The sequence below is a fragment of the Salvia splendens genome, chromosome 16 (assembly GCF_004379255.2).
Source record: "Salvia splendens isolate huo1 chromosome 16, SspV2, whole genome shotgun sequence".
Lineage (NCBI taxonomy): Eukaryota > Viridiplantae > Streptophyta > Magnoliopsida > Lamiales > Lamiaceae > Salvia > Salvia splendens.
Window position 1 is genome coordinate 19,198,653 of NC_056047.1, and position 123,752 is coordinate 19,322,404.

At 36.6% G+C, this 123,752-nt stretch overlaps 13 protein-coding genes and 1 pseudogene across 21 annotated transcripts; 10 read left to right on the forward strand and 4 right to left on the reverse strand.

Annotated features, from left to right (window-relative positions):
- Positions 1–1,810: 1,810 nt before the first annotated feature.
- Positions 1,811–5,703, forward strand: LOC121772464. Its single transcript, XM_042169579.1, has 5 exons — positions 1,811–2,549; positions 2,743–2,821; positions 3,301–4,113; positions 4,362–4,604; positions 5,368–5,703. Exons 1-5 carry the CDS (start codon positions 2,126–2,128, stop codon positions 5,525–5,527), a joined length of 1,719 nt encoding a protein of 572 aa, XP_042025513.1. The 5' UTR covers positions 1,811–2,125; the 3' UTR covers positions 5,528–5,703.
- A 4,630-nt stretch (positions 5,704–10,333) lies between these two features.
- On the forward strand, positions 10,334–11,546 carry LOC121772614 (dehydrin Rab18-like). The gene is made up of 2 exons (XM_042169786.1): positions 10,334–10,783; positions 11,154–11,546. Exons 1-2 carry the CDS (start codon positions 10,421–10,423, stop codon positions 11,325–11,327), a joined length of 537 nt encoding a protein of 178 aa, XP_042025720.1. The 5' UTR covers positions 10,334–10,420; the 3' UTR covers positions 11,328–11,546.
- Positions 11,547–26,717: 15,171 nt separating this feature from the next.
- Positions 26,718–28,525, forward strand: LOC121771079. Its single transcript, XM_042167875.1, has 3 exons — positions 26,718–27,021; positions 27,274–27,475; positions 28,022–28,525. The coding sequence occupies exons 1-3, from the start codon at positions 26,747–26,749 to the stop codon at positions 28,229–28,231; spliced, it is 687 nt and encodes a 228-aa protein (XP_042023809.1). The 5' UTR covers positions 26,718–26,746; the 3' UTR covers positions 28,232–28,525.
- Positions 28,526–30,284: 1,759 nt separating this feature from the next.
- On the forward strand, positions 30,285–35,136 carry LOC121772755. Of its 5 annotated transcripts, none has more exons than XM_042169969.1 (19): positions 30,297–30,386; positions 30,500–30,562; positions 30,680–30,727; positions 30,824–30,915; positions 31,243–31,284; positions 31,397–31,450; positions 31,836–31,910; positions 32,322–32,387; positions 32,553–32,595; positions 32,822–32,867; positions 33,124–33,217; positions 33,295–33,347; positions 33,429–33,513; positions 33,622–33,724; positions 33,809–33,901; positions 34,085–34,151; positions 34,238–34,304; positions 34,500–34,553; positions 34,749–35,136. In XM_042169969.1, the coding sequence occupies exons 3-19, from the start codon at positions 30,697–30,699 to the stop codon at positions 34,890–34,892; spliced, it is 1,209 nt and encodes a 402-aa protein (XP_042025903.1). In that variant the 5' UTR covers positions 30,297–30,386; positions 30,500–30,562; positions 30,680–30,696; the 3' UTR covers positions 34,893–35,136. The 5 variants fall into 5 exon arrangements, with proteins under 5 accessions (XP_042025901.1, XP_042025903.1, XP_042025904.1 ...); XM_042169970.1 differs by having other exon boundaries at positions 30,298–30,386; positions 30,675–30,727; XM_042169967.1 differs by having other exon boundaries at positions 30,285–30,386; positions 30,500–30,727.
- An 11,163-nt stretch (positions 35,137–46,299) lies between these two features.
- LOC121771100 lies at positions 46,300–48,103 on the forward strand (annotated as a pseudogene).
- A 2,375-nt stretch (positions 48,104–50,478) lies between these two features.
- On the forward strand, positions 50,479–52,455 carry LOC121772561 (50S ribosomal protein L7/L12-like). 4 transcript variants are annotated; one of them, XM_042169707.1, is made up of 2 exons: positions 50,479–51,186; positions 52,007–52,455. In XM_042169707.1, exon 1 carries the CDS (start codon positions 50,607–50,609, stop codon positions 51,183–51,185), a length of 579 nt encoding a protein of 192 aa, XP_042025641.1. In that variant the 5' UTR covers positions 50,479–50,606; the 3' UTR covers position 51,186; positions 52,007–52,455. The 4 variants fall into 4 exon arrangements, with proteins under 4 accessions (XP_042025641.1, XP_042025640.1, XP_042025638.1 ...); XM_042169706.1 differs by having other exon boundaries at positions 52,063–52,455; XM_042169704.1 differs by having other exon boundaries at positions 52,149–52,455.
- Positions 52,456–53,445: 990 nt separating this feature from the next.
- Positions 53,446–56,400, forward strand: LOC121769734 (CDK5RAP1-like protein). The gene is made up of 3 exons (XM_042166478.1): positions 53,446–53,851; positions 54,372–55,426; positions 55,610–56,400. The coding sequence occupies exons 1-3, from the start codon at positions 53,520–53,522 to the stop codon at positions 56,116–56,118; spliced, it is 1,896 nt and encodes a 631-aa protein (XP_042022412.1). The 5' UTR covers positions 53,446–53,519; the 3' UTR covers positions 56,119–56,400.
- Positions 56,401–66,669: 10,269 nt separating this feature from the next.
- Positions 66,670–69,792, reverse strand: LOC121770312 (protein FAR1-RELATED SEQUENCE 5-like). The gene is made up of 3 exons (XM_042167062.1): positions 69,768–69,792; positions 67,990–68,332; positions 66,670–67,471 (listed from the first exon to the last, which is right to left on the reverse strand). Exons 1-3 carry the CDS (start codon positions 69,790–69,792, stop codon positions 66,670–66,672), a joined length of 1,170 nt encoding a protein of 389 aa, XP_042022996.1.
- Positions 69,793–78,543: 8,751 nt separating this feature from the next.
- On the forward strand, positions 78,544–83,018 carry LOC121771701 (3-epi-6-deoxocathasterone 23-monooxygenase CYP90C1-like). 2 transcript variants are annotated; one of them, XM_042168554.1, is made up of 10 exons: positions 78,544–78,946; positions 80,099–80,426; positions 80,520–80,669; positions 80,736–80,999; positions 81,711–81,800; positions 81,909–81,987; positions 82,056–82,162; positions 82,247–82,374; positions 82,466–82,578; positions 82,791–83,018. In XM_042168554.1, exons 1-9 carry the CDS (start codon positions 78,702–78,704, stop codon positions 82,554–82,556), a joined length of 1,482 nt encoding a protein of 493 aa, XP_042024488.1. In that variant the 5' UTR covers positions 78,544–78,701; the 3' UTR covers positions 82,557–82,578; positions 82,791–83,018. The 2 variants fall into 2 exon arrangements, with proteins under 2 accessions (XP_042024488.1, XP_042024487.1); XM_042168553.1 differs by having other exon boundaries at positions 78,546–78,946; positions 82,466–82,582.
- A 59-nt stretch (positions 83,019–83,077) lies between these two features.
- LOC121771703 lies at positions 83,078–85,195 on the reverse strand. Its single transcript, XM_042168556.1, has 3 exons — positions 84,939–85,195; positions 84,717–84,838; positions 83,078–83,366 (listed from the first exon to the last, which is right to left on the reverse strand). Exons 1-3 carry the CDS (start codon positions 85,180–85,182, stop codon positions 83,196–83,198), a joined length of 537 nt encoding a protein of 178 aa, XP_042024490.1. The 5' UTR covers positions 85,183–85,195; the 3' UTR covers positions 83,078–83,195.
- Positions 85,196–85,418: 223 nt separating this feature from the next.
- Positions 85,419–87,448, reverse strand: LOC121771702 (ribosomal RNA small subunit methyltransferase, mitochondrial-like). The gene is made up of 2 exons (XM_042168555.1): positions 86,547–87,448; positions 85,419–86,198 (listed from the first exon to the last, which is right to left on the reverse strand). Exons 1-2 carry the CDS (start codon positions 86,931–86,933, stop codon positions 85,467–85,469), a joined length of 1,119 nt encoding a protein of 372 aa, XP_042024489.1. The 5' UTR covers positions 86,934–87,448; the 3' UTR covers positions 85,419–85,466.
- Positions 87,449–100,952: 13,504 nt separating this feature from the next.
- LOC121770313 lies at positions 100,953–102,422 on the forward strand. The gene is made up of 3 exons (XM_042167063.1): positions 100,953–101,215; positions 101,316–101,556; positions 101,643–102,422. Exons 1-3 carry the CDS (start codon positions 100,953–100,955, stop codon positions 102,420–102,422), a joined length of 1,284 nt encoding a protein of 427 aa, XP_042022997.1.
- A 7,162-nt stretch (positions 102,423–109,584) lies between these two features.
- On the forward strand, positions 109,585–114,455 carry LOC121771833 (beta-galactosidase 3-like). Its single transcript, XM_042168722.1, has 19 exons — positions 109,585–110,093; positions 110,211–110,306; positions 110,398–110,510; positions 110,630–110,696; positions 110,782–110,874; positions 110,976–111,119; positions 111,247–111,335; positions 111,433–111,538; positions 111,628–111,715; positions 111,883–112,001; positions 112,082–112,246; positions 112,331–112,509; positions 112,600–112,709; positions 112,794–112,903; positions 113,087–113,197; positions 113,277–113,393; positions 113,465–113,667; positions 113,741–114,077; positions 114,161–114,455. The coding sequence occupies exons 1-19, from the start codon at positions 109,929–109,931 to the stop codon at positions 114,278–114,280; spliced, it is 2,532 nt and encodes an 843-aa protein (XP_042024656.1). The 5' UTR covers positions 109,585–109,928; the 3' UTR covers positions 114,281–114,455.
- A 40-nt stretch (positions 114,456–114,495) lies between these two features.
- LOC121771834 (thioredoxin H1-like) lies at positions 114,496–115,965 on the reverse strand. Its single transcript, XM_042168723.1, has 3 exons — positions 115,809–115,965; positions 114,861–114,989; positions 114,496–114,764 (listed from the first exon to the last, which is right to left on the reverse strand). The coding sequence occupies exons 1-3, from the start codon at positions 115,902–115,904 to the stop codon at positions 114,621–114,623; spliced, it is 369 nt and encodes a 122-aa protein (XP_042024657.1). The 5' UTR covers positions 115,905–115,965; the 3' UTR covers positions 114,496–114,620.
- Positions 115,966–123,752: the final 7,787 nt, after the last annotated feature.

A 123,752-nucleotide genomic window follows, 5' to 3' on the forward strand; every position in this document is an offset into this window, starting at 1 on the left:
GCAATAATGCAATACATTATACATATACTCATTGATTATGGCTTTTGGCCGAATCTTTTCGTCTTTTTCAATAAATAATAAGTACATTATATACCAGAGAATTTGTCTAAATATAGACATGATAATTTTGTAACTATACAAGATAAGACCTTAACTGAATGTTGCATTGCTAAACAATACTATACATCAAAATTATTTGGACTACTATACTTGCAAGAAATATATTTGCATTATGATTCATTTAAAATTATGGAATATGGATTGTCATTCTTAAATAAATGCCCCAGCCCTAAAGGAAATGAATCTGTGGCAGGTTAATGTCGAGTACAAAAAATATTTTAATAGAAAACCATGTGCATGACACCAATAGGAATCATGGGAACATACAACATTAGTTTATTTGACTAATTTCCTATTGATTTTCTCTAAATTTTGAAAATAATGGAATTGATCTTTAAAAATCATCCTTTTGAATTTTACCAATTTTAATAACGAACTTTCCATTTATTTTAATTTTATCCTTGTACCTTTTTTTTTGCAAAAGTTTAATCAAGTGTGAAATGAAACCTAAACCTTCTTTGGCATTTGATCACATACTAAAAAAAAACATAAACGTAGTTGAACACATGAACTGCATATTCTGGTTATATTCTTGCACTAAATTAACAGCTAATAAATAATTAATTTTATTTTTAAGTGTGTTAATTGCAAGCAATGTGTCTGGACGGTAGACCCATAACCATAATCTTTATAATGCATTTCATACTAGCTTGTGCACCGAAAATATGTAAATAAATAAGAAAAAGTGGGCATACCACATGCCTCCCCCAATCAATATATAACTACAAATTAAATTAGCAAAAAATAATACTTTTTGTTGGGATTCTTTTCATCGACGGAGTGGGTGATTCATGCACTTGCAAGTTGTGAGACAAAAATATTAATTATTAATATCTATTATATGAAACCCATTCTGTCTATTTACGTCAACAATACTTTATAATATTTTTTCACCTTCCCAAGAGATACAGGGTGTCCCATTTAAGTCGCACTTATGCTTTGTTTGCTAAGAATTAGGTCTGGAATTGTGGGATTTTTTTCCATTGCTAAGTGCCAATCTTATCATTTTCTATTTTTTATTAGTACATGTTACGGTATCTGCCTTTTTAATCCAAGTTTGCTTTGATTTTGGTATTTTTTTTCTTGATTAATGCAGTACGTGATTCTTGATATGGTTTATTATTAGACTCGAATCATACAACTGGGCTATATAGACCCTCGTCTCTTATTTAATCTGCTTTGGGAATATTTCTTAGATTTAAATTATAACACTTCACAAAAATTGCTATTTAGTGGCAGAAATATTCACCACTAAATTTTATATTTCTGACAGTAAACAAGTTAGTGGCAGCAAAATATTTACCAACAAAATACTGGCGGAAAAATTTCCGCCCCTTCAATTTACTGGCGATCACCCACAGAAAATAGTTCACCAGTGAAATTCTATCAGTATAAATTTTAAATAGTGGCGGATTTGGGGCGTCATTAATACCCGCGGGATAGTATCCACCACTATAAAGGTGCTAATTAATACCTACATACTTATAATTAAAATGATTAAAATTGAATGAGTTTTCTTTACTTCCCCAGAAAATTCGGAGTCATCTTGTACTTTTACAAAAGGAACTTATAAGCTTATAACATTGAATATTTTTCAATAGCTTCCAAAACGTGTTAAAAGTCTAGTAAAAATCTTATATGCTATTTTAGAGGGAGAAAAATAAGCTCCACATTCAGAATGTATACAAAAATATTTACTTTGATTAGTGATAACTGATCAGAAATTAAGAAGTAACATCTCACTCTTAAAATTGTTAACTCATTAATTTTCAGTTAGTACTTCCATTGTTGTTGCAAAACCGACAATTAATGAACTTTGACATTCAAAAAAACATTTAAATTATCTATGTTTCTTTTTGTATAGGCTAGTGATTGTTGGCCCATATAAGAATGTTTTGGGCCATTTGAATAAAGTATTAATGGCCCAATTTTATATGGGCCGTATCTGCCAATATATCATAAAATTGTATTACCCGCCAATTTCCCAAACCAGCCCTATCTGAAAATGTCGCCACCGTCTTCCGCCGCTACACCGTCGGTTGCCCCCGATGCCGCCGACTCTAGCTGCTGGCAGTTTGCATGGGAAGCTCAGTCTCACGCGTCTATACTCCGGCTACTCCTATTCAAAGCAAACACAAAGCCCTCAGCTCAGTGCAGAGACCTAAAACTCAGCTTTCACCCCCAAAAATCACTGCTTACGGTGTCGTTTCGGGGATGCGAAGGCCAAACAGAGACCTCGGTTAGGGTTCCGGTGCCGCGTGTCTTAATCGACCCGGAATCTCCGCTCAATTTCAGGGTTTTCGATGATCACATTGAGGTTAAGCTCGTTTTGTTACTTCCGGTCAATCACCCCCTTGTTTCTAACTTCGATTCAATCCTCAACGTCGAGGAAAACAATGATGAGCTTCTTACACTTTCTGTGGATTCTGGTAATTAAGAGATTTCCAATTTGTTATGTGATTTTTGTTTGGGGCTAAATACTACATTTTGTATAGCGTTTTCGCTTCGCATTTTATTAAAAAATTTCCTTTCTTTTTTTAATCGAAGTATGCTTCCAATTTATGATAGCCTAGGACTTGCTACATTTTGTTTCCAAATAATCGTGTCTGCTTTAAATTTCAGACTTAAGGAAGCTGTTTTGTATGGAGGAAGTGCATTTCTACTGCAGATATTGCTCTTCTAAGTTAACGAAGGGTCTCAGGTAGAGATTCGTTTAATTTCTTATGCTTATCCAGTTCTTCAATCGCTTTTTTTGTTGATTATGTCCTTGTAATTGGGTTTTGAAGTAATTTTGCATGACTTTGTGAGCTCTTTGCCCACGCGCCAAAAAAAGATTTATGTTTTATAAGCCAAAAGCTTAGTTTTGATGGATTAGGTTTATCGAATCTTTTTATCCACAATTTTGGAATGTGCTACTGCAGTTTCAATAATACATCTGTAGCTCCTTACCTCATGTGTGAATGGTAAATTATGTCTTGATGATGATGAAAGGTAATTTTGGCCCTGATTTGATGTGGTGGTCCACATGCTCTCTTGAGCCAAATGGCCAAGCCTAAAATGTATACACCTTAATATACCAAGGGTCGTGGAGACCCAGACCTTTGATATCATCTACCTAAAGGTGATACCGATATATAGTGACAATGAACTTGCATCTATGTTTATTCGAATATGTTGCAGATGTTTCAGGGAAATGCCTTCAGTTAACTGGAGAGAAGTTGCTGATAATTGGTTTGGAAACTGTTGCTGCACATTTGGAGGTGTAAGTGAGAAGCTGGTTGCAGAATATGCAAAATCATATACGTCTGTCCCAGGTCTGTGCCTTTTGAATTCAACATCTGTTGCTTTGAGCACAGATGATATTTTAGGGTGGAAGTTCCCTGATATGCAAAGCAGGCAAACTTTTGAGCCTGATGTGAATCCTCAAAGCCATGACTGTTTAGACACAGCTTCACTAAATGAGGTTTGCAAGAAAGTACCAGGAAATTGTTGCGGAAATAACAGTGCTGGGTTTCTGGGTATACAAAGCATCACAGAAGTCCAGTTCCCTGAAGATAAACTCTCAACAGATGAGGAAAATGAGACTCTGAAGAATGCAGTTGATAGTGATAGTTTAATATCCACCTTTTCTGCTTTACAGATTGAAGAAAACAAAAGATTAATGAATGAAGAAACTCAAAATTGTCATATTAGTTGTTGTACTTCACATATTTCAGAAACCTCTTCTAAGGTGCAAATGAATGGAGAAAGTGTTGAACTTCTTGAAAACCAGAAATTGTTTCTGGATGGTTATCTGGGGAATGGTTTCATGATTCGAACTTCTGAGCTTTCAAAAAATTTCCGCTGGAACAAATATTTATGCCCACAATGCTCCTGTTTGCTTGGAGCATATCCTTGTTTTGATGATAATCTACCGGTAGATGGTGGAATTCGCCTATTCAAATGCTATATTTCAACTTGCATGTCTTCCACTGGATCAGGCAATGCATTTGCGTGAGTTACTCAAACTGTAGTATTGAAACTAGTTGGTAATTACTTTAGCATCATGATGTTGAAATGTATGGTCTATGTGCAATAGGTAATTTTCTTCATGAAACCATATGCTTAAGACCTTAATGACAGGACAGATATGTAGTCGGATTTATCTCTTTGTTTTCTGTAACTGTTTCCTTTCTTTATTAAATAAAGGGCTTGAGACTATCCATGATCCTCTAATGTGTGTAATTTTCATCTTCTTATAGGAATTACTCCCTGGAGAGAATGTTTTCCAGTCAGTTGCTCGAAAATGCAGAAGATGAACTATCGTTCAGGACAATAGTTAGAGACATTGAAACAAAATTGCCTTTGTTGCAAATTGTTGTCCTGAATCCTAATTCATGGGGCTGTGCTGGAAGTTTGCACTCTGCAGAACTAACTGATAAGTTGGTTTTGCAGCCTGTAAGTAGAGTGCTGTTTACTGCCTCTGGTCATGGCATTGATTCAATGTAAGTTATTTCTCTTATGAATGTTTCTTTCTTTTGGGGTTGGAATAGGGTTTATGTTTGCACCTTCCATTTAAGTGGAATATTCTTACAACTGTACTCCTGGCTGATTTGAGTGAGATATGTGGATAGAATCTTTAAATGGTCAATTGTCAATCCTTGTAGAAAATACTCCCTCCGTCCTGCATGAAGCTAAATGTGGCATGAGTTTTTATGCATTGCTATTCTGTGAGTAAAGTAGAGAATAAAGTAGAGATGATGATGTACATACCAAAAAGAAAAATGAGTCACTTTAAATGAGGAGGAGGGAGTATTGTATTTTTTTGACTCTTTAGTTTACTTTTTGGTTGTAGGTTGAGTGGCTGATACTATAATGATATAACACTTACTCAACCTATTAATCCCTCTACAATTATGATAAGCCGAATGCCTAGCAAACAACGTGAAAACAGTCTGCAATGTGTTATTTTACTTGAATCTGAGTAAAGCGAAAATAGTCTGTACTTTTCCTGTCTGCTTTTTTCACTTAGGAATCTTTCTTCCATTGTTTTAGTGATTCTTATGACTTGTGTTACATTATGATAGCGAATTTCTATACCCTTCAGAGTATTTGTATATGTGTCTGAGAACAACTTATGAATTCTTTCTTGAAATTAGCAGAATCATCTGGAGATTATGCACTGTCTCGATGTGTTGACATAATCTACTGAATCTTGTCATACTTCATGAGCTGAATATGCATTTTAATTTCTTGAATATAACTCAGGACTTTGGACGAGTGGATGAGAAAGAATCAAGCGGATGAAATTTACATGTTCTCGTCTCAAATATGCGAACTAACACAAGTGTTGGAGCTTGCCAATGGCCTATCCCCACCATCATGTAGATCACTGCAGGGCTTGCTTCTATCATCCCTAGCGAGATAACAGGTCCCAACATATGGAATATAAGCTGGCAAATTTCAAGTTCAACTTTCCGGCCTATTTTATCGCTCACTTGTAGCATATATTTTGTGTTCACAATTGGTGAAACATATTCCTTTGAATTTGAACGTATGTTGCATTTGTGAAAATGGTAATACCTCTGTTCCGACTTGCGGACTTGCTAAGGGTCAATAACTCAATATGGAATCCAATGTTGCTCTGTGAGTGGGTTTAAAAATAGAAACCAAGAAAGCCATTGCTTCCATTTGTCCTGTGTGACAAGGTTGGTGTCCATCTTTGATTGCCGAGGATGACTTGCCTGACCCTCCATTATTAGGGGTTGATACAGACTAAACAGTAGAACTCAGCCCAAAAGACTAGCTTGTGAGAGTCATTTAGTTTATATATCTCACACCAGTTGCTCTCATAATCGATGTGCGACTTGAGTCCGTAACAATCGACCCTTCTTTAAGGGCCAACGTCCTTGTTCGTCACGACCACGTTGGTCATGGCGAGTTCGTTGCCCGATCACTACTTAGATCCGTTTGGGCTCTCAATGAAAGCACCAATTGATACAGATTAAACAAGAGAACTTAATTCAAAAGACTAAATTAGAAGAGAGAGAGAGTTTGTATACTCCACTCCAATTATTCTCATAAGAATTATGTGGTTTAGTCTTTTTGAACACCTGGCAGTCTCATTTGCTAATCTCTCTCTCTCAACTCAACCTTTGTAAGGATATTATGATATTTGCCGACGCCAAAAGTTGAAGGGTAGAAGTGGTGACACTTGGGGGAGGACCAGAGGTGTGCATTTAGTGGTTGATTCGTATGGCAATAATTGAAGGTCGGCGACAAATGTAAGTCTGTAAATCCATGTTTACCTCAAGATTGAATTGGATGATGCCAACTCACCCTTTTGTTTTATCCATCACTTTAAATTCACTCCATGCCGACACCAAAATCTGCTACCAGAAATACCTAATCGCTACTATCATTTTCACTAATGAATCACTAACGTTTTGCCGTTTATGTGAGGATATTTTAGTGATTATGCTGATTTTTAGTTGGAATTCACGCCCATGCATATTAAATAACTTCAACTGATTTTTAGTTAGAATTCACGGACAAATGTCCATATGCATAATTAATCACTTGATTGAAGCCGCAATTTCAATGGACTTAAGAGTGTCCACGATGGGGGAGCCGCGGCCCCCCATTGCAGAGAGCCGAGAGGTGGGGCGCAGGGCCGAGAGCCGAGGGCGAGCCGCCGCCGCGGCCTTCACGCGGCTGAGCCGTGTGAGCCGCGGCCCTCCACTGCAGCGGGCCACCATTCACGGCTGGGCCGCGGAATTTAATTTTATTTTTTTTTAAATTTCAAAAATTATTTATAAAATACTACATTTCTATTCCATTTTTCCAACTCCATTTTAATATAATACAACGAAGTTCTTGTTACATTTTGGTTTTAGGTTGTGAATTTTTTTATTTACAATCCAAATTATTTTATTTTAATTAAATTTATAAATATCATAAATTTAAAGTCTAATAAAATTTAATATAGTTAAATTAAAAATAACATTAAAAAAAGAAAACAAATTAATTTTTTTTTATAGAGGGCCACATTTGGTGGCCCTTGTTAATTTTGTTACTTTACCATTGCGGAGGGCCACATGAGAGCCACGAATGGTGGCCGGGCCACATTTGGTGGCCTTCAAGGGCCACCATTGTGGACACTCTAAATTACCGTTAATAGTTGTGAGATATTTTCATTGTATATGTTATCGGATACAAATGTGACATGGTGATACGTAGAATATCTCTACGAATATTCCCAAATCTCTCTTATTTAGTTTAGTATTGATTTAGCATATCTTTCCATATATTCTTAGTATCTTTATTTCTTATTCCCTAAGTCAGAGTAGTCTTATAAATAGGAGATATTGTATTCTTCTATTCCAATCAAGAAATAACATATTTTCCTAATTTTATCGTCTCATTAATTTTCCGCAAACACTAGTTTTGGAGCTGATCCCGGGGAAAGCCCGTGACGTCCGCTTTTATCCCTCCGTCGTCGACCGCTCGTCGTCGTCGGAATCTTGTTAAGGGAGTGCTCCCTTAACAATTGGTGCTTTCATTGATGAACTCATGTCAGATTGTCGCGGTCGAGTCGTCCTCCCTCGATCCGATTAAGGTGATGATCGAGCATATTCTGGCGCGTATGGCTCGGCTACAGACTCGCATGGACGAGTATGATCGCCGCCAATCCTCACGCCATACGCTGCGACCGGATCCGGAGCCACCGCACAACCGCGCACACTCACGCCCGCTGGAGGGTCCCTTGCCGTTCACACAGCCGTTTGCGGCTGTATCAGTCACTACGCCGCCGCCACCGGCGAACGCAGCCTTTTTGGGCCGGCCCGAGGGGTTTCGCCCTAACCCTAGTTGTGCGTCGGGCCTGTTTCGGGCTGGTTTCACACCGCAGCAGTTGTCGACGTGGGAGCTGCCGCCCACATCGCGCGAGAGGAACTCGACCTGGGAGTTGCCGCCGTCGACGCGGTCGCAGTAACTCCAGTCGTGGGGCAACCGGTTCCCCGATCACCAATCTCACAATGGGCATGAGGCGTGGGACCAGCTGGGTCAGCGTCAACCCGCGCCACCACCACCCACATACGAGCCTGATCCCTACCGCCAGCCGCATTTGGTGCCGCTAGAACAACTGGCCTATTTAGGCCTGAGTTCTTACGTGCAACAACAAGATTCGGCCACGGAATACCACTCATGGATCCACCAGCAGCTACCACAGCAGCCCGTGCTCGATCAACCGTCGCCACAGCAGCAATTAGAAAGTGGAAGCCAGAGCATACTTTCTGCGAATGAGACTTGTGTTTTGTTGAACGAGGACACAGATGAGTGTATTGCGGATGCAAAGGATGATCACTCAGATGTGAAAAATTTCTTCAAATACACTAAGGGTGAAGGAAAACAATTGTTCCGCGAGCTGGACAGAGAGAGCGAGTGGCAAGTTACACGGGATTTGCATGGTGGTGATGTTGCAGGAATGAATCATCGACCAACATTGCTCCCCGGTGATGCACGGGATGAGGAAGGGAGACGCTTCCCTATTCGGTGTGCGTTTGATCCAGGAGGGAATAGCTCGCCAAAGCTTTTGTTCGTGAAGCTCTTCATTGTGTCGTGGTTCCCACCTTGAGGACAAGGTGGATTTTAACCGAGGGGAGTTGATATGTAGAATATCTCTACGAATATTCCCAAATCTCTCTTATTTAGTTTAGTATTGATTTAGCATATCTTTCCATATATTCTTAGTATCTGTATTTCTTATTCCCTAAGTCAGAGTAGTCTTATAAATAGGAGATATTGTATTCTTCTATTCCAATCAAGAAATAACATATTTTCCTAATTTTATCGTCTCATTAATTTTCCGCAAACACTAGTTTTGGAGCTGATCCCGGGGAAAGCCTGTGACGTCCGCTTTTATCCCTCCGTCGTCGACCGCTCGTCGTCGTCGGAATCTTGTTAAGGGAGTGCTCCCTTAACACATGGGTACTAGAAGGATGAGAGAGAAAGACAAAGTAATTTGAGCACAAGTGTAGAACCTAAAAATATATAGGGATATTAGTCCCTAATATTTTGAAACTTTTAAAAAGTTAAGTTTTTCTCACAAATTTTTAATATGACAAAATAATATTACGAATAGAGGTGTCCACGGTTCCGAAACCGGCGATTACGGTTCGGAACCGCCAGTTCTGGCTTTGGAAATTACCGAACCGGAACAGAACAACCGGTTATGGTTACGGTTCCAAAACTGCCGGTTTTGGATTCGGTTCTGAACGGGCGGTTTTTTTAGGTTTTTCACGGTTCCAAACCGCCAGTTTTTGCGGTTCCGGCATGGTTTTGGTTCGAAATTTTTTGAACCTGAACCTAACCACGGTTCAAAAATCGACAGTTTCGGTTCGGATAAATTCTCAAGGTTTCGGATCGGTATCGTAACCGGCGGTTACGGTTTCGGTTTTAATCGTCGGTTGGATAAACCTTGTCAGGTCAAATTATGAACTTTACCTGAGTTTGTTATTTCCCACCAGCGAAAAAAATCCGGCTATATTAATGGATTGAAGAACAATTTTAGAGGGTGTGCTTCAGGAAAAATATCCTCAAAGACTGAAGAACTTGTAGCTCTCAAAGTTGTTATCGAGAAATTACGAAAAAAAAAGTCTGTATCATAATATTAAATTATTAATTGCCAAAAAAATTTCGCCGGTAAAAAATAATTAACTCAAATAAAATTTGTGATATCATTTGTCAACTTAATAAAATTTGTGATATCATTTGTCAAGTTGAAAGTTGATGGGAAAATTCTAACTTTTTTAAAATTCTGTGATATTAGGGCCACACCCACAAATATATACTGTATGATGGTTGTCGTTAAAAACTGCATTAATGTCCAAAAAATGTGTAGCTATTTTTTTTTTTAAAAAAAGGAGTATCATTTGTGCGTGCTTATCCATAGCTGCAGTTACATAAAAACACTATTATGTGTCATGATAAGCTTTTGTATAAAGTTGATGAATAAATAATTGTGTAGTAAATTTTTGTTAAAGTTGAATCTCTGATGTAGTGTAGCTAGTAGGAGTATTAAATAGTAGAAAATGAAGGTGTTAGGATGTTTTTAAGAAGTCTATCTCTATCCAACTGTAGCCACGTACACGTGTCTCTCAATTACAAGCAACACGTCACTCTCTTGGGCTTCTTGGAATACCAGCGTCCTCTATATATAGTGAGTAGAAACCTCATTCTATCATCACCTCACACTTGACACATACATAAAGTTACAAACAATACACTTAAAAGTCTTCCAATAAATTAAGTTTGAATATAAATGGCGCAATACGGCAGGCAGGGCGACGAGTACGGCCGCCAGACCGACGAGTATGGCAACCATGTCCAACGCCCTGGCGGCGGAGGAACTGACTCCTACGGCTCTACCGGCGGCATGGACCAGGCCGGTCAGTACGGCTCCGGTGGCATGAATCATGGGACTCTCGGTGGAGAATATGGTACTCAGGGTGGAGGGATGGGCACCGGCACTGGAGGAGGGTATGGTACTCACGGTGGAGGGATCGGCACCGGAACTGGCACTGGCGGAGGAGAGTATGGTACTCATGGCGGCGGCGCAGGGCTTGATACTGGAATGGGGACGGGCGGTGGCCAGCACCGGCGCTCGGGAAGCTCCAGCAGCTCGGTATGATTCTTTTAATATCCTGAAATTGTAGGGGCGAGCGATAGAAATTCATGGCTTTCATCCTAAAATTAAATTAGTGGTACTGCGGGGAGAGGTACAGCCGTCTCTCACTCCCTATTAATATTTTATTAAAAAATTTAATATTTACTATACTTTATAATAAAAATAATAGCATGTGTGAGAGCATCTTCTGCTGTCCTTCTCTCCACATCAAGAGATCAAAATTTTAGGAGGGGAGGCTCCTAAAATTTTTATATAGTGACTTTAATTCTCTATCATTAATGATATGGGATAGCTATGTTATATAGTTGAATTGGCAAGAGTGATAGTGATTGTGATGGTGGGTGTATAACATTAACGTTAAGTGCAGGAGGATGATGGGGAAGGAGGCAGGAGGAAGAAGGGGGGGCTGAAGGAGAAGCTTTTCGGGGGGAAGACGGAGGAGGGGCAGGAGCAGGAGCAGGAGCAGAGCTATGGCGGTGGGGTGAATGAAGAGAAGGGAATGATGGATAAGATCAAGGAAAAGCTGCCTGGCCACCATTGAATATATATACAGATGCATATACATATCCTACAGCAGCTTCACTTGTATAAATAATAACGACAATAAGCCGCCTGCTAGCTCCTCAAACTTGTTTGAGGGAGCTAGCTTGGCCTTGTGTTGTGTCTCTACTTCTGTACCTGTATTTGTATTTGTATTTGGACATCTCTTCTTTTAAGTCTACATAAATACTACTCCTCACTTTTCGTGCTGTTTATATCATCCCAATTCCATTTTTTACCTTTATGCATATTCTTTTGACACAACTTCCTACCTTAATACTCGAGCATGATTCACTAACCGGGCAAATCTATTATTGACACAATATAATTATGATAATGACACAAATTTGATTTACAATTAAAATCTTAGTTTTAAATTAACACGATTTACATATGTTGAAATATCGATTTTTATTCAACTTGATTATCCTTCCTATGATATACAATCCTTTATATAGGAGGTGAATTATACAAATTTGGTAAAGATTTACCCTAATGCTAATTGCCAATTACACGGTAAATATCAATCAATCACAAATCTCATATGATTTCCTTCCTTGTGATTTGATCCTCTTTTATTTCTTTCCAACACCCCCCCTCAAGTTAAGTAGGGGATCGTCCATACTTAACTTGCCCAATACTTCATGGAAGCTTCTTGAGTCCACAGCCTTGGTGAGGATATCTGCTAGTTGATCTTCGAATCTGAAAAATGATAGTTCCACAATTCTTGCCTCTATGTTATCCTTGATGAAATGTCGATCTACTTAAACATGTTTTGTCCGATCATGTTGCACTGGGTTCTCTGATATGCTGATGGCTGCCTTATTGTCACAGAACAATCTGCAAGGACTAGAGGGCATTAATTCTAACTCAGTCATTAGTCTTTTTAGCCATAAGATCTCGGTCAACCCACTTTTGATTCCTCGAAACTCAGCCTCCGCGCTTGACAAAGCTACCACCTTTTGTTTCTTACTTCGCCAGGTGACTAAATTGCCTCCCACAAAGGTGAAGTATCCTGCAGTTGACTTTCGATCATTCGGATTTCCTGCCCAATCAGCATCTGTGTATTCGTATATATCCATATGTCCATGCTTTTTGAACATCACTCCATGTCCTGGTGTTCCCATCAGATATCGGACAATCCGTAGAGCTGCTTCCCAATGGGCAGCCTGTGGTTGGTGCATAAACTGGCTAACTACTCCAACGGCATAGGCTATGTCAGGCCTAGTATGAGATAAGTAGATCAACTTTCCAACCAAACGTTGATACCTCGTACGATGGGTAGGTTCAGCTCCTTCTACTATCCGCAAACCGTGGTTCTGGACCATAGGCGTATCTGCTGGCTTGCAGTCCAGCATTCCAGTTTCTGCTAACAAATCGAGAACATACTTCCTTTGGTTGATGAAGATTCCTTGTCGAGATCTTAGCACTTCTATTCCCAGAAAGTACTTCAGTAGTCCAAGGTCCTTCATTTCAAATTCTGAAAATAGATTCTGTCTCAGCTTCTCGATTTCCTCCTTGTCATCGCCAGTAAGAATCATATCATCTACATAGATGATAAGGCAGGTGATCTTTCCTTCCCTTTTCTTCAGAAACAAGGTGTGGTCGGAATTGCTTTGATTGTACCCATACTTCTTCATTACTTCTGTAAATCTTCCAAACCAAGCTTGAGGCGACTGCTTTAATCCGTACAAAGTTTTCTTTAGCCTGCATATTTTCCCTCCTTCAAAGTCTTCTGAGAATCCTGGTGGGGCCTCCATATAAATCGGCTTTGGGAGTTCACCATGTAGAAAGGCATTGGTGACATCAAACTGGTGTAGCGGCCATTCTTTATTGGCTGCAATGGAGAAGAGAACCCTGATCGTATTTATCTTGGCAACTGGAGAAAAAGTCTCGGCATAATCAACTCCATACGTCTGAGTGTACCCTTTCGCTACCAGCCTTGCCTTATATCGCTCGACCGACCCGTCTGGCCTCCTCTTTATGGTGAATACCCATCTGCATCCCACAGCTCGTACCCCCTCTGGTTTGTCACACACTTCCCATGTCTCGCTCTTCATTAGTGCTTTCATTTCCACCACCATTGCCTTCCTCCAATGGTCTATTTTCATGGCCTCCTCTGCATTTTGAGGAATTTCTTCTTCTTCATATAGTGTTGTAGTGAATGCCTTAGCCATTTCTGTGAGATTGGCTTTCGCAAGATTCGCCACTGAGTATCTGCTTTTCGCCCCTATCTTCTCTGGACTGTACCTCTTCGGAGGGATTCCCCGGGTGCTGCGCGGAGGAAGAATGTATCGTCCAGTATCCCCATCAATAGCGGTGACCTCATCTGTCTCAAGGTTGTCAGGTATAATTGTACTTTCAGAGTCGGGTTCGGGATTTACCTCGGATATCACTAAAGGAGAATTGGACTGAGGCGTGGTTGGCTGAGGAGGATCTACCATGGATGTGACCTGCTCGGCGGTGACGCTAGCTTGTTCTGTTAGTTCCGCCTATGAGTTACTTGATTGAGGCACCAACCAACTTGGGGGTCCACTTACATCCCTTAGGCTATTATTACTCTCCCCCTGACCCCGAAGTTGGGTGTGATAGAAATATTCACATTCAAGAAAATTACAATTCATAGTGGTGATTATTTTTCTAGATGACGGATCATAACATCTATAACTCTTTTGATTAATCTCGTATCCAAGAAAAACACATTTCACGGCACATGCCGAAAACTTTGTTCGCTCATGTTTTGGTATATGAACATAGACAGAGCATCCAAAAATTTTGAGCGGAAGGGTAAGCGGTTCGGGGATTTTTGTCAATCTGGAAAGAATTTGAATAGGTGTTTTCATGTCAAGTATTTTTGTAGGAAGACGATTTACAAGATATACTGAGGTAGCTACCGCTTCGGGCCAAAGGAATTTTGGAACATTTGAGTCAAAAAACAGGGCTCGAGTTATTTCAAGAAGAATTCTGTTTTTTCTTTCTGCCACCCCATTTTGTTCCGGTGTATAAGGACAAGTGGTTTGGTGAACTAACCCATTTTTCTTAAAAAAGTCTTCCATGTCTTTATTGACAAATTCCCTACCATTGTCTGACCTAAGAACCGAGATAGTTTTGTGAAATTGTGTCTGAATCATTTTTAAAAAGATGGAAAATTTTTCAAAAACTTCAGATTTATTTCGCAAAAAATATACCCAGGTCATTCTAGTGCAGTCATCGACAAAGAGAAGGAAATATCTAAAACCATGATCACCAGTAACAGGCGGAGGGCCCCACACATCAGCATGAACAATAGAAAAAATATCTTTAACACGCGTATTACTGGATTTAAAAGATTGTCTATGATTTTTAGCCAAAACACATGACTCACAAGAAATGTCTTTAAGATGCGAAAATTTTGGAAAAAGCAATTTAAAATAACCCGGTGAGGGATGACCCATTCTCCGGTGCCACAACCAAGCTTCTCTTTCAGCAGATCCGTGAGCAAGCATTGCGGCGCCACCTTGGTGAGCTATCTCATCCACATAGTAGAGGTCTTGACGCTCAGTGCCACGCCCAATTATCCTCCTCGTCCTGATATCCTGTAAAACACAGAAATTCGGGTGCATCAATAGAGTACAATTTAACTCCTTGGTCACATGGCTAATAGACATTAATTTGTGAGACAGTTTAGGCACATAAAGGCAATTATTGAGTTTCAGGCTTGGAGATATCTCAATAGTTCCACTCCCACTTACAGACGTCAATTCCTCATCCGCAGTCTGAATTTGACTTTTGGTTGCCCCATTAAATACAGAAAAATCATTTTTATCATAGGTCATAGTGTCCGTAGCCCCACAGTCAAATATCCAGTCACTCGTAGTTCTACCCTGTAATTTTCTCGCCATGCACACAATATGGGTATTTTTAAGAGGTGCAAAATAATTTGGGGTAATAAACGAGATTTCTGAAGTTGTGGGGTTATTTTTAGTATTTCGAGTATTTATGGGGTTCAATTGCACATTATTCTCAGCATGGGGTATGGAATGGGGTTTACTGAAATTGGGGGACTTATGTGCAAAAACTAAATCATGATGGGGTATGGAATGGGGATTTCTAAAGTTGGAGAACTTATGTGCAAATATTAAATCAGGGTTAGGGTTAAACACCCCTAACCCTTTACCTCCAACAGATCCGCCGCTCTGTCTGTAATCGGCGACTGCCGCTTCTCCAATCGCGCCGCCTCTATTCTCCTGTCTTCCGTGAGTGTTGGCGGCCTCTTGGTTGCCCGCTCCGGTCGCCGGAAACAGACCCTCTCCATTTTCGGTTACCCCGATTGCTAGCTTCGCCTTGGCCCTTTGATTTTCGTCCCACCATTCTGGGAAGCCGACGAGCAAGAAGCATGATTCCTTGGTATGCTTGTTTTTCCCACAGTGTGAGCACCACAATTTTGATTTGTCCGGTTTGAACGGTCGGCGATTTTGAGTTGTTGGTGCTCCGATTCGATGCGGTGGCTGCTGTCCACCCCGCTGCTGGTTGCGGGCCGCGAATCTGAGCCCAATCCCGCTCGATGATGATGCGTCGTTGGTTGCGGCCTCGGCTGAGGGCCACGTTTTATCCTTGATTACTTCACGCTTCAACTGATCATATCTTGGGTTTAGGCCGGTTAAGATTTTGAATAACCGACGTGTTTCAACGTACTTCCGGAACTGCCCGATCCCTTTGTCACAGCACGTTACGGGCTGTTCTTGGCACCTATCTACGTCAATCCAAGTTCCATGTAAGTGACGCCAATAAGTTTCAAGATTTTGCTCACCTTGCTTGATACGTTCTGCTTTTTCTTCTAGGTCGAAGAGCAAAAAAGGGTCGGTTGTGCTCTCAAAAGTCACGGCCAAGCTCTTCCATAGTGCTTCGGCCGTTTGATGGTGTGCAAAATCGATGACGATGTCTGTCTCGATGTTGTCCAAAATCCACGAGAAGACAATCAAATATGTCTCCTCCCACTCCATGTAATCGGCCGCCCCTGGTTTGGGTGGTGGCGGGTTGCCGTTGATGTGTCGGAGTACCCTCCTACTCCCAATCTGGATTTTCATTAGCCGTGCCCACAACGAATAGTTCGTTCCATTGAGCTTAACGGCGACGGTAACATTCTTGCTCATTTTTGGTTTGTGGTCGTCTGATAGTTTGGTTTTGGCTTCGTTGGCCATGGCTTGATTTTGCCTTAGGTCGAGAAATGGTATGGGGCTATGATGAGTATTTTCTGAGCCTAATTGGCTCTGATGCCATGTTGAAATATCGATTTTTATTCAACTTGATTATCCTTCCTATGATATACAATTATATAGGAGGTGAATTATACAAATTTGGTAAAGATTTACCCTAATGCTAATTGCCAATTACACGGTAAATATCAATCAATCACAAATATCCTATGATTTCCTTCCTTGTGATTTGATCCTCTTTTATTTCTTTCCAACAACATATTACAATTATTTACATGAACCTTAATAATAAAACTAATGTATATATTTTAAATAATTAAAACAAATTTTTAGTTTATACCTTATCTGACTCGATCTAACCCAACTCGAACTCAATCTAAATTATTGGAACTTTTCATGTCGATCCAATAAAGATATGGACGTAATGAAACTTAACCTTAAACTTATTAATTTTATGCAGTGTTCGTATTGTATCAAAAATTATCAGTTCTATATCTAAGTTGAAATTTATTCGTTTTGTTGGAAATTAGGAAGTGGCCATCCATTTATTTTTAATTCAAAATCGGTATATTTTCTCTATGTTGATTATCTTGTCAAAAACATGTCACATTCAAATTCAATGAATTAATTATGTATCGGTTACGAATTAATTATAATGATTGTTTCATTGACTATTATAATCCTGCACAATGTGGTGGAACCGCATGCCATCCTTATATATTACTCCATTTGTTCCATAATAGAGTCATTTTATCATTTTGAGCATTACAATAGTGGTAGAGTCATTCCATTTGTTTTAGTAAAAAAGTAACATATTTTCTCACTCTTACTTTTTTCTCTCTCTTAGTTTATTCTCTCTACTTTTTCTTCTCTTCTAGTTTATTACTACCTCCATCCCGCATTAACTATTACATTTACTTTTCAGCGCTTGTTTCGTAAAAATGATAATAAATAACTAAAACGGAAAAATAGTAAAGTAAGAAAGAGAATATTGTAAAGAATACTCTTCAGTCTTTTCTATTTATTCTCTTTTTATTTTACTATTTCTCAACTTTAAATATTTATTATCATTTTTATAAAATGTGTGCAGAAAAACAAATATGACAGTTAATGCAAGACATGGGTAATATTTTTTTTATTTAATACATTACAAAACCTTTTATTTTAGCCAAATTGGAATAAAACAAAAAAAATTGATAACAAAAGATCGATAAGAAAATAGAGAACACAAAAAATTCTATAATAATAAAAAGAAATAAAGTCTCAAAAAACCTACAAATACCATTCGCAATTTGCAAAGGAAAAGAATAACCAAAAAAACAACAAATAAAACTAACCCTCGTGTCCCTCCTTTCCAAATGGTTCATATATGGAATGAAGACTAGCTAGAACTCTATCTCAATCATATTATTTTATGATTTTTATCTTAAAGAATGAATATTAAATTATTTTTCTGTTCCTTAAATTTTGTCACATTTTTCATTTCCGTTAGTACCATAAAATTTGTCACATTTCACATTTTACTATTTTTGGTAGTGAACTGCATATTCCACTAACTTATTTCAACTCACATTTTATTACTCCCTTGGTCCCTGAAAGTTTGTCCCATTTTTCCATTTCCGTCCGTCCCAAAAAATTTGTCACATTTCTCTTTTTACCATTTTTTGTAGTGGACCTCATATTCCAATAACCCATTCCTACTCACATTTTATTATAAAACTAATATATAAAAATAGGATCCACATACCACTAACTTTTTCAACTCATTTTTCATTACATTTTTTAAAACACGTGCCGGGTCAAAGTGGGACAATATTTGGAGGACGCTGGGAGTATGAAACTAATACTCTTCACTAATTTTTTGACTTTTTCAACTCACTTTTCATTGCATTTATTAAAATCATGTCCACTCAAAGTGTGACAAAATTTAAGGGATATTAATAATGATCATCGTGAGTGGTGATAATCAACAGATAAATTAAACTAAATTAAATCAAAGGCATCGGATTAAACAAATTATTAATGAAAGCACAAACGAGTTATTTTGATCTGGACTTTACTTTACGAAATAAATATACATATATAGAGAGTATAAGAGTTTTCTTTCGGCGTGCGTAATGGAAGGTGACAACTTTTATAATTAAATTAGTTTTCCCCTTTTTTCCTACAAATAAAAAAAGAGAAATAATGTTTTGACATTATGGCATTGGCATAATGGGGTTTAAATGGTAATTTTAATTTACATTTAATTTAATGTTAAGTTTAGATTTTGTAAATATACTTTCCTACCCTTACATTACCGTTACATTCATTTCAATTAACGCTAGTTGGATTTGCTTAAATGAATGTCTAACATCTAATTCTATTTCATCATTTTTTATTTTTTATCCACTGTTTTCTTCTTATTCAATTATTCCATCAACAAATTTTGTTTTCTCTTAATTTTTCTATAACAATGAAAAACTCACTATATTATTTTATTATACAATGCAAATTTCAATTGCAAAAATGTTTAATTTTTTCTTATTTATTTCGTATACTAAGACAATGATTTCATTGTTACAATATTGATAAAATGTTTAGAGAATTTAACCAAAAAATAGGCTGAATAGCACAAAAGATAAGGAAAACCTAAAAGTTAGTGTAATATGATTAAATAAAAATTTATTTGAAAATATATCGTGCTATATCAATCTATCAAATTAATTTACAATTAAGTATAATAACTTTTTTATATAGTGTGTTATTAATAGTGAGAATTAATTTATTAATTAAGATAATATTAATAGCTTTTATTCACAAGATTTATAAATTTTATTAAGAACAATCCTTTTTAATTTCATATTTTTTAAATATCATATGAGTTTTTTCTCATAAATTAAATACTAGCATGTACAAAAATACTTTAGAGTGAACTGCACCAAATGATCATAACTTTTACACTTGTTGCACCAGTGACTCATAACAAAAAAATAGCACCAAAGGGGCCTAATAAAATATATAATCACAAACGGTGTTTTTTCGGACGATAACACCCTCAGGCCCTTAAAGGGCATTATCGTCAAATTAACACTCCATGCTGACACCGCCCTGCCATGAAGCCTGCTTGATTCTCTATATCTCTGACATGTTTCTTTCTCTCTCTAAAATTTATTCATATAAATAATATAATACCCCTTTACTTTTTCAATTCAAGGCTTAAACATAAACCCGCGTCCCTCCCTTTAAAACTCTCGATATTCCACGTAGGCAGCTCACATCAACGTCCATAAATCTGCCACATGGCTTACGGGGATCGACATCCTCAACGTGAGCTCTACCTTTTTCACCCAATCCATTTACTTTATTTTTAATATTATTATTTTTTTAGATGTATCATTCAATATTGTAATCGAAATTTAGAAAAAAATATCTATATTTAGTTATTAGTATAAATTATAATAACGATTTTGTTGAACAATTATGAAAATGTCCAAGATATATTGTTGGACGTGCTAAATCTTATTACTGACAATCTATTATTTATTTGATATTAGAAAGATATTGCATTTGCGTATTGTTATTATTGCATTCAATATTTATTTTGTATTCTTTGATATTATGTATGGATTTACTTGCCTTTTTTCCATGTTCCTATATCGTGAAATACATTTTTCAAAATCAAAATCATAGTATATATTTTCAAATATTGCAATATTCAACTAATGATATGTTCTTATATTCTTTCTTTATATTGAGTGTGATATGTATGATTAAATAATGCTACTCTTGTAGAATGTAATTTTTTTTTACAAAAATGAATTCAATATAAACAAAACAATGAGGAATTAACCAACGCAATTCGACCATTACAAAAGGCATCCTTTTAAATACATGAGGCAATTCAGAAAAAAATGAATTTTAGTACTAGTATAATTTAATATTCCATTTTCAAATACTAGTATAGAATTAATTAAAATTAACCAAACTTCGTGCTTCAAATACTCCATATTCAACTGTTGTGTTTGGCATCTGAGAAAATACGAAACTGGATAAATGGTTATTATTTTTGTCTGATTTCATTTAATAACATTGTTCATAATTTCTTGGTTTGATCAATATGGATGAACCTTTGTTTGATTTGAGTGAAATGAAATGAATAGAAAGAGATAAATATTCACAAAAACTCATCATGGAAATCTGCACCAAATATAATGATTTGACACAACTCTGCAAGTGTGCAGAGTAGGTTTGCAGGTTTCATGATGATCAGACGAAAATGCCCTTCAACCCATTTGGGCAATTTTGACCAAAAAATGGCTAAAAGTACCTCGTTTGTGATTGTATATTTTGTTAGGCCATTCTGGTGCTATTTTTTTCTATTTGGGTCACTGGTGCAACAAGTGCAAAAGTTATGGTCATTTGGTGCAGTTCACTCGATACTTTAACCAAAACTACAAATATTTTAATTAAAACTTTAAGTACTTTGATTAAAACTATGAATACATTAAATATGAGCCTAATAAGCATGTTTTAATTTAATTATCATAGTCTAAGATATATCTTTCCAAAATAATATAAGGGGTTATATTAGTCCATATTTAAATTAAATTATGACAAAATGACATAGCGGCATTATGGCACAGAGGCATTATGTCTCTTAATCACTTTATGATTAAAAAAATTATGATTAAAAATTGGGTAGTGATGTAGAGACATAATGTCTCCATGCCACAATACTCCTATGGCATTTTGACATAGATATATTTTTTAATATGACTAGTTTACCCAATATCATATTAAATGATACAAATCTAATTAAGGAATATTAAATCAAATTAATTATCTTTATCTAAATGCATATTTATTGATTTGTTAGAGATAAACTACAATCATGCTCGAAACTTTTTATAAATTTACATATCAAATTTTTTATGTTAATTTTATACTCCTATATTATTTACTTAAAAATCATTAATTTAGATTACAAATTAGTTACTATATATAGATATAGTACTTTAATTAACAAAATACATACTAAATTATTATTTAATAATAAAATAATTTGATAGCTGCATATATTATTATTTTTTCAAATAAATTTTTATCTAATCAGTTGATAATTTAATTATGAGTTATTTTCTTTTTTTATGTTATACTTTCATAGCCGGTTTTATTATTATTTTTGTTAAATTTCTTACTCAAATTTGAATTGTATGATTAGATATTATGATGAATCATTTGTTTGCGTTATCTTTTGTATTTTTGTATTAATTTTCTTAGCTTTTTATCACATGTAATATTTTTTTTATATTTTGATTGACAACTAGACTTCGACTCTATAAAATTATGCTTAGAAAATTAACTTTATAACGTTTCAAAAATAAAATATTATTGTATTTTTAATACGAAAATAATTGGATGAATCAACTTTTCTTATTTTTAGATTATTCGTACACCAACTAATTATATTAAGAATTAAGAAAATGAAGAATCGTAAGCTCCATTAATAATATATTTTTTTAGTTAGTAATTTTAATATAAGAAAATGAGAAGATTTTAAATATATAGCTTTAAAATGTTAAATATAGGAGTAGTAGTTAAGAACATGTGATTAATTTTTTTTATTGAGTTGTAATTCTAGAAATAATAGTAAAAATGGAATGTAAAGAATTAATATTAAAATTATAAAAATTTTAAAATCAAAATTACATTCAATTAATGTTAAAATCAAAACTGCATCTCAAATAATTTTTAAAATCAAAATTGCATACTCCAAATTTGTTACTACATGATATAGTAAAAGTTCAATATTTAATAAAGAAAAGTAAATATTAATTATGGTCAATACTAGCATTAACAACGATGTAAAAAAATAATAATTTAAATATATTTATATTTTGAAACATAATTTAATTTTTATTGAAACAGTAAATTTAGTTAATAACTCTATATTTTACAAAATAAAATCAAAACTATTAAAAATATATCTTTAAAATATAACTAATAGATAAGTTAGGAACATATAATTTTTTTATATATCTAAGTTAGACAATAACGTTCCAAATTTAAGAATTTAAAGAATTAAAAATTTGAAAGTAAAGAATTAAAATAAAAATGTGAAATTCTTAAATCAAAATCGTAAACTTAATTAGTATTAATACATCAAATTTTAATTTGTTTTGTGATACGGTGAATTGAGCTACGCCGTCTAATATTTTAATAAGTAAAAGAGATTTTTTTAATGTATAGCTTTATAATAGTACATAGTATTAAATAGATAAGTTAGAAACATATATGTGATTGTTCTTTTATGGATGCAACTATAATGTTTGAAAAAATAAAATTTTAAAAAAGAAAGAATTATAAACTCAAATCATGAAATTCTTAAAATCAATGCCTTAAACTCAATTATCATTTGTATATCGTATATCATGTTAAATTTTTCATGGTACAGTGAATAACGCTAAGGATTCTAATATTTTATAAAGCAAATATTAAATATATAGCTTTAAAATATTAAATAGATAAGTTAGGAACATGTTTTTTTTCTTGGTTAGACTGTAACTACCCACAAATTACGAATTGAACGAATTAAATTTTGTAAATGAAGATTTTTTTTTAAAAAAGATAAATTTCTTTAAATTAAAATCATAAACTCAATTAGTATTAATACTACATATATCAAATTTTAATTTTTTGCATGCCATAGTAAAGTGAGCTAAGAACTCTAATATTTAAGAAAGAAACAGAAAAAATATTAACTTTATAGCCTTATAATATTAAACAAATTAGTTAATTCCGTGTGATTATATTTTTAGTAGACGGACCAAAATAAATGTTACAAAAATGAAAGTATTAAATTTTATATTTTTATAAAATTATTAAAGCATTGGAATTTTTAATATTTTAGAATTGTTTGTCTGTTTTATTATTATATTTTTCATTTTTTTTATAAAAATGGTAAAATTGATAAACATTTTCTTATCCTTTTCATTCTTTAGTTTCAACAAGTTATAAAATTTTTAAAGGAATCTGAGAAAAAAATAGAACTTAAACCGACGCATGGTCAATGCCAAAAGTTGTGGATCCCAATTACTTTCATAATCAAAGTAACCTTATCAAGATCTTAATTAATACTACTTCCATATATAAATGCAGGGGCAACAGGGTACATGTATAAAATCTAAATTTAATTTAAAATTAAATGTAAAATAAAATTACTATTTTAACTCCATTATGGCAATGCCATTTTGTCTCTAAAACATTTTCCTAAAAAATTTATAATATTTGCAAATTGGATAATTGAATTAATAAGTATTCCATATTTTGCATGTGGCTCATAATAGCAATTATCATGGTCAATTGACGCCAATGATTTAATTTTATTTATTTAAATTTGTGATGTTTATAAGAATGATCTTTAAAAATTTGTGAACTTTAATATGTTATGCAATTACAACATTCTGATTTTTATGATAAACTCTGTTTAGCATTTCTATAAAACAACTTAGTTTTACAAAACTGTAGATGAGCTAAACTGCCGACTGAAACAAAAAGAATAATTATGTTATAGGTGTAACATTTTATGAGTTATATTAAAATTATTAAGTTGACGAATACACTAACTTTATAAATCTGATTTTAAATTTGTCTTTAACGGGCCTAATTTGAACTAAAACAGCATATATCGATAATTAGCCAATTCGGCATGCTTTAACGGAACCAAAACCTAAATCATATTAATTGAACTAAAACAACAAACATCGAAATTTCATCCAATTTGAATGAAATTAAACGGAAAAAAAATAAGAATCCTTTAAAAAATAAATAAAAAAATTCAACTAATCCTCGAAAACTTGCCGGAGCCATCTAGAAAAAAATCTGTCACCACCTTCACAAGCGTCTCCGGGCGGCAATTATCTTAGTGTGTAAATCCGGTGGTCATCTCAACCTTCAAATCCACCCTTGACCCTTGGGCATGCTTTCGTCGCGCGTCGTCCCACGAGGTACCACCACAGCCTCCCGATGCGCCGTCCCCCAACTGTAGTTGAATCTCGGGACGACGCAGATTCCGATGGCGGATAAGCTTTGGCAAGAGGGACAACAATAGAAAGTAATGTTGACATCGTTGGAGTTGAGATGATATTTGAATTTGATGTCGACGACAATGGAGGCATTATGATTTGGGGAGTTATTGGAATTTTCTCGAATGTATTGTTGTTGTAGGTAGATTTGCTCCGGCTTGAACCATAAAAATAAGAACAATGCAATTATTCCACATATGCTAGCAATAATAAATAGTATCTTTATTAAGCGCCACGTCAACTTGTCACAACGTTCCTCGTCACCCATCGATTTGTCAAAAAGAAAGCCCATGAAACTCTACACAAAGTTATGAAAAAAATGGCTATTATTTATATGCAGAATAAGACTTAATCCTATTTGTAAAAGATAACATTAATATGGAAATCGAATTATACTTGGATTCTTAACAAATTAACAAGCAAATCAAAGAATAATTACAAACTAAAAGTAATTAAATCAAAGGTACCGGATTTAATAGAATATATAATGAAAGCACAAACTTGACTCTGTTATGACTTTGAAATTTAGAAGAAACATAGACCAAGAAAAACTTTTTTAAAACAAGAAAAAAAAAGATTTTATGAACATGTAAAGAGAGAGTGCATGAATTACCAAATTAAAATATAAAAAATAATTTGAATGTTATATAAGTTTATAAAAATGGCTTAAAGTTTGGGAAAAAAAGCACAAAAGTATGGTATAACCGTCCAAGCGCTTTATAAAATTGTAAAAAAATTGCAAAAAACCTATATAAAGTAATAAAATATACTGTGAATATATCCGATAGCTGTGAACTCTCAAAACATGTCTGATATATAAATAGAAAATAAAATTGGGTTACGTTAAACTCAATTAGTTTCCGCATAAAGCATATATTTCTTCTTTCGTATTATAATGTAATGGCAAAATTGTGATCGAAATCAAATTTGAGAGGGATGTAATTTAGGCCATGTTTGGTTGATGGGAAAGTAAAGTTGACGAGAAAAATGATTTTTGGGAAAATGAATCCTGGGAATATGATTCTTAATAACTTTACTTTCCTATGTTTGGAAAATGTCAAGATTTTAAATTTTATACTGTTGTTTTAAACACCACAGTAAAAATATACTCCTACTTATTACTATTTTTATTTATAAAAATGAATAATAATATAAATTTTTTAATAAATTATTAATTACAAATTATAATAATTATATTTATTATTAGTTTAAATATGGATTATCCATCATAATATATAATAATATAGTTGTATTTATAGTTACATGGAGTATTATAATCATAAATGATTATAATAATAAATATGATTATTATAATTATAATTATAATATTTACTGATAATATAATTAAATAAATTTTATAATTTGAAATTTCACTACGACTTCATTGATTAATTATTAATTTATAAAATAATAATTATTAATTATTATTACATAATTTATATTATATAGTTATATTTTAATTATTTAATAAATTATTAATTATTATGATAATTACAAATATATATAAATATTATAATAATATAGTTATAATTGGGATAATTTTAAATATAGTTATTTATTATACCGAAATTAAGTATGCTTATAATTTTATATCATTTTAATACATTGTAATTATTAATAATAATAATAATAATAATAATAATAATAATAATAATAATAATAATAATAATAAAACTATACTTATATTGCACTAAATATGTAAGAATCCTAAAACCGGGAAAAAAAATACCTAAGAAAAGTTAGAATTCAGAATCCTGGAAAGTTGTATTAACTTTCCTTGTTCTTGGAATTCTGATTACTTTCCCAGTTTAATTAAAAACCGAAACAAACACAGGAATTTAAAATTTAAGGAATGAGATTACTTTCCCAGACAAAATCCTGACAACCAAACATGGCCTTATTGGATTATCATTGCTCACATATGGGGTTTTGAAACTTTTTAAATTTTGTTTCATTAAATAACTTTCGTGAAATATGAGTCTAACATTATTTTTTTTGTTTTTTTTTTAAATGAATGTCACCCTTGCAAATAATTCGAAAGTTCGAGTCAGAATATTTTTTATCGGCTACCGATTTACTTTTAAAGTAATGAATTCCAATATATTTTGCAATTAGAAGAGACACAAAAATTTGATACTCCATAATTAGAAGAATACCAAATGCACAGGGAAAAGAGAAAAAGAGTAAACAACATAGTAGAGGTAGTGAATATCGTAAAAATTGAAAAACAGAAAAAAGAAAAAAAAAAGAAAAAAGAAAAAAGAAAAAAAAAAGAAAAAAGAAAAAAGTCGCCCCAAAAAGAGTTGCCGCGCAATTCGCTGCCGGCACCGGCTCTCGTCTCCCTCCTTTCAAACCTCACCATCTTCCTCAAATTTCTCAATCCTGAAAAAACAAGCGTAGCGCGCAGATTAGTTCCGAGCGGCATCCGCCTCAGGTCAGCTGTGTTTTTGTGTGTGTGTTAATAAGTGTATGCAATGTGTTCGATGAAATGCTTCTGTCATTCCTAAACTTGAAACTGTGGAATGTTGAATTGATATCGTAATTTAAAACTATCACCTTGGTGAAATTTTCCGCAAATGTTTACTTTCAAACTTGGGAATTGGGTGGGTTTCAATACTAATTTCTTTGGGATAATGGTGTTAATGTGTGAATTCCTGTAGCTGATCAGAGTGTTTTCCCTCGACAGATTGAGAAGGATTTTGGCTGGGGAAAGGTTCATCATGTTTGCAACTGCAGTCAGGTATATTGCTAAGAAACCAAAGCCTAAAATGAAGCCAATAGAACTCAAGACTCCTCCGGAGCAAACGCAGACGATCACAAGGGTTATATTCGACGTCTTGAAGGAACACGGCCCTCTAACCATTGCAGACACATGGGAGCATGTTAAGGTACTCGTATCTGAGCTAATTAGAATTTTATGTTGATTTAATGCCTGCTTCTGTCATTGAAAGATATACGCACGAAAAATTATCCTCTGTTTCAATATTAGGCTATGTAAAGATTTTATTTTTATTACATTCTTGATTCAGAATATTGAAATCTGCACAGTGAGAAGATCAGAGTTGTTATTAACTTAATTCTTGTAAAAGAAATTCATCATAGTTATGCTTCCTGCTGGTGTGAAGAAGTACATTATCTCTTCTTGGATATCTGCTCATATCTATGCAGATTCCTCACCTCCATATTGTGTAAATGGGATTTAGTATTTATACTCATTGTCATTCAATTAGCTAACAATATAACCTTCTTTAACATAACATTAAAAATACTAGTACTATTTTTGTTTTGCGCATGATCCTGACAGTTTATCTGAGCAATCATGTGGTGTCTGGATTTGGTTTGATTTTGTTTATGTTCATAACATGAATACACCTATTTCTGATGATCATATCCGTGTGAAAGAGTGGTTGATGATGGTTTTGTCACCTGATTAGGATGTTGGGCTGAGAGGACTCTCAAGCAAAAGGCACATGAAAATAGTGATGAGATGGATGAGAGAGCGGCAGAAGCTGAGGTTGATATGCAACCATGTTGGTCCTCACAAGCAATTTTTATACACTACATGGTTCACAAAACCTGACGTCAGCCCAACACGCCCTGGCACGAGGCCAGGAACAAACGACGCTTCAAGACCCAAGTCATAAGCATCTTACATGTTTTTGTGTAGCGGCTCATGTTTTTATGACTGCTTTTCATATAGGAAAACATCAGACAATAACTTCCATCGATCATAGCTCTATGATAAGACCATTTACAATTTCTTGAACCTCGATCGTTCGGCTACTTCTCATGAACTCTTACATTGTTGGGGCATGGCTGGGGCAAAAAATAGGAGAGGCCGCGAACCCTTAGGTATGTTGAAGAAGGGGTAATTATACTATTGATACAAAACGTTTCTATCATTGTTTTATATTCATATAAAAGGTTTGAAGTTTGCATATATAATAGTACCAAAAATTTCATTCACGTTTCTATTGAATATATTTCATCATGTATGTCTAAACACCGTTGATTTTTCCTTACGTGGTATATAAAACATAAATAATGATGAAATTTTTTGTACCAACATAAAATAATAATGAAATTTTGTAGCAGTGAAACAATGTTGAAATATTTTGTACTTCATATAGGTTAAAAATAGTTGACTTTATCTACATACAATAGATGGAATGTATTAAAATGAAACGAGAATGAAATTTTGTACTTATACCAGTGATGTTAGGGTCGCAGGGCGCACCAGGTCGATGAGGTGAAAATTCGGGTCGCGAGTCGATGAGTCGACGCGGTCGAGAGACCCACGAATCTAGGCTAATTTTTTTGCCTTTTAATGTTAAATCAAATAATATATTGCTCTAATGTTTATAGTATATCAAATAATATAAATGTAGATGTAATTCATGTGAATAGAGATAAAGTGGAAAATAGAAATTATCAAAAATATCAAAACAATTAATAAGTCATAACACAAAATAAATAATTGAAACCATTGTCTGAAAATATCAAAAGAAAGGAATATATGAAGAGTGACAGCAAAAGATCTTTGAATTGTTTATTTGTTTAGGAATGGGGCCGAATTCTAAAGTGTAGAAAGTAGGTTTGAAAAGTTTGATGTGGTGCATGCATATATATAGAGAATTGAGATTGAGAAAGTCAGAAAACGTGTGATATATTTGAGAAAATAAGAGAGAGAAGATTTTTAGGTAAGTTTTACTTTTATATTATGTTTACTTTAGTAAAAATAAATCAGCATCGAAGGGAAAGATTTACATAAAAAAGATTTAGGGATTTATCTTAAAACATGACTGCGCAGCAAGTGTTTGGGCGACCCAGCCGACACACTCGACCCGGGCGACCCAGGCGACCCAGCGGCGACCCTGTATCTCGATCAACCCACCCATGTTGGGGCAGTGATGGTCTCGACCCAGGCGACCCGAACGACATTTTGACAACACTGACTTATACAAACTTCAAATTTTTAATACTAATATAAAAAAATTATGAAATATTTTATATGAATATTGTACTCCCTCCGTCCCCGAATAAGAGTCGCTAATTTCCTTTTTGGGCCGTCCCCCATTAAGAGTCACTCTTCATTTTTACCATAAATAGTAGTAGGTCCCACATTCCACTAACTCACTCCACTCACATTTTATTATAAAATCAATATAAAAAAGTGGGTCTCACATTCCACTAACTTTTTCAATCAACTTTTCTTTACATTTCTTAAAACTCGTGCCCGGTCAAACAACGATTCCTATTAGGGGACGGAGGGAGTAATTGGCAATGTCGACTGTGAGGGTAGTTGACGTTATCTAGATGGAATGTATTAAAATGAAACACGAATGAAATTTTGTACTTATACAAACTGCAAATTTTTAATACTAATATTAAAAAATGATGAAATGTTTTATATTAATATTGTAATTGGCAATGTTGACTGAGAGGGGCTAGAATTGTGAGACAATTTCTTTTTCTAAAATAAAATACAAATAAATTTTACGCCAACGAAATTATCTATATATCTATCTCAGCATCGATTTTTAAGATAGTGTGACAGATCTGTGAGACTGTCACACCAAACCACATATTTAATATTCTTAGAATTCTAAATTGCAATAACATTAATAATAATAATAATAATTATTATTATTATTATTATTATTAAATATAGGTCAATTGGGTTGAAGTTAATTAGCCCAATAAACTAAATTGCTGAAAGCCCATTAACTAGTTTCCTCTAGTAGCCTAAACTATATCGCCGATCAGATTCCGATGTCGTTACTCGCCTAAGATTTTCAGGTGATCTTCATTCGCATCTCTGCTCTCTCTCTCTCTCTCTCGATCGAATTTCTCGAACTTTTACGAGTGCCCATACCTGAACAAGAAAATTAATCATTTTGGATGAATTACAGTTTGTAACAAATCTGAAGCTCAAAATTGCACCAAGCTGCGATTTTATCCCGCCGAAATTGGAGGTGGAGGATCATTTATGGCTCTAGTTAAATCTGTTATGAATTTTTGAGCTGGAAAATTGGTTATCTGTATCGTTTTTGGCTGTGTATTTCATCTCATGTTGATTTCGGATAGGATAGATTTTTCTGTGGATGCGATGCATGGATTATTGGCTACGGTAATTACTGGTAAGCGATTTACTGCTGCATTGAAAGAAAAATTTGGAAGCATTTTTTTTCTGTTATATCGATATCTATACATTTGATTTTGTGCATATTTTTCAGCTGCCATTTTTGGCGTTATTGGAGCCGGTTGTATTGCTGTACCAAGCACTAATTGCTACGTCTTCGACAATACCAGCCATATCTATGATTTTGTATCCTTTATTGTGCTATACATATGTTTCGGTAGCTGAATACCAACAAAATGTGATGTTTTTAACTTCTTGGAACAAAGTTATTTGGTCGTGCATGTAGCTTTAGTTGATTCTGATGAAGGCATAAAGCTTAATCTTGCAACTGTGTGTTGTAAATTTGTAATGAAGGATGAGATATGTATGTAGGATAAACAAAGTCGAATATGTAAAAGTGATCTTTTGTGTGTGATATTGAAGGGGCTCTTTCAATCAAGGGAGGCCTTACTGTTTAATGGAAATGTCCTGTTTATCTAAATTCAAATTGTTTTCCCTTGAGTCTTTGTTTAGAGCAGTTTGTTTGGACAACTTTTCGAGTATGATGATGAGAAGGTAATGCCATTAAGGGATTGGAAGATCATAAAACGTCTTTCTCACAATGTGTTTTTTCAGCTGTAGTTGGACTAATGAATGACTGTGCTCTGATATCATTATATTCATGCAGGATCCTAGTTTGGTAGTACGATTTTGTAAAGATATCGAGACTAGACCCCAAACGGTAGTACACATATACTACATAGCCTTCTCATTCTTTTCAAATTCCATTAAAAGTTGGGCAGTAACATATAAAGTTACTAGTTTGATCGTACCAAAATGTGAAACAAAATGGAGAACACGAAGAAAAATGTTGTAAAACACTTAAAGTGTCATATCTTGGAGCTGAAAAAGAATCAAATGAATCATGAATGCACATATATGTTTGATTTATGCTATACTTTCTGTTGCAAAACTTAATAGCTTGAGGCATGTCCAACTGTCCATTTTCACAGTTTTGTGTGTGTGTGTGTGTGTGTTTGGGAGTAGAGTGTCGTATTTTCTATATTGAGTGTGATGGCCCTGAACTATGATTCTTATTTGGTTTATATGTGTTTGTGAATTAATAGGGATATGTAGATTATGGAAGATATGACAGTCTCAATTATTTCATTGCCAGTGCTGGTACTGGTAACTTTCTTCAGGTTAGTTTGACTGCTTATCATGAGTTTCTGTTTGTTTACTCAAGTCACAGGAGTTATATTTGAGGTACTTATGGAGTTTAGTTTTACTCACTTCATAATCAGTTCGATATGTGCATAGCCTTGTAGTTATTGTAACTGTATGAGCTATCAAATGGTGATCTTCTAATTGTCTTACTAGCTATGATTAGTTGAATGGTGCAATGATTGAGATGCTGTAATTTACAAAATACTATGCTATATTTATCTTTTTGAAAGTCATTTGTTTTAAATTTCAAAATGAACACCTTCCCAGAAAATATTGAGCTCAACAAAAATCTCTTGCAATTGCATGATAACAAAACCACTTTTGAACACTTCAATTGGATACTTTGTATATGAATATTCAAGAGTCTTGTCGTTCTACATTTCCAGGAATACTTTAATGGTGACATAAAGAACTGTGAGACAACTTATGATAAACTGGGACGCACGGGTCAGGTAGAGATCACTGCTTCACAAAATTTGGCATGTCTCATGTTGGTTCATTCTTTTCTTTTTGTTAGTAATATTGCTGAAAAGTGGGGTCATGGAGCTATCTTTTCGGTTCTGCTTCTAGCTAACCATATTATTTTTGACGAAAATGACTTTTTCCTCAATTTTTAGGTAAATATAATATGTGGAAGTTGTCCTAATGGACGGTGTGTAGGTATGTGAAGCTTCACTGTCATTCTACATTTAGAAATGAAATCACAGGAAGATCTCTGTAATTCCTTATGCAAAAGCTTTTGTGTTCATGCCAATGGCTACCATCTCCATTGTAGATGCTGTTTTTAGTATCTTGCACATAGAATGGGTATCCTGATTTGAAATTCTTCTTTCAAGACAATACTTTTATGAAAAAGTATTTGATAGGCTTTGCATTTATGATGTAGGTGGACTTGGGTGCATTTGCAGTGTAACATATGAATCTACTTGCAGGTATGACATAAAATTCTAGACTCCTGAAGTGAATATATGAGCTAAAATCTGAAGATGAACTTGTAAAACTGGCACAAGGGGTGGTCAATTTTGTGAAGAGAAACTAGATAAATCTTGGAATAGAAACATTGGCTAGCATTCAAATAATTATAGGTGCACTAATCTTGTTGAGAAATTCTTCCCTATTTATCCCTGTTACCTTGACAGTATGTTCTAGTGTTTCCAATTTCTCTGATCATGTGGCTGGTTTGGGCAGAGTACTCATTGATCTCGCCCTACCTTGTGTGAAGCCAGGCTTACGAGTGTTTGAAGGCTTCACAGTTGGTTTTCATCCACGGTCATGGGAAGTGGTAAGGGTCTCTATAATTCTGTGAACTTTGCCTTGACACCAATTTTGGGGTAGATCAATTTACTAACTACATAATAGGTCTATAATGGCATGACACAAGTGGGTTATGAAAAGGCTTATGATGAATTTAGGTACTACTTCTAGTCATTTCTTCGCTTTCGTATTTCTTTCTTTTTTTGATATGACCAATGGTTTGTGAATTACTGCTACAGCTTCAGCACTGAGCAAAGAGATGTAACCCTATACCTAACAGCAGTTGCTTCATTATCGAGTTTAGTGCAGAAACCCGCAATCAAGGTTCATCATTTGTGTATTTGCATCCATCTACCTACCTTTATGTTCTTTTCTTTCCCCTGCCTTTTTTTCTCCTCTTCTTGTTCTTTATTGGATGCTATCTTTCTCCAGGTTTCTCCACAGGAAGGATTGGTTGTTAAGTTGTCTGGTTCAGGAGAAAATGGCAGCCCACCAACAACCTTGTCTCCCACAATGATAGCTGTGGATTGGAGATGTAAATATCTTCATGAACCATGTGACAAATTGGGATCAGTTTTGTGTTGCTCCTACTGATATTTTTTCGCTACTTCTGTTTTAGGTGAAAAAGCCCGAGACAAACCTTATGAAGTTAATATCACAATTCCAGTATTGAATTACTCTCCAGTTCAGTTTACTTTTGCAAAGTTATGCGGTGAGCATGAAAATGTCAATATTCGACAACTCACTAGTGTGTGCCATAGCACTGGCATCATATTTACATATGCTCACACATGGTTGCTAACCGAAAAAATGTTTTTGAGCCTGTTTTCAGCATTTGCTTATCTCTGACTCCACTCTCTTTCTCCATCAATGGCTCCTTTCTGAAACTGTATAGATCACATTCAGAATGAACGTGGCGAATCTCTGAGAGGATGGGGTATATTTGGAATAATTTCATGCATGTATGTCAATTTACTTCCTCGAATTCTGCATTATAACTCTTACTGATAGTGGAACTTTTAACTGCAATGTTGCTTTTTGCAAACAGATTAATTGTTGGTTTAACACTCTCATGCGTTGGAGGTTTCATCTATAAGATGCGAGTGCAGAACCTGGTACGTTAACTGACATTTGATTATGCTTGTTTCATATCGTTGGTGAATATAGTTCCTTCAGAGCTCAAGATAATTGAATCCAGCCTTTCACATGTCCCTCTAATCACTACATGACTCGTTGTTTGAATTGTTGATTAATTTGACAGTCTGACACCTATCATTCTGCATATTTCAAGTTTTAACCTTCATTTGCAGCGTGGGCTCGATGCCGTCCCCGGAATGGCGATATTATCTGCTTGTTTGGAAACTGTAAGTATACACTATCGTGTGATAGTGATACTGTCATACTGTGTCACTCTCAACAAATTCCTTTAAGTTTGATGTATCTTAAGCTACCACTGTCTTTTAAGTCGAGCTATTTAACGTGCATCTACGAGCAAAGACTACAAATGGCCAGTAATCAATATGCTTATATGGCTCCATGATTTGATGTAAAATACACAGGCAAGTGGAGGCTTGGGAGGACCTAGGTATACGCGCCCAGACGAGGACAATGATCCTTCCGTAAACCAAGCTACATGGGAGGAGCAGGCAGCTTCGACTCGTCGAACTACGCCAACAAGTGAGAAAACTTACGGGTCGATCTGATTATGCATCAAGATTTTCTTCCATGATTCCCACTCCAGCTTAATATGGAAGTAATTATTTATTTCAACAACACTCCATTTTGTTTGAGTATGAGGTTTTTATTTCAAGTAAAGTTAAAAGGAACTAATCTAGTTGAAAAGAGAATAGCAAAGGTAGAATTGTTCAGTTTCGTTTGTACATTTTGTTCAAGATTTGATTGCGTTGCTCTGGTCTTTAATCCTTGTAAATATTTGTCTTAGTCCAAGATCATTGCAATGTTTGGTCAATTTCTGAATTAGAAAAAGCATACATGCCTCGATAACACAATCACTAGATTCACTCAATGGAATATAGTAGCATTAAATTTGATTCAATTGCATTAACCTTTACCTAACCAATAACTATATTGAAGCGTTATATAATTTCGACAGAAAGGTTTCAATTTGGAGCATATTTTTGTATAATTTGAACGTAAGTTTTCTGAAAAGGTCATGTTAGTAAGGAAATAGTCAAAATGGATGCGTCACGTTATGGTGTAATAAGAATAATCTTATAAAGTAAGAAGTAAATTATAGTAGTATATCTTTTGACAAAATCAGAGGAGCAGTTGCCCTACTATTATGTCTGCATATGCCCTTTACAAACCAGTCAATTGATTTTTTTAAGTCAAATGCAGCTACCAAATTAGTCAATATTAATTACTACCTCCGTCCCTAAAAATTTGTCTCAGTTTATCATTTCGGTCCATTCTAAAAATTTGTCCACTTCAAATTTACTAAATATGGACATTAAAAATGCCCCTCCTTATTCATCGTATTTACACCTAATTGTCATTTCTCCTCCCATTCAGTCAAATTGATTTCTACTCCATCTTCTCGCCTCCCTCAACCTTCCACTACCTCCCTCCATTAATTCCACCAACCCATCTGCCTCCTTCAATTCAATTCACCCACCCACCACAGCCTCACTCCATTAAACTCTCCCACCCACCACCTTCCTCCATTTCACTGATTTAATCGGATGAAATCCATTCCCCCACCAACCCACTGCCTCATTCATTCCACTGAAACCCTAGTTCGTGTAAAACGCCTCCCTCCATGAATTGATTTCAGCCACCATCCACCTCCTTTATCACCTACCTAAAACCCTAATTTTGTCACTCCATCGCCTCCCTCCATTATTTTCACTGAAACCCTAACTTTGTGGGTTTGCCATGCCTGGAGATCCCGACTCCTGTCCTTGTTTTTCGTCCGACGATCTGGACGACCTCGTCGTCCCAGACACGCCAGAGCATCTATGGCCCTCATACCCCCCATCGTCGCCCCCTATCATGTCGGAACCTTTACCGACACCATTGTCCCCGAAACGGAACCTGAATTCCTCGCCCCATCTGAGATGTTTGAGTACTTTGGCTCTGAAAGCCCATACTATGGTCCACCACCACCAGCCACTGCCTTTTATGGTCCACCACCACCAGCCACCTCTGTCAACATACCTCAAACTTCCCTCATTGTGTATTCGGATGTTGAGATGGAAATGTTGGCGATCTTGCAGCCTGAGTTTTTGGATCTAATCTAAGTATGTTGTCCCTTAAATTCCTATCTTTCGGGTTTGGATGATGTGGGTTTGGAGGCTGTGGTTGTTCGATGGATTGGAGGCTGTGGTTGTTTGAAGGGTTTGGAATTTGTGGTTGTTTGAAGGGTTTGGAGGTTGTGGGTGTGGATGGGTTTGGAGGCTGGGGGTTTGGATTGATTTAGGGTTTCTGGTTGTTGTTTAATCTGGAGGCTGTGGGTGAGGATGGGTTTGGAGGCTGTGGGTTTGGATGCTATGGTTGTTGTTTGATCTGGAGGTTGTGGGTCTGGATAGGTTTGGCTGGTGTGGGTTTGGAGGCTTTGGTTGTTGTTTTATCCGGATGTCGTGGTTGTGATAATTGCTGATGTTGAGTTGTTCCTATTGATGATTGTGTTGCTCATATTGATTTGTTCCTTGTGATGATTTTGTTTGTTTGTTGATATTGTTGTGTTCCCTGTGATGATTTTGTATGGTTTGCTGATACTACTGTGTTCCCTGTGATGATTTTGTTTGTGTTGCTTGTTGTTGAGTTGTTCTGATTAATAAGCCCACCCATGTTCTTAGGTTAGGAGGCTTATTTGTCCATGATTTAACCATGCTATTTGAGGGATTAGGCTTAAAAAACCATACAAATTCATGATAGAAATAGTTTCACATTACAAGTCACCCTTATGGTTAGGAGGCTGTTATGTGAGATAGGCACCCTTAGAGGCCACCCCTTACATAGGTTTGGAGGCTGCCCTATGATGAAATCTTTCTGAGGGATTAGGAATTTAGAAGGCACCCCTATACAAGTTTGGAGGCTTTACAAAATGACAAAAAATAGTTGAATAGCATAAGCCACACCTAATTCTGAGGCTTACACACCCAACTGACAAAAAGTATGATTCCTACATGCTGAACTAGAAGCCTACAGCTTCAGTGACACCTGAGATGTCATAATTTGTACTCACATCATTTTCTAGCAGTTGGAGGTATGCCACAACAACCTTCATAATTCCTTCTTCAACCTCTAATGCATCTGGTAGTGTCCCCGTCCTTGTTAACCTCTCTTTATTCATGTGTGGAGTTTTGTAGCCATTTCCCCCTTGCACCTTAAGTTTCTCAGTTAGACAACCTTGTAGAGTAAGGAAAACATTGTTGAGTGTGTATGGACTAAGTTCATCAAAAGAGCTATGCACATTCCTCAACAAGTCATCCACTCCCGTAGCCACTTTATCATCATGTAGAGATTGGATTGCTCTAAAATATCTCAAATCCAACACATTACAATCTGGGGATTGTGGTGGTTGGCACCTGATATGGAACTTGAACCCATCTGTGGAAGCATCTGACAGAAAATCTGCATCATTGTGGTTTATATGAGGCTTGACATTGTCTTGTTGAATGAATATCTCTTTACTTATATTCTCTGACCATTTTGCCTTGATTGTTGGTATGATCTACACATATATGATCTGTTACTATGTGATTGAATAAATAAGGGGGAAAAAGTGTACCTTTTGAATTAGGCATTCTCTCATCACTTCCTTGTTCACTGATTGAATGGGCTTTGTCTCCATAGTCCCTCTTGGTCTGTTCTTGGATTTTCTCTTTGCTGGCTCCATAGTTGTAAATGGAAAAATGCATATTTTTCTATCAAAAATTACTTCTCCATCTTCTGCAAAATGTGGTCTACACACAGCACATATAAACATCACCTTTGTGATGAACCGCTTTGACTTACATGATCTATATGGCTCAATCTCATCTAGCAGCAGGTAGTATCTATCCGAAGTCTTAGCCATGTAAACCATTTTTCGTCTATGTGCACTACATTGTGCGTTGTGTGATATTTTAGCATACCGTTGACTATGAGTGGTTGAATATGGCTGAGACCACATCTCATTCTTGCTAATTTGTTTGAGGCAGTAAGTAGGGGCTTTATAGCATTTGTGTGTGGCCTGAGATGTTGTTCTTTCACAAACCTACCAACTGTGCTCTTGCTTACATCAAGTTTTGAAGCAATCTTACGGATGTTAGATCTCTCAAGAACTGAAAGATCTCTTACCTTGCCAGTATCAAGATGGAATTTGTCTTTGTGCTCGTAGCCTTTAACTCTGTCTCTTATGTTGACATGTACTCCACTCTGAATTTGAAGTTTTGCTTCTGCCCATATTCTCTGGACTATCTTCCGGCATACTCCAAACTCTTTTGCTGCCTTTTCAATAGCTCCATATGGTACTTCTCCTGCCTGGCTCAATTGCAGCAGACTTTGAGCTAGCAGATTTTTGGTGGTGCTTGGTATTAGCGTGAGTCTCTTCCAGCAGGCTCTTCCATAGCCCAGTGATGAAATTTTTATGAGGGCACTAGTTCTAAAAATCTCATTTTGTAGTTGTAACTATTCCTTTTATAGATAGGTGTAGCTTGAATTTCCCTCCATTATTGTGTGTATGAAATGATGTTCCCTCCATTAGTTTGAATTAATTTCCCTCCTAAGTGTAGTAGGTTGTTGGGGAATTCCCTCTCAAAATGTATGGATTAGGGTGGCAGCACCTATATTTGGAAATGCAGAGGCCGATTTTTATTTATGTACTCATACATTGAGCAATTTTTTTCCAGAATTGTGAGCCAATGTATTTAATCAATTATCAGTCATTTTCGTATAAAAATTTTAATTACAGAAAATTGGTTAAGTATAGATGTTAATCACACAAATAAAATGGATGTAAAAACTTTAAGTATACCCTTTATACCTCATTTAAAAGACATGAATAAAAGAATAAAATCAATGTGGGACCCAAACTCCACTACACACCTTCATTTAATACAAAGTCAAACCACTTCTTAAAACCCGTGCCCGGTCAAACCGGGACAAATTTTGGGGTACGGAGGTAGTATTTTGAGTTTATCTCCTTTTGTCAACAGAGCAGGTGATGGAGGTATTGTTCCTCTAATCAAATATCGTATTTCAACTTTATATTTTTTTCATGTGAAAAATCTCTTAAAATCTTGTTCTATGTCGCATTGATAATGATCCTATCTCATCTAGTGTATAAGTTTGAATAACTCTCCTCTTTGAAAGGTCTTTTAAGGGAGTGGGTGGTTCATTTCTAATATGGTATCAAAGCAAGCCCAAGTCGATGAAAAATATATCTTTATCTCTGATCTCTTTTGTTTGATCCTCATCGATGATGAATCTCTTTATCTCTTATCTCTTGTCTCGTCTATCTCACATGTAGAAGTCCGATGCTCATTCATTCCGGCCCACATTGATGATGGATCTCTTTATCTCGTGTCTTGTCTACCTCATGTGTGGAAGTCTGATATTCATTCTAGCCCATACATGCAGGGCGTGTTAAAAATCATTTAAAATCTTATTTTATGTCGACTTGATAATAATCTTGTCTTATTTATATAAGTATGTGTGAGGTGTTGATGGATCATCTGTGGTAAAGAACATGGATAGCTTAGCTGTGGCCCGAGAGCTTAATCAAGCTCATAAGCATAGGAACGTTCAGGAGCCGTAGGATTAGAGCTAGTTGAAGAAGATCAGATCTGAGCCATTGATCTTAACTAGCCGTTGTATTCAAAGTTAGTATAATAAGTCAGTTAGTTGCTAAGTTTGTAATGTAGCTCAAAGTGTATTCTTCAAATTCAATAAGAGTTTTCTTGGTTTCTCAATTGTTCTTCAATATTCACAAATATCCTAACAATTGGCGCCGTCCGGTGGGAAGAAAGGAAGCTGAAATTTTCTCCGATACTATTCCGGTTGGAATCGAATCCACAACGCAAAGATGGCATCAAGATTTGAAGCCGAAAAGTTCACAGGCAAGAACGATTTTGCCTTGTGGAGGATGAAAGTGCGTGCTATGCTTACGCAGCAGGGTCTATCTTCGGCTCTGACGAAAAAGGCGAAGGAGACGGCGAATGGAAAGGAGGCAGAGGCCTCGGATGATAAGTCTACTCAGAAAGATGAGGAGATTGAAGCGAAAGCATTCAGCACGATTGTATTATGCCCCGGAGACAAAGTTCTGAGAGAGATATCAAGAGAAATTACAGCCGCAGGTATCATGGATAGACTTGAAAGCATATATCTTACCAAATCTCTAGCCAAATCTCTAGCCAATAGACTGCTTATGAAGCAGCGCCTATATTAATACAAGTTTGTGGATGGAAAATCGATTTTAGAGCAGTTAGAGGATTTCAATAAGACTGTAGACGATCTTGAAAATATTGATGTTTCTATTGGTGATGAAGACAAGGCCATATTGTTATTGAATACACTTCCTCAGAGTTATGATCAGCTACGCGATGCAATTCTTTATGGCCGAGAGAAGACCATCACACTTCTTGAAGTGCAATCGGCCTTGAGGTCTAAAGAATTACAGAAAGGAGAAGGAAGATCTATTGATTCTATCTCGGTGAGCCTAAATGTCAAAAGGTTCAAGGGGAAGAAGCTATTCAAGAAGTTCAATGAGACCTACAAGCAAGCACCACCAACTGATCAAAAGGAGACTCGTGCTTGCCATTGGTGCAAGAAACCGGGTCATTTGAAGAAAGATTGCTACGGTTGGAAAAAGAAACATGCAGAATTGGGTGGAAAAGCTGTGAATACCACTCAGGCAGTGGAAGATGATGAAGCTCCAGTGGCTCTGAATGTTATGGAGAATGTAGAGAATGGTTCTTGGATCATGATTGAAGGGGTTGGCAGCGGAAGCGTGCATGAATAAAACCGATCACATGAATTTGATCTACTTAGCAGATTATTTAGACAAATTCTATTAGCGTAATTATACCACGTATCATGCTCATAACTTGAATCATAATCATGCCTTAAAACAAATACATCCTAAAACATGTATACTATAGAGTTAGCCAGTTTACCTCGTTGATTCGCTGAAGAATCGAAGATGGCTTGCGTCTTCTCCACGTGAAGATCTTCAGAACTCGACCTCGGATCTTCTGACTGGTGTCCCGGACTGTAGACTGATATTTGTGTGGGAAAATCTCACCAGTGTACTAGGACTTGAATAACGAAGACAAAACTCTGCTCACGGAAGAAAGCAATTTTCGATCTCTCTCTCTCTCAAAAGGAGTGGACGAAAATTTTGAAGAGAAAAAGTGTTATTTTCTGTCTCCTTTATTCTCTTATTTATATTAAGTCACATATTGGGCCCAGTCAGGGATTTAAGGAAGAATTTGGACATGGCCTCACCCAATTAGCTTTTTACTAATTAAATTGAACCAACAATTTAATACAAGCTTATATTGGAATATTACAAGCAGCCACTACAGAAGTAATATTGCACTGCCTTTCCAAATCCGAAATTACAAGTATTCCGAGTTTCCTTTAATTTGTTTAATTTTATTTCACGCGCTTAAGATAGAAACATCCATTAATTAATCAATGTCTGCTATGGACTTAATTAATTAACATATTTTAATTTCCAAGAGTGGACTTAGCAAAAACTCTTATTTATTATTCATAGAGTAATAAAACTCCAACTAGTTAGGTTCCGAATAATAAAACCTTGTTTCGAGCTCCTCTTGTGGATGTTATCAAACGAGACTCTCCTCGTGCACGATTCAACATAATAATAATCCTAGCACCGCCAGATAATGATCACCACTACCCAATATACCTGGATCGTTGGGTGACGAAAAACCCGCACCTTTGGTAAGTCAAAGTAGTAGATACTCGATATCGTATGCTCAATGCTAACGTACATTGATTAAGAAATTAATTATCAAGACCTCGTTTTTCAGTAGATAGCATAAAGACTCGTCTTGTTGTTAGATCCATTCAGTGCTATATACCACACCAACGTCATCATATTTCAATAAGGCTTAGAAATAATCGGACTGACATTGTAACCTTTCACGATAGGTAGTCTAGGCCTATCTAGGTTGTGAAATTCTTATTTTTCATTGTTCAGGACTGACCGCGTACCTTAAATTGAGCGCAGCCCACAATCGGTCTACTAAAACAAAGACTTAGACTTTGTTATGTTCACTTATACATTTAAATATGCAATAAACATCCATTAAATGTGAAACATAACAACATTACGATAAAAATAATCTGTTGCATTAATTGGAAAATAATAATTAGAGTTTTACAGTATTCAATCACTCGAAAGGTGATTTCTAATATACAAACCCTAACATGATTCCGGGTGCAGCTTCCACATGAGCCCCAATCTGCATTGGTTTGATGATCTGAAGGAAATTTCTGGATCTGTGGTTCTAGGAAACAATCAGATCTGTGAAGTAAAGGGGATATGAATAATAAAGCTAAAGGCTGACAGTGGCCGCTTGATCATTCTAAATTCTGTCAGATATATTCCTGAGGTTAAGAGGAATTTGGTGTCTCTGGGATCTCTTGAGAGTAGAGGATGCAAAGTAGTGTCTGAGAATGGAGAGATGATTGTGAACAAGGATGGGAAGATGCTCATGAAGGCAAAAAGAAAGGGAAGTCTATACTACACATCAACTACAGTTTTGATGAATAGCCTGGATGAATATCATGTGGCAGTATCAAATAATTTGAATCTCTGGCATACAAGGCTTGGTCATCTTGCCATGTGTACAGTGAAGGAGTTGATCAGAAGGGTGTGGTGAAATGCAAGGGTTCTGATATTGATCCAGCAGACTGTGAGGAATGTGTATTATGAAAGGCTAAGAAATTGCCTTATCCAAAGGCAGTGCATACTTCATCAAGGATCTTGGATTATGCCCACAGTGACTTGTGGGGGCCGGCTCAAGAAAAATCCATTGGTGGAGGCAGGTACTATATGAGTATCATTGATGATTTCTCCAAGAAAATCTGGATCTACATATTAAAAGAGAAATCAGAGGCATTCTCTAGATTCAAAGAGTGGTGTATTGGAGTAGAGGCTGAGAAGGGGCTGAAACTTGGTTGTCTAAGGATTGATAATGGCTTGGAATACTTGTCAAGGAAGTTTGATGAATTCTGTAAAGCTAAGGGAATTAAAAGGCATAGGACCGTCCCCATGAATCCCCAACAAAATGGTGTGGCTGAGAGAGTCAACCGAACTATTCTTGAAAGGGTTAGATGTATGTTGCTTGCAGCCGGATTGGAGAAGAGGTTCTGGGCTGAGGCAGCTTCTACTGCAGTAAAACTCATCAATATGTGTCCCTCATCAAGCATAGGTGGAGATATTCCCGATAATAGATGGTTTGGGAGACTTGGGAATTATGAAAATTTGAGAACTTTTGGTTGCTTGGCTTTTGCACATATTAAGCAAGGCAAGCTAGAGGCTCGGGCTCTCAAGTGCATCATGGTGTGATATCATCCAGGAGTAAAGGGGTACCGGCTATGGTGTGTGGAACCTGGAAATGGCAGAATTGTTATTAGTAGAGACGTCATTTTCTTGGAGCATGAGCTGTCTTTCAAGAAAAGGACTGTTGTTTCTAAGATTGAACATGAAAGAGTTTCTGAGATTGAAGTGGAGCATGGGGGATTTCAGCAGAGTAAGGAATCTGAAGTTACTGATGCCGAGCAATCTTCACAACAGACACAAACTTCCAGTCCAATCGCACCAGGCAGTTGGAGACTAGCCAGAGATAGAGTCAAGAAGAATTACAAGCCTTCAACTAGATACTCTGATGCTGAGTTCTTGTTCTTTTGTCTGATAGTGGCAGAGGACATAGAGTATTCTGAGCCTAGCACATATGAGGAGGCTGTACAGAGCAAGGACTGGGAGAGTTGGATGCAAGCAATGGTGGATGCGATTGATTCACTACTTAAAAATGGTACTTGGGTGCTGGTGGAGAGACCAAATCGAAGGAAAGTAATAAGTTGTAAATGGGTCTTCAAGAAGAAGATAGAGGCTGCTAATGGTGAAAGGATCAGATACAAGGCCAGGCTCGTTGCTAGAGGCTTCACACAAGAGCATGATATTGACTATGATGAAGTGTTTTCTCCGGTGGTGAAGCATACATCTATAAGGATATTGTTGGTCATTGTAGCTAAGAAGGATTGGGAGCTTGAACAACTTGATGTCAAGACAGCCTTTCTACATGGTGATTTAAAGGAAATCATATACATGGCTCAACCTAAGGGATTTGTGAAATCTGGAGATGAGAAAAAGGTTTGCCCATTGAGAAGAAACATTTATGGTTTGAAGCAAGCTAGCCGTCAGTGGCATATGAAATTCAATAATCACATGGTCAAGAGTGGTTTCTTAAGATCAGCTTATGATGATTGTGTCTACATAAAGGAAGCAGGTGGAGCTATGGTTGCTTATCTACTCTTATATGTAGATGATATGTTGTTGGCTGGGGCTGACTTACAAGAAATTCAGAAGGTGAAAGTTGATCTTCAATCTGCATTTGAAATGAAGGATCTAGGACCAGTAAGAAGAATTCTTGGCATGTCCATAATAAGAAAGAGGGAGAGCAAGAAGATCTGGCTGACACAAGCTGACTATGTATCAAAATTGATCAGCAAGTTTAAGATGAATAATGTGAAGGAAGTTTCAGTGCCAATGGGACAACATTATAAGTTGACAGTGGAACAAGTGCCAAGGTCTGAAGAAGAGAAGAGAGAAATGCAGAATATCCCATATGCAAATATTATTGGAAGTGCAATGTATGCAATGATCAGTACTCGGCCAGATATAGCACAAGCAATTTCTTTAACCAGCAGATACATGTCCAATTATGGGAAGGAGCATTGGTCTGCTCTGAAATGGCTGATCAGATATCTTAAAGGGGCTACTGATGTTGGAATTCTGTTTGATGGAGAAAGGGTGACTGAGAATGATGCACTAGTAGGCTAGATTGACTCTGATTTTGCAGGAAACCTGGATACTAGGAGGTCCCAATCAGGATATTTGTTCACTCTGTTCGGTTCTGTGATAAGCTGGAAAAGCAGCCTTCAAGGAGTAGTTGTCTTGTCAACCATAGAAGCCGAGTTCATGTCTTTGACAGCTGCTGTGAAATAAGGATGTTGGCTCAAGGGAATTCTCAAGGACTTCGGCATAAATCAGAAGACTATAAGCACTGGTTGTGACAACAACAATGCATTATGTTTGGCAAAGCACCAAGTATACCATGAAAGGAGTAAGCACATTGATGTGCGGCTACACTTCATAAGGGAGAAGATTGAGGAAGAGGAGGTGAAAGTTTTTAAGGTTGCTACTGCCGAGAATCCAGCAAATATGTTAACAAAACCTTTGCCAAGATCGAAGTTAGACATTTGCATGAAGTTGGTGAATCTACAAAGAGGACTCAATTCTGCATAACAGTTGAACCATCAAGGTGGAGTTTGTGAGGTGTTGATGGATCATATGTGGTAAAGAACATGGATAGCTTAGCTGTGGCCCGAGAGCTTAATCAAGCTCATAAGCATAGGAACGTTCAGGAGCCGTAGGATCAGAGTTAGTTGAAGAAGATCAAATCTGAGCCATTGATCTTAACTAGCCGTTGTGTTCAAAGTTAGTATAAGAAGTCCGTTAGTTGCTGAGTTTGTAATGTAGCTCAAAGTGTATTCTTCAAATTCAATAAGAGTTTTCTTGGTTTCTCAATTGTTCTTCAATATTCACAAAGATCCTAACAGTATGGATAAATCTCCCCTTTATAAAATCTTTTAAGGGAGTGTGCGAACTCATTTCTAATAGCTCAAATCAAAATTAAATACTAAGAAGAATGAAAACTCAGACCATACAAAAATTGCTAATCTCTATCTTTGAGACAGTAGTAACCAATCCAACTCAAAATCCTACCAACTCCAATTACTCTCTCTGTGTGTGTAAATGTAACTCTATAAATACTACTGACATTCCATATCCCATATCATCAAACAAGTTTTTCCTTCCTCAATAGCAATTGTGCAACAAACAACACAAAAATGGCTAAGTTCATCATATTCAACTTGTTCTTCATCATAACTAGTCTTGTATCACTTGCTCCTCCCTGCTTCTGCCACAACACAAATGGAGGCTATCTCTACCCACAATTCTACGATAGATCATGCGCACAAACTCTCCAAATCGTCGAGTCCATTGTTGCCAAAGCCGTCGCCAAAGAGCCTCGCATGGCCGCCTCAGTTCTCAGGCTCCATTTCCACGACTGCTTTCGTATCACTTTATTTCTCGTAAAACTATATATGCACAAAAACATAAAATCAGTTTTTTCAGAATGAAGTAATCTTGATTGTTTTTTTAAGGGATGTGATGCATCACTTCTTTTGGACAATGGCGGAGGCATAACCAGTGAGAAAAACTCTGTTCCAAACAGAAAATCGGTTCGTGCATTCGATGTGATTGATGAGATCAAATCAGCACTCGAGAAAGCCTGCCCTCGAACTGTCTCTTGTGCAGATATCCTGGCCATTGCTGCTAGAGATTCCACCGTGCTTGTGAGTCCGTCATCTTGGACTAATTAATTCGTTGAATTGGTCGGGCCGAGTCACTTTTACTGTATAAAAAGTGGCCTAGCCCGGCCAACATATGTATCAAGAAATGTTTAATAAACTCAGGTATAACATGAAAATGTAATACAATTTCAGGCCGGTGGGCCGAGCCGGTGGGCCGAGCTGGGTGGTCCCGTTGGGGCGAAGGGACTCCAGAGGCGCAAGCTTGAGTGGGTCGAACCACAACATCCCTGCTCCAAACAACACCTTCCAAACAATCCTCACCAAAGTAAAGCTACAAGGATTAAACATTGTTGATCTTGTAGCATTATCTGGTAAAATAATTTATATGTTTAGTCGTAGGGGTGGGTATAGTACGTTATACCATACCGAGAACGTCATACTGCATATCATACCGAAAACTGTGATATAAATACATATACCATACCGAATTTTTGGTATATTGCGGTATACCAAATTACGGTATGATATACCATAATACCGTTATACAAAAAAAATCTATTTTATACACAAAATATTTTAAAGTAAGATTTTCGGAGATTTTTTTACCAAAAATTGCGGTATACCGAAAAAATGATTTTTTTCGATACGATAAGTGCGGTATTTCGGTATTTTTCCCTAGTTTAGCGTACTACCATCAATTCTCACTTTTCCCTTTGTGAGGGTTCAACGATACACATCTGAACTCCACATTAGTACGATACTGCCAGGCGTTAGCACTTATATATTGTTTGCACAATTTCTGATTTTCTGACGTGGGATGTTGCAGGAAGCCACACCATAGGAAAGGCAAGATGCACAAGCTTCAGACAAAGGCTGTACAACCAGACGGGAAACGGGAAGGCGGATATGAGCTTGGAGCAGTCCTACTCGGCCCAGCTTCGGACGAGGTCCCGCAGTCCGGGGGGACCAGAACCTCTTCCCCCTCGACTTCGTGTCTCCCACGAGCTTCGACAACAGCTACTTCAGGAACCTGCTGAGGTTCAGGGGGCTGTTGAGCTCGGACCAAGTGCCGGTGACGAAGAATTAGGAAACTCTGGAGCTGGTGAAGAGATATGCGGAGAGCAAGGAGGCCTTCTTCGACCAGTTTGCGAAGTCAATGGTGAAAATGGGGAACATTTCGCCGTTGACTGGCCGCAGAGGAGAGATCAGGACCAACTGCAGGAAGATTTCTTCTTGATTTTTACATTTTTAACATGCGTCAATCATCATCTTGTCTTTTTATTACTCCATAATTTATTGTTCCACATGTGTATTTCTTTGCTTTGATTATGTGAAATCTTATTGTTGCTTTAATTATTAATGGGAATTACTATGTCGTGTAGTTTCGTTGTATTTCTATGTTGATTATGGATCGTGCAAGGCACATAAAAAATTGTTGAATGCTAAGCAATAAATAAAAATGAAAGACTTGTACATGGAAAATTATTCTTATTTTCATCCAATATAAAATATTGTAGTATGTACTCCATCCATATCCGTTCTTTATAATTTGTCTCCATTTGATCAGGCATGAATTTTAAGAAATTTAATAGAAAGTGAGTTGAAAATGTTGTGGCATGTGTGTCCTACTTTTATATAATTTTATAATAAAATGTGAGTGAGAATGAGTTAGTTGAATATGGAGTAAACTACCAAAAATGGTAAAAGTGAAAGGTGATAAATTTTTAAGGATAAACAAAAATAGAAATATGTGATAAATTTTCAGGGATTGACAGAATATTAAATTATTAATTAACTCAGCATTACATTAGGAATGTGATCAATTGCTAACTATGTCAACAACCTATGTTATACTCCCTCCGTCCGTGAGGAGAAGTCTAATTTCATTTAGGCACGAGTTTTAAGAAATGTTAAGAAAAGTAGGTGAAAGAAATTTACTGGATTATGGGTCTCGCTTGTATTTTAAATGATATGGGAGTGGAATGAGTTAGTTGAATGTGCGGCCTCTTTACCAGTTGTAGTAACTATGAACCGAGACTCCTATTCGCGAACGTACCAAAATTAAAAAACAGGACCCATATTCGCGGCGGCAGAGTAAATGTTCATACGAAAGCATTTGTAAGTCAACTAAATTAGATGTATTTGTGTAGCATTTATTTTACATGTCAACACAAAGACATTCGTATGTCAATAAAATTTAGTTGACATACAAATGTCTTCGTGTTGACATATATAACATAGGTGGTTGATATAATTAGTACTAATAATTAATAATTACCAATTTAAGATAATTAGCATCCTAACACAAACCATAACCAATAAGTATAAAAATACATACTTTTACATAAATAACAAAATGGAGATAAGTATTATCCTTGTCCCATTAAAATTACTCACTTTTCCTTTGATTTATTCCAACCAAGATAACCTATTACTCCCTTCGTCCTTCAAGAATATGCACTCTTTCCTTTTTAGTCCATTCCACAAGAATTTGTACTTTTTAATTTTGGAAAGTCTTTTGTCTCTAATGAGGTGGGGGGACCTATTCTCCACTAACAATACTTTATTTACTTTTTCTCTCTACCGCTCAATTACTTCACCAAGTTTACATTAAAATTCGTACGGACCCCAAAGTACATATTTTTTAGGGATAGAGGGAGTACTAAAAATGAGAATCTCTTTATCTCTACTTCATCCATTCTCTCTTACTTACCTCCCTCCGTTTAACATACAAATTAAAATTATATAAAATCTTGTGTTATCTAAGGAAGGGATCATCTTTCTTGGAAATGATGGAGGATCATATTCCATTATTGATTTAAATTGAGTGTATTTATGTAAGTCGAAAATTCTAATAGTATATTCCATTTTTTTCGTTTAGCCACATAGTATTTGTTTTGATTCCCATTAGTTCAAAATATTTGGCCTTTGAATAGGACTGGCAATTTTTGATACGACACAATAACACGACACGGGCCGGCACGAAATTCACACGACACGAACACGCACGTTCAGAATTTGGGTCCTTATAGGGTCGACCCAATAAGAACACGAAGATAACTGGTTGGGTCGGGTCGGGTCGTGTTTGGGTCGGGTTTGGGTTATACGTTTAAGGAAAAAATTTATTTTTTATTAATTAAAAAATTATTAAACTTTAATTTTTAATTATTTTTGTTGATTAAAAATATTATACGTTAATTTTAATTAATTAAAAAATATTATACTTTAATTTTAATTAATTAAAAAATACTATACTTTAATTTTATTAATTAAAAAATATTAATTAATTTTTTTTAATTATTTAGTTTTATTATATAGATTTAATATTACAATGCTTTAATTTTATTATTTTGATTAAGAAAATAATTATTTTAATTTGGTAATTTTTTATTTTATCGTGTAATATCATGTTTAAATCGTATAATAACATCATGTTTTAGTCATTATCGTGTCGTGTCAAGCTAACTTACTATCATTAATAGAGAGTTGACTTTTTTTCTGGGTACACAATAATACGCACGAACCCGACACGAACCCGTTGGGTTGGGACACGATAAATGATTTCGGGTTGGGTTGGGATACGATTAGGTTGGGTCGATAATGGGTTGACACGATAACGACTCAACCCGCACGATTTGATAGCTCTACCTTTGAATCCATCCGGGTTGAAATTAGGATCCAGATTCAAGATAACCCACCCGAATCCTTAAACCCTGTTTGTTCATCACTTCGATTCCGCATTTCTTCAGCCAAACCCCTAATTTCCGATTCTTCAAATCCATCTCTACCTCTGCAAATTACTGCTTTTTTTTCCGATAAAATTTAGGATTTCTCCGGCAATGAGACACTATTTCACCCGCTTCCTCTCTCAATCCCTCACCCGCCTCCCCAAATCCATCACACCCAGTCCCCGAATTGCAACCCCGCTGAAAAGCCCTAATCTAATTCGCCGATTCTCGGACACAGCTCAGGAATCGAAGCCTTCCCCATCCCAACCAGTAGACGAAATCGTCGACGAGCTTTCTAATCTCACACTGCTCGAGATAGCTGACCTTGCCGAGGTTCTGAGGCAGAAATTGGGGATTGAGGAAATGCCGATGATGGCGGTTATGATGCCCGGGATGGGATTCGGACCGGGAATGGCGGGAGGGAAGGGGAAAGGCGGTGGAGGCGCGGCCAAGGAGGAGGAGAAGAAGGAGAAGACGTCGTTTGATTTGAAGCTAGAGGGTGGTTTCGATGCGGGTGCGAAGATTAAGATTATTAAGGAAGTAAGGGCGTGCACGGATCTGGGGCTGAAGGAGGCCAAGGATTTGGTGGAGAAAGCGCCTACGTTGCTGAAGAAAGGCGTGACGAAGGACGAGGCGGAGAAGATTATCGGGAAGATGAAGGAGATTGGGGCTAAAGTGACCATGGAGTGAGGTAAAGCTGTTGATCATACTCATTGTTTCCTGATGTTCTAATTGAAAATTTGTAGCTGATTTTTTTTTATTTTTGGTTTGGATTTGATGGATTTCACTATGTGATGGATCCTATTGAAATTGTTACTGAAGCAAGGATGGATATTTATGGAAAATCCATGTATTGAACTTGAAATAGATAGGTAAAAATTTGGGGGTAAACACAAATTTGCAGTATTTTCACTGCCATTTTGAATATTTTGCTAATTTTTGTTTTGACATTTGCTTAGTTATCTATGATTATTCATAGCTCAATATTGCAATCCACTATTTCGATGCTGGTTTATATCTTAGTTAATCTTGTATTTCTTAATTGAGCTTTGGAGAATTTTTCTTGAAGTGCTTCGTAGAGTTTTTGTGTTAATGGTGGATGTTGGTGATGGAATTTACCTTATTTACAAAAAGGATAGCATCTGTTGTGGTTTAAGCTTCATAATTAGATTCTCAAATGAGATTCTGTTTCGGGTGTGTTGTTATATCTGTTTCTGAACTCTTTTTAGTGAAGGTCCTGTAGAGATACTCAAGTAAAACATGGCTGAGACCTTGATATATGATTGAATTTCCTTTGTCTTCCAGAATTTATGATTGCTGTTTCATTCCAATCTTTGGTTGTGTTTGGTGTTTATTTTATTGGATCTTTTGATGGCTTGTTCATGTGCCACAATCACCACTCCGAGCATTGTGCTAGGAATCATATGATGCGTTGAATTTGAGTTAGGCGTGTACTTACTATTCCACACGAATGGTGTGTCTGAGTTGCATATTGAATCATTGTATTTTAGGATTGGATTGAAGAATGGCTTTGAACTTGGCACACATTTTGTCCATTGCTTTGCAGTCGAACTTAGGTTTCATGGTCATGCTAGCTTCTATGAAGTGAATCATTTTGACTACTCATATGGATCTCTCAATGATTCTTTTCAGCCGTTTTTGCTGCAACAGCAATGGCGGCTTTTATCCACATACACAAGTGACTTGATGAGCAAAGGGAGGAACCGGGCTGATTTTCTGGTGATGCAGTGACTTGGGCAGAATCTGGTTTTTCATTTTATTATAAGCAGCTTAGAACGATCATGTGAAAACCTGGTTGCAGCTTCATACTTGAACTAATCTAGCAGGTCCCAGAAATTTGTGTGGTTATTATTAGTGTAGAATTGCTTTGGATTTACATTTTAAAATGTTAACATATTTTTCAGTATTTCTCTAATTGAGAGGAAATTGATTGAAGGCATTTACTTCTTCAAGGAAAGTGGAAATGTCTGTATATTCAACACGGCCACACAATTTCAATAAAATGGTTAGAAGTTGAGTCAAGTAAGCAAAACTTGTACTTGTAGCTGTACTATTGATGTATCAAGAAATTAGAGGGATAAAGTTTAGTGTATATTTTTGTTAATTGAGTAACTATTAGCTGGGTTCGAGTTATCTAGATAATGGAGTTATAGTGTGCTTGCTATATCTGCAGCAGCTCTTCCAGAGCAGGGTCTGTTCACTATGACAACCTCATAATTAACAAGTGATGTACTCCCTCCGTCCTGTTACAAGTGAGGCGCTCCAAATCGGACGTTGTTTTGCAAAAATGATAATAAATAGTTAGAGTAGAGATAAAGTAATGTAAGTAAGATAATAATGTATGAGCGACTCTCTTCTATATTATTGTCTCTCTTACTTTAATTTTTCTCTACTTTAACTATTTATTACTCCCTCCGTCCCCGAATAAGAGTCGCTAATTTCCTTTTTGGGTCGTCCCTCATTAAGAGTCACTCTTTATTTTTACCATAAATGGTAGTAGGTCCCACATTCCACTAGCTCACTCCACTCACATTTTATTATAAAACCAATATAAAAAAAGTGGGTCCCACATTCCACTAACTTTTTCAACCAACTTTTCTTTACATTTCTTAAAACTCGTGTCCGGTCAAACAACGACTCCTATTAGGGGACGGAGGGAGTATTACCTTTGCAAAATCACGGCCGGAAAGAAACGCTACAAGTAGGAGATAGGAAGTACTTTGTTTTGGACACAAAATTTAAGGAAAAAAATTATTTAGTGGAGTCTATATTTTGCTATTTTTTTAATATGACTATTATTGTTGGACGGCGGTGTTTATAAATCACCTGTGGTGAAAAGAGAGTTCATTTATTTCGGTGAAAATCCAAAAAAGAAAAGGAAAAGAAATCGACAGTGGTGAGTAAATTAATATAGCAAAGGAATTGGGCCGTTTAAATCTACGTTTAGACATCTTATCTCCAAACAAACCCCTATCTATCCTATTCTGCATTTGCATTCTCTCAATGGCGTCTTCTTCCTCTCTATACTCTCTCTCTTCCGTTCTGAATCAACACCACTGCATCAACCTTCCTAAACAATGCTCAATTCTTACCCTCCGACTCTTCTCTCTCAACACATCTCGTTCTCTCTCTATCTCCAACACTCCATTCTTCGCCCGCCGCCGTGCCTCTGCCCGGAGCTCCGCCTCCGCTCTATCTCACACCATTTCCAGAAGCTTCTCGCTGTCTCCGGTTTCCGGTGGCAGTAGGTTTTCTGAGATTCCAAGTCTTCATCAATTCATGCCCAAAGCCACTGCTACGGTCACCGATTCTGCTGTTTCCCATCCCCAGCTCCAGTAAGTTAAATGCGATTGAAATTCTGACATGGTAAATGCTAATGATGTTCTGAATTAAGGGGAAAATATATTCTAGGTAAAAACCGCTGCTATTTTACCAGTGAAGTTCAGCTTATGGAATTAGGTCAATTTGAAACGATTAATCAGTGAAGTCCAGTAAGTTAAATGCGGTTGAAAATTTTATATGGTAAATGCTAATGATGTTCCGAATTGAGGAGAAAATACTATTTTATCAGTGAAGTTCGGCTTATGAAATTAGGTCAATCTGAAACGATGGACATAAATAACATGTGTAAAATGACGAAAATTATGAGAGAGGAAGAGACAAGGTAGAGCATGGCAAAGTTAGGAACAAAAATGGAACTGAGTGTATTATCTATATGGAGAGATAACTCATTAATTTTTTTCTATTTGCCTTTTGATTTACTCTGTAAGATATTTTTAAGAGCTGTTCTGTTTTTTGTTGCATCATACGATTCAGGAACTTATGTTCTTAGTTTTATTGTGTTAATTTATTCAGCTCAAACACTGAGTCTGATGTTCTTCCGAAAGGACGTATATACCATGAAACTTATGGATGCCAGATGAATGTCAATGATATGGAGATTGTCCTGTCTATCATGAAGAATGCTGGATATAGTGAAGTTGCTGAAGTTCCTGAGAGTGCAGAGATTATATTCATAAATACGTGTGCGATAAGAGACAATGCAGAACAGAAGGTGTGGCAGAGACTTAATTACTTTTGGTTTCTTAAGAGGCAGTGGAAAAGTAATGTTGCTACAGGAAGATCACAGTCCCTGCATCCTCCAAAAGTTGTTGTCTTGGGATGTATGGCCGAGAGGCTCAAGGATAAAATATTGGATTCAGATAAGATGGTTGATGTTGTATGCGGGCCGGATGCTTATCGGGACTTGCCACGGCTGTTAGAAGAAGTGGATTCAGGCCAGAAAGGGATCAACACACTTCTCTCGCTTGAAGAAACTTATGCCGATATCAATCCAGTGCGTATCTCGAAGAATTCAATAAGTGCATTTGTCTCTGTTATGAGGGGTTGCAATAATATGTGTTCATTTTGCATAGTTCCTTTCACTAGGGGCCGGGAGAGATCACGTCCTGTGGAATCCATCGTTAGGGAGGTGGCAGAACTTTGGAAGGAAGGAGTCAAAGAAGTAACTCTTCTTGGGCAAAATGTGAACAGTTACAATGATACGTCTGGTGTTGAAGAGGTTGAATTCGGTGGGAACTGGAAGTATAGTGATGGTTTTTCTAGCAGGTGCAAAGTGAAGAATATGGGTTTACGCTTTGCTGATCTGCTCAACACACTTGCAACTGAATTTCCAGATATGAGATTCAGATACACTTCCCCTCACCCTAAAGATTTTCCTGATGAACTATTGTATGTCATGCGAGACAGATACAATGTCTGCAAAAGCATCCATTTGCCTGCACAATCTGGAAGCAGTACAGTACTGGAAAGCATGCGCAGGGGGTATACCCGGGAAGCATACTTGGATCTTGTTAAACACATACGCACTATAATTCCTGATATTGGGATAAGCAGTGACTTCATATGTGGTAAGTCTCTTTGCCATTTAGTTCGTTTTCCTCAATTCATAGGCTGTATTGGTGAAATTGAAAGAGATTACTTTACTAGTCTCTGCTATGTGGATTTGTTCTTGTGTAGGAATGCAATATTTTGTCGACTTGTATTAGACATTTAAACCACTCTTTATTAACTCATCTCGATCACATTCCTAGGATTTTGTGGGGAAACAGAGGAGGATCACGAGGATACTTTAAGCCTCGTTACGGCTGTTGGCTACGACATGGCATACATGTTTGCTTACAGCATGAGGGAGAAAACACACGCCCACAGAAACTATGCTGACGATGTTCCTGATGATGTAAAGCAGAGGAGATTAACAGAGCTTATCGCAGCTTTCCGGGAGAGCACAGGTCAGTGTTTTGACGCCCAAATTGGCTCAGTCCAGCTCGTGTTAGTTGAAGGGCCCAACAAGAGAGCCCCTGACACAGAGCTCATCGGGAAGAGTGATAGAGGCCACAGGGTATCATTTGCCATTCTTCCAGTTCCAGATAGAAGTGATAATGATGCTAAAAGGAACCCGAAAGTTGGTGACTTCGTGGAAGTTCACATACTAAAATCTACAAGGGCGTCACTTCACGGGCAAGCACAAGCCATCACAACGTTGAGCTCGTTTCATGCTGATACGCGTGGAGAACCTCTTTCCTGCCTCAATGGAGCCTAGGATCGCTGTCAATGAGCCTTCCTCGCACCAGTATTCCTTAATTTGACGCATTTTGCCTATCATTTACTTGTACGTTTCTCAATGCTGAGGTTGCATCTTAAGCCAGTCATGTTATAATTATGTAGATAAATAGTGAGATAGATACTAAATTAGGCATTTTATATGAGTACTTGTAGTAATACTACAAAAGTTTGAAACTTAGGATCTGTGATGCTCTGTGATCAATGGTGGCAGCTAAACTTGTTTTCATTCTGAAATTTAATCAATATTTGTTTGGAGAAATCTGTATTATATAGTGGATTAACTATTTGGTTTTGCACGAATTAGAACCCTCTGGTAAAATGCCCGGCCATCACCCAGCGGATAAAGTATGTTACATAGTCCAGGGATTGGCGACTTACCCATTCAGTGACTTTGGCACTGGACATTCCCAAAACGGGTAGGTAATGAACTATTGGTTCTAAGCCATCTCTGACGATTAATCAACAATTCGAAGTGCTTTTCTTGTGTATTCTTGATAAACCAGCGTTTATATATAGATGTAGGAGTAGCCGTTTGGGAAGTAAATGCATTTTCTAGAATTTGACTCCGTACCACGGAAGGTTTATAATTGGTGTGAGGCCATAATTCCATAAAATTGAAAATATCATATTGAAATGTGAGTTTGTATTTGGATCTTAATTCAAATTATCGGTCCATTTGATAATGCTTTGCACTATGGGATATCAGTTAAATTTGGGTTTTTTCTTTTAATAACAAGGTGATCCAAAATTCTAACCCAATTTGGGATTTGGGTTCCATGATTATGACACACGCATATTCTGAATTCTCAAGTGACACGTGACAACCTTAATTCTCAATTTCTCATAGTATTATTTTGAGTTTCTTAAAAAATGGTAAATTCAATTTCTTTTTGTGCGAAGTGAATCATACTGAGGTATGTAGGGTATATAATAGGTTTAATATTGTTATTTCGTCTCTGTTTATTTATTCTCAAATCTGAGACATTACCGATAACAGCATCGACTTTACTTTACCGTTAATACAATAGTATCTATAGTATATTAATATTACCGTAGACTTAGGCTAAGCATCCACTAACTATAATTAGGTGTAGGTCGGTACGGTATACCGTACCGACCGTGCCATACCGCATACCGTACCGGAAATTACGGTATGTCAAAATTCCATACCGATACCGTACCGGAAATTCGGTATGATAATTTTGATACCGTTATCATACCGTAATAACGGTATGCGGTATGGTAACGGTATACCGAAAAAAACCTATTGTATCCAAAATATTTATAAATGTAATATATATATATATATATATATATATATATATAGGGGTGCATTATAATGATAACCCCAATTTCCGTAATAACCATATAACTAAATCTGGACCACACATTTGTAAAATCACGTGGTCTAGATTCAAACTTAGATTTACTTCATAAAAAAAGCGCGGGGGTAAATATGTCATTTCGCTCATAATAAAATTTACGTATCCAAATTTCGCTCATTTAATTTCTGAATTTCGCTCATTTTATCAGTCAGTCAAAAGTATCATTTTATCAACTCAGAGTAGCATTCTATCCGGTAAAACTATCATTCTATGCAATAAACCTAACATATCTCATTTTATCATTTTATCAGTCAGTCAAAAGTATCATTTTATCAACTAAGAGTATCATTCTATCCGGCAAAACTATCATTCTATGAAATAAACCTATCATTTTATCACAAAGCAGCAAACATATCATTTTATCAACTCAGAGTATCATTTTTATAAGGTTACTGTCATTTTATCCGCTTAGATTATCATTTTATCAGGTAAAAGTATCATTTTATTAAACAAAAATGTCATTTTATACACCAAAAATACCTATCATTCTATCGGCTGAAAGTATCATTCTACCCGGCAAAACTATCATTCTATAGGCTGAAAGTATCATTCTATCCGGCAAAACTATCATTTTATGCACTAAACCTAACATTTATAAGCTAAAAGTATCATTTTATCAACTCAGAGTATCATTCTATCCGGAAAAACTATCATTCTATGCAATAAACCTAACATATATCATTTTATCATTTTATTAGTCAGTCAAAAGTATCATTTTATCAACTCAGAGTATCATTCTATCCGGCAAAACTATCATTCAATAAACCTATCATTTTATCATTTTATAAGTCAGTCAAAAGTATCATTTTATCAACTCAAAGTATCATTCTATCCGGCAAAACTATCATTCTATGCAATAAACCTATCATTTTATCATTTACGTGATATTTGGCGAAATTCAGAAATTAAATGAGAGAAATGACAGTTTTACTCCCGCGCTTTTTTTATGAAGTTAATCTAAGTTTGAATCTCACCACAAGATTAGAAAATATGTGTGGTTCAGATTTGGTTATAGGGTTATTACGATATTTAGGGGTATCATTTTATCCGCTCAGAGTATCATTCTATCCGGTAAAAGTATCATTTTATCAACTCAGAGTATCATTTTATCGCCAAAAGTATCATTTTATCTACTCAGAGTATCATTCTATCAAGCAAAACTATCATTTTATCAACTCAGACTATCATTTTATCGGCAAAAGTATCATTCTATCAACTCAGAGTATCATTCTATGCGGCAAAACTATCAGTTTATGCATTAAACCTAACATTTATAAGGCAAAAGTATCATTTTAGCTACTCAGAGTATCATTCTATCGGCAAAAGTATCATTTTATCAATTCAGAATATCATTCTATGAAGCAAAACTATCATTTTAAGCAGTAAACCTAAAATTTATTAGCCAAAATTATCATTTTATCAAGTGCAACTATAATTTTATCAAGTCTAACTATCATTTTACCTTGTGAAACTATCATTTTATCCCCTGAAAATAATATTTTATCCCCTAAAACCATCATTTTATCAAGTGCAACTATTATTTTAGCCCCTGAAACTATATAAGCTGACACTTTAACCTGATAAAATGATATTCTAAGCGGATAAAATGACAGTAACCTTATAAAATGATATATAAGCTGAAGAAATGGCATATAAGCTGATAAAATGATACTTTAACGTGACAAAATGTCTTACAAGTTACTATTACAACTACAACCTATCTTTACGGGGTTCAAATTCTCTAATCATCTTTTCAACATTGATTTCCCCTTTTTTCCTATCATTCTGAAACTTCTGTTGTATCATTGAAAATGTCTCAAAAGCCTTCTTGTTAGTTTCTCCAACAACAATGCTTCAGTATATTTGGCATGAAGTTTTATGAAAGCCTCTGTCCCGTTCTTCGCTAAACCTGAATTCCAGTTACGAACTGGACCACCCATGTAAGTCTCCATGTGGCGCATCACATAAACTCCACAGTCAACTTTATTTGTATCGTTTTGCCATGGTAGAGTCATGTGTCTGATTTTTGACGTTTTGACAATACTCTCCATTGTTGGATTAACACCATTTCCAAGATAAATTCGGAAGAAATTTTTCTATTCAAATAACACAAATCATACATGAGGTTGATTAAAAATGATATTATGTTTTGGTACTAAATGATATTGAATGCATTTAACTAAACATACCAGAATAGTTGGTGCACCTCCATATTTCTGCTTTATTACCTCTTCAGTAACCAGAGCATTGTCAATCACATCCAACATTTGAATTTTGAGATTGAAGCACATGATATAAAAATGACCGTGCGCCCATATCGGAAAGAATATCTAATTTTCAAAACATTATATATAAATGTCATTTTCAAAAATATAGGTACGTTGTTCTGTAATGTATATCTCATTATGACTTACCATGTCATAATTTTCCTATTTGAAATCTTCAATCTTTGACACAAATTCATTTAACGCTGTGCAGAATTTTTCCTGAGCCTCGGCTTGAGTCCAATCAGGTTTCCTCGCAGCAATATTGTATACCTGTCATGTTTACATTTTTGTAAATAAATTTAACTTTTAATGTAATGCTATTACTTATTTACCCGTTTACTGTACCATAGGTGTGGTGTTGATGAAAAGACGGCTCGGAGATGCATTTGATTTGAATTTTTCATTGTAGTTGAGGTACACAGCCCATGCATCTATGATGTTGATACTGACGTACATACGTGGAGCAAAGGTGTGGAAATCAATCTTGAACATGCTGATCATGTCGTTCTCATAAACCATCTCATAACTGATCTCAAAATCATATTTAATGTTAGTTAAAAGAATTTAATAAGAATATAATTAAGTAATTCAAAACTTACAGTTCGCTTTCTTCATGTGTCATCAACCAGTACATAATTTCCTTCTCTTCTTTATTCAGTTTTCCTTTTATATTTACTGCCCTGACATTGTAGGGAGAGCACAGTGCTTCAACAATTTTCTTTGTTGTTCTGGGCACTTTCTCCTTTTCAACTGCAGGTTCTTGGGAAACCTTCTTCTTCCCTTTGGCCTTTTTCAAAACATCTTCTCTGTCTTTTAAAACTTCATCATCTCCGGTTTCACCATGTATATCCTCCATGACAGTGGATATTATGGCACATGCTCTTTCGTCCTTTCAATCAAAAATATAAATTGTTATTGACATAAGGGATATTATTTTACCCAATGGAACTCATATTATCATTTTATCAGCCAAAAATCTAAAGCTATCATTATGAAACAAAAATTTCATTTTATCACTGAACCTATCATTTTACCCACAGAAACTATCATTTTATTCCAAAGAAACTATCATTTTATCATTTCATGCAAAAGTATCATTTTATCATTTGAAACTATCATTTTATGATGCAAAAGTATCATTTTATCAATGAACCCTATCATTTTACCCACTGAAACTATCATTTTAAGCAAAAGTATCATTTTATCATTTCAAACTATCATTTTATCCTCTTATACTATCATTTTATGATGCAAAAGTATTATTTTTCAAATAAAACAGAGCAACCAAAAAACATCATCAAACCTATATCATCTTAACCATATAAACAATCATTTTATGTACTTGAACTATCATTTTTAAAAGTTACCTCTAATTCATCATTGAGAGACAATTCAACTTCTTTCTCTCGAACTTTTTCCTTCTCTTCTTGAGCTGCTTTATTAACCATTTCCTTCTCTGGAAGTTTTTCCTTCTCTATATCCTTTTCCCGATTAAAATTTGGATTCTCATCAGGAGTCTGGTCATATTCGGGCATCAGAGTGAATGTAGGGAACTCATCCCTATTTTTCAGTATATAAGTCCTCTCAGCAGCTTTAGTAAGTTCAATCATGATATCGATAAATTCAGGATCATCAATATCATCATAGCTCATAGCATTTGACATTGATTTCTGACTTTCTGTGACACTCTGCATACCTTCCTCTCTCATTCCCATTGCATTTCTTGTTGTGTCACAGATAATCTTAAAGCTATTAAAATTCCTAATTTCAACCGGCGCTGCTTCAAGGACATCAAGAATTTTCGACATTGAGGCTTTACACTCCCTGACAGCCTCCTTCCATTGATCTATGAAAGTCTTTTGTTGACTTCCACTGGTTGTCCCCTCTTTGTCCTAATCTTTCATCTCCATTGATTGTACATCTTCAGGTACATCATCTTCAGATTCAGATTCATCATCTTCATCGTTCTCTTCATGTTGTTGTTTTTTATATCGGTCATACTTATGACCGAGACCAAACTCTGAAGCACTCATTTCTGCTCTTTGCCTTTCTTTCAGCAGTTCGGCAGTCCAACCCTTAACTGTTGGATAGCATCTTGGCACCATTTTTTTTGAAACACAATTCTGTTGACGTAACAGGCCTACATTAACAAAAACTAAATATTAGTTTTTCTGTAAATAGATTCATAGACAATGGAAAAAAATATATTCTTACCACTACAAAGATGACTGGTCCGGTAAATATCTTTCTTGTGTTATTTTTCCATCGCTTTTGTGTTTCAAGCAATTTGGATATGACATAGCCACACTAATTGTATTCTTTGATCTTCTCCACATCAGCTATGTAATCAAAAACTTGTGGGCTCAGATTTCCATCAGCAGGGGTGTTGATCAAGGCATACTCAACCAGAATCATAAAATTCAATTTGAACCAGTCACCACCTTCTTCGTCTTTCATCATCTGTCCTACAACATAATCTGGAACCATATTTTTTTCTCCACCTTTACAGAATCTAGCAATTTCACTTTTAATGTTGATATTTTTCTGAATTTTGTTCATACTCATAAGTAAAGGTCCAATAGGGAACCCAAGAGTAATATGAACATCTTCATCATCTAAAAATAGTGATTCCCCGCTGTTCAATTTAATTGAACAACTATTATGGTTAAAGTTGTAAATCAGATAATAAGCCAATGATCTTGGGAAACTTCTTATTTTGAAGTGTAGGAGTGCGCCAAACCCAATCTCTCTAACAGCTCTTCTTTGATTCTTGTTTAGAGAATCGAGCATGTTAACGAAGAAGCCAGTATTCCTTCTTCCTGCCATGGTCGGTGAGTCAATAGCTGTATCATCTTCAAGAACTATTTTCTTCCCCTTCTTTGCAGCTGCATTCTTCTTACCTGCATCATCATTCTTTCTTTTCTTGTTATTTTTTATACTTTCTATTTCATCAGCCAATATTCTATCATCATCAGCAGCAGCATCACCTAATACACAAAAGATTTCAGTGTGTTAAACGGTTTATGTCATTATATTAAGTCAAAGTATCATTTTATCCCCAGAAACTATAATTTTACCCCCTGAAACTATCATTTTATCAAGTGCAACTAGTAAGTTTATCATTTTACCTACTGAAACTATCATTTTATTCCAAGAAACTATCATTTTATCATTTTATGAAAAAGTATCATTTTATCACTGAACCTATAATTTTACACACTGAAACTGTCATTTTTTCCCCGGAAACAATAATTTTATCCCCTGAAACTATCATTTTATCAAGTGCAACTATCATTTTACCTTCTGAAACTATCATTTTCAATGTAGAGATTTATCATTAATAAACAAAAGATTTATCATTTTACCTTCTGAAACCATCACTACTTGTCTATCATCATGATCAGCACCAGCATCAGGAATGTTTGTTCCTAATACACAAAAGATTTCTGTGTGTTAAACGATTTATGTCATTATATAAAGTAAAAGTATCATTTTATCCACTGAAACTATCATTTTATCCCCTGAAGCCATCATTTTATGAAGTGCAACTATAATTTTATCAAGTGCAACTAGTAAGTTTATTATTTTACCAACAGAAACTATCATTTTATTCCCAGAAACTATCATTTTATCATTTGAAAAGTATCATTTTATCATTGAACCTATCATTTTATCACCTGAAACTATCATTTTATCCCCTGAAACCATCATTTTATCAAGTGCAACTATAATTTTATCCCCTGAAACTATCATTTTCAATTTAGAGATTTATCATTAATACACAAAAGATTTATCATTTTACCTTCTGAAATCATCATTAAGAGTGTAACATCATCATCAGCAATAGCATCAGGAATGTTGTTTCCTAATACACAAAAGATTTCAGCGTGTTAAACGATTTATGTCATTATATAAAGTCAAAGTATCATTTTAGCACCTGAAACTATGATTTTATCACATTAAACTATCATTTTATCACCTGAAAATATCATTTTATCACCTGAAAATATCATTTTATCACCTGAAAATATAATTTTATCTTCTGAAACTATCATTTTATCACCTAAATTTCAATGACTTCAAAACAGGAGAGAGAGCAAAACTTGTCACTTAAGGCCAAGAGGTTAGAACAAAACACTACTCACAAAATCAGTACTCATATAAACTTCTTCGAATCTGCATTACTGCTACATACATTTTTTTAAACCAAAGCGTTTTAATAAGGTCACGAGGTTAGGATATGGCTTCAGATACTGATAAACTAAAGGATCTCAACTATTCGCTTTATCAATATGAGTTTTGCCGCTATAGTCACACATTTGCTATAGACACTGATAAACTTCTTCGAATAAACCGCTGATTTAGAATGTAAAAACCGCTAAGTTAGGATATAGAACAAGGTATGAAGTAAATTCGAAGTAATTTCATCATGCTGTCATATGTAACTCTAAATCTACACTAAAAAACTATAGAATCTAAAAAAAAGGAGAATCGCATGCAAAATGATAAAATCGAGCAAAAACAAAAGTAAAATAAGCAAAAAACTTCATCCAACCTTTCTTCGTTGATGCTTGAGCGTTTTCCGACGTCATATTACAGAATTTGGATGGATTTACCTTCGAAACTGAAGAAACTACGGTTTGAATGCGATCGGAGAGTTTGGAAGCGATTCGGAGGGTTTGTAAGCGATTCGAAGGGTTTGAGTGTCAGAGAAATCAAATTTAGCGTCTAGTTCACGTTTTCTATCGACGCGCCAATTTGAAAACAAAATGACAATTTTGCCCTCATATATTTCTATCGGCTGCAAGTATCATTTTATCATTTTATAGGTTAGAAATATGATTTTATCTTCTGCAAGTAACATTTATCATTTTATAAACTCAGAGTATCATTCTATCCGTCAAAACTATCATTTTATGCAGTAAACCTAAAATACCATTTCTTCAGCTTATATATCATTTTATAAGGTTGCTGTCATTTTATCCGCTTATATTATCATTTTATTAGGTTAAAGTATCATTTTATCGTCTGTAAGTATCATTTTGTCATTTTATAGGATAGAAATATCATTTTATCTGCTGCGAGTAACATTTATCATTTTATAAACTCAGAGTATCATTCTATCCGGCAAAACTATCATTTTGTCAACTCAGAGTATCATTCTATCGGCAAAAGTATCATTTTATCAACTCAGAGTATCATTCTATCAAGCAAAACTATCATTTTATCTAGTAAACCTAACATTTATAAGCCAAAAGTATCATTTGGTTTCGTCCTTCTTAACGGGCTATTCAATGAGAAGCATATCCGGCCCATGTATTTAATTTGGAGTGCTTTTGTATTATTTCATGCAGTATGGTGTGTGTGAAGTATCATTTTATCAACTCATAGTATCGTTCTATCCGGCAACACTATCATTCTATGCAATAAACCTAATATAATCTGCACAATACATAATATACAAACCTACAAAGCAATAAACGTATCATTTTATCAACTCAGAGTATCATTTTTATAAGGTTACTGTCATTTTATCCGCTTAGATTATCATTTTATCAGGTAAAAGTATCATTTTATTAAACAAAAATGTCATTTTATACACCAAAAATACCTATCATTCTATCGGCTGAAAGTATCATTCAACCGGGCAAAACTATCATTCTATCGGCTGAAAGTATCATTCTATCCGGCAAAACTATCATTTTATGCAGTAAACCTAACATTTATAAGCTAAAAGTATCATTTTATCAACTCAGAGTTTCATTCTATCCGGAAAAACTATCATTTTTATGTCATTTTATCAGCTTATATGTCATTTTTTCAGCTTATATATCTTTTTATAAGGTTGCTGTCATTTTATCAGCTTATATTATCATTTTATCAGGTTAAAGTGTCATTTTATGACCAATGTATCATTTTATCAACTCAAAGTATCATTCTATTAGTAAGAAATATCATTTTATCGGCTGCAAGTATAATTTTGTCATTTTATAGGTTAGAATTATCATTTTATCTGCTGCGCGTAACATTTATCATTTTATCAACTCAGAGTATCATTCTATCCGGCAAAACTATCATTTTATACAATAAACCTATCATTTATACACCAAAAATATCTATCATTTTATTGGCTGAAAGTATCATTTTATCGGCTGAAAGTATCATTTTATATCAAATGGCTTCAATCTGTCTTCTCATTGACTCTACCACAATTTCTTGAATCATGACGACCCATCTCATGACATTTACCACACCGTCGTAGAGGCTTATTTGCTTTCCTTATTGCACTCTCCCTCTTTGATACTTTGTCACTAGCTGATCCTTTGGTTCTAACAACGTCTGGAGGATGTACATCAATTACATCAGGTACTGCCATTCCATAAAATTCCTCAACCATCTTTTTCTTTTCAATGACTGAAGGTATTGCACAATGTCCAAATATATGCTCTTCCAAATCATCAAGACCAGCACATAACAAAGACAGATGATCCATACTTCCCTCAGACTTTTGGACTAATCGATAAAAGTTGAGAACAACTTTTTCTTAACTTCCTGCTTTTCATCCAAATCTGCAAGGTAAAATATAACATTATTACAATAAATACTATCATTTCTCTGACTGAAAAAATAGAGTTTTTACAAATAAGGTTAAAAATGGAGCACACGTTCAAATGGTTGTATCTCCTCAGATGGTAGACCATGTGCTGCCTTTAGTAAAGAGCTCTTCAACCACCTTCGACCAAAATATTTCTCAGGAATGAGATTAGCAGACTTATTCTTCAACAAACAAAATATATGACAGCATAACAAACCAATTCTGGAAAACTTCTTACAACTACAGTCGAATGTGTCTTGCTTACAATCATACTTAACATCTCATGTTCTACCATATTGGTCCTTGACCTTATGCATCTTGATGTTATCCTCAACAGTTATCGAAACAATCTCACATACCATACTTATTTCCTGTTGTACATGTTTGAAAATATTATCAGTGTAGATTGTAGATGCATGCTTCTCAATAGGCAATTGGGTTGACAAATCAGGAATAGTTGAGTAATCTAAGTAGTTCAATCGTGAATTGGCATTCCTTTGATCTCCAACAGCACAGTTAAAGAAATTCATGAACTGTACAAGATTTGCACGAGGCTTTGTGTAGTTTTTAAAAAAACTATTCTCTGATTCAGACATCGATGTAGTCCTAGGAAGCGACCCCATGGGAAAATCTCGAAAATAAGCAGGAACCCAGAATTCTCTATCTTCAAACATCGATCCAAACCAGTGGACGTCTTCTAATCCATACCGTTCCATAATATCATTCCATATTATATCAAACTCATCAGGCTCTAACAAATCAGACCAAACACATGCATTAAACTCTTTTTTGAAATCTTCACTACCAAGCAGGGATTTGGGCAACTTATCTGACACCTTAACCATAATATGCCACATGCACCATCGGTGCCTTATTTGTAAAAGTACTTGTTGAACAGCAAGTTTCATCCCCCAATCTTGATCAGTGATAATCATTTTGGGTGCAACCCCCATACATCGAACAAAACAGCCAAACAACCAAGAATATGAGTCTCTGCCTTCACTTGATAACAATCCAGCTCCAAATGTAACTGCTCTGGAGTGGTTATCTTTTCCAGTGAATGGAGCAAAAATCATGCAATACCTTCAAAACATAACATAAAACTGAGTTATATTTTCATGCATACAGAAAAGTATCAGTTTATCAGCTATGACTATCATTTTATCAGCAAAAAGTATCATTGTATCCACTGAAATGTAATTGTATCAGCAAAAAGTATCATTGTATCAGCAAGAAGTATCATTGTATCAGCAAAAAGTATCATTTTATGTCTTTTAGCAACAAAAGTAATATACATGTTAGTGTTGTATGTTGAATCAAATGAAATTACATCTCCAAACATATGATAATTTCGTCTTGAAATAGCATCAGCCCGGATTAGTTTAGTTAACTTTCCATGAGATCCTACCTCAATTTCATAATAGAAGGCATCGGATAATTCCTTTTGAGAACGCATATAATCAAAAATCATTTGAGCATCTGAACCATCAATATTGGACATAATATCACGATAACCATTTCTAATATCACATCCAACATTTTCAGGTCCACCCATTATCTCCTTCAAAAGTTTGAATGTTTGAGTGGGACCAATATTACACCTGCCACAATCCTCCATAAAACTTCGATGGATAGGATCCAGACTGCGATCGGCCGTCATAAAATGCCTATGCTCATGCGCAACCATTAAGTGATTATGATACTCAACAAACTGATAAACCTCATACCCGCTGCTAATACCATCTGAAAAATATCTCCAGTTGAGCTTAGCAAGACAGTCACACCTAAACGACCGACACCTACGCCTCTTAACAGACACTTCAGTTGATTTGGATGCATAACCAGGTATAAAACTCTTAGAGCCTTGTTTGCTGCAAGCCAAATACTGCCACTTAATAATACCATGAACTGATTTGTTGCCCAGTTTACGAATGCCAAAACCAACTGAACGGGCATAGTGTTCATAGAAACCAGATGCTTCTACTAATGTATTGAATATCATACCAATCATTGGCTTCAAAGCATCATCACAAACAGGAATGTACAAACCTACAAATCAGTAAAAGTATCATTTTATCAACTCAGAGTATTATTTTATTAGGAAAATCTATCATCAGAAACTATCATTTTATCAGTTTTATGTCATTTTGTCACGTTAAAGTATCATTTTATCAGCTTATATGCAATTTCTTCAGCTAAACTATCATTTTTATAAGCTTATTGTCATTTTATCCGCTTAGATTATCATTTTATCAGGTAAAAGTATCATTTTATTAAACAAAAATGTCATTTTATACACCAAAAAAACCTATCATTCTATCGGCTGAAAGTATCATTCTACCCGGCAAAACTATCATTCTATCGGCTGAAAGTATCATTCTATCCGGCAACACTATCATTTTATCAGTTTTATGTCATTTTGTCACGTTAAAGTATCATTTTATCAGCTTATATGCAATTTCTTCAGCTAAACTATCATTTTTATAAGGTTACTGTCATTTTATCCGCTTAGATTATCATTTTATCAGGTAAAAGTACCATTTTATTAAACAAAAATGTCATTTTATACACCAAAAATATCTATCATTCTATCGGCTGAAAGTATCATTCTACCCGACAAAACTATCATTCTATCGGCTGAAAGTATCATTCTATCCAGCAAAACTATCATTTTATCAGTTTTATGTCATTTTGTCACGTTAAAGTATCATTTTATCAGCTTATATGCAATTTCTTCAGCTAAACTATCATTTTTATATGGTTACTGTCATTTTATCCACTTAGATTATCATTTTATCAGATAAAAGTATCATTTTATTAAACAAAAATGTCATTTTATACACCAAAAATACCTATAATTCTATCGGCTGAAAGTATCATTCTACCCAGCAAAACTATCATTCTATCGGCTGAAAGTATCATTCTATCCGGCAAAACTATCATTTTATCAGTTTGATGTCATTTTGTCACGTTAAAGTATCATTTTATCAGCTTATATGCAATTTCTTCAGCTAAACTATCATTTTTATAAGCTTACTGTCATTTTATCCGCTTAGATTATCATTTTATCAGGTAAAAGTATCATTTTATTAAAAAAATGTCATTTTATACACTAAAAACTATCAACTCAGAATATCATTATATCCGGCAAAACTATCATTTTATGATGCAAACCTAAAATTTATAAGCCAAAACTATCATCTTAACACAAAAACGACAATACATAATTTAATTAAATAAGAATTTCAGTACATCAGAAACATAAACCAATCGACGGCTAATATTCATCAAAAATCAAATTCAATACATGAATCAAAACAATCAATAAAATAAAATATGAACACAATCAATAAGCTAAATAATAGATAATGATTGTTACCTTCGTTATTTGCTACGTTCTCCATCGAAGCAAATTCTGACAGCTATTGAACAGATAATCAATGAAAATCTGGAGATTATGGAATAATGAACCAAATCGGAAGGAAATCTGGAGTCTATTGAAATAATTGGAAGGAAATCTCTATGGAAATAATCGGAAGGAAATATGGAGATTATGGAAATCTAAAACCAAATTGCGGAGAATAGGAAAGAATCGAACTGAGAAAGAGAGAAAGAATGGAGCGAAATTCAGAAATTTAAACGAGCGAAATGACATATTTACCCCCGCGCCTTTTTTTTATGAAGTAAATCTAAATTTGAATCTCAACCACAAGATTAGAAAATGTGTGGTTCAGATTTGGTTATAGGATTATTACGATATTTAGGGGTTATCATATGATCACAACTCTCTATATATATATATATATATCAAGATAGAACCATTCTTAAACGTAGAACCATTCTTAAACGTAGAACAAATGCCAAACGGAGGTCGTTAGATCTTTTAATCCAATGGTGTTGATTTGCACAACAACTTCCCATTACAACCAAAACTATTATTAATGGGTGAATGCAGATAAATGAAAAAATAAAGCATGCATGGACTCTTCTTCGTTTCATTCATTCTTCCATCAACATGTGAGTTTTTTCACATGTTGAGTCCGGAATGTCGTGAAAACATAGTCTAATATGTATGATTTTTAATCTTGACCGTCATTTTTTCCTCATCCAATGAATAAAATATGTAGAGTTCTAGGTTCTACACTTATATCAAGATAGATATATATATATATATATTACATTTACATTTTTTAAAATTTTATTTAATATAATATATATATAAATGTAATATACATTTTTTTAAATTTTAGAGAATTTTTTTAATATATATATATATATAAGTGTAATATATATATTATAACATATTTAATATATATATATATATATATAAAAATAATAATCTATCGGTATACCGGTATACCCCGGTATACCGAATTTTCGATATATTATTTATAAAAATATAAATTATTAAAAATATATATTATTTATAAAAATATATATTATTTATAAAAATATAAAATTATTAAGATACTACTACTATACAAGAACATTTTGGGTTAGGATTGAGAATATTTAACTCAATGAAGTTATAGCCTGATTAACCCACACTCGATTAGCCCGTAATCCAAGTAGGGTTGGCTGGAAACCCACTTAGCTAGCATGATTTATATCCCTAACAATATACCCTGTAAAAAAAGGTAAGTGTATTATGGCATTGAGTTATTATGTCAAAACATTGCTCCATCTGTTCAACAAGAGTATGCATTTTTAGTTGAGCACAAGTTTAAACGTATAATTGGTAAAATAAGAGAGATAGAAAAAAAAAGTAATTAAATTATTGTTACTAGATAATGGGTCTCACCTCATTAAAGAAAAAAAAGTTTCAAAAATTAGAAAGTGCATACTCTAATGGGACGGATGAAGTATTTTTTTAGTTTAGTATGATGGTTTCATGAAAATAAAATATATACTTCATTCGTCCAATTAAAAATGAAACGTTTATTATTTTTTGGATTGTTCTATTAGAAATGAAATGTTTCCCAAAATGAAAATATCATTATCTCTACTTTTTCATTCCTCTTACTTTATTCTTTATTCATTTACTCACAAACACAACGGTACTAAAATCCCGCATAAGGCCATCCGCAATGGGGCGGACAATGGCAAGCCCGATGGCGCGCATTGTCCGCGCCCGTCATCGTCTGCCCCATTGCGGGTGCTGACATAGGCCGCGGACGATCGTCTCGCCCTATACTAAGGGCGCGGAGTATAGCGCGGACGATGCCCATCGTCCGCGCCATCTTCCGCCCCATTGCGGCCTACGCGGACGATGGCCGCGGACGCTAGGCCATCGTCCGCGCCATCGTCCGGCCCACTGTGGGCTACGCGGACGATCGACGCGGACTATGGCACGCAGTTTCGTTTTTTTATAAATAGAGTTCATTTGTAATTTCATTTCACGATTTCACTTTCGAAACTTATTACATTTTTACATAATTACTACGAAATGGATTCAAGTCCCAATAGTCCTATGTTTAGCGGAGAGGCACGTTGGCCGGGTACAAAACCCGACGAATATCGTTCGTTCGACGCCGATACCCAGTACGATCCTGATTTCAGTTAGGAATCGTACGGGTTGTCTGATATGGAGCCGTCTCCAAACCGACCAAGCGCTCCCTCCCGCCGTGACGCCGCAGCGGCCGATCCCGAACTCTCCGCGACCGCTTCCACCCCAGCCAAAAAGAAGCGGAACCGGCAGCGGGCGCAGAAGTTGGCGCCTCCCGGAAATTGCGATGAGTACGCCCCCGGCCGTACGAACTACAGCGACGACGAAACCCTCATTTTGGCCCGGTGTTGGGTAGATATATCGGAAGACCCGATTTTCACGAACAACCAGAGGCATGGCGCGTACTGGGAGCGCATCGCCGGCCTCTACAATGAGGCCAAGCCGCCGACCGCGTACAAGCGCAAACGTGAGCAACTCCGCAAGTACTGGGATCAAGTGAAGAAGCAAGTGAACTTGTACGCGGCGGAGTTCGAGAAGTTCACGCGGGCACAGGGGAGCGGCGAGAGCTTGAGCGACGTGCGCGCTAAAGCGTTGTTGTCGTACCGGTCGATGTACGGCGACTTCAAGCACGAGGCCATCTGGGCGCTCTTGAGAGACAAGCAGAAGTTCCAAGGTGGAATTCTGCACACTGGTGCGCCGAAGAAGACGAAGACCACCGAAGCTGGTGATTACACGAGCAGCGGCAGCGGCAATCACCCGGTTGTCCTCAACCGGACGTACGTGGATGAAGGGAGTTCCGGCACACCGATGTCCTCCCGGCGTCCGCCCGGCGTCAAGGCTGCGAAGGCCAAGGGGAAGGCGGCCGCGACCTCATCCTCGACCGCTGCAAACCCATCTCCGTTCCCGGAAACGCTCCCGACCAGACGGCCACCGCGTTTGAGTCGTTGGCAACAACGTCGATGGCGAGGACGTTATTGCAGACGCACAAGGCCCTCAAGAAGTGTACCGACCCCGACGAAGCCGAATATCTCCGGGCGTTAATCGATGAGCTGCGTCGGAAGTTGGGAATTGCACCGACTTAGTTGTTTTTTTTTGTAAGTTGAATGGTGTAACTTTTTTTTATTAATGCGTCGCCATTTGTTATTTAGACGTTTTTTATTTACTCGTTACTTGTTATTTGAAAACATTTAAATTAATTAAACAAAACAATAAAATAATAATGTGGCGCGCCTTAGGGCGCCCCACTGCAGGTGGGGAGGAAGGAGGATAAAACTGATGACGTGACGCGCCTAGGGCGCCCCACTGCTGATGCCCTAAAGCAAACGTTTCATATTTCCAACGGACATCGAGAGGCCACGTGCTACCCCGCATAAAGCAAACGTTTCATATTTGCAACGGACATCGAGAGGCCACGTGCTACCTGCTGTGGCTCAACAAGCACTGATAATAGGCATCGCGGGGGAGGCCAAAGGTAGAGGCGGCGCAGCGCCAATAAGGGGTTGGGGGTGGTTTCAGGGGTGCGTGGAGAGTAGATTTTTAATATTTTTTTGTTATAAGTTTAAAACTCTATAAAACATAACCACATAATGAAGCAGTTTTCTATTTTAGGATCTTCAATTTTATATGATTTCTAATTTTGAATGTGTTTTAATGAAGTTGCTATATATTGTTCTTTGTATTTTAATTTTACAATTATTTGAAGTAAATTAATAAATACTGCAAACGAATATGAAATGTATGACTAAAGGGATAGAGGAATGTATATGGACTAAGTTGTTTTGAATGAAGAAGAATAATGATATAAGTTGTTTTGAATGATGAAGAATAATGATATACTCCTTCCGTCCGTGAATAGGAGTCCCGTTTCAGCCCGTCCACAAATAGGAGTTCCGTTTCATTTTTACCATAAATGGTAATAAGGTCTCACCTTCCACTAACTCATTACACTCACATTTTATTTAAAACTAATATATCCAAGTGGACCTCTATTCCACTAACCTTTTTTCTACCCACTTTTCTTAATACTCCCACAGTCTCATGCTACTTGCACATTTCATTTTCGGATTGTCCCAAACTATTTGCACTATCTCTATTTTAAATAAAAAAAATTATGGTATTTAATTAAGATATTATAGTTAGTTAGTGTGTCCCTTATTAAGTGTTGTCTTATTGCACTTAAAATTCTAATTTAATTACACTAATTACTCATGTTCAAATTTATGCTGTCAAAGTGAAAAGTGTGAGTAGTATGAGACTGGAGAAGAAGATGGAGAAATAACAAGAGATCTATATTATAAATGACTTTAATTCTCACCATTTCTATAAAAAATAATTTCCGTTTTTTTAGGTTAGTCGGTTAGATTCAATAGAGATTGTTTAGAGCATCCACAATAGCGGACGAGCCGACGGACGAGCGACCAGCGAGACGCTCGCGGACGAGCTAGGCGGACGACTCCTCATCCGTCAGCTCGTCCGCTGTCTCGTCCGCTATTGCGGGCACCCGACGGACGAAGGTTTTTTGATTTTTTTTTTAAAAAACCTTTATATATACTGTTCGTTTCGGTTCTTTTTCATTCGCATCACTTGTATTAACGAGTTTCTCTTCTTCAACTACATTTCTCGACATCCTGAAATGACTAGTGGTAGTGGTAGTGATGATGCGGATGGTAGTGGTGAAGGTGGCACTGGTAGTGGCGCGGGCGGTGGTGGCTGGGATAGTGAAGCATCGCGGCAAATCCACGAACAGATACGGGCGTATACGTCCGCTGAGATAAACCACATGATGAGGGCGGTCTCGCAGCAGCAGTAGCCAGCGATACCTCGCCTCATCCAGCATCGAGCTGTAGTACCCCGGGACCACGCCGCTGCACACCAACAGTTGTTTGAGGACTACTTCAGCGAGCAGCCGCGGTTTGAGGACAACTTCTTCCGGCAGCGTTTTAGGATGCACCGAGAGGGAACAACGACGTCAACGTCCTCCAGTCGTCGCCTATTTTCAACGAGCAGTGCCAGGGCATTGGTCCGGCCATCAGTTTTGTCGCCAACGGCAACCAGCATCATATGGGCTACGATCAGATGTCAGCTCGAAGATAAGAAGGTCTACTTTGCGAGCCGACAGGAGATAGCGCGCAAGGATGTGGAACGGGCATTTGGTGTGCTCCAGGCTCGATGGGCGGCGGTGAAGGGTCCAACCCGTTTGTGGTATGACGACTGCATTGCTGATATCATGTACGCGTGCATTATCGTGCACAACATGATTGTCGAATAAGAAGGTCCAGAACTAACTAATTGGACCAATGAAGATGCAGCCGGGCCAAGCCACGACATGGCCACCGCCAATGTACGCATGGGGATACCTCATGATGACGCCGGGCGGCTCCAAGCCCGTGCCGACAAGCACCAACAAGAAGCCCATATTCGACTCCAGCAGGATATAATTGAGGAGTTGTGGGCGCGGAAGAATGCACAATGATATTTATGATGTAATTGTTTTTTTTAATTGTACTTTTTTTAATGTTTTTAATTTATAATGAAAATATGATTGCATTTTTCTCGTATTCGTGTCGAATTTTGAATTTCGTATTGAAATTCGTATAAAAATGTGAAATTTTGTTGTTGGGATGTCCTCGTGTTAGTCCACTATTGTGCAGTGGAAAGTCCTAGTGATGTGGCAGTGGGGTGACAGAAGGTGGTTTTGAGAAATCGTAGTACTAGTCCGTGGGGAAGTCCTTGCTAGTGTGGATACTCTTATAACATTAAAAAAAATATATCAATACGTGAAGTTGTGTAGAATTGAATGTACTAGTATTAACACCCGAGCTATGCACGGGACATAAGAGTTTCAAATAATGAATATAAAATATAATAAATATATAGAAAATAAGAATTGAAAGCAATATGGAGATTAAAAAAAAACAGAAATGTACTTATCTTGTCTCACTCAAAATGAAGAATTTACTACTCCCCAGTGAATGAAACATTTATGCAATTATAATTTATAATCTAAGTGAAGTCAAAATAATAAAATTAATGACAAAAATAAGATGTGTGACTAATGATCTAAGATTATGAATTAATTAGAATAAGATATACAAATAAAGAAAATATGTGTGAGTAAAGATGTTTATTGAAAGTGCTATGCAAGTCACTAATCCAAATAAAAGGCAAATTAATATATAAATTTAATAGCTTAATTTATAAAAAATTAATTTAAAAAAATATATGGAATATTAAACATATCCACATTAAATATATGAATAATTTAAATCATATAAATTTAAAACTTCTTTGAGAAGTCAAGTTAGAAAATTTGTATTATCCAATAATCACATTTTAGTTGACTGTTTATTTCTTTCTTTTAATTTCAGACCATAGCATAACTTGATATACATTGCCAAAGACTAAATGAATTTTTTATATTGGAAAGAATAAATTTCTTACTTCCCGCCACATATACGTATAAAAAGAAAATTACTACTATCACTTAAAATAACGATAATATTTTATGCATCTTGTTTGTTTTGAATAATGTGAGAATTTACACTACTCTTTATATTAAGAAGTTATACAAACTTTATAAGTTAGATTTAATTTTAAATATATATAATGTCATCTTATTCCTTAGTTTAATCTATAAACTTAGTAGTATTGTTTAATTAGAGGCGAATTAAAATATAAGAACTAAAAACTTTAATTGAGTTAATATAGGATGGAAATTGTAAGCATTACATATGTGTTGTCGTTTAGCTTGTGAATTAATTCGGAGAAAAAGTATTGCAATAAATGATTAAATCTCAATTTTAACCTAAATAAATGGAAGGCAAACTAAACTCTCTAACACAATTCTAATTTAACTCAAATATAAGTCTAATTAATATATAAATTTAATAACTTAATTATAAAAAAATTTAATGGTAGTGTAATATTTAAATGTGTTTTAAAACTTCTTCAAGAAGTTAGCATTTTATTGGGCTATTATATGTCCAATTGTTTTTGTCTTAAAAAATTATTTTTGAATAGAAAACACCTCATCTTTTCATTTTTCCTCCAAAAAGGGCATTAAGGACTTTTCGTCAAACTTGAACTTTAGATTAGGATAGATTAGAGAGAGACAAAATTGATGAAAGGCCGAAGAAATTGTTGCACCTAAAATGGGAGTCTATTTATTGATGAACAATAAAAAAATGAAAATATTGAAGGAGATTAAATGGAATGAATTTATAGAATTGATATGAATAAAAAAAAAGAGTAGGCTGAAAATGTAGAACTGCACGTGTGCAGAGTGTAGGTCTCAGACCCCATCATGGCTATAACCATACCCGCACGGAACTATAGGCTCTGGGCCCCACTCCCCCTTCTACACACTGTTGCTCTACTCCTATTTATTGTTTACTCCAATATTATACCCCTATTTACACTTTCCAAATCGTCGTTGATGATTCTTTCCTACTCACCTTCCTATTATACTTTGATTTTAATTAAATTTATGTCTATTAAATTATTTTTGCCACATAATTTTCCTTATTTAATCTTTCTTCTCTGGCCAGTAGCAATATTGTCAATTTAATCATAGCTTAATATTTATAAAATAGTAGTACAATATAATCAATTATACCTGCAATTTGAAGGCATATTCCTTTTTATGCTGTCCATTATCTTTTATGGTAAAAAAATAATACTATATTTCTCTTACTTTATGATAGCTCTTATTTTTTCTCTCTACATTTTTTCATTCTTAAAAACTTTATCCAAAAGAAATGTCTCACGCGGAAGGGATAAATATATTCCTACCAATTAAGTACTACTAATATTAATGGGATATGATTAGCCTGTGGGATCTAGTTTCACATTTGTAATAATATGATATGATTAGGTTTAAATGTATTTAAAATATTCTCACCGTTCCTTACTAATTGACACTAATTTTTGCATTAGTCTCTAATTAGTTAACATTTTTTTTATAGACTTCTAATTCCATTAGTTTATTTCAAACACATTTTATTATAAAATTCATATATAAAAATATAACCTATATTTCACCAATTATTTTTTTATCATGTTCACTATTATTTCTTAAAATTTGTATTAAATTAAATTGTACTACCCCCGTCCCACATTAAGTGTCACATTTTTGACATTTCGGTCTGTCTCACAATAATTGTCACATTTCACTTTTACCATAAATAGTAAGTAGACCCCACGTTCCACCAATCAATTATACTCATATTTTATTACTCCCTCCGTCCCTGGAAATTTGTCACTTATTTCCTTTTTCACTCATTCCTAAAAATTTATCACCTTTCACTTTTACCATATTTGGTAGTATATTCATTCCACTAACTCATTCACATTCACATTTTATTTTAAAACTAATATATAAAAGTAGGACTCACATGTAACTTTTTCAACCTAATTTCTATTATTTTTTTAAAACTTGTATCGGGTTAAATAGTGTCAAGAACGGAGAGAATATAAAACTAATATATATATAAAGGGATTGGGCGTCTACTAACTTATTTAATTCATTTATCTTTACCTTTCTTAAAATCCAGACCTACAATAAATATGACATTTAATATGAGACAGAAGCAGTGAATTAATAGGAAATGCAGGAAAAAATTACTAAGGACGGAGTAAAAATTTATACTCCCACTACTCTCCACTAGTGTTTATTTAGTTGATTGGAGTATTTATTTTATTAAGTAAATCTTGGTTCAACTTTCCCCATCAAGCTCCTCGGTAACCACTACCAGTGTGTGTGTATATATATACATATAAGCTTCTCATCATATAAAGATACAATCTTTCGCATAATTAGCACAGCCCCACAAAAATATTTTCAACTTTCTTCAAATCGCTGGAGTAAAAATGGAGTCTTGGGAAACCTTCGCTGCAGCCGCGATTTCACTGTGTGTAGTGTATTTTTGCAGTGCGTGGATGATGAAGATGAAGATGAAGATTAAGAAGAGAGATGCAGAAGAAGAAGAAGAAGAAGAGAGGTTCGTGATTCCCAGAGGCAGCTGTGGTTGGCCTTTCATCGGCGAAACTCTCGAGTTTATCGCTTCTGCTTACACCTCCACTCCTGTCAGCTTCATGGAAAATCGCAAATCTCTGTAACCATCTCTCTCTCTCACATCTTTCTGCGTGTTTATGTGTATATATATATATAGAATTGTGATAAATACTGAACCCCTCTTAAACCTTAAACGCCGAACAACATCATTATATGATAACATGGAGTTCATTATAATGAACTAATAACAAACATATAATGAACTTCAGATTTCTAAATTATGCATGATGATGTCATTATTTTTAAATCTTAGAATTCCCTATAATGAACTACAAATAAAGTTGTAATGAATTCCGTATTATTATATAATGATGTGTTTGGCGTTTAGGGTTTAAAACTAGTTTGGTATATAATACAACCCTATATATATATATATATGCACACACACATACACTCATGTGTGCTTGTTTCATGGCTATTGAATGAAAACACACACACACACAGTATCAATTTTAGTATTTTATGATAGGATCAATTGGAATCAAATCTTTTACTTAATTATTCTTCAATCAAGGATTCAATTTGTGATTAATCATAAATGAGACAAAAAAAGGAAGGGGAAAAAGAGCTCCCCTTTTTTTGGGAAATGGGAAGAAATGAGATTTGATTATTCATGTTTTGAGGTTGGAAAGTCTCTGTGCATTATCCCAATTGAAGTGATTTGTAGAGATGGGAAGGTTTCTACTTTCTATAGATGGTTGGATGATATCCACAATGTTTTGGAGAAGAACAAAATGTCATTTTCTATTAGTTTTGTTTTGATTAATTTAATTTGCATGACTTGACATGCCTCCGGCCCCTGACCCCTCCACCATTCGCCTTCATCCACGTTTTCATTCTCTATTTTTGTATATTGTGTCGGCTGTAATTACTTTAAATTTTATCAAAATTTAAACAGGAAAAAAATGATAAAGTACACACTAGTTTGATTTATAGTATTTGTGTTGCTTTATGATTCAAACAAACTAGTTGAAATTCATAAGGTCATTGTTGATTGATACTATATGTACTTATGTAGGGTAGTTAGTTTGTCGCTACGTGTGTGGATTGTTTTCGAGCTATGTTGAATTCGTTTAGTGACTTCGAAAGATTTTGATAAGTTTAGGCGATGTTGATGAGTTTGCGATACTACATAATTTCTCGTGCCGATAATCTTGTTTTCTTGCAATTTTATTCGATCTCGGCTTGTTAGGTACGGGGATGTGTTTAGAACGCACATTCTAGGGAAGGCCATCGTCGTGTCAACTGATCCGGATGTAAGCAGAGTGATCTTGCAAAACCATGGGAATGCCTTCATGCCTTGCTATCCGAAATCCATCACTGAACTTCTCGGGAAATCCTCCATTCTCCAAATCAACGGTGCGTTGCACAAGAGGCTGCACACCCTTATCGGAGTTTTCCTGAAATCGGCCCAACTCAAGGATAGGATCACTAGAGACATCGAGAGGGTCGTTGTCCTTACCCTCTCTTCTTGGATGGGAAAAACTTGCCAACTTTACGTCCAAGATGAAACGAAAAAGGTTTGTTGTTTTGTCGTCTTTTGTGTGTTATCTATCTGGAATTGGATGAGCTGAAATTTGAAACCGAAACTTTTTTCCCGAATAATTTGGCAGATTACATTTGAAATTCTTGTGAGAGTGCTAATGAGCATTGGTCCAGGTGATGAGATGGAGTGTATAAAGAGCGAATTCGAAGAATTCATCAAAGGCCTAATTTGCATACCCGTTAATCTCCCGGGAACGAGACTCTATAAGTCTTTGAAGGTATAATCGTTTTGCTTACCGTTGAGAAAGATAACATGTTGTTGAATGATGTTATTTATCGAACAGGCGAAGAAGAGACTGTTGAAAGTGGTTGACAAAATTGTGGCTGCGCGGAAAAAGGCTATGGCGGATAATGGGGAGAAAGTGCCGCCAAATGATGCAATTGACGTGCTACTACGCGATAGTGGGGACTCGGATGGGATCCCTCTTGATTTCATCAGTGGGAATATTATAGAAATGATGATTCCCGGAGAAGAGACAGTGCCAACGGCTATGACACTAGCAGTTAAATTCCTCGTTGACAACCCTGTCGCCTTAACTCATATGGTGGTACGTGTATATACTCTTATCGATATCAAGATGTGACATTAGCTAACAAATTTAAGCATATCTAGGGGAGAAACTTTGTTTTTATGTTTGAGATTTCGAAACGTGCAAATGGTGCCCATGATCTTTATATTTACCGCTACACTACTTTCGTGCAACTTAGGCTGGCCTCGCTCTTTTCTTGCAAGTTCGACTTAGAAAAACTGTCATCTATCCACATACTATTATGCTTATCGAGCTATGTCACGCAATAATTTGTAGCTATAATTAGCATTTGGAATGTGGTGCATGTTTTTTAGCTGAGAATAGTCAAATTGGAGCAATCATACATACACACATTATTGTTTAGGTTACAACATTTAGCGACAGGTACATCTTGATTTTTCCTGCATTATACGTTTTTTTATTCATGGTTTTTGGTGTCGTCTTTGCACGAAACAAACTGTTGGGATCCCTTGTGCGGAGTGGGTCAACAAGGTCAACCCGCGTGTATGATCGTGAGAATCATCATGGCTTCTGAAGTTGTTACATTATTTCTTGGTGAAGTATGTGTTCACGTGGGCGATACAACGTGTGTTGCCCACATGTTTTATGAATTATGGCACCAAGTTTGAGAAATTAAGCTCGATAGTGAGTTTATTGTTCTTGTATATGGAATGGTAATTATCGTTGTTGTTGTTGTTGTTAAAATACGGTAATTATGTGATAATGCAGGAGGAAAACATGGAACTCAAAAAGAGAAAAAAGGATTCATGTGAAGACTACTCTTGGACTGATTATATGTCATTGCTATTCACTCAAAATGTAAGCCTTCCTTAGCTAAAAGTTCTTTAAAATGCCACAATTAATCAATTATTAGTAGATTATTTCCATGATTTTTGCTCACTTGAATCAATTTGTTTTTGTTGCTAGGTTATCAATGAAACACTTAGGCTGTCAAATATCATCAATGCAGTGTGGAGAAAAGCTCTCAAGGAAGTCAAAGTAAAAGGTTAACTCGAGTTATAACACCTCGTGCTCTTGTTTCGTCTCTAATCCATGTTTTTTTTCTATTCGCAGGTTACTTAATACCGAAAGGATGGTGCGTTTTGGCATCCTTCAGCTCCGTTCACATGGATGAGACGAATTACGAGAACCCTTACAAATTCGATCCGTGGAGATGGAAGGTGATAAGATTAAAAGGTCTATTTTCTCGTATAAATAAGTAAAAATGACTTAATTTAGAAGCACATGTTTTTCTAAATGTGCAGAAAATGGGAAGTGCTGCAAACAGCAGCATCTTTACGCCATTCGGTGGAGGCCAAAGGCTATGTCCCGGGCTGGAGCTTTCGCGCCTTGAGATCTCAATTTTCCTCCATCATCTCGTCACGACTTACAGGTAATTAAACACATCTTCAACGTACATGTCAAAATACACACGCATACCTACGGTAGGTAAAAGTGAGCTATCGCGGTCTGTCCTCATGCAGATTGTCTGCTGAGAGGGATGAGATAATCTACTTTCCAACGGTGAAAATGAAGAGGAAGCTTCCTATCACGGTCACGCCCCTCGAGCAGTGAATAAATATCCACCCAACAAAATGTCGGTACGAGCTATAGCCCCGTTACTTTCGCCCCCCAAACACCTTAACCTCGTTTAGGTCACACACTACACGAACTGCACAATCGCGTTAGCCACGCTGTCGTTGTCCTGGATGGAGACAGGATGTCGACAAAATCGTGCAAGTGGAGATCATACTCTCTCCATTGCTGCTCTAACCTGATCTCTCTTTTTTTTCTTATTTGTTTATGCAGAAATGTTGAATTGGATAAGAACATTTGCAGATGATTGCTAACCACAACAACTAGAGAGAGAGAAGAAGGTTGTCCAGTCCCATGCTGTACGTTTTTATCGTTACTCAATCAATAATTGTCTGCTGAATTTCTCGTTGAATTAGACAGGGTATCTATAATTCGATTTTTTTTGTTTGTAAGCACAATTTTAATCACCTTCTTTGTTATAAAAAAAAATCCTTTAGCAAATATTGGCTCCATGACAATTGGAGTACTTTTCGATTGCTATTTTTAAGTGAATATAGTTAAAATTGGTAAATGATTCTTTCATTGCGTTGAATATAAATGATGCAAAAACCGTTGAAATTTTAAATTTTCATATTCCAAAAAAGAATGGTGCTTTCATATGATACAGAAAGAGAGGCATCAACTCATAGCTGCTTGATGCTTCTTCTCCTCTTCGATCCGTTTGAGTTCGACTAGTCTTTCGGCCCAGGCTCTGTCTCTTGCAACTGCAGCCATTTTTCGCTCCACCCTTAGGGTGAGCTTCTTCCACTTGGCCTCCTGCACCTGACCTCTGCGTATCTTTCTTTCCGACTACACCAGGAAATGATAGACATTCAAACGTAGCCAATGTAAGACGAAAAAAATGTCCCTCCAATTACACAACAAGAATGTGCACCAAAACAAAAACTCAAGATCATTAGCAGCTCGAATGACAATCTGAAATAACATGAACTCTGTTGAATACTACTCCCTCCGTTCTATAGTAGTGGAGTCATTTTGCCATTTTGGTACATTCCATAGTAGTGGAGTCATTTCCCTTTTTAGTAAAAGTTAACACATTTCTTCACACTTTACTCTCTCTTACTTTATTCTCTCTTCATCTCTCTACTTTCTTAATCTCCGTGCCGAAAAGAAATGCCCCCACTACTATGGAATGGAGGGAGTACTACTTAAATAAAGACAGTGAGCTACGAGAAATAGAATTGCTTGGATCGTCAATCAGTTATGTGATGTCAACAAGAGTCTCTGTTTCAAGCTGGGAACAAATTTTGGAGACGTACACTCGAAGAGAGTGATGAGAAGCAATTTGAAGTAGCTCCACAAGTAAGAAACCAAAATCTAAAGCGAGCACTGCACAATCAAAAGCACTTGCCTTGTTAAACCCCTTACTCCCGTAAGCTTAAGTTAGCATAACACAACAAAATCTTAAACTTCTAAGCTAAAGTTTGTTTCCTAATCAGCAGAAAGTAGAAAATTCTTAACAAAAGTTTATATTCAATCCTGATGCACTCTAGTCATCAAGTTTGAGTTCTCAGCTAGCCAAAACCTACTCTGCCACGACTTCATGCAATATAGTTTAAAAAGAAGCTATCTCCAACTGAACGCAACATAACAGAATCACTCAATCATGAAGTTCATAACTAGAAAAAATCAACTAGAACCACGCATCTACCAAAAAATGCATTTGATAACATAATTCTCAGTTCTACACCAATAGGTTCGACTCCCAAGCCTCATACTGGACTATAACCAATCCATAGCTGCAAGGTCAAGCTCAATGTGAACCAAAACACAACAAAATTCTGCCATAAAAATGCATTTGTTAACATGGTTTTCATTTCCATAGCTACAAGTTCGATATCTAAACCTAATAGCGAACCATAAACATTTCATCTCTGCAAGTCTCAGACTTTTCATTTCCATAGCTACGAGTTCGATATCTAAACCTCCTACCAGACCATAAACATTTCATCGCTGCAAGTCTTGGACTATAAGTTAATGTGAACCAAAAATCAATCCAAGAAAGCACTGAACTATCCCAAAGACAACCAACAATTAGAACTAACACGATCAGGCTCAAAATAAATCAAAATGGGAAAACCAAACATGGCAAGGAGTGCGAATCAAGTCTAAAGGCAGTTTAAAATTTAAAAAATCAACCTTTATGAATGCACGATGCTGTTTAATTCTCTTCTTCTCATTCCTTCTCTTCACACTCCCCTGATTTGGCTGATTGGGAAGTATAGTTTCCCCACGAACACATTTCACCCACGCATACGGACCTAAAAAGCACAAATCCCACGAATTATTCAATTATCAATCATCAATTCCATCCACACAAATGCAGTATGCCAAAACCCTAAACCCTAAATTCAGCTGTACCTGGGGGTTTCAAGCTTGCTCTCTTGCGGCGCGGCTTGTCTTCGGGCCTACGCTTCGGGTACCTGGCGTTGGTGAGACTGTGGAAGGCGCTGCGCGGCGGAATCCAGGGAATGCAGCGGCGGAAGGGGGCGGAGCTGCGGGGGAGGGATGGTGGAGAATGTTCTAGCTGCTGGAGAGAAGTGTGAGGCGGTGAGAGGGCTCTGGATACGGGTCGGATCATGGATCTTAGGGCTCCGAAACCCATAGCTATGGCGGATTGGGGGCTTAGATAGAGAAAATGGAGTTTAGACAGATTCAGAAGAGAAGATTTTCGTTATATTCGGTTTAATTTTATTAAATTTAAAATTAAAATTAAAAAAATACTATAAATGCAAGGTTTCTTAAATTTCAAGTTTTATGGAACTCCTCAAAACTAAGGAATGGTTATGATTTATGAATGCTCTCTCTAATACAATCAATCAGCAAAGTAAAAGAGAGAGATCAATTGAATACTATTTTCTTACTCAGAAACCACCAAATGCTAGTATGCTACAACAAACCATCATCAAAATCTAATTCAGCAACACTGCAGCTATCAGAGCCTTTGGCTTGATCACGAAAATAGATCCCGACGTCATTAAACAGAGACAACAGATGCAGAAGATCGTCGTGAGACAGTTTCGCTGGCCTCTTATCGACATAACCACCTGACTCCAAAACCCCCGCGACTCTCGCCCTAAACGAGCTGATCATGTTTCCCACCCCCAGTCCCAGCTGAGAGCCACTTTCACACTCCTCAAGATCATTGCTATCTTGACAAAACCCTTCAACTCTGCTGAATTTCATCAGCTCCATCAGTTTCCTCTTCTGCTTGAATGTTGCACCTAGCGTTTTGTTCTTGTTGTTGAAGCAAGTTCTCGTGAACGCCCACCACTCTTCAAGATTCACATCTGGGATCTCTGTTTTGGGATAGAGTTTCACGACGGAGGAATCCACCTTCGGGCATGGCACGAAGTCCCTCTTGCTCACGTCCATAACAAACTCCACATCTGCCATGAGATTCATGTTTATGGCCAGCCTGTTGTACTCGGAATCGCCTGGCTTTGCTAGTAGCCTCTGCGCAAACTCTTTTTGGAGCAGCAGAGTTGCGCTTCTGAACGAATTCGCAGCTGCCCCGTATACCAGCTTGGCCAGCAGAGGAGAGGATATGTTGTAAGGTATGTTGGCCACAACTAGATTGGATTGGGGAAACTCAGTCTTCAATTCATCGCCATTGATGATCTGTAAAATAAGTTGCATACAGATTTCACTTTTATAAAGAAAAAAAACACAAAATTGTGTATGATTCAACCTTCGTACAACGATCCAGAATTTGAAATGGGTTTCTGTGCATTTCAAGCACAACAATCAGTCGTTTAGGCATTTATCCAAACAGGTTAAACGCACAAAACATAAATTGAACTATTTCTACTAAAACCTCTAATTACTCTCAATACTAATTCAGCTATTTCTAATCATAACTCACAAAACCCTAATTTCAAGCACATTAACCGCACAAAACAGAAATCACGAAAAACTTTATTCAAACCGATTCCGTTCACAAGTACGAAAGAGTTCATGAAACCTCACGTTCAGGCGTTCCAGGACCCCTGCGGCGGCAACGCGATTCCGCAAACTATCGACCATCCGATTATCGATCTCGATCGCGAAGATATTGTTGGAAGCCTCGAGCAGCTTGAGCGTGAGATTCCTGGTGCCTGGCCCGATTTCAAGCACGGTATCGTCGGATTTAATGTCGGAAACTCGAACGATCGAGTCCAGCACTCGGGGATTAGTCAGAAGATGCAGGCCTCTGCTCTTATACAGCCGTAATTTTACTTCTTCTCCGCCGTCTCCGATATTTTCCGGCTTGTTTTTCCGGCCTGACTTCGTATGGATGCAGCGATCGATAAAAAGCCGGAGAAATCGGGGAAAATCGGGTTTCTGGGGCAGTTTGCCTTTAACATTAGTACACATTTTGTTATCTATTCCACATATGGAAAAAACGCCAATGGAATTGGTGTGTCTTTAAGTAAAAACGCCAATATAAATGGCGTGTTTACTCGTAAAAACGCCAATGTAGGTGGCGTTTTATACTTGTGGCGTATTTTGGGCATATTCTCTCCAATTGAAATTACGTTAAAAAACGCCAACTTGGTTGGCGTGTATTACTAAAAAAAACGCCTTTGTAGTTAGCGTGTATGGTGGTAGAAACGCCGAACAGATTGGCGTGTTTAAGCAAAGACGAAAACGCTCAAACACGAAAACACGAGTAGCGTGGTTACTAATTCGCAAAAAACGCCAACGTGAGCGGCGTGTTTACTTTTTAGCAAAACACGCCAACCAGAGTGGCGTGTTTACTTATTTTACGAAAAACGCCAACCGGAGTGGCGTGTTTTCACAGGCTGATATACCAACCGTGCCTCCCCCAAATCGCGAAAATCTCACAATACACACACTTCGCGATTTCTCCAAGCTGCGCGCCTCCTCTCCGCGAAATCGCACTCCTCTCCGTGATTTCGGCCTACATTCATCAATCGGTGCTATTCTTCCCCAAATTCATCTATTTTTTCGGTTAGTATGCTTACCTTTTACATTATTAGAGTAAGTGGTGGATAGTTAGCTAGGGTTTGTAATGGGTTGTGAATTGAGTAGAAATATTATGCATTTTGTAATGGTTGAATGACATTATTGTTGATTATTATGTTGGATTGTTTGGGTTTAAGTGAATTTGTGTATAAATTTGATTATAAACCTAAACCCTAGGGTTGTTACTAAAAAAGTGGGCAAATTGTTTTGGTTTATGTGAGTTTTGATTGATGTATGTTGATTAGTTTGAATTGTTAAATTTGTTTATATTGTTATTAGGTTTGTCAAATTGAAATTGGACAAATTGAAATTGTTAGGTTAGGCAAAATTGAAATTGGGCAAATTGAATTTGTTAGGTTGGACGAATTGTTAATTTTGTGTAGGTGAATTGGATTATGATTTTGAATGTGCAATGTTGTGTAGGTGAATTATTTGATGTTGGTGTTCAATTTTGTGATATTGGATTAAATTGTATCTAATTATTATTGAAATGGTTTATGGTTGGTTATTGTTGAATTTGGATTATGAATGTTGTGTAGGTGAATTATGGCATCATCTTCGACCTCTCGTCGTCGGCTTGCATGTGGTCCTGCGGATCCATCTGTATTATATTTTCAGAGACAACACGTCTCTAACAACATATGGGCAGGAGTTCCATCCGAATATGTACGCTGCCGACGATATGAAGGATTAATTTGGGATGTTCCCATCCATCAATATGTCTTGACAATAGTGGACCAGATGGGGTTTGGGGGTATATTAAGGTGTGGTAAACCAAAAGACATTGACCACCATCTTATCACAGCTTTGATTGAACGTTGGAGGCCAGAGACTCACACGTTTCACTTTCTAGTCGGTGAAGCGACTGTGACACTGGAAGACGTGGAGGTCTTATGGGGCCTGAAAGTTGATGGAGAGGCTCTGACAGATTACATCCCCCCGACGGAAGCGAGATATTGGAAGGACAGATGTTTGGATTTTCTAGGATTCATACCGGACGCATCCGAGTTGAAGGAAATGACTTTTAAGCAGACAAGCTTATCGCGTCAATTGAGGATTGAGCTGTCTGATGACCACGAACACAACATATATGCTCAGCGGGCTCGTATCTATTGTCTGCTATTACTTGGTGGTCTGATGATCCCCAACGGCTCCGGAAATAAAATTCCGTTCTTCTACCTACATTTTTTCATGGATATAGAACGGTGTTCTACATATAGCTGGGGTGGTGCGACACTTGCTTGCTTGTACCACAATTTGTGTGAAGCGGCCGTTGCTAAGAGGACGGATGTAGGGGGAGCCTTAACTCTATTACAGCTTTGGGCTTGGGAGAGAATCCCAAATAATAGACCGAGGATGCTAGATCCCGTGCATACAGACTATCTACCATGTGCAAGCGCGTAAGTTGTTCACTAATTCATTTCTTAAGCTTAATGTTCATCAATCTTCGTGTTCTTCGCTCATAATTTAAATTTTTTAGATGGAATGGTCCGACGTCATATGTAAAAGCACCCGGACATTGTATTGAAAATTTCCGAGATCAGTTCTCCATGATGCATCCTAATCAGGTACTTCATATACTTATAAATTGTGTTTTGTTTTTTGTTTTTATTGAAATTATTTTGAAAAATTTGTATCACATGTAGTTTATTTGGATGCCTTATCTCCACTGAGAGTTGCCGGAAAGTTGTGATGTCGGGCTTCCTATATGGATGTCGATAACAACGCTTATTTGTTGGAATCTGGCTGAGCCACACCTGCCACACCGAGTGTTGCGCCAATTCGGGATTATCCAACCGTATATCCCGGATCTCCCCCGGTTCCACGGTTCTGATTTTTTGAAACAGGATCGCCGTGGAAAATCTGGTCGGAATTGGGTTCAATGGCACGCCAGGTATATACAGGAGTGGGACAACAGGCACTTTACGATATGGACTGATCTGGAGGACAGTACTGAGCCTGTTGCAACGGAAGAATATATGAATTGGTTTCGCCAGATCACTGTGGTGTATTTAACCAAACCCGGCGTGCATTCTGCAGAGGGATTCCACGAAACGGCATCGTCTCATAACTTTACGGTACATTATTTATACTTAACTAAACCCTGATTACTTATTTAAATTCATATTATGATATGCACTTAACTTTGAAAATTTGTAGGTGGAGACGCTTCACAATATACACCACTTTCTAAGTGGCCGAGCTGCGACAGGACATTTCTGTCCGGATATGGAAACCATTTCGAGGATGGTTGAAGAAGGACTGCAGATATCCAGGGAGGCTCAGTTGATGGACTACCGTCGCAGCGCTCTGCAATGGACGTGGATGTACCCGTAAGGCAAAAGGCAAAACGACGAACCAAGAAGAAAACCGCCTGCGGAGAGTCGTCATCTCAGTTCGGACACAACTCCGATGACGATTTTGTGGAACCACCTCCACCGAGCTCTGCACTTCGAGGCCGCCATTCTGTCAGCCACACCGGTGGTACCGGAGAAGATATTAGCCTCAGTGATGTCCCCGCTTCTCCACCGCGGTCGTCTGTGCAGGATGATCTTTTTGTTCAAGATACTCCTCCCTCAAGGATCCCTAGATCTACATCCAAGATTGGGAAGGGGATACGGGGCCAGTTTATGCGGAAACGTCGTGACGATTGAACTAATTTGAACTCTTTACATTAGTAATTGGATACATTCTCTTGATATTAGTGTTTTTTCATTGATTTTAACTCTTTATATTAGTAATTTGATATTGGTGTTTTTTCATTTGATTTGAACTCATTGATTTTAAGTCTTTATGCTTAAGTCTTTGGATTTATGAATTATTATTTCGTAGTTGAAATGAAAACAGGCAAACAAAGAGATAGAGGAAATAGCGGCAGTAAGAAGAAATGCGGAAATAGGTAACACGCCAATGTCATTGGCGTGTCTAAGTTAGAAGAAATTTTGTCCAGTTTTTTCACGACGCATTCTGAACAAAAACGCCAGTCCCGTTGGCGTGTTTCGTTAAAAACACGCCAACCCCGTTGGCGTGTTTTATTACAATCACGCCAGTCACGTTGGCGTCTATTAAAACACGCCACTCACATAGGCGTGTTTCAATAAAAAAACGCTACCCAAATTTGCGTTTTTAGCTGATCATTTCGCAATATTCCTCAATATATAAGTAAATACAAATATTACCCAATACATAAGTCCAAATATTACTAAATACCGAAATCCAATATTACACAATGCATAAGTTTAATTGTATCGCCTTTTTCGCGTAAAAAAGCTACGGATACCCTTCCCGATTCTGGCGGTTGAGAGTCTAGACGGAGGAGTATCTTGCACAACTACATTTTCTAAATCAACCCTGAAAAAATCGTCTCACACATAAGACCGAGGTGGAGAATGTGGGACATCACTGAGACCGATGTCTTCGCCTGTACCACCAGTGTGGCTGACAGAATGACGACCTCGAACTGCAGATCTTGGTGGAGGTGGAGGCATAAAATCGTGATCGGCATCATCAGTGTGACTGACATAATGACGACCTCGAACTGCATATCTTGGTGGAGGTGGAGGCATAAAATCGTCAGCAGCATCATTTACCAACTGAGTATCCATCCTTGAAAGAACATTCGGGCAGTTGCGCCTGTCATGACCTGGTTGACGACAATGTTTACATCGGCGTCGGGCTCGTGGCTGGTCAGCTTCACGGACATCCATCTGATTAGGAATCCTAGTAGTACGGTATCGACCGCGACTTTTAGGCATTAACTGAGCTCGTGAACATTACAAAGTCCATTCAGGCACGGCCCAATAATCTTGGTGTTTGGGTGGATTGAACACCGTAGAATATTGGTCTACCCAAACACTTGTGCGGTATACGGGATCAACAAGCGACAGCATGTGGTCGTTTCTAAACCGCGCAACTGCCGCTGCATGTGAACATGGAAGTCTCCACATCTGCCACTTTTTACATTTGCAGTGCGACTCCAAGTACTTTACCTTCCACTTATTATCGCCCTTTCCACCAATTCGACGCTTTGTTCGAACCACATAATGCCCTGCAATTGTGTTGGGTGCTCTCACATTATGTAATTGACCTTTTGCATCATTTTTGCACACCTTTTCATGCGCCCACGGGGTAAGTGGTGTGGCACACTGTGTTGATGCAATTGACCGGTCATTGAACCATTCTATTGTCCTCCAGAATATCATATCAATGCAAGCTTTAATTGAGAGTTGTCTTGCGCCTCTCAACACATTGTTGTAAGATTCCACCATATTAGTGGTCACCTCACCCCATCTTTTGTGTTTGTCATATGCCAGATTCCATTTTTCTAACTCCACGGCATCAAGGTACTGCAAAGCCTCGGTGTTGACGTTTCGAAGTAAACGACGTCTGATCTTAAACTTGCGCTTCTTGGTAGCAATACCAATTTTCCAAACAAGTCTTTTGACCATGATACCTTTGTGATTCTGCAAAACATTCTTTCTAACATGTACCAAGCAAAATCTGTGATGACCCACATTGGGTTCTTCTTTCCATATGGGAGAATTCATTGCATCTATGATTCCCACATGCCTATCAGATATGACACATATTTCATGCTTTGCTACATGAAGTCTAATGTGTTCCATAAACCAATTCCAACTTTCTTTGGTTTCCTCATCAACAATGGCATATGCAACAGGCAAACATTTCTTATTAGCATCAAATCCAACGGCAATAAGAATTTTACCTCGACATCGTCCACGTAGATGAGTTCCATCAACCGTTAAAACTGGTTTGCATAGTTGAAAAGCATCCACAGCTGGTCCAAAAGCCCAGAATACGTACTTGAATACCTTGTTCATACCATTGCTTAATATGTCATCGTGCAACCATTCCACAATTGTGCCAGGATTTTGTCTTTGCATTTCATTCAAATAAGCTGGTAACACTTTGAACGACCACTCCCATCCACCGTATACAAGCTCAATCGCTGTCCTCCGAGCATACCATGCTTTCTTGTAACTAACTTTGACATGAAATCTATTTTCAATATCCGCCACAATTGCTTTTACCTTGTAGCAAGGATCGTTTTCTATCTGATGACGAACACTCAACGCTATCATACCCGACGAAAGATTAGCGTGGCCATTATAGTTACGATCCCCCATGCAAGTATGAGCAATGCTAAACACTCTAATTTGCCAGTGTTCATCATGCTTCCTCAGTGTTGCTCGGCACTCCCACAAACATGGCGGTAAGGAAGTATCTTTCGGATTGCCTTGTGGCCACTTACAAACTGCATGCCATCTCTTTCCTTTACTTTCAGCAACTGTATATTGTCGGATTTTTTCCAAATGCCAATGAGTCACAGCTGCCTTCAATTCCAACTTCGTTCTAAATTTAGTATGCAAACCGACATTGCTAGGATCTTTTTCACTCCAATAATGCACACTGGGATCATCACGCTCAAAGTTTTTGGGATCAAAACTATCATATAGACCTGGTAAGGTGCGAAAGTAGTTGATTCCACGTTGTGGGAACTGTGGAACTACTCTTCCTCCAACTGCCCTTCCACCAACTGATGTTTCTCCCACTGTTGTTTCTCCAAGTGGAATGGATGGTCTTGAAGCAACAAATTGTTCATCATCCGACGGATCACCATCTGAGTCTGTACTAACCGTGTCAGAATCTTCAGAATGATAAGGTGATTGTGGATCAAGAAAGTCGGCTTTATCATGACCTATTATGTCCTCAACCACATCACAATTGTCACGTTCCCCTAAATACACGCCTCCAGCTTCAAAATCTTGTGTTGCAGCTAAATATGGTTCTTGGGCTCTCGTAGACGTACCAACATCAAAATCTTGTGTTGCAGCAAAATATTGTTCTTGGGCTCTCGTAGACGTACCAACATCATAACTTATGACATGATGACTGTGATGTTGAGTAATTGCCGAATACTCAACATATAATTCAATTACACCTCCAATAACCATACTCTCACTAAACATTAGTTGCATGCATACTTCGTCTAGTTGAACACCTATAAACGTGACTCCGGATCCAAAGCATATAGTACGTTTCCATATTATTTGAATATTGTTTTCATATATGCTTATCCCCATCCTTTCACAAATTTTTTCCACAAGCTCATCGTACGAAATTGTTTCACCCAACATAATGAATCCTTTAGCAAAAGGAGGATTATACGAAATAACTGCTCCGGGAATTATCTTTCCACCCCAATATAAATTGACACACCACGTCATACTATCTGCAATAATGTAAAACACAAATAAATATGTATTATTTTTACATTCATCATTATGTAGAGTCAGCCAAAAAATTGACAAAATATTTCTATTAAATACACTACAATATATATTATCATAACAATCCATTAAATATTGGTAACAAAATTATATATACTACAACATATAATAGCATAACAATTGGTCAAAATATTTCTATTAAAATATATACTATCATAATAATCCATCAAAATATTAGTGTGCCCATAACAATTGGTCAAACTATTATATTAATTACACTACAATATATATTATCACAACAATCCATCAAATATTGGAAGACTAATGTTTAGAAGAATGAGTCTAATATTTGATATACTAACCGATTAGAAGGACTAATGTTTGGAAGAATAAGCCAAAATCGAAATCTCCACGCTCAAATCCACCACCGGGTCGACCCGAGAGAAAGGTTTTTCCGCCTTGGGAAGAGTTTTCGCGTTTAGGGGAGGTAAAGTGTTTAGGGTTTGCGATGTTGGGGGAGATCTGATTGGTATATGGTTCAACAGAAACATGCCGACCGAAATGGCGTTTTTTATGCTAACACGCCAACTACATTGGCGTGTTTATAATTAAACACGCCAACTATATTGGCGTTTTTTGTGTAACACGCCATTTAAGTTGCCGTTTTTTACATAGCTGTATTTGGCGAAAATACATCTAAAATACGACGAGATTATAAGACGCCAATGTTGTTGGCGTATTTACTTATATAAACGCCAATACGGTAGGCGTTTTTCCCATTTATGGAATAGATAACAAAATGGGTACATTTACGTAATGTTAAAGGCAAACTGCCCCAGAAACCCGATTTTTCCGAGAAATCGAGGGTGAAACAGATTGGTGGCGATATTTTCCGCCTACGGATCATTTCAAGGAATTGAATTGAAAAATCAGGTAGTCAAAATATTCAACCGAATTTGTACTTTTTCATGGTTCAATCACAAGATTTCTCTTTCTATCGAGATCGGATCCTCTGCTGTGCTACAATTCAAAGCACCAAGTGTTCTGCATAAAACGCAGAAAATAACAAATGAAACGCTAACATAAGCCTTCTCCGCATAATTACCCTACACTAAGGGCACCCACAGCGTCATGGGCTGGACCGCACCTGGGATTTGGCTCGGGCCTGCAGGTGTTGGAGGTGGGCGAGGACAGGTTCGGGATGCACCTGGAGCCCAGGGCCAGTGGGTTGTCCGGCCCGGTGTTGCGAGCGCTCATGCTGGATCCAGACCCAGACCCCAACTCAACTTTTTTTATCGTTAAATTTGAAAATTTTCTTATAAATACCATACTATTCCACAACAATTTTAATTATATTCTACTTCATTTCTATCCCTATCAAATCAAATAACTCAATACATCCGTCAAAATGCCCTCTCGATCTTATGAGAGAGCCATCCACGAAAACATTGCTAGACTGGAATGTTGACCATGCGATGCCTGCAACTCAAGAGGAAATAAACAACGAGATTGCTCGCTACTAAGCTGCAATTCAAGCATGGAACGAACAAAGCGTACCACGGACTTGGATGTATATCCATCGAGACCGTGAAGAAGCAAATTTGTGGCTATTCACCGATTATTTTTCCAGAGATCCTCGATGGAGTGATCGGATGTTCCGCGAGTGGTTTCGGATGCGGAAGCCTTTATTCCTGCACGCCGTCAATGAAGTTGTAGCTCGTGACTCGTATTTCAAGCAAACAACTAATGTTGTTGGTCGGCAAAGTCTATCGACTTTGCAGAAATGCACATCAACGATACGTCAACTAGCTTACAACACTACTGCAGATATGTTTGACGGGTATCTCCATGTAGCCGAGAGTACTGGACAAGAGTGCCTTGCTAGATTCTACCAAGCGGTCATTGAAGCTTTCAAAGATACGTACTAGAGAAAGCCAACGACCAACAACACCCAGATGTTGGTGAACATGCACGAGCGGGTCCACAGCTTCTCCGGGATGCTGCGCAGTATCGACTGTATGCACTGGCAGTGGAAGAATTGTCCAACATCATGGAGAGGTGCATACACTAGCGGGCACACGTCCGACGATCATGTTGGAGGCAGTTTCAGACCAACGATTGTGGATCTGACATGCCTACTTCAATCTTGTTGTGTTGAACAACGACCTCAATGTATTGAATGAGTCTTTAGTATTTAACGACGTGTAAAACTTAAATTCTACTATTAATTTTTCAATATTGTAAATGTCAAATATTCTTAAAACAAATATAAATATTTTAATTTAAATTATCATAATATTGACAAAAATATGCACATATATTTTGCCAAAGTAACTAAACAATATTTTTGCGTACATTTTTTTATTCCAAAAGATGTACTACGATTTTTATATGTTTTATAGTAATAAATACTCCCTCCGTCCCAGGATAATTGAAGAGTTTCATTTCGGCACGAGATTTAAGAAAATTGTATTTAGTAAGTTAAATAAAGTATATGAGAGAATAAAGTAAGAGAGAAGAGAGAGTAAAGTAAAATAAAGAATAAAGTAGGTGTAATTAGATGTTAGACTAAAGTCCACTTTTGGTCCCCTATATTTGCCCTAAAATTCTTTTTGGTCCCTTACATTAAGTTTGTAACCGGGATCCTCTGGATTCATACACCCACTTTCCCCAATTTTAACTTAGTAAATTGAAATTTCACCCTAAATCAAAAAGTCATGCCGTTGTCTTCTCCACGGAGTCGTGAACATGGAGGGCTGGTTTAACTGTAGCGGTGGCGGCGAACAAGACCTCCATATAGCATATGATAGACGAAAGACGAAAGATGGAAGCGTCGAATCTCATCCTCCGCCGCGAAATCCTTCTCCTCCACCGCGAAATCCATCTCCGCCGCAAAAGCCTCCTCCGTCGAGATATCCTCCTCTGCAAAATCCTCCTCCGACGAGATATCGGCCTCCCTCTCCAAATCTTCCACAGCTTTCATGCCTTTAGTTTACCATTTTTTTGCTACAGACAACTTATAATGAAGGTGTCGTCCTTATCATCGATAATGTTCTAGCTACATCTGTTTGTAGAAAATCTGTTTTTTTCTATATTTCTTTTTTGTTTTGCCTACCTTCAATATGAATTTGATTCATATATAATATTTGTGTTATACTTGCTATCCATTAATTTAACAACCACTGAAACTTTGTGACGATTTGTGGAAAGTTAGTTAGTTTGCATATTTTATTATTTATAATAAGAAAAATAAGCAACGTAAATTTCCTTTAATTTGATCAATTTTTATTTGAAGTAAAAAAATATTTTATAAAATTTAATATTAAATTAATTAAGTTAATTAGATTATAATTAAGTTATTAGTTGGTCAAACACTTTGACAGTTTATTTTAACAGGAAAAGGTTTTTTTGGACCAAAACAATATGTTTGGGATCAAAAGGTCACAAACTTAATGTAAGAGCATCCACAATAGTGGATGTCCCGGTGGACGTCCACTATTGCGACGATTGAGGCGGACGCGGACGTCGGGGGCGGAGGAGAGGTCATCCGCGGGTGAGCGCGGAAGTCCGCTATTGCGGTGACATGACGGACGTCTCGGCGGACGTCCCAATTTCCGATTTTTTTTTAAAACTCTATATATACGGCTCGTTGAATTTCATTTCATTTGCACCACTTGTATTAACAAGTTTCTCTTCTCTCTCCACGTTTCTATCGGTAGATCCAAAATGGCTAGTAGTGGTAGTGGTGCGGGTGGCAGTGGTGGGGATGCTGCTAACACAAGGCGGCGAATTAACGAACAGTTACGGGCTTATACGTCCGCTGAGATAAATCATTTGATACAAGAGCACTTGCAGCAGCAGCTGCAGCCGGTGGTACCTCGCCCCATCCATCGTCGAGTTGTAGTACCCCGGGACCACATCGCTGCAAACCGTCGGTTGGTTGAGGACTACTTCGCAGAGGAGCCGCGGTTTGGGGAGAACTTTTTCCGGCGGTGTTTTAGGAAGCACCTGCTGCTATTTATGAGTATCATGAACGCTTTAGAGCATCGGTACATGTATTTCAGGTTCGGGGAGGATAGGAGTGGTAGACCCGGTCACACGCCTATACAGAAGTGCACTGTCGCAATCAGGCAGCTGGCATACGGAGGCGCGACCGACATGTTCGAGAGTACCTCCACATCGGCGAGAAAAATGCCCGCGAGTGTCTGAAGTATTTTTGTCAGGGCGTTATTGAGATATTCGGGGATAGGTATCTTCGGAAGCCTACCCCCGAAGACTGCCAGGCTCTGATGGATATGCACGGGAATCAGCACGGGTTTCCGGAAATGTTGGGCAACATAGATTATATGCATTGGGAGTGGAAGCACTGCCCCGCCGCTTGGAAAGGGGTGTACACGACCGGCTTTAAAGGCAAGAATCCCACGAAGATCCTCGAAGCCGTAGCTGACTACCGGCTATGGATTTGGCATAAGTCTTTGGAGTAGCCGGGTCGAAAACGTCCTCCATTCGTCGCCCCTTTTCAACGAGCAGTGTGTCCGACCGTCAGTTTCGTCGCCAACGACAACCAGCACGATATGAGCTACTATTTGGCGGATGTGATATACCCTAGCTGGCCCGTCGTTATGAAGACTATCAGATGTCCAATAGATGAAAAGGTCTACTTTGCGAGCCGACAGGAGCGGGCATTTGGTGTGTTGTAGGCTTGATGGGCGGCAGTGAAGGGTCCAACACGGCTATGGTATCCTGAGTGCATCGCTGATGTCATGTACGCATGTATTATCATGCACAACATGATTGTCGAAAATGAAGGTCCAGCACTGACCGATTGGGCCAATGATGATGTTGATGCTGCCGGTCCAAGCCACGGCGTGGCCACCGCCAATGTACGAATGAGGATACCTCATGGGGACGCCGATCGGGTCCGTGCATTTGCCGACATGCACCAACAAGAAGCCCATATTCGACTCCAGCAGGATATAATTGAAGAGTTGTGGACGTCGAGGAGTGCATGTTGGACAATATATTTTTTATTTAATTATGTATTTATTTTTTGAAATAAAATGGTTGCACTTTTTCCGTATTTGTGTCAAAATTTTAATTCCGTAAAATTGCATATTTGTGAATATGTGAATTTGGATTATTGTTCTTGTCCGCCGGGATGTACTTGGGGATGTCCGCTATTGTGCAACGAGGTATCCTTATGACGTGACAGTGCAGTGGGATGTCCTTATGACGTGGCATGAGGTGTTTTTGGGATGTCCACCGGGACATCCGTCCCTATTGTGGATGCTCTAATTGACCAAAAAGAATTTTAGGGCAAATGTAGTGGACCAAAAGTGGACTTTAGTCTAGATGTTACTACTACATTTTTAGCCAAAAAGAGAAATGACTCAAGTAACTTGTGACAACCTAAAATGGAATACGACTCAAGTAACTTAGGACAGAGGCGGACATAAGAAGAGCCATGGGGGGCCCATGGAACCCCCAATATTTTTTAAAAATTCCAAGGGTATTTTAGTAATTTCACATTTAAATTAAATTAAATATTATTTTATATTAAATTATAGTTAAACCTAGATAATTAACCTTCTCGGCCAATATTCACTCCTGGCGCCGCTACCAATCTTCCATCTTTTTCCAATAACCAATACATAAATTTTCTCCATCTCTAGAATTAACGGCACTACGGCAATTCCGTATTCTGATGTTCACTTCCAGTTTCCATTGTTGTCTTGTTGAATAGCTGAGTTGCTGTTGGTTTGGCAGTTCAGAAAATAAGTGAGAGAAAAATTGTTTTGCATTCTTAAAATTGGGTGTTTGTGGCTTTGAGCTTTATATTGTATTTGTATATATCTTCTAGTTCTAGATATAGAATAACATTTAATTTTATTTGTTTGTGATTGTCATATTGAGCTTTTTATTTAATTATGTACTGTTTCATTTTCATTGAGTTAGTAGTGATGTAGTGGTCCCCCATTTAATTTTGTGGTATATTTTCATTTAACAAAAGAGGTATGTTATGCTTATATTTTAATATTGGAGTTCCCCTATGTATAATTCTGTTCGAGAAACTTTGTAATATAATGCCTTTCCTTATTTTTGTTTTAATTTGTAAATGGCAGCCTTTCATTTGGTTATGTGATTTTTTTTACAATATGCATTTATTAATTGTGCATTTTATTATATGTAGGGTGATGCATCATTTTTTCAAGAAAGTTTCTCCTGTTATCGCGGTTTTATCTCCGTCAAAGAATGAACCTCCACTTCTCCAACCACAAGAGTTACCTAATGAAGATAGAAATAAAGTTGATCTAGAGGATGGATCCGCACTTCTCCAACCTCAAGAGTTACCGAGTGAAGACAAAGATAAAGTCGATTTAGAGAAGCTTCCAAGTGATCCCGGGGAACGACCTGACATAATGAGTTATCCACCAAACTCAATAGAAGACATTCGTAGAGCTTATTTACTAAGAGGTCCATCTCAACCACGCAAGCATAATTTCCTTTCTACAAGCAATGGAAATCGAAAACGTAAATTTGTCTCACTTTGGTTTGATGAATTTAAGAGCTGGCTGGAGTATAGTGTTACCAAGGAAGCTGCTTATTGCTTATATTGCTATCTTTTCTCAAGACTCCATGGAATGGACAAGATGCCTTTGTATCTAAGGGATTTACTGCTTGGGGCAAGAAAGAAAGATTAAGAGATCATGTTGGAAATCATACAAGTGAGCATAATAGGTGTAGATTAGCATGTCAGGATTTGATGAACCAACCCCAGCACATTGAAGTCTCTCTACTAAAGCAGTCAACACAATCGAAGCTTAATTATCGTTGCAGATTGAATGCAACGATTGTTTCACTTCGTTATCTTATCATGCAAGGAATGCCTTCTCGCGGACATGATGAGTCCGAAGAATCCTTAAATCAAGGTAATTTTCTTGAGCTTTTGAAAGTTATTGCCTCTTGCAGCGATGAGATATCTAGTGTTGTACTAAAAAAATGCTCCTGACAATCTCAAACTAACATCATCGAGAATTCAAGGGACATCATAAATGCATTTGCTGTTGAGACAACAAAACTTATTGTACAAGATATGGGAAATGATTTTTTCTCCATATTAATCGATGAGTGTCGAGATATATCAGTCAAAGAGCAAATGGGTGTTGTGGTGCGATATGTGGACAAGAATGGATGTGTTATGGAACGCTTTCTCGGTGTAGTGCATGTCAGAGACACGGTTGCAACCTCACTTGAGAAGGCACTTGATTCTTTGTTATCTATGTATGATTTAAGTGTATCTAGTTTGAGAGGACAAGGATATGATGGTGCAAGCAACATGAGAGGTGAATTCAATGGATTGAAAAGTTTGATACTCAGGAGAAATCCCATTGAAAAGTTTGATACTCAGGAGAAATCCCAGTGCCTATTATATACATTGTTTTGCTCACCAGCTTCAACTCACAATTGTCGCTGTTGCCAAAAAGCATACAAGTATCGGATCTTTTTATAATGTTATCAGTCGTTTGTGTAATGTTGTTGGAGGTTCTTGTAAGCGCAGAGATATACTTAGAGAAAAACAGAGAGAGAATATTCTAGAAAAGATTGCACGTGATGAAATTACCACCGGGACAGGATTGAATCAAGAGATGTCATTAAAGAGGCCTGGAGATACTCGTTGGAGTTCACATTATGGTACGCTTATCAACTTGATTCATTTGTTTTCTTCTATTGCTGATGTTCTTGAATATGTGGGGGGAATGGTGATGATTCGTATAGGGCTGAAGCGGATGATGTGTCAGAAATTATTAATCGCTTTGAGTTTATTTTTGTGTTACATCTTATGAAGCAAATCTTGGGAATCACACATGAGCTCTCTCAAGTGCTACAAAAAAAGGATCAAGATATTATTAACGCAATGAATCTTGTCAAAGTAGCAAAAGCACGTTTGCAAATAATGAGGGAAGAAGGTTGGGAAGTTTTGCTTACTGATGTTTCTAAGTTTTGTGACAAATATGAGATAATTGTGCTTGACATGGATAATGAGTTTGTACCTCGAGGAAGAGTACGTAGAACTCAAAAAATGAAGAATCTCCACTATTATCGAGTTGAGATATTTTGTTCTGTGATTGACATGCAAGCTCAAGAGTTAAATCATCGTTTTGGTGAAACGGACTTACTTTTATGTATGGCATGTTTCGATCCTAGAGATTCATTTTCTGCATTTGATTTGGAGAAGCTGCTTCGCCTTGCTAGTTATTATCCATCAGAATTTTCTGGAGTTGCTTTGGATGAGCTTGAAAATCAACTTCAAAGCTTTATTTTTGATATGCGGATAGATGAAAATTTTTCACATGTATCTGGAATCGGTGGTCTTGCTCAGAAGATGGTCCCATTGGTTTATTTGTTAGTCAAGTTGTCATTGATCTTGCCGGTTGCTACTGCCTCAGTGGAAAGAGCATTTTCAGCAATGAAATTCATCAAGAGTTCTCTACGTAATAGTATGGGAGACCAACTGTTACAAGATTGCTTAGTTCCTTACATTGAAAAGGATGTCTTTGTTAATGTTACTAATGAAACTATTATGCAGCGATTCCAGAAGATGAAGAATAGAAGAGAAATGTTATGATATGTTTGTTTTTTCCTTTAATATTTAAACATTAATACTTAATTTTATATTTTTCTAATTTTATTATAAATTATTTTTGGACCCCCCATCGTTAAAATCCTGCGTCTGCCACTGACTTAGGACATAGGCAGTATGTATATTTATGATTTTAGATTTCGTATGATTATTGTGCATATCCCTTTAAATAAGAATTTTTTAAGCGGTACGAATTTTAATGTAAAATTGATAAAATAAGGGAGATATAAAGAAAATCGTGTTAATAGAAAATGAGTCTACCTCGTTAGAGATAAAGAAATTTTCTTGAATAGAAAATTTATATTTTTTGAGAATGGATGGAGGCTAGTTTATCATTTCGGAAAATTATTTCACAATAAAAAAAAGAAAATAAAATAGTCCGTGTGCATCGCGCACTGATGTGCTACTAGTTTAGAGGTTTAGTTAAAAGTGCACTTATACTATATTTGCACTATTTAATCTAGAGATAGTCATATAGAAAAAATTAATAAAATCATAAAAGATGAGAGCATCCACAGCTGTTGAAATCCGTCGTCTGGCCGTGCCAGCGGCGCGGCAACCGCTGCTCGCCGCTGCGCTCTTGCCGCTGGCACGGCGCTGCTCGATGCATCGAGCACGTCCGTACCAGCGAGCAGCCTACGTGTCAGCCTGTGATTGCTCAACAGCAATGTCGTTGGCAATTTGTTTTTTTTTAAATCATATTTTAATTAAAAAATCTGATTAAAAAAATATATTTTCCCACTTTCCAAAAAATTATATTCGTTTTCTACCCACTTTTAATTTATTTTTTAATTTTTTCCCCTAAAATACACATTTTCATCTATAAATACCCTCACTTCCACACCAAAAAATTCACACCATACTACACAATTCTCATCTAAATTCTCTCATTTCTATTCTTACAATTCTCAATCTTTCTTTCACTTACAACAAAAAAATGTCCGGCTCCGGTGATCACCCCTTCGGCTCCTACGGTTGGAACCCCGATTGGTTCGGTTCACTACCATTTTCTAGTCCGGAAACGGAATATTCGGCCCCTCCTCAAAATCAAGGTTCGCAAGTTCCGGGTGGCTACCGGCCTTACCCGATCGACGACCAAGATGCCCCCGAAGAGCAATACGGGTGGACACCCGAACCACCCGTACCTAGAGCGGGAGGGAGCGACCCATCTCAAACTCCTCATCTTCCTACTCGTGGTGTCCGCATTCCGTACACTACGGGGGAGATGGAGCAATTATTCAAAGCGTACTTGTCAATCTCCGAAGATCCGGAGGTTGGCACGAACCAATCCGGTGACCATTATTGGTGGCGCATCTGTCGCCGGTACAATCAAAACCGGCTGGCTGGAACAATCGAGCGCAACGAGAGTATGGTGCGCAATGCCATATACAGAGCCAACGAAGAAATCCAAAAGTTCCAGGGGTATTACCTCCAGGAAGAGCGGTCGGCAGGGAGCGGCCGGAGCGAGCTTGACATCATCAGTTCCGCCTTGGCGACCTACCAATCCATGAACTACAAGTCGTTCAAGTACCTCAACATTTGGCAGGAGACGCGGGCGCATCCGAAGTATATGGGAGACGTATCATCCTCATCTAGCTCCTCCTCCAAACGGTCGAGGTCGGTATTACTATCCGACGCCGGCTCCGACGTGTGGCTAGCCAACTTGTCGGAGCTAACTTGGGTAGCCCCGACACCGGCCCGAGCAGTTTACAACGCCGGCCGCAAGGAAGGAAGAAGGCGGCGGCCAACCGCCGTCGGGCCGCGACTCCATCCGCCCCAGCTCCCGAACCCGCTCCCTCTCCCTATGTGCCACCTCAACCCCCCACCAACTCGTTGTGGGGGATTTTGGCCCAACTCAATTTGGCCGATAGGTCAACTATCACTCCCGAGCAACTTCGATCGAATGTGGCAATGATACGGGATCTCCAAAAAACATTGGGGGTAGAGACGGATGAATAGTCTTCCACCGGGGTATTTTTAGCCTTAATTGTGTAATTTTTTTAGGAGTTTAATTATGTAATTTTTTATTTTTAGGAGTTTAATTATGTAATTTTTAATTTTTAGGATTTTAATTATGTAATTTTTAGTTTTCCGATAATTTTAATGCATTTTAATTTTGTGGAAATGTTTTTATTTAAATTGAATAATAGAATGGTGAGACCCTTGAGCTTGTTCTTGCGGAAGACCACGGATATGGGTGTTGTGTTCTTGCCTAAGAGCATAGAGTAAAAGTGGGACCGACCCACATCAGTGCTCGTTGGTAAGAGCACGGATGCGGATGCTATGAATAATTGATAGAGCAGTGTTTTGATACTCCTACTCTTTTGCAGCACCGACGTTAACGGCAACGACTCGAAGTCTAGTCTGCCCTTAGCATGCCACAATTTACGGACGATCAACGGCTATAAATGTGATCGTTGACGACGTTAAATTTAATCATTAAATTGGGATATGATCATATTTTTCTTGTAGTCACATGAAGTAAATATTTGGCCCCTTATATTTTACTATCCCATAATAAAATAAATAAATACATGATAATCAATCACTTTAAATTGACCGTTTTGCCAAAAGTTAGTCGAGGCATCTTTTCAAGCTCTTTTTTCTACAATTTGTCGTTTTACTTGTTTTCAACCCAGTCTAAAACATAACTACTCCCTCCGCTAGTGAATAAAAGTTTTCGTCTGTGAATAAGAGTCCAGGTTCACTTTAACCATAAATGATAATAAGATCTCACATTCCATTAAATCATTTTATTCACATTTCATTTAAAACTAATAGAAGTATATAAAAGTGAGACATCTATTTCACTAACTTTTTTCCATCCACTTTTCTTAACATTTCTTAAAATTCGTGCTGCCAAGAAATGAGACTCTTAATGACGGACGAAGGGAGTACTAGTCTACTACTGGTACTAGTACAATTCCTTTATTTGTAAGTTTTGAAATTAACTAATACATTTGCTTGAGGCTTCTATTTTCAAAAATATTACTGTACCATATATAACCACAACCACTACGTATTCCACATTTAAAATACGTATATCCACCCTTAACTACACCACAACCACTACATTATCTAGTCTAGCTACATTCAAGGGTTCAAGCTGCATGTTTAAATGATTGAATAGTAGTATTATTTTCAAGTTTTATTTCAATATTTATTAAGGTTTAAGTGCACCGTTTAGGTAGCTATACTTATTTAACTATCAATTAAAATGGGATTGAATGAGTTTAAATAGTGTACTACACTTTTTTTCTTTTAAAATTAAGAAAATGACCTTTGTGCATGTATGTTTTCCTTTTCTCTTATTCAACTTAAGCTTGAACAAAATCCTATCAGTAGTAATTTTCTGTGACGATTATCCCATGATTTAAGCATAAAATTATTTTACAACAATCTACAAATGTACCCATATAATCAACATGACATGATGATAATTCCAACGGATTGTTAATAGGAAAAGTGCGTAAAAAGGATGATTTCAACTCTTTTCTTGTCAATTCTAATACATGACTAAATAATTACACACAAAGGTCATTTTTAAATATCATTGATAGAATAGAGTTATAAAAATAATCAAATCATAATGCATAACTAAATAACCAAACACATAGGTCATTTTTATACACCAATTAGATCAGATTATTTTTAAATCGATTTAATTCATAATATGAAAAATCATTTTAAATCATTTTAATGTTCCTCATATGACCTAAAACAATCTTAATTAGTATTTAAAAATAACCGCGTATTTTTAATCCCATCTTTCTATTTTTAATTTGAAATTTGATAAATTTCTATTTTGATCTAATAACTATTAGTATTTAAAAAAATATTTTTTTATCACTACTCTACAACATCTACTAGAAGCATAAAGTTAGTACATACTCCCTCTGTCCCGGTTAAAATGATCTCTTTTTTTTTTGCACTTGTTTGAAATAATAAGTGGATAAAATTAAAGTAAAAAGGAGAGTAATGTAAATGATAAATTTTGATTACAAAATTATTGACGAAAAATTTCAATTCTTTCATATGTACTTTCTTCACGAAGACAATTGCCAGTAAAATTAAATCTAGCGTTCTTGACATAAACAAATAATTCCCAATAAAATCTGATGTGCAGAAATGCACAGTTCCTGTTGCCTCTCACAATCCATTTAAATAATATATATATATATATATATATATAGGGTTGCGTTAAAGATAGAACCATTATTAAGTGTAGAACCTAGAACTCTACATATTTTATTCATTGGATGAGGAAAAAATGACGGTCAAGATTAAAAATCATACATATTAGACTATGTTTTCACGACATTCCGGACTCAACATGTGAAAAAACTCACATGTTGATGGAAGAATGAATGAAACGAAGAATAGTGCATGCATGCTTTATTTTTTCACTTATCTGCATTCACCCATTAATAATAGTTTTGGTTGTAATGGGAAGTTGTTGTGCAAATCAACACCATTGGATTAAAAGATCTAACGACCTCCGTTTGGCATTTGTTCTACGTTTAAGAATGGTTCTATCTTGATCACAATATATATATAGGGTCATGATCTATGGCAAACACCTCTTAACCATATAACTAGAGAACAAATAATAGCCACAAGATCAAAAAAATCAAGGGCTAGTATTAATTTTCGAATTTAAGGAGAAATTAGTTATCCCAATCATAAATTTACTCCACAATAACAAGGCGGGGGTATAATAGTCATTGCATAGCCAAAATTAGATTTCGTCTGCAAATTGAATTCATTTGAAAAAGAACCGCGATTACTCCTCTCTCTTCTCCTCTTCTCTGTTTTGGAAATTCACCAGAAATTAAGCTCCGTTGCTTGATTGAAACGAAATTTCTTTAGGAATTCATGAAATTGATGCGAAATAGCTCGCTCGAGCTGAAGGTATTTATGAAATTGGTGCGGAATTGCTGCAGGTGATTGTAGAGGAGGAAAACACGCTGGTGATAAAGAGCAACAGGAAGAGGAAAAGAGAGGAAGGGGAGGAGGAAGGTTGCGTGTGCGTGTAAATCATGAGTGTGTGTGTAAATTCGGAGGATCTTTGATGAGCAGAGTGAGGATTTGTCTTCTTCCTCTTCTTGTGCAATTCAATTGTGTCTTTTTAGATAGAGAAAGAGAAGAAATACATATTTAAGAGCAAACTGGGTAGTTGGTTGTCAAATAGTGTTCGAAGATTTTATCAATTATTAATTCATAAAAAATACTCCTACGTGGATCAATCCAATATATATGAATCAAAATATGTAAGTTCATTTCTTAGAAAATAAATTTAATATTTTTAAATTCACAATCGTGGCAAATTTACCGAGTCAAATTACATACTAAGAGTGATTTGTTTTGTAAACAAGAGTGAAGTAAAATCATGACAAGAGTGATGTGTTTTGTAAACAAGAGTGAAGTAAAATCATGCCAAGAGTGATGTGTTTTGTAAGTAAAATCATGCCAAGAGTGATGTGTTTTGTAAACGAGAGTGAAGTAAAATCATGCCTAAGAGTGATGTGTTTTGTGAACAAGAGTGAAGTAAAATCAGAATAAAAGTGATGTGTTTTGTAAACAAGAGTGAAGTAAAATCATGCCTAAGAGTGATGTATTTTGTAAACAAGAGTGAAGTAAAATCATGCCTAAGAGTGATGTGTTTTGTAAACAAGAGTGAAGTAAAATCATGCTAAGAGTGATGAGTTTTGTAAATAACAGTGAAGTAAAATCGTAATAAGAGTGATGTGTTTTGTGAACAAGAGTGAAGTAAAATCTGAATAAGAGTGATGTGTTTTGTGAACAAGAGTGAAGTAAAATCAGAGTAAGAGTGATGTGTTTTGTGAACAAGAGTGAAGTGAAATCAGAATAAGAGTGATGTGTTTTGTGAACAAGAGTGAAGTAAAATCACAGTAAGAGTGATGTGTTTTGTGAACAAGAGTGAAGTAAAATCACAGTAAGAGTGATGTGTTTTGTGAACAAGAGTGAAGTGAAATCAGAATAAGAGTGATGTGTTTTGTGAACAAGAGTGAAGTAAAATCATACTAAGAGTGATGTGTTTTGTAAACAAGAGTGAAGTAAAATCAGAATAAGAGTGATGTGTTTTGTAAACAAGAGTGAAGTAAAATCACAATAAGAGTGATGTGTTTCGTAAACAAGAGTGAAGTAAAATCACAATAAGAGTAATGTGTTTTGTAAACAAGAGTGAAGTAAAATCAGAATAAGAGTGATGTATTTTGTAAACAAGAGTGAAGTAAAATCACGCTAAGAGTGATGTGTTTCGTTATATTCAGTTTTGATCCCAATTACATCAAATTTGTATTCAGTTTCAGCATTTTTAGTTCCAAATTATTTAGTTCCATGATTTTTGTCCAATTTGTTTTCAATTTCAGCATTCTGATCGAAGACGTTACAGCTCCATAATCGGACGATTTCAAATTACAAATGACATGGCATGTGATTTGATGCTAGCTAGTTGAATCCAGAAGATCCATCAACATAGCTCACAGAAACTCTCATTTCCCCAAATCAGGAAGTAACGCAGCCAACAAGTACTTCCATGATTATTTCCCCCAAAAATTCCAATCTCAACATAGCCTACAACAACTCTTCCATCACAATAATAAACGTAATCACACACAATCAAGCAAAAAACAGATCATAATGTGAAAAACCTGCTAAAATCAATGAAACAGCTAAAACTAACAATCGGAGATCCGTAATTAAGGATTGAATCCGACCAAAACAGAACAAAATTCGGATCAAGTCAAACCATCAAATTATCAATCAATCGGATCCACGATCACCACAGAAAAGAGCTGGGTGGAGTTGAGCTTGCCGTACTCGGAGGCGACGCCGAGGAGGTCGACGGAGGAGCTGGCGGCCTTGGCCTTGTCGCACTTGGCTGGATAATTTGATTTAAATTTGATAATGTAATTTCCAAAAATACCCTCAGCATATTTTCTATAATTAAAATAAATAATATTTATTTCATTAAGATGTGTGGCTGAGATTTGTTCTCTAGTTATACACTTAAGATTAGTTATATCTTGATCACTATCCTATATATATATATATATATATATATATATATTTTTGAGAGGCCCTGCTGTGCATTTCAGCTGAGGATCCCACCCCGTGCGAAGCAACACTTTCCTTAATATCTTAGTTTATGTGCCATTATAATAACGGCAAGCTAGCTCACTTGCTAAGTCACTGATTCAAATAGTACTTATACTACTACAAAGAATGAATGTATAAATAAGATTAACACCACCACACACCTAGCTTTCTTGTCCCAATATGAAGTAGAAATGCAGCAAAATTGCTCAGTTCTGTGGTTTTCTGACACTCCTACTACCTCTCACAGACACTCATTGTTTTACCAAGACTCTTGATTTTTAGTATATACTGTATTTTTCTGATGTTATACATGCATTTTAGATAAAGAGAGAAGAGAAAGATTCATTTTTGACAATTGGAGAGTTGGATATGAGTTCATTTTCTAAATGGGTGTTTGGGTTGTGCATTTTGGGGATTCTTGCATGTGGGGTGGTGAAATGCAGTGTTACTTTTGATAGAAAGGCTCTGATTATCAATGGGCAGAGAAGAATTCTCATTTCTGGTTCTATCCATTATCCCAGAAGCACTCCTGAGGTACTAAAAATCTCATCTTTTTTTCATACATTTTTTCTTGAAGTATATTGTGTGCAATGAAAGATCTTGAGGGAATTTTGTGTTTGGTGAAATGGGTTTCTTTTTCTTGTGTTTTAGATGTGGGAAGATTTGATAAGCAAGGCTAAAGATGGAGGTCTTGATGTTATTGAGACTTATGTGTTTTGGAATGTTCATGAGCCTAGCCCTGGCAATGTACCTCTCTCTCTCTCTCTCTCTTTAAAGAATGTTGGTTTTCTGCTTTATTTTGCTATATTTGTGCTGAAAAGTTTTTTTCTTGGTGAAGTATAACTTTGAAGGGAGATATGATTTGGTGAGGTTTGTGAAAACCATTCAAAAAGCAGGGTTATATGCTCATCTTCGAATTGGGCCTTACGTTTGCGCAGAGTGGAATTTCGGGTAACAACTGAAGTTTCTTGCTTTGATCTGCACTGAAAATCAATCACATTTAACAATTTTTCAATAGGTCTTGATTGCAAAGCTGCTGATTTTTCACTGACAATGTCTTGTGTCGACAGCGGCTTTCCTGTTTGGCTGAAATATGTGCCCGGGATTAGCTTCAGAACAGATAATGAGCCATTCAAGGTTTTAATTCCTTGTGGAATTAATTTGTGTTGTGTACAACTTTGTGAAGGATAACTACTATTTTGATGGTTTGTTGTTGTGGTAGATGGCAATGAAAGGTTTCACGGAGAAGATAGTCGATATGATGAAGGCCGGAGATCTATATGAATCTCAGGGTGGCCCCATTATTCTATCCCAGGTTCGGGTTTTCACCTCTTCAACTCATCAATCTGCTATGGCATGACTCTGTACTTAGTCTGGCTAGTATGTTTTCGACTTCTAATGAGACTGCTTGCACAGATTGAGAACGAGTATGGTCCACAAGCGAAGAAACTAGGCAATCCTGGTCATCGATATATGACTTGGGCTGCGAAGATGGCTGTGGGGCTCGATACCGGTGTTCCTTGGGTGATGTGCAAGGAAGACGACGCCCCAGATCCTGTGGTTAGAACTCAAAAATGCAGATTTTGCTTTTCGTTTTACATTCTTGTTATACTTTTTACGGGGTGTCTGAAAGACTTTGGAATGAAGTACACATTTGAATTTTGAAGCTAAGTTCTGTTGTTGGTAGATCAATTCGTGCAATGGTTTCTACTGCGATGCTTTCACCCCGAACAAGCCTTACAAACCGGCTATCTGGACCGAGGCTTGGAGTGGCTGGTGAGTAGTTACTTTTGCCTATTCTTGATCTTGCTCGATTGCTAGAGTAATGCAATGCATTCACCCTTGTTAATCTTTGTCTTGAATCAATAATTAGGTTTACTGAATTCGGTGGTCCGATTTACGAGAGGCCAGTTAAAGATTTGGCATTTTCTGTAGCTAAATTCATCCAAAATGGGGGTTCATTTGTTAATTACTACATGGTAAGTTTTTACCTCTTGAAAATCACCATGGTTTGCACTTATCTTGAAAATTGTCTACATTGCAACATTTGAGTCCATTATGCTGACAGTATCATGGTGGCACGAATTTTGGTCGCTCTGCTGGAGGCCCTTTTATAACGACAAGCTACGACTATGATGCTCCACTTGACGAATATGGTAAAATTCAAACTCTATCTCATTCTTAGGAACATCATATGCTGCCAAAGAGCAAGCAAAAAAATCATTTCTCAGCACTCGTTTTACAGCAGGCGATTAGTGGATGCCAAAAGACTCGATGTATGTTATAATAGCTGACAACGATTCATGCTCCGTTAACATTATAGGTTTGATCAGGCAGCCTAAGTATGGTCATCTTAAAGAGCTTCACAAGGCTGTTAAACTATGTGAGAAAGCTCTTGTTTCAGCTGATCCCACTGTGACTTCACTAGGAAACCTTCAGCAGGTTTTTACCTCTATCCTAAGATTTGTTGACGCATTTTGATTTTTTTTATCATTTCCCTTAATGCTCAACGTTTTTTCCAGGCTCACGTATACTCTTCAAAATCAGGAGATTGTGCAGCCTTTCTTTCAAATTATGATACCAATTCTACGGCAAAAGTGATGTTCGATAACATGCACTATATCCTGCCTCCTTGGTCGATCAGCATACTTCCCGACTGCAAGACTGTAGCCTTCAACACAGCCAAGGTATGTATCTTAGTGAATCGCTCGAAATTTGGAGGGTTAGTGTAAAATTTTGAAAAATGATTATATTTTCCATGTCTGGATCAGGTTGAAGTCCAAACATCACGATTGGATATGCTGCCGAGCAATAGCAAAATGTCTTCATGGGAAACGTATAATGAAGATTTGAATTCTTCTGGTGACGGCTCAAGTTTTTCCGCAGTCGGCCTCTTGGAACAAATAAATGTCACTAGAGATGCTAGCGATTATCTTTGGTACACAACTAGGTGAGCGAAAAATCAGGCTGATTGAGCATCGTCGTAAGATTTATGGCGTGATGCAGTTGACGTGTTAAATGTTAACCTCTTTTTCTACAGCGTTGATGTTGACTCGTCAGAGTCCTCTCTTCACGGTGGAGAGCTCCCAACTCTTCTCATTCAGTCAGCTGGTCACACTCTGCATGTTTTTGTGAACGGAGAGCTTTGTGGTAGGCCGTGTCATCTATGGCAGTATTTCCGATTCTCTATCTCTTACGGTTAATGTCTGGTGCCACGTTAACTATGTTCTTCAGGTTCGGGTTATGGGACGAGGGAGAAGAGGAGATTCACATTTCGCGGAGAAATCAATCTTTGTGCAGGATCAAATAGGATTAGTCTCCTCAGTGTCGCCGTTGGACTGCCAGTTAGTTCCAAATTCTCCCTTCGTAATTATCTATTGCATTGTAATTTGTTTCATGATTGTGTTGTAACATCACTCAAGTTTTGAGTTTAGAATTGTCGATTTCCGATTGGCATCAGCCATCGAGTGTCTCTCTGCCTCTCTCACTCACGCACACACATGACTTCATCATTTTCTCCATCTCAGAATGGTGGTGGACATTTTGAAACATATGTGACTGGAGTCCAGCCTCCCATTGTATTGCAAGGACTCGACCGGGGAAAATTGGACTTGTCGTCAGTAAAATGGACGTACAAGGTATTCATCTAGCATCTCGGGTTCTTGCAAGTAGAGATTTCAGTTAAAAATCACTCTCGTGAACTCTACTCTGGAGCAGGTTGGACTCAAGGGAGAAACGATGAAGCTTGTCTCTCCAAATAGCGTTGCCTCGGTCGACTGGGCAAAGGCTTCTTCACTAGTTGCCCAGAAAGATCACCCTTTAGCATGGCATAAGGTACATCATCACAAAGAATCCACAAAAGGTGTCAAAATAGGCAAATCATGTATTCGAACGCTATTTTGCAGACGTACTTCGACACACCTGATGGAGACGAGCCACTTGCTTTGGACATGAGTACCATGGGAAAAGGCGAACTGTGGGTCAATGGCGAGAGCCTCGGAAGATACTGGACAGAATACGCTGCTGGTAACTGCAATGGGTGTAGTTACGCGGGGGTCTATAAGCCTCCAAAGTGTCAAATTGGTTGTGGAAAACCAACTCAGAGATGGTATTACCAAATCCAATTTAGAGCATTATGATCTGTTTTCAGTTGATTTTATACTGATCAGAACTTCATTCAGGTATCATCTACCAAGGTCATGGCTAAAACCAAAACGGAATCTCCTTGTGCTTTTTGAAGAACTAGGAGGTGATCCGAAAGGGATCACTCTCGTCAAGAGGTCAGTGACTACAGTTTGCGCAGACGTCACTGAGTATCATCCAAAAAGTAAGAGATGGCGTACCGAAAGCAACGACAGAACACAAGTGTTCCACCAACCAAAAATCCACCTTCACTGTGGTCTGGGGCAGTCCATATCTTCCATCAAGTTTGCCAGCTTCGGAACTCCTTCGGGAATCTGCGGAAGCTTTCAGCAAGGAACATGCCATGCTCCGACATCATACGACATCTTAAAGAAGGTACAGTAAAATTCCACTAAAATATCAGAAGGAATCCAATCTCCTTGTTCACACAAGCAATTCCATCTCCCTCAATCTTGCAGAAATGCATAGGGAAGCAAAGATGCTCAGTGACGGTATCAAACAGTAACTTCGTGAAAGATCCATGCCCCAACGTGTTCAAGCGCCTCTCAGTTGAAGCAATATGTGCCCCTCAAAAATAATATGCATTGCGCAAGCAAAAGAGGAACAAGACGAGAATAAAACGGACCAGTTCTGTTTTGTGTAGCTGTTGTTGCACACCTGATTCAAATTGCATAGTTCCAGATAGTTTTTTCTCTGCTGTTTGTAATCTAAGTGTAGGAATAAATAAAATTCTAGTGTGGCTCATGGGGAAAATAGAATATTTGTGATTGAAAAATAGAATAGGATAGTGGCATAGCAATCAAAAGCACAAGCACAAGCCTTTATTGAATTAAATGTCAACATTACTACTAGTCTGCAAGAGAAATAAAAAGGAGCTTGAAAGTCTAACTGAGCAAACTGATTAGTAGCAGCATATTTCTAGGCAGTAGCAGTGTTGAGGTGCTTAGCAATAGTCTGTTGCAGCACTTCTTTCTTTGCTCCTACAATGGTGTCCAAGATCTTCCCTTCTTTGAGGAAGATGAAGGTTGGCATTGCCTCCACTGCCCAGTCACTAGCAACCGACTGCAAAAATAAGACATCGAATCAACAACATTTTCACTTTTACCATCCATTAGAGTTCAAGAGGCAACCGAATAAGTGCTCGTCTAGATTTATTACCTTCAACTCATCCACATCCACATCCACCTTGAGGAACATTACTGCAGGAAACTTTTTTGCTAATTCTGCAAAGAATGGAGCAATGATCCGGCAGGGTCCGCACCAGGAAGCAGTGAAATCCACAACTACCTGCATTGAACAAAAGCAAATAGTTACCATCAATCTTACACTTGAAAGGGAAATATGAGATGAAGTTTCCCAAATAGTAGTATTAGTCTTCTTTGTTGTTAAAGCATTTTGTGCCTATTTGCAGTCTTCTTCATTGTCATTGATCAACGAATAAGGAAGTATAATTTGATGCATAAAAACAAACATAGAAATGTGTTAATGAATCTATACCACGAAATTTATGCTCATGAAAAATTAACCCTCAGATATAAACACACATACACCAATAAATATTTTAATCCAAAAATCTCCAAAATAAGGTTGACCTGCACCATCTCCATATGAAAGCGAAACAAGCTACATGAGAATTCAAAATTGAAATATATTTAAAAATAACTAAAAAGCATCCAAAGATTGGAAAAAAAAAGTCCAGCTAAAAAAGTGTAGTACGATTCCAATTAAACAATCATTGTTCTTCAACGTCCGAATATCCGTGAAGGATCACGACTGAGTTATTAAATATTTCACCCAATTCCTAGTCATGCAAATATTGCGACAGAAATACAGATCAAATAAGCTCTCAGATACTATATATGGAAACATATTTTCTTCTATTCACAAAATCAAACATATAATTCACACATTAAAAAAATAGGAAAATAGGAATTTCGAGTTACGTGAAAAGCTGAAACGGAAAACAGATCTCAAAAATTGAAAAATAGCGAAGACATAAACAGATCTATCTCCAAGCAAAAACGATCGCCGGAACCGGAATTCATTGATTATAACAGATCATGCAGAGGCGACAAAAAATCAAAAAACAGAAATAGAGAAACATACCAACTTGTGATTGTCAATTGCCTTCTGAAGCTGCTCGGTCCAGGTAGCATCAGTGTGGCAGCCGATCACTTGCCCTTCAGATTCCGACGTAGACATTTCTTCTTCTTCTTCTTCTCAAAACTTATCACACAAGAAAACGCTCTTTAATGCATTGCTTCAGTGTGTGCGGCGCGTGTTTATATATACACGAATATACGCATATATGCCAGCTGTGAACTTCTTTGTATTTATCTTATTTTTCAAATGAAATGTCATTTTTTTTACTTGGGGTGAGTTTAATTTCTAAACCTATTTACTCCAAAAAAAGATATTGCATTGTTTAATGTTATCGAATGGAAAATATATGTTTCTATTAAAATGAATATGGGTATAAATCTCATATAATTTTAAAGAAATATGAGTGAAATTAGGGAAATATCAAATTAATTGTATCGATGACTAAAAAGTAAAATCTGATAGTATTTTTTAATCCATGTCCATAATTCCACGATATAGGAAAATTATGAGGATATATTTTAGTTATGAATTCGAACATTATTATGATATATTGTGTCCAGATTCTGTGGAATTAGGACAATAGCTTTCCTAAAAATTGAGGTGATGGTTGACATTTCCTTAGTGCCATTTATTTTCAAGCGAATCTCATCACATAAATTCTATCACTGCCTGCTAGACATGCACAAACCGAACCGGCCCGGCGGTTAACCGCCGGTTCGGGCCCGCCAGTTCATGAACCGGAACCGGCGGTTTGAACCGTCCGGAGGGTTGCCGGTTAACACGGGCCGGTTCAGGGTTGGCGAATTGTGAACCGTGAACCGGCGGTTCGGCGGTTTGAACCGCCGGTTCAACCGAATTTTAAAAAAAAAATATTTATAAAAATTGATTTTTATATTTAAATTTACAAACAAATGAATACAAGAAATTCGTAATATCCCATATATATTTGATGGGCTTACGAATTTATGAAACCATTCTTGGTTATTTCTCTTTTATAGAAACATCCTTGAATGTTTTTCCACTTTCGATGTAGCACAAAATCATTCTTGGTTGTTTCTCTTTTATAGAGACATCATTGAATGTTTTATGTTCCACCTTCGATATGGGACAAACTCATTCTTGGTTGTTTCTCTTTTATAGAGACATCCTTGAATGTTTTATGTTCCACTTTCGATGTGGGACAAACTCATTCTTGGTTGTTTCTATTTTATAGAGACATCCTTGAATGTTTTATGTTCCACTTTCGATGTGGGATAAAATATGTTGAAGTACTTTCTTTTATAACTACATGTTTAGAGCATTCATTCATCTTTTTCCAATGTGGGATACAAAACTTTCTTTTGTCTTCTACTTTTCTTCATGTTTTGTATGATATATATAAACAAAATTATTATTCAAATATATTCTTGATTGATAAAAATAATGAATTATTGAGAAATATGATTTGTATATAGAAAATATTTATTTGTATAATAATTATGGTTAGGTTTATACAATTTGTATAAAAATTATTTTTTAATGTGTATAATATTATTTATTAGTTAACATATACATAAATTTATAAACATAAGCAAATCATTAATGATAAATAACTAATGAATAATAGCTTATGTAATAATATTTGTTATTATTACATAAACTATTATGTCCTATTAAGTATTGATATTTTTTAAGTATTGATAATAATATTGGACATAATAGTTTATGTCCAATATTATTTATGTATTTATAAACTATTATGTCCAATAATATTCTATAATAAATTTATGTATTTATGATCAAAGCAAATTATTCTATTTCATTAGTTATTTATGTATATATTTATAAAATATCAATACTTAATATTGGACATAATAGTTTATGTAATAATAACAAATATTATTACATAAACTATTATTCATTAGTTATTTATCATTAATGATTTACTTATGTTTATAAATTTATGTATATGTTAACTAATAAATAATATTATACACATTAAAAAAATAATTTTTATACAAATTGTATAAACCTAACCATAATTATTATACAAATAAATATTTTCTATATACAAATCATATTTCTCAATAATTCATTATTTTTATCAATCAAGAAAAATAGAAGACAAAAGAAAGTTTTGTATCCCACATTGGAAAAAGATGAATGAATGCTCTAAACATATAGTTATAAAAGAAAATACTTCAACATATTTTGTCCTACATCAAAAGTGGAACATAAAACATTCAAGGATGTTTCTATAAAAGAGAAACAACCAAGAATGAGTTTATCCCACATCGAAAGTGGAACATAAAACATTCAAGGATATCTCTATAAAAGTGAAACAACCAAGAATGAGTTTGTCCCACATCGAAAGTGGAACATAAAACATTCAAGGATGTCTCTATAAAAGAGAAACAACCAAGAATGAGTTTGTCCCATATCGAAAGTGGAACATAAAACATTCAAGGATGTCTCTATAAAAGTGAAATAACCAAGAATGAGTTTGTCCCACATCGAAAGTGGAACATAAAACATTCAATGATGTCTCTATAAAAGAGAAACAACCAAGAATGAGTTTGTCCCACATCGAAAGTGGAACATAAAACATTCAAGGATGTCTCTATAAAAGAGAAACAACCAAGAATGGTTTCTTAAATTCGCAAGCCCATCAAATATATATGGGCTATTACGAATTTATTATATTCATTTGTTTGTAAAAATTGATTTTAAATATAAAAATCAATTTTTATAAATAAAAAATATTTTTTTTAATTTCGGTTGAACCGCCGGTTCATGAACCGGAACCGGCGGTTCAGTCAAAAAACCGGCGGTTTTGAACCGCTTGGTGAACCGGCGGTTTTTTGAACCGGAACCGGAACCGCCGGGAGGTAGGTGGGCCGGTTCAGGTTCAAGCGTTTCTTGAATCGTGAACCGCCGGTTCATGAACCGGAACCGGCGGTTCGTGACCCTTGTGCATGCCTAACTGCCATTTAAGAAATGATAGGTTAATCACATTTTACAATAAGTAGTAATAATATACTATAATCAAATTTAATTTTAAAGGATAAAATTCCATATTACGGTTATTACTAATATATTTAATCTATCTTGAAATTATATGACCAAACATGAACCTAAAATTTATATTTTTATCATCTTTTGTTTATTTATCTTTTATATCCCTTAAAAAAATTTCTATTTACACCTGATAGTTTCCTTTTCCCTTTCACAGTGATTCTCTTATCTTCTCTAAATGGATAAAAATTTAGATACATGTATTCAACTAATTCCTACGGTTAGAACTTAGAACATAGTTGTGTACGTAATAGTTGGAGATGCTCTAACACTAGAAGTAAAGATAACAATACACGAAAATAACAAGCTTATCTTCCAAATGAAGAGAGAAGAATTTTGTGCGTGTTAGAAATGAATGGGGAAATGACACAATCTTTGTATTGTATTCTGACTACTCGCCCTAATCTTTTCAGTTTTCACCCTCTCTTTTATATAAATCCTAGGTGGACTAGGTCAAAGATCCAAAGAATTATAGATTAGACTCTCACTCATTGGATTCTCTCTAATTAAACTAAAATCACTAAAAATATAATGACCTTTTGTCCATAACCAAATTACAAATAATCCATGTTCATTATAATTATTATTTTCTTATATTTAAGATTTTTAATATTCACTAAATAGTAAATTCGTTATTGGTTTATATTGTTTCATATACTATGAGTTTGGTCTAATTCAATATTATCTATTGTGTAACAATAAATCTAACTAGTCAATGTTTACTTAGTGTCTACAGTGGTGCGGAAGAGCCTCCACACCACAGCCACAAAACCACTTCCACAGCCACAAAAATTTTGTAGTCCAATAAACAACCACACCATAGCCACATCACAGTCACAACTCATATTATTTAATCAAGACTAAAGTCCACTTTTGGTCCCCTACATTTGCCCTAAAATTCTTTTTGGTCCATTACATTAAGTTTATGACCTTTTGGTCCCAAACATATTGTTTTTGTCCAAAAAAACCCTTTTCAGTTAAAATAAACGGTAAAAGTGTTTGACCAACTTAATAACTTAATTATAATCTAATTAACCTAATTAACTTACTTAATTATCATTATAAATTAAAAGATAAAAAAATTATTTTAAGAAATAATTAACATACGGGAGCCTCTCCATTCACACACACTTTTCCCAATTTTAACTTAGTAAATTGAAATTTCACCCTAAATAAAAAAAGCCCTACCATCGTCTTCTCCACGGGGTCGGGAACATGGAGGGCTGGTTTAACTGTAGCGGTGGCGGCGAACGAGACCTCCGTATAGCATATGATAGACGAAAGATGAAAGATAGAAGCGTCGAACCTCATCCTCCGCCGCGAAAGCCTCCTCCGCCGAGATATCGGTCTCCCTCGCCAAATCTTCCACATCTTTCATGCCTTTAGTTTTCCATTTTTTTGCTACAGACAATGGTGAAGGGAGAGAGAATACGCGCAGATGGATCAAGTTATATGGAAGATAATCGACCGGGTGGATCGGTTAGCAAATGTCGTTGCCACTTGATCAAGGCGTTCTCTCTTGTTCACGAAAAACATTTATAACTCCCAAACATGCACTACTTTAACAGTTAAGCGGCAAGTACGGGGTCAATCCCACAGAGAAACTGATGCGTTGAGTGTGTGAGTAGTGAACATGGGTCTGCTGCTGCCACGCTTTAAGTTGGGAGTTTAAAACTACTGGGTTACGCTAGACAGAATATATACTAACTACTTGATCAAGGGACTCGCCATGCTGGAAAACAAGTAACGTACCAAGTAAACGACAGATTGAAACAAAGATTTAACTACCTAAACATGCTACGAAACTACAAATCTCTTTGTCATTCAACATAATGAAGATTCAAAAATTGGATCGGAGACTTTAATGCGAAACTAAACTGGAACAGTGGACATGGAATTCCGAAAACAAACAACTTTGATTTTTATACTTAGAACTCAAACAGTACTGTGAAAATGCGAAATACAAAACAAGGTTGATTCTTTAACTACACAACAAGACGAAATTTAACTAAGCTAACAAGTTCAGAAAACAAGAAAGTCAGAAAGCGAAATAAGCCGAGAGGTCCTCGGTTGGAAACTTGAGATGGCGCCGAACAGATATTGATTTCTCTGTCACGCTCCCTTCAGTCGCTCTCCTTCTAACTGACCATTTCTACTATTTAACTAGGCTATTTTGGAACTGGGGAAGAACTTGGAACTAGGATCAGGCGGAAAAAAACTGAACTAAAGGCGAGGAAAAAGAAGAAGATGCCGAAAAAGAAGATCCTTATTATGGCACTGCATCCTCTATTTATAAGTTCCTCACACAACCTCCAGCTATGATAACAACTCTGGCAGCGAATATTCGTCCTTGCTGGGATCGCGCGCCTCATCAATTGATACGTGTCCATCTTCTAGAATGTCGTGGTTCTTCAATAGAGCGCATCAGTCTCACGTGTCTTCCTTCTAGAATGCAGTGGTCCCCCGGCTAACTGCTTGATCACCTCCTTGATCAACCCACCCAGTTTTTGGTCTTTTTCGCCTTCTGTGCCAGCTTGATCAGTATGGCCTTGTTACCCTTGGTCAAGCAGCATTCCTGCACAATTAACACTCGCTTTGCACGATAAACTGATCAAGTAACATACATTTTACCCCTAAACCGATGCATGAAATAGGCCTTATCAGACAACTTATAATGAATGTCTCGTCCTTATCATTGACAATGAGCTACATCTGTTCTGCTTTTTTCTATCTTTCTTTTTTTGTTTTGCCTATCTTCAATATGAATTTGATTCATATATAATCTCTGTGTTATATTTGCTATCCACTTAGTTTAACAACCACTAAAACTTTTGACGATTTGTGGAAAGCTAATTAGTTTACATATTTTATTATTATAATAGGAAAAATGAGCAACGTAAATTTCCTTTAATTTGATCAATTTTTATTTGAAGTAAAAAAATATTTTATAAAATTTAATATTAAATTAATTAAGTTAATTAGATTAATTAGATTATAATTAAGTATTAAATTGGTCAAACACTCTAACCGTTTATTTTAACTGAAAAAGGCTTTTTTTGACCAAAATAATATGTTTTGGACCAATGTCACAAACTTAATGTAAGGGACTAAAAAGAATTTTAGGGCAAATGTAAGGGACCAAAAGTGGACTTTAGTCTTGATTAAATAATATGATTTGTGACTGTGATGTGGCTATGGTGTGGTTGTTTATTGGACTACAAAATTTTTGTGACTGTGGAAGTATTTTTGTGGCTGTGCTGTGGCGGCTCTTCCGCACCACTGTAGACACTCATAAACATTGACTAGTTAAATTTGTTGTTACACAATAGATAATATTGAATTAGACCAAACTCATAGTATATAAAACAATATAAACCAATAACGAATTTACTGTAAGGGATCAAAATTGGACTTTAGTCTTTAATCAATTGTTGGTATATTTTAATTGGATTGGAATAAAAATTATTAGTATATTTTAATTGGATAGAAAATAATTAAAATTAATAAAAATAAATTGACTGCCACCCATGTGGTCGCCGTGAAACAATCCCCCGCCCCGGCTCCGGCTCCCCTCGTCCAGCAGTGGGCCGCCGCGGCTGCCCCACTGTAGACACTCTACAGTAAAATATTTATCGAATAATCTATTTGGATATTATTCACCTGGCTTTTACCATGACACAATTAATAACATTATTAAAACACCAAGATATGTTAGGTCTGTGTATGAAAAATGAGCACATATTGTCAAGTCATATGAGTGCATAATCAATAAAACATTCTTAGTGTTCTATACAAAAATTAAGAAATAATAAGCATGCTTAGTATTCTATAAAAAATTAAAGAAATAATAATTTTTCCCTATTTAGATTGTGAACAATTATTTTCTTATGCACGGAATCGATTAAAAATCCTTATAAGGTGCTTATTAGTATTGGGTAACAATGTTCAGCACATTAAAATAGCCTTTGCAAACTTACGGACTGTGGTCGAATGACATAGGACTCGTTCATTCTTAATCAAATAGTCAGGGATCGATCCTACATTTGGGTATGGAGCAGTTTTAAATCATTGGGCCAGTTATCCCACCCTTTGAGATGCCTACAAATCAGCGCGGTGGATAACCTTGGTAATTAAAAAAAACTTTGCAAATTGCCAAACAAATGGAGTTGTATTTGGTTTCGTTATCCTAATATTACATTGTTGTCTCTGCTCGGAAATTCGCTTTCATATAATAATTCCCAAAAACTATTAAGAGCATCCACAATAGTGGACGAGCCGGCGGACGAGCGACCGGCGAGCCGCTCGTCCGTCGCGCTCCTCCACCATTGCGAGCGGTGAGCGCGTCGCGGACGAGCTGGGCGGACGATCCCTCATCCGTCGGATTTTTCGGTCGTCCGTCGTCTCGTCCGCTATTGCGGGTCCTCGACGGACAAGAGCATTTATTTATTTATTATTTTTTTTTACTTTTTATTTTTTTTTAATTTCAATTCTATATATCCGACTCGTTGCACTTCATTTCATGCACAACGATCGTCGAAATTGAAAACCTAGCAGCAAACTATAAAGATTCAAGGCATACTAAATTTTGTTTAAATTGTTTTTTTCTTTTTGTTGCATTGTATTATTTTATTTCTTTTATGTAAATTTGTGAATTTTTATTATTGTGTTTGTCCGTCGGGATGTCCTAGTGCTTGTCCACTATTGTGTAGTGGGACGTCCTAGTGATGTGGCAGTGGAGTGGGAAGTCCTTGTAACGTGACAGAAGATGTTTTGGAAAGTCCTAATGCTAGTCCGTGGGGAAGTCCTTCCTATTGTGAATGCTCTAAGTTCAAACATAGTTGAAATAAGCCCTATACCAATTTTTGTACATGTAAAACATACTCCTTAATTTAT

Coding starts and splice junctions, on each gene's coding strand:
- LOC121772464 (XM_042169579.1), top strand. CDS start 2,126: ATGTCGCCACCGTCTTCCGCCGCTACACCGTCGGTTGCCCCCGATGCC. Junction 4,114..4,361: donor GGATCAGGCAATGCATTTGC/GTGAGTTACTCA, acceptor ATCTTCTTATAG/GAATTACTCCCTGGAGAGAA. Junction 4,605..5,367: donor GGTCATGGCATTGATTCAAT/GTAAGTTATTTC, acceptor AATATAACTCAG/GACTTTGGACGAGTGGATGA.
- LOC121772614 (XM_042169786.1), top strand. CDS start 10,421: ATGGCGCAATACGGCAGGCAGGGCGACGAGTACGGCCGCCAGACCGAC. Junction 10,784..11,153: donor CGGGAAGCTCCAGCAGCTCG/GTATGATTCTTT, acceptor CGTTAAGTGCAG/GAGGATGATGGGGAAGGAGG.
- LOC121771079 (XM_042167875.1), top strand. CDS start 26,747: ATGCACAGGGAAAAGAGAAAAAGAGTAAACAACATAGTAGAGGTAGTG. Junction 27,022..27,273: donor CCGAGCGGCATCCGCCTCAG/GTCAGCTGTGTT, acceptor TTCCCTCGACAG/ATTGAGAAGGATTTTGGCTG. Junction 27,476..28,021: donor ACACATGGGAGCATGTTAAG/GTACTCGTATCT, acceptor TCACCTGATTAG/GATGTTGGGCTGAGAGGACT.
- LOC121772755 (XM_042169967.1), top strand. CDS start 30,658: ATGTTGATTTCGGATAGGATAGATTTTTCTGTGGATGCGATGCATGGA. Junction 32,596..32,821: donor TCCTAATGGACGGTGTGTAG/GTATGTGAAGCT, acceptor TTTATGATGTAG/GTGGACTTGGGTGCATTTGC. Junction 34,305..34,499: donor AGATGCGAGTGCAGAACCTG/GTACGTTAACTG, acceptor CTTCATTTGCAG/CGTGGGCTCGATGCCGTCCC.
- LOC121772561 (XM_042169707.1), top strand. CDS start 50,607: ATGAGACACTATTTCACCCGCTTCCTCTCTCAATCCCTCACCCGCCTC.
- LOC121769734 (XM_042166478.1), top strand. CDS start 53,520: ATGGCGTCTTCTTCCTCTCTATACTCTCTCTCTTCCGTTCTGAATCAA. Junction 53,852..54,371: donor GTTTCCCATCCCCAGCTCCA/GTAAGTTAAATG, acceptor TAATTTATTCAG/CTCAAACACTGAGTCTGATG. Junction 55,427..55,609: donor AAGCAGTGACTTCATATGTG/GTAAGTCTCTTT, acceptor TCACATTCCTAG/GATTTTGTGGGGAAACAGAG.
- LOC121770312 (XM_042167062.1), bottom strand. CDS start 69,792: ATGGAGAACGTAGCAAATAACGAAG. Junction 68,333..69,767: donor GAACGTAGCAAATAACGAAG/GTAACAATCATT, acceptor ATGCCCGTTCAG/TTGGTTTTGGCATTCGTAAA. Junction 67,472..67,989: donor TTTATGGAGGATTGTGGCAG/GTGTAATATTGG, acceptor TATGTTTTGAAG/GTATTGCATGATTTTTGCTC.
- LOC121771701 (XM_042168554.1), top strand. CDS start 78,702: ATGGAGTCTTGGGAAACCTTCGCTGCAGCCGCGATTTCACTGTGTGTA. Junction 81,988..82,055: donor CAAGGAAGTCAAAGTAAAAG/GTTAACTCGAGT, acceptor TTCTATTCGCAG/GTTACTTAATACCGAAAGGA. Junction 82,375..82,465: donor CATCTCGTCACGACTTACAG/GTAATTAAACAC, acceptor GTCCTCATGCAG/ATTGTCTGCTGAGAGGGATG.
- LOC121771703 (XM_042168556.1), bottom strand. CDS start 85,182: ATGGGTTTCGGAGCCCTAAGATCCATGATCCGACCCGTATCCAGAGCC. Junction 84,839..84,938: donor AGCAAGCTTGAAACCCCCAG/GTACAGCTGAAT, acceptor TGTGCTTTTTAG/GTCCGTATGCGTGGGTGAAA. Junction 83,367..84,716: donor AGCATCGTGCATTCATAAAG/GTTGATTTTTTA, acceptor TTCCTGGTGTAG/TCGGAAAGAAAGATACGCAG.
- LOC121771702 (XM_042168555.1), bottom strand. CDS start 86,933: ATGTGTACTAATGTTAAAGGCAAACTGCCCCAGAAACCCGATTTTCCC. Junction 86,199..86,546: donor GGGTCCTGGAACGCCTGAAC/GTGAGGTTTCAT, acceptor CTTATTTTACAG/ATCATCAATGGCGATGAATT.
- LOC121770313 (XM_042167063.1), top strand. CDS start 100,953: ATGGGTGTTGTGGTGCGATATGTGGACAAGAATGGATGTGTTATGGAA. Junction 101,216..101,315: donor GATACTCAGGAGAAATCCCA/GTGCCTATTATA, acceptor TAATGTTATCAG/TCGTTTGTGTAATGTTGTTG. Junction 101,557..101,642: donor TTGAATATGTGGGGGGAATG/GTGATGATTCGT, acceptor CATCTTATGAAG/CAAATCTTGGGAATCACACA.
- LOC121771833 (XM_042168722.1), top strand. CDS start 109,929: ATGAGTTCATTTTCTAAATGGGTGTTTGGGTTGTGCATTTTGGGGATT. Junction 112,510..112,599: donor TATCTTTGGTACACAACTAG/GTGAGCGAAAAA, acceptor CTTTTTCTACAG/CGTTGATGTTGACTCGTCAG. Junction 113,668..113,740: donor GGAAAACCAACTCAGAGATG/GTATTACCAAAT, acceptor AACTTCATTCAG/GTATCATCTACCAAGGTCAT.
- LOC121771834 (XM_042168723.1), bottom strand. CDS start 115,904: ATGTCTACGTCGGAATCTGAAGGGCAAGTGATCGGCTGCCACACTGAT. Junction 114,990..115,808: donor CAATTGACAATCACAAGTTG/GTATGTTTCTCT, acceptor TGTTCAATGCAG/GTAGTTGTGGATTTCACTGC. Junction 114,765..114,860: donor TGGATGTGGATGAGTTGAAG/GTAATAAATCTA, acceptor TTATTTTTGCAG/TCGGTTGCTAGTGACTGGGC.